Genomic DNA, 144,179 nt, shown 5'->3' on the forward strand with positions numbered 1-144,179 from the left:
TTGAAGTCTATTTTGTTAGACATTAGAATAGCTACACTCGCTTGTTTCTTAGGTCCATTTGATAGGTATATTTTTTCCTAACATTTTACTCTTGAGACGATGTCTATCTTTGAGTCTGAGATGCATTTCTTGTATGTAGAAGAAGGATGGATTCTGTTTCGGTATCCAATCTGTTAGCCGGTGCCTTTTTATACGTGAGTTGAGTCCATTTACATTAAGGGATATTATGACCAGTGGTTACTATCTACTGTTAATTTAGTTTCCATCATTGGTGATGACAATTTGTGAGTTTTTTTTTTCTTCAAGATTTGCTGTAATGAGATCATCAATTGTCTGTATTTTTGTTGGTATAGCCATCTTCCTTGGGTTGGAGTTTTCCTTTTAGTATTTTGTGTGGGACTGGGTTTGTGACTAGGTATTGGTGAAATCTAGATTTGTCATTGAATATCTTGTTTTGTCCTTCTATGATGATTGACAGTTTTACTGGGTATAGTAGTCTGGGTTGGCATCCGTGGTCTCTTAATGTCTGCATAATGCTTGACCATGACCTTCTGGCTTTTCATTGTCTTCAATGAGAAGTCAGGTGTAAATCTGATAGGTCTACCTTTATATGTTACTTGGCCTTTTTCCTTTTCCGCTCTTAATATTCTTTCTTTACTCTGTATGTTTAGTGTTTTGCTTATTATGTGGTGAGAGAACTTTTTTTTTTTTTAAATCCGGTCTATTTGGTGTTCTGTAAGTTTCTTGTATCTTCATAGGCATATCTTTCTTTAGGTAGGGAAAGTTTTCTTTTATGATTTTGTTAAATAAATTTTCTGTGCCTTTGAGTCAAACTTCTTCTCCTTCTTCTATACCTATTATTCTAAGATTTGGCCTTTTTATGGTGTCCCATATATTATGGATATTTTGGGTTAAACTTTTGTTAGATTGAATGTTTTCTTTAACTGATGAGTCTATTTCCTCTATTGTATCTTCAGCGCTCAAGATTCTCTCTTCCATTTTGCGGCGAACCTCTCGACCGGTGAGAAAGAACAACCACCACACCAGGATTCTACTCAGATCACGCTTTACTGGAGTGCCCTTGATTGATGGGGAGCAGGAAGCGAGAGGGGCAGGAAACGAGGGGCAGGAAGTGAGGGGCCTAGGACACTGAGGCAGCTGCTTAAATAGGGAATTGGCACACGGGTCACCCTGTGACTGGCTGCCACCAACAGCTGACACCAGACCGCATCGGGATGGGCTCAAGGACCCTTATCCACCGTGCATGTGGGAAGCGGGGGACACGCCACTCTCAAAGGCATAGCCAAATATGGAGTTGTTTATTTCCAACAAGACAGGATGTCGGCGCCATCTTGTAATGGCGATCCTGTCCAGCTCCCTGCAGTTCCCCCTTATTGTTTGTGAGCAATGAGCGCAGGACTAACGTCATCCAATCTGACCCCCACCTCATGATGTGTTGGTAGATCGAGGATGGAAGATATTTTCCATGGACACACCTTCCCCTGTGCAATGGGTACTCGAGGAACCCTGGGGGTGCAAAGGCTGTGTCGCAGGAACCTACATCCGCACACCTACCCAAGTGCAATGGATCAACAGATCCCATGGGGTGCATAGGCTGTGCATGATGGAAGCCCTAAGCGTCTCTTAGTGCTGACAACCATATCTGGGTGAAGGAGCCACACTCCAGAGTAGCTAATGCCTGAAAGATTATAACCTTATCCCAATATAGCCTTCTCCCTATTGGTCTGGGCTTGAAGGGAGCAAACCAACCACAGGCACAACACACAGTCACACAGGCAGCTTGCCAAAAAACATGCCCACGCAACTGAAAGCACAGGGACCCTTTCTCTGTAATGTTATGTGTTTCTCCTAAAAGGGCTACTTCAGACTTATACATTAAAAATGGTAAATCAAGGTTTCTATTGGTGGTAAAAATCTGGGGAAAACTGTGGCATCATGCCGAACAGGCATCGCCTTTGGGAAGGCTGACAAGATTCCCCTTCTGTGCTCCGCCTTCCCCTGGATCCATGTCATCATGGATGTCAGCAGGAACTTCCTCCCGAGACTCAGCCTCATCCTTAGGAACTTCCTTGATCATGCATGTCAGCCAGCTCGGAACCCAAAGCGGAGCCTCTTTGCCCTGTGGGAAAACACATACAGCTCCCCTGGATCTTGCCACCACAAGATCCAGTCCATACCATTTGTTATCCAATACATCTTTCCACATCACATATTCCTTTTGTTCCATAGGGCCTGCTGCATGCTTCTCAGCTGCTGCAGTACCCGACTCATTCAGGTTTAAAAAATTAAGTGTGAAGAGAGCAAGGGAGATTCTTTCCCTGGGGGAAGTGGATTCAGCTATTCCCCCTTTTTGTTTTTGTAGAATTTCTTTAATATTTCTGTTGGCTCTCTCCACAATACCTTTTCCTTATGGATTGTATGGAAGACCCGTAATGTCGGTCACTTGGAGCTGTGCACAAAAGGCATGAAATCCATGGGAGGTATATGCCGGGCCATTGTCTGTCTTAAGGTGTAGGGGTTTTCCCCAGGCAGCCCAGGCCTCAAGGCAATGTGTTTTTACATGAGTTACCTTTTCTCCCGCTAGGGGCATGGCATGAATAATGCCAGAAAAGGTATCCACTGATACATGTAAATATTTTAATTTGCCAAATTCAGGCACATGGGTAACATCCATTTGCCACAACGCGTTAGGTTGCAGTCCTCTAGGATTGACCCTAACATTAGGGGGATGCAAAAAGGTCACACATGATGAACAGGTTTTAACTATTTCTCTGGCTATCTGTCTGGAAATATGAAATTTTCTTCTAAGGGTATTGGCAGGCACATGCCAAAGCTTATGAAAATCTCATGCTAATTCTACAGGGTTTGAGACGACCAAAGCCATGGACCGGGTAAGGCAGTCAGCCAAATCATTGGCCTCAGACATGGGTCCTGGAAGCAAAGTATGAGCCCGAATATGTCCAATGAAAAAGGGATTATCCCTTTGTAAAATGCATGCTCGAATTTGACACAAAATATTGGAAACTGTACTTGAATTGCTAACAAAGGCAGCCACCTCCAATGAGGCAACAGCATTCACCACATATTTAGAATCTGAAAATAAATTGAAGGGTTCTGAAAATCTTTTAAAAACTTCCAGCACAGTCATACATTCCGTGACTTGTGGGGAATCAGGTTGAAAATCAAGCAAAATGGGATCCTTACCTTGAATTACTATGGCACCTCTGCCAGTTTTGGAGCCATCAGTAAAAACAGTCAAGGCCATATTAATGGGCTTTTTAAAGGTAACCTTAGGAAAATACACTAAGTTCCTTTCCATAAAATTTAATAGGGGATGTCTTGGATAATGATTATCAATAAGGTTAGGAAAAGCGCAAACCAAAACAGCCCATTCATTCACTGTAGCCGCCAATGTCTCCACCTGTCCCTTTGTATAGGGAATAATCAATTTATCTGGCATGGTTGTAAAAGATGTTAAGCAATGTTTTATTCCCAATACCGCTTGAGAAGCAACCAACTCGGGATAATATTGAATAGCTTTGGTACCTGAAGAATTACCATGGATCCACCATAAAGGGCCATTTTGCCATAGCACCCCAGTAGGGTAATGTGCAGTTTCTAAGATGCATAAGAATATGGGCAAAGCAGGGTCGACTCGGCATAATTGCGCCTCAGTCATTGCTTTCTCCACCTGTTTTAAAGCCTTTTCAGCCAAGGGGGTCAAAGTTCTGTTAGAATTAACATTTGGATCACCTTCCAAAATAGAAAACAAGAGCAACAACTTTGCCGGGGGGATGTTTAAATACCCCCTAATTTAATTAATATCCCCCAATAATTGTTGAAAATCATTAAGTGTTCTCAAATGACGGGTGCAAATGGAAATCTTTTGAGGGGTCACCGTCAAAGGGGATATAATTGCCCCCGGAAATTTTATAGCAGTAGTCTGTTGGATCTTATCGGGTGCCAAGACCAGGCCCCAACGGCGTAGGGCCGAGGCCGTTTCCTGGAATGCGGCCAGGAGCATTTCCTGCGAAGAGGCAGTCAACAGGACGTCATCCATGTAATGAATTATTCTCATTTTTGGGAATTGTTGTCTAACGGGTAGGAGGGCCTGAGCTACATACAGCTGGCATATTGTCGCGCTATTGGCCATCCCCTGTGGGAGCATTTGGGTTGCTCATGGTTAACCAATGGCAAAGTGAATGTGAATCGCTCCCTATCATCCAGATGCAAAGGAATGGAAAAAAAGCAATCCTTGATGTCCAAGGCCATGACCCGTCAGCTACGTGGCGAGGCAGAGAGTAAGGGTAGTCCCCTCTGGACTGCACCCATAACCTGCATCTGAGCATTAACTGCACGCAAGTCATGTAATAATCTCCATTTTCCTGAGCTCTTCTTAATAACAAAGATAGGAGTGTTCCATGGTGAAACAGAAGGCTCCACATGCCTGAGCCGTAATTGTTCTAAAACCAGGTTATTTGCAGCTTCCAATTTTTCTTGAGAAAGGGGCCACTGAGGAACCCATACCGGCTTATTGGACTCCCATGGTATGGGCACAAGACTGTTATTGGAAGCCAATTCTTCGGTGGCCCCTACGAAAAACCCAGGCCCCTTCTATCCTGTTTTTTTATAGACTCTATAGGCCTGTGACAACCTTGAAGATTTTTCCCCAGGCCCTTAGACCGAACAAAACCTTGTCTTTTCATCATACTTTTACTAGCCTCTGAATAATCATTAGTTAGCTTAAGTTTCAATTGATGTTGAATGTCACGGCCCCACAAATTAATGGGGACTTCAACCACGAAGGGTTGAACTCGTGCCCTGTTGGTCCTCCATTTTCCAGACCAGCTCTTTGGCACTCATGTATGGCGTGTGAGCATAGCCCAGCCCTTGCTAGGATTGAGATGACTGTTGCAATGGCCAGCGCTTAGGCCAGGCTTGCAGCTGGATGATACTCCAATCTGCCCCAGTATCCACCAATCCGCAGAATATCTTTCCCTCTATCATTAAATCCAACATGGGACTCTGATCTAGTTCCATAGATAGACAGGCAAGGTCCACTCCAGTGGAGCCCAACCCCCTGTCATTCCTTTCCTTAAGATGTGCAGGAAAGGTCTCATGCTTAGATGGTAGTATAAGCAGTTGGGCAATCCTGTCCCCTGGCACAATAGAAATCACGCCACAGGAAGAATGACACAGGTTCTTAATCACTCCAGTATAATCGGAATCAATGACTCCTGGAAAGACAATCAAGCCTTTTATAGTGGATGAGGATCGCCCTAAGACAATCCCCACTGTTCCTTTTTCTAATGGGCCATACATGTCAGAATCAACCACCTGAATTCCCGTCTCCTGGGTTAATACCAGTCCGGTGGAGGCACGGAGGTCCAACCCTGCTGAGCCTGAGGTTGCTCGGCGGATACAGTAGGGTTGGGAATGGTGGTCTGCTGCAGTGCCCCATAAATTTTTGGGCCCTGGGGATGGGGGCCCTTTAACCCGTTTTTTGACTCCTGGCCACTGAGCTGTACAACGGGCTGCCCATTGATGTCCTTAAGAGACTGGCATTCATTGACCCAAAGCTTCCCTCTCTTACATCTTGGGCAAAGGCCGGGTTGTCTTACATTAGGAGTCTGAGCCCGAGAAGACAGCCCTTTCAGTAATGGGCATTGTCTCCTAATATGCCCTTGTTGTCCACATTTGAAACATCCTCCTCCTTTTCTGGTCTTTGTGGCCTGAGTAGCAGATAAAACAGCAGCCGCTAGGCCTGCATTGGCAAGGGGCCCTCCAATCTCTCAGCAGGCTTTCAGCCAGGCCTCAATTCCCTTCTCTTTAACAGGAGTAATGGCCCCCTGACATTTCTTCGTACTCTGTTCAAAAACAATCTGTACCAATGGCATCACCTGATCCATATCCCCAACAATTTTTCCAGCCATATCAAGCATTCTAGCCACAAAATCAGAGAAGGGTTCATTTGGCCCCTGAATAATCTTTGTTAGGTGGCCTTTGACTTCTCCTTTATTATTTAAAGACTTTCATGCCCTATAGCAGATATCATTAATCTGTTGGTACACCTCCTGAGGATATCCTAGCTGGTTGGCAGCCCATTGCCCTTGCCCCAAAAGCATATCCGCTGTCCATTGGGGACGATTATTCTGGGCATTCATTCTAGCTTGGACATGAGCTTTATCCGTAACAGTGGATTTAAAATCCAAAAATTGTCCCATACTTAGGCAAGCCTTAGCAATCTCAAACCAATCTGTAGGAGTCATGGCCGTGGTGGTGATTCTATGCAGCAAGGCTATGGTATAACTAGCTGTAACTCCATAGGTTCGAACTGCTTCCACTAAATCCTTTAACTGTTTATAAGATACAGGCTCATAATATCTCTCATTAGTCTGTAGGTCTTCAAAAACTGGAAATGTAGACGCTAGACGCACCCATGTATCTCTTAATAAAATGGCATCCCCCTCCCACTTGTGAATAGGATGGAGGCACAGGGGGCGGGCGTGGTTCCCGAGACGCCAATGGGCCCATACCCACCCCTGCTGATGCATTATGTGCGGGGGGGGGGGGGGGCGCCTTCATCCATATCTTTCCTCCTCATAGCCAGCGGCGGCTTCCTCCAGTTCTTCCTCCTCCTGAGGGTCTAACTCCTCCTCAGACCGATCCAGGCCCGCAAATTCCTCGAGCACTGGATAGAGGGGACCTCCCTTCTTCTCATTTGCTTCCCCTTTAGGGAGGACTGTATCAGGATCCTTTTCTTTTACCTTTTCCTTTTTTCTTTTAGGCCTATCCAAGTTTTCTCCCTTTGAATCTGATTTTAAAAGACTGTCCTGGTGTTTACTGAGGGCTCTCCACCCTTCTCTCGGAATGTCCACCTTGTTCTCCTCCCTGAGGCTGTGGCCGAACTGACGGCAGTGCAACCAGAAACAGCAGGCTAGGACAAACACCACAAACGCCAAGAACACAAGACCAAACACCCAAGAATCAACTCCCGCAAACAGCATACTTGGGGAGACTGAAATCAGCATACTGGGAGAAACTTACCGACGTCGCCACTCGGCATGTTGAGTTCTGAATCCTCTTAGGCCCCTCGCCTGGCAACCAAAGACCCCGGGGTTTCGGCACCAGCTGCGGCGAACCTCTCGACCGGCAAGAAAGAACAACCACCACACCAGGATTCTACTCAGATCATGCTTTACAGGAGTGCCCTTGATTGATGGGGAGCAGGAAGCGAGAGGGGCAGGAAACGAGGGGCAGGAAGGGAAGGGCAGGAAGCGAGAGGCCGAGGGCACTGAGGCAGCTGCTTAAATAGGGAATTGGCACACGGGTCACCCTGTGACTGGCTGCCACCAACAGCTGACACCAGACCGCCTCGGGATGGGCTCAAGGACCCTTATCCACCGTGCATGCGGGAAGCGGGGGACACGCTGCTCTCAAAGGCATAGCCAAATATGGAGTTGTTCATTTCCAACAAGACAGGATGTCGGCGCCATCTTGTAATGGCGATCCTGTCCAGCTCCCTACGCCATTTCTTGTATTTTGCTGTTCATGTTTGCATTTGTGTTTCCTGATCTTTTTCTCATGATTTCTGTTTCTATAATTTCTTCGGCTTGTGTTTCTTTATTGTTTCTGCCTCTGTTTTCAAGTCCTGAATAGTTTCTTTTATATGTTTGGTTTCTTTTTCTTTGTTTTAATTAAGATTTAATTTAAGATTTGCTAATATCTTCCAAATTTTTGTTTGTTTTTTTCCTCCATTTCTTTAAGGGAATTTCTCATTTCATCTTTAAGAATTTCAAACAGTCTCTTGAGGTTACTTTTTAGATCATTTTCCTCTGGTTCATCCATATTTGGTTGTTCAGGTCTTGCTTTTGAAGGGTGTTTAGGTTTTACTGGTGTTGTGTTGCTCATTGTGGTGTAGCATGTGATCTTACTTTTTCTACTTATCTTTTTCTCCTATAGGTATGGTTGGGGCTGTCTGAGATTCTGTTGAATAATGTTCTAGATGCCACTGAATCCAAAGTTCAGATGGTTGTTCCTCGTTGTACAGTCAGTGTCACAGTTCTAGTTACTTTATTGGTTATTCCTATTCCTGGAGATAGCTCAGTGTTCCTGTGCTTTGGTCTGCTCCCCTGGAGTTTGCTGTCTCAGGTCTACTTTGGCATAGGCTGTTGGCTTTGATCTGTTTCTGTAAATCTTGGTCTGGATATCCTCCTGCAGAAGTCCCTGGTTTGGAGTTGGACCTGTTTTGGTGGAGACCACTGACTCTGGATCTGGTTGCTGGCTCAGTCCTGATCTGACAGTGTTCTGGGGCTGGATTGGCTCCCATGACTGGATTTACCCCTGGCTTCTGCTCCTGGTGGAGCTTGTTTCCTTGGGTCTTCTCTATCCTAGGTGTCTCTAGCTCTTTCATCTTAATTTAATTTACATCTTTAATTTAGTCTGTGTATTACCACATGGCTGTAGCTTACTGCCAAGGTTCCAGCTTGTCTGTTCCCGGTGGCAGCTATTCGGTATCTCTCTGACTCTGCTTTTTTTTCTTCCAGCATTCAGTTTAGTTTTCCCTGCTTACCTCTATTCTGCCCATCACAGGCCCAAGACAGGTTCTTTATTAACCAATGGTATTCACAGCATACAGAGGGGACTCCTACTACACAGTATTGATGGCAATATTAAATCTAAATGTGTTAGTGGGGACATAGTCACAAGTCATGAGAAACAGACAAAACCTTTGGGCATTGGTCCTTAGTACAGGAAGTGTTATTTGCACACTGATCTGTTCCAGTCAGAACACTACTTCATTCTTAGTGTAGCATTTTGGAAAAATGAGAAAAAAACTGAAGTTAATAAGCAGTAACAGTGAAACTGTCTGGAAACTGTGTCTAAAGGAGTGTACATGGAAAGATGGAAAGGACCTCTCAATAGAAACATGAAAAGTCAAAAAGAAAACACATGGTCAAACACTGAGAGACATTCGTAACTCTAAGATTTAAAAGCATTGGTAAGAAAAAGAGGAAACTCTTTGCACAAAATAGTTTAAATATTCCTGGAAGATCCCTCTGATGTCAGCAAAAAAGAAGCTAATGTAGTCACAAACCAAGAAATTCCTTTAAAACAAGAAATCAACCAGTTCTTGGGAGAGATAGATGGCAGTGGCTTAAATGAGAAATAAAATTTAAATACAGGTGGTAGATCTGCTTATGGAGGGTTAGGATGGGCATCCTCGCAGGAGTTAGTATTTCACTGAAGGCCAGTTTTAAGAGCTTAAAACCTTACTCTATTTCTCTCTTTACTTTGTGCTTATGGTTGAGATGTGAGCTCTCAGGTTTTTGTTCCTGTCACCATGGCTGCTGATTCCTGACATTCCTCTCCACCATGACCAGGAAACCAAAATTAAAATTTCCTTCTATAAACTGTATTTGTTATTTTGTTTTATCTCAGCAACAGAAAAGTAATATACAATGTATGCACACTTATAGAAACCAGAAATACTCTTGTAAACATGTCAGAATAAAAATGATCCTGAGGGATAAAGGTAAAAAGGTATATTTGTGACAGTCAGCATGCAAGGAAACTTGACCTCATCACCTGCCCTGAGGATGAACACCTGCTAGAAAAAGTCAACCTAAATCAAGAAGGCAGTACTGAAGAACACTGGCCCATGTATCATTCATAGTGACACCAAAACCAATGAAATGTGCTCACTCACCATTTACTGATCAAAGGTCATACACTAAAATAGCTACTTCTGAGGTAGCTGTGTACCCAATTTCTTTAAAAGGTGCCTATTTCTCTGCATCCATTCATTACCCATGGGGAAAAAGAATCTTTCTACTTCTGTTAGCCTCAGTGATTACCAGACAGGAGGAAGTGCCTAAAAAGGCTCGGTATGGCCTGAACTCAGGCACTAGAATTGTTAGAGTGAATTATCTCAGTTCTGAAGAATGATTAACCTACACAAGAGTCGTACATAGAACCACTTACTTCATTTTGATGCATATTCCCATCTCCAAAGGGGAAAATGTGTATAACATAAATACAAAACCCCAGTAGACAAATGGAAGTGATTTTATTTTCTACTTTGAATACATTGGTGTTCTTTAATTTTATAGGCAGATAACATTAATCTTTTATACTTTTGTGCAATATCCTTTAAGGTAACGTAAGAATTATTTTTACAGTGATGTGTATGTAAACTGGTACCCATGGGTATTTTTTTTCTGGTCTCCTGATCTGATTGTCTCTTATAGTCTTTTCTCACTTCCTGAGGAGTTTCGAAGACACTTTCTACTGACAGGAGCTGGCTAGGTTTTATCTGCCTCCTTAAAACTGAGGTTTTCTTGGTGGCCCACCCAGGAAGAACTGCAAACAATCTATCTCCTTTTGACCTCAATTTTCTCCTTCACTGTCCACCTAGTATTTCTCTACTGTATACACTGAGAGTATCTTTTCAATATTTCAGACATAACTCATCAACTTATTTAAAGTTCCTCCTAATCACTGATATTCTCTGGGTTTTGTTTCATCTTTCCTTAACGAATGGCCTCAGATTTCAAAATTAGTGCCTTATTTATGACTCCAATCAGAGGAATCATCTTCCTTCTTACTGCTCAGAATGTCCATCAATTGACTCTGCTCTGCTTCTCTGCTCAGCGTTTACACTTTTAACCTATCTCATTTTCGCCCCCATTGAATGTGCTTGTGTGCACACCACTGATAGCCTTATGTGATGCTTTGATGCTCTGCCCAGGCAGACTTCTCATTCTTGATGACAGTGGTGGCTAAGTCTGCCATGGACACTCTGTTCATTGTTTCCTCTGTGAAGTGATAGTTAAAACTCCATCTAGACAAACATGAAATCTTCCTCATTCCTATTGTGCTCGACCTTTTCTGCTGGTTTGCCCAGCCAAAAATGTTGTCCTTCCTTTATGGACCTAATCACAAGGTCATGCTCTTTGATCTGACTCCCTGAATAATTCGAATGGTACTAGGATATACTGCCTATGGTTTTAATGAGAGAGACTAAGTTCCAGGACTTGTAAATGAAACTACTTTAGGGCAAAACATAAGTCCCTAAAGCAGAGTTTCATTAGAGCTCTCCACAAGTCAATTCTTTTTGGGGTGGATACAACTTTTCCTGGGAACCATTAACTATGCTAGGAATGTCCTATTCAAGGTAAACTTGGCTTCTACTATTCATAGACATACTGATATATCTATAAGGAATCTCTATTTGTGATAGAGGAACTGCTAGTCCCATGTTTAACAAGGACCTGAAATTTGACTCTGCTCTATGCTTCTTGAAGAAGTTCACATTCAGAACACTCAAACTATGTCTGCTTTGTTTCTCCAAAGTAATCCTCACTTCTCCACATTCTCTAATGCTGCCTGACTAGCCTGTGATCTAATTTATGGGTCCATCAAGAGGTTTCAGAGGTGATTCTAACCATACTATTTCTCTGCATAAAACTTGCATTGAAAATCATTTGTATTCTGACTTCAAGGGCACAGGACTCATCTTTTGTCTTTCTAAATACTATCTAGGCTTGACACTCAAACTTACTCAGATCTTCTCGATATTTCATTGCTTCTATGACTTTACTAATGTTATACCCTCTATCACTTGGCCCTGGGTAAAGTAATACTTCTTTGATGCTTTCTCAGGCTCTTAACCCATCCCAAAGAATAGAGACACCTCACCGGGCGATGGTGGCGCATGCCTTTAATCCCAGCACTCGGGAGGCAGAGGCAGGCAGATCTCTGTGAGTTTGAGACCAGCCTGGTCCACAGAGCTAGTTCCAGGACAGGCTCCAAAGCCACAGAGAAACCCTGTCTCAAAAAAAAAAAATAGAGACACCTCATTCCATCTTCAAGAAGGGGAAGTCACTATAGTGCTTGAAGCTTATCTTCCATACTATAAACATAGAACAAGGTATACTTGATACTTTACACTTGGGTGTCAGATTAGTATGTAAATGCTGTATACAATAGACCACAAACTTATTCAACATTTACCAGGTTAGCATAAAAACAATAGTCAAAACCCAAAACCTAAGTGGTTTTTTTTTCTGTCACTGTTTATCATTGTTCTAGCCAAAGTTAGAAAAATCCTAGGGTGGGATTTGCCAGGTATGTGAATTTAAAAGAATATATCACCAACTTCAATTCAGTCAGCATTATCTAAAAATGACACTCATGGAATTATTGTTACATTGCAAAGGGAATCTATTTATGTGAATGTATAACTGATGAAGCATTTCCACATACATTATTTTTCACTGTGACTTGCCACACAATGACACTTTATGAATGCTAAGTGAGAAAATAGCCATGTCAGATATCTTGAACAAGGTCACATGACTAGTACGTGAGAGACCTTTGATAGGAAACCATCTTCTAAATTCAGGATCTAGTGTTCTATCTGCCATGTAGCTTCTTTATCATTAAAAAAGCACAAACAAACAAACAAAACCAATATCAGGTTTTAGTGGATGCAGGAATAAGATCAGTGTGCATGAGGGTCTAAACCATCTGATACTTCACCTATTCTTTGCTAGCCTAGAAAGTCTTAATACCTGCTACAGAAATCTCCAGGAACAGATAGTCAATATTTCTGCCAGCAGCAAGCTACTCTATGATCCAGGCAAACTTAAATCTGCATGCCTGAACATTGCTGCGGCAGCAAGGAGAGCATATTTACATTCGTTTTATTCAAATGATTGGATTTACAGTTTTGGAGATTGTTTGAAATATTTTATCAAAAGAAAACACATTTTAAGCAAGTAGTTAAAAAGGCTTTTATGACCCAAAAGTTGTTTAATAACAGAAATCCTACTTCGGTAGTTTAGCAAATATTTCTCAAAATCCACATCTAACAAACAGACATATTAGTACCAGGTACACAGATTTGGTTTCAAAGCTGAAATCCCTCCAGAATAATAGAACTTCTCATGAAATTTGATTATTTTGTAGTAAGACACAAAAAACAAAACAAAAAAATTGGAATATTTGTACCGCAACTTAAATAATAACTCAGTTGGATACTTGGTGATATAAATAAGATAAAAAGAAGTATCCATGGAGGAGGGTGAAAAGGCTAACACATGAGCAAATGTTGGACTACAAACAATGTTTAAACACATCCCAGAATCAAAAACAGGAAATAAAAAGTCGTAAACTACCCAATATAGATCCTATTGGCCCAAACCATCCCAAAGAATATACCCTTCCATATGAGTGTTACTAACCCACCTGCTACATATGTTGTTATGTCACTAATTTAACAATGACCACAAACAATGGGTCATACCAGTTTTTGTTATCACACATGATATATTCGTAGCAGAAATTTTGCAAAAGTCACTGTCCGAAGTTATCAGACAAATGTCCACTCACTGGTCTAAGAAACCATACCTAAGAAGCACTAGGCATCCACTTTTCACTAAACTCTGCATATATAGTAGGCTCTCCACTCTAGAGAAGAGGCCGGATAGAGAAACAATTCCAGCCCAGTGCAGCACCATAGCATCCTATTCCTGTGCTTCTTTACGGGTCAACTTGTAGATCTCAGTTGGTCCATCCACATGGGTGATTGTGGTGGTGAGCTGCAGTTCTTCTCCACTGTGGATACCCAGGTCACCTGAAAGAAAGTATTTGGTTTTATACTTATTCAAGGATGAAAGAGAGGCACTTCACATTCTACCCTGATAGGCTCTCTCCACATTTTTGTTTAGAATTTATTAATTTTTCTTAATGTCACATTTTGTCCTCAGAAAGGTCATTAATGATATATGAGTTAAACCACTGCTATCATTTATCATCAGCATTTAATGAAAGCTTACCTTGTACTTAATGCTGTTTTAAATACTTATTATTCAATCTTATTTAATATTCATAAGAGCAAGCTAAGGTGCAGTCAGTTATGATCATGCCAGCTAAATAGGTGGGGAGCCTGGGAAGAAAAGCAAGGGAACCAACCCCACCCCCATGGAGGGACAGATACATAAAAGCACAGCAGTGAGTCCTGGCAAGGTGCCCCTGACTCTGAGATCTATGCAGTGGGCTAAGTCAGTAAAATGTACCTTACAGAGATGTGCAAGGTTGAGTAGGCACAAATCAGCTATTGATGATAGCATATGCAATGACTATGTCTCCTACTGATGTGGGATGCCCTCCTGTATGCTGTGAATATATTTTATTACCATTAGTTAGTAAAGAAGCTGATTTGACTAATAGCCAGCCAGAATAGAGCCAGGTGGAAAATCCAAACAAAGATTTGGATTTGGAAAAGGAAGGCAGAATCTGAGAGATGCCAGCAGATGCCAGAAAAACAAGATTTGAAGTAACAAGCCGTAAGCCTTGTAGTAAACTATGAAATAATAAAATAGGATAATTTAAGTTGTAAGAGTTAATTAATAATAAGCATGAGATAACAGGCCAAACAGTTTGTAATTAATAGTAAGCCTCAGAATGGTTATGCATGAACTGGTGAATGGGAGAGAAACCTACAGTTACATCTTATAAACAAGACATGCCTATCCTAGTCAGGTACTAGGCTAAGCTAATATGTATCAACAGCAATCATGGACTTTCTTCTTCAGAAACAAAGAACCAAATATGTGTGCCAAATTTTTTCATGCCCTCAGGACTGTGAGATATCAAGACAGAAATAAAATAGCATGGCCTTCCTTAATCGGGAAAACTAGTGAGAAAAGAGTAGAAAAGACCCAGAATCAATGGTCAGTTTCACTCTGAGAGATACATACATTTGTAGATAAGAGAATAGGGAAATAGAACATGAAATGTTGGCATGTATGCAGGAGCATGTACATGATTTTCATATTATGCAACTAAAGTATTTTTCTGAAACTTAGTATTTTCTTAGTTTCAGCATATAATTAAACTCGGGTTAGGGGCAGAGAGTGACCTGACACTGTCCAGAACATTAAGAGACCTATGAATGACCTTTGAATACTATCTTAGGGAGAGATCAACCAAGAGTTCCAGTGATTGAAAGTCTTAGAATCACACAGGTCATCCACTTTAGGAACTAGATTATTTAGATGATATGTTTGTTCAAGGATACCATGTGGTATTTGTTTTTAATTATAGCTTCATTTTCAGTATGGTATACCATAATCTATTGCATCATTAAATACCAGCTCTCAAGACTTAGGCAAAGAACATTCTAAATAAAGAAGCCTCTAGCACTTTCATTAAATTCTACTTCTGGGCAGGAAAAAAAAATGCATAACAAACCTTGAGAGAAGTTGCCAAATCTATGTCAAGCAAAGAACAACCACTACTTCTATAAAAAGCACATTCTTTCTAGTCATAAACTTTACCTCCCTCAACTCAAATAGCCTTCTTTTGCTTTCATGTCATGTGTATGTCATCATTCTCACATTATTCTTATGTACACACACACACACATACACACACACATACACACACACACACACACACACACACACACAAGCATGCATTCTAGCCCATGACTCAGTTGTTCAGGAAAAGCAGAAAACTCACACTTCTATTTAAAGAGCAACTTATGGATTTGTATGTTTAAGCTGAGCCGTCATATCAAAGCCAGAACATATATGATAACATATATGTTCCATTCACCAGAATTTCAAAGACAATCCTGACCATTACAAGAATACTGTTAACCTAATGGATTCCTTTCTCCTAGAAAATGTGTATGATGTTGCATATTTTATAAAGAAAGAGCCAAAATACTTTCACTTAAAAATAAAAAGATAAAACAAACAAGCAAAAAATCAAAAATAGGCATCTATGTTATAGTATGTATCCATGCCTGACAACTTTCCCTGCCCCTTCTTTTTCTCTTCTTTCCTTTCTTTCTTTCTTTTTTGGAGACAGGATTTAACTATTTAGCCAAGGCTGGGCTCAAACTCAAGATCCTACTGCCCATGCCTCTGGATTGCAGTGATTACAGGTATGCACTATTACTCCTGGCTCTGACACAAGTTTAGGTGTCATACAAACACTAATGCAGAAATCCACAAAGCATTCTGCTGTCACATCATTCCCATTCTGCTGATGAATAGCCAACGGTTAGTAACCTGCCCAAACTGACTCATAGTAATATTAGATGCAGATACAAACTACAGCAATACGAACCAGGCTCTATGCTATTGACCTTCAGGTTCTATCATCTCTTCTTCAATTTTACAGTTTCCAAATGCCAACAAGACCATCAGTGAAGTACGAAGTTTAAGTGAAATGTGTTATGAATATATACTAATAATGGTCATACTTACAGATAATAAATATAAAATCTAACAACAAGGAGGGACTTTTGGAATAATAATTTTGTTTTAATATTCAATATGTTTTTAGCATATAAATCTGAGAAGCAACAAGGAAGCTGTGGTCTATATGTATTTGCAATGTGCACTGTTGGATGCTTAGCATGCCCTGTATTTCCTTGTAAGATGGGAGGATAATGAAGCACTAATTGTCAACCTAATGTGCTAGAGGAAGACTCGCAGTGAAAAATCTGTATAGCAAAATATATTATTCTTGCACCTTGCAGAGCAATTTTCCCCCTTAGGGTATGGCATTGGGAATATGCCAGTAGCAGAGGGGGAGTAAGGATTCCTTTATTTGGCTCCAAACTCCATTAACCCCTATTTCTGCCAAAGTCTTTCTCCATCTGTTAGTCTATCTCTATCTTGGCTTCTGGGTTCTCAAAGTCTTTTACCACACAATACAAGAAAAAAAAAAAAACCTCAAAAAACAGTATTAGAGGCAGATGGAGAATTAAGAAAACCTCCACATACTGTGGCCATTCTGAGTGTTTTACAGATTCTTTGTGAGAACAAAGTTCTTCTAACATTAAAAGGGATCACATGATTATATCCTTATAATCATCAAGGTCAACTAACATATTGTTGCTCAAGAGTACTACTAGAGAGTTCCAATATTGTGAGCTCATATTTGTTTCTCAAGGTCAAATATTGTCTGTGCTCGAGTCAAGATCCTGAGCCATCTGTGACTGTCTTCAAACCTTGTGTTCTCTCCACATAGTCATAACTGACTCCATCATTTCCTGTAAAATTCTCCTTGGTCCATTATAACTCTTTTTACTGTTCACCTTCAAAGATTGATTTAAGTGATTATTCTTTAGAAGAAAATTTCCAGTTCAGAGCAGAACCGAAAAAAACAAGAATGTCACATTTGTGGCTCTAAATTGATTCAATAGAAAACATTACTGTTAACATCATGTTTTTCTTACATTTTTTGGTGCTAATAGGATGATGGTGGTGAAGATAATACTTAAAAATACAATAATGAATATTCGGTTATTTTATTTTTCTTTTGTAAATAAATCAAATACCCATAACATCTTGTAGGTAGTACATGCTCATTAATTACTCATCAATATTTGCCTACCCAAACTCCTTTTTCCCTCAGCCCAGCTAGCATGAGCTTAGAATCCCACACTGTCACTTTTTCCTGGAGTTTAGGGACAAATCCTCCACTGGAGAACAGGTGTACCTCAAGATAAGAATCACTCCTGGGTGAAGGTAGCTTTGGTGGGACAGGGTTCAAAGAGCCTAGGTCTATTTGTTATGACATCTTAACACTGAAAACACCTCAGAAAAGAGAAAAAGGACTGTGGAAATTAAATGTCAGTCAGACACTGAGGGAATTTTAAAATACAAAATATCTTCCTGACTTCATTTGTATTTTTCTGGAATATTACAAATTAGGCCTTTCCAAAAAGTTTTGGGAGTATTGCCTAAAGTTCCCGAATTCATAGGACCTTCCATGTTGTCTGGTCGAAGATAAAGTGTTGAAAGGGAAAGATAAAAGAAGATCAGGAAGTCCAATGTAGAGAGACCATTCTAATACTGAGTGAGGTCATGTTGCTACACAAAAGAGTACAGAGTACAAGTCGCTAGGGGTTGAGAGGTACTGTGAAATTAAAATATGAAGAGATTTGTGCAAGTGTAATGGCTTCTGTGTTTATGATTAACATATAGTCCCCCCAAAGTTTGTAAAAAGTGCTTAAGACTGCTTTTAATATGTTGTTTGGGGATTATGATACTTTGCTACAAGGAAACATTAAGATAGTTAGCATCTTTAAAATCTGGTCACAAAATGTTAGTGGACTATCACAGTCATAGTAATAATGCAAGGGTATATATGTTCCAAACATACGTTTAGAAAATAATAAGGATATGTTCCAATATTGTGAACTAGGATTTGAGCCTTCTTCAATCTGTCTTCCACAAAAAGTTTTTGGTGAGGACAACATTGTAACATTTCTCAAAACTAGCCATTGCTTTGGACTTCACATACTCAGTAGTGTTGTGGATGGACACATTCTTATCTGTAACAGACATTATCCCTAAGTGCCATAATGACAGGAGGTACCCTTCTGTTCTTCTTGCTAGCAGAAGAAACACAGAATCTGATAATGTGGAACTTGAAGAGCTTGTTTGCAATAGATAAAAGCAGTGCAGAGGGATAACAGATTGTCCAACAAAAACCAGAAGGGTTCATGCAGTCGATGTTTATTAAGAGAAGTTGTTAGCATATTTATAACAACACTTAGAGAACAAGTTTTATGTGCTATTTCCTTGGAAGACAAAAACTCTCAAATTTAAGTTAAGGAAAGGCCATGTTGATTCTATTAAAGTAACAGGAGGATCATAAAATAAAATTAATATTCTTGCCTATAATCCAGAGTCCCACTGTACTGTGAGTTTGGAGATTGGTTGTTTAAGAAGCTGCCTGTCCCACTTTTCTACACACTGTAACACATGAACTATCAGTGGAAGCGTGGCTGACAGATGCCTAGGTCCCCAGCCCTCTAGAAAGGCAAGAAGAAGGCAAACCATGGCCAGAGATAGACTAAAAACTGTGAATGACAAGATCTCTTGGTTCCCAAAAAAGTCAAGAAATAAGAAGAAAGATTAAAATAAATAAGAAGCCCCAGAAAACTGGGAGCAGCCTCCTCATACCCACAATCATCTCCACCATATCTGTGACCAGCAGAGCCTTTGACCCTGATTGCTCCTGAATAGGTGAGTATCTGGATTCCTGGCTGGAAGACCCAGTTCTTCAGGGCCTAGGGTCTGGAGGCACATCTCTTTCTTCACCCCCAACGACCAAACCTCAGAGACCCCAGAGCAGCCTCCCCACACCTGCAACCATCCTCCACTGCACCTAAGACCACCTGAACCTTGGCCCAGACTGCACATGTAGAGGAGCCCCCCAGAGCTGAATCAGCAATAACCAAAAGTATGGTAATGCCAGCACCAGGAGGAAGAGTGATCACCTAAATCACAGGCATAACCTGCAGCAATTGGAGGAAGACAGATCCCCTGAAGCACAGGCCCTACCTGTACCCCTTGGAGGAAGAGATGGGTAGGTACCAGTGCAGGAGCACATTCAATAACCTAAAGAGCAATATGGCAACACATGAACCTAGTGATCCTAAAAAATGAATATCTGAATATCCTAACCCAGAAGAAGCAGAATAAAATGTCCTTAAATATAACTTAATGAAGATTATAGAGACCCTTAAACAGAAAAATGAAAAGTTCCCTTAAAGAAATGGGTGAAAAGATAAACAAAAAAAAATGGAAGAAAGCAATTGATCGCTTAAGGGAAGTCAAGGAAAAAAAAATTAAACAGGCAATGCAAACAGTTCAAACTTAAAAATTGAAATTGAGGGAGGGAAATGGGAGGCTGGGAGGAGGTGGAAACTTGTTTTTTTTTTTTATCCTTTTCTCAATAAAAAAAAGAAAAAAATAAAAAAAATCCCTTAATACCAAAAAAAAAATTGAAATTGAGACAATAAAGGAGACACAAACCAAGGTAATTTTTGAAATGAAAAATCTGGGTAAATGAACAGGAACTACAGATACAAGCATAATTAACAGATTATAAGAGATGGGAGAGAATCTCAGGATTCAGGAGTTGAAGGTACTCTAGAGGAAATAGATTCACGAGTCAAAGAAAATGTTACATCCAACAAATTTTTACACAAAACATACAGGAAATCTGGGACCCCATGAAAATATCAAACATAAGAATAATAGGGATAGAAGAAAGAAAAGTACTCCAGCTCAAAGGCACATAAACTATTTTCCACAAAATCATAGAAGAAAATTTTCCTAACCTAAAGAAGGCTATGCCTATGAAGGTACAAGAAGCTTACAGAATACCAATTAGACTTGACTTAAAAAAAAAAAGGCCCCTCACTATATAAAAATCAAAATACTAAACATACAAACTAAAGAAAGAATAAGAGTTGCAAATAAAAAAGGCCAAGTAACATACAAAGGCAGACCTATAAGAATTATACCTGTCTTCTTTCAGAATTACCTCTGAAAGCCAGATTGCTACAGACACTAAGAGATCATAGATGCAAGGTCAAACTATTATACCCAGCAAAGCTTTCAATAATAAGACAGAGAAAACCAAATTTAAACAATATCTATCAACAAATTTATCTTTACAGACAGTACTAGAAGGAAAACTCCTACCCAAGAAAGTTAGATGCACCCATGAAAACAAAACTAATAGAAAACCTCACACTCACACCAGCAAAACCCAAAGAAGAGCAAAACACAAATACTACCACGAAAATATAAAAGGAATTCACAATCACTGGTCATTAATCTCTTACTACCAACGGACTCAATTCACATATAAAAATGGCAATCTTACCAAAAGCAAGCTACCAATTCAATGCAATCCCATCAAAATCCCAACACAATTATTCACAGACTTCAAAATAACAATAAAACCAAAAAACACGGCATAGCCAAAAAAAAAAAAATCCGGTACAGGAAAGGGACTTCTAGAGACATCACCATCCCTGACTTTAAGCTCTGCTTTAGAGCTATAGTAATGAAAACAATTTGGTATTGGCATAAAAACAGACATGTAGACCAATGGAATCAAAGGCCCTGATATTAATCCATACATTTTTAAAAAACTGATTTTTGACAAAGAAACAAAAATTATACAATGGAAAATAGCATTTCCAACAAATGGTGCTGGCATAAATTCAGCAACCCTGAACCTCATAGAAGAGAAAATGGGAAGTATCCTTGAACACATGGGCAAAGGAGACAACTTCCTAAATATAACACCAGTAGCATAGACACTGAGAGCATCAATTTATAAATGGGACCTCCTGAAATTGAGAAGCTTTTGTAAAACAAAGGACACAGTCAATAAGACAAAACAACAGCCTATAGAATGGGAAAATATCTTCACCAACTCCATATTGGACAGAGGACTAATCTCCAAAATATATAGAGAATTCATGAAACTAGACATACCTAACCTAAAATACCAAATAATCCAATTTAAAAAAATGGGGTACAGATCTAAACAGAGGATTTTCAACAGAAGAATCTCAAATGGCATAGAGACACTTAAGGAATTGCTGAATATACTTAGCCACCAGGGAATCACAAATTAAACTGACTTTGAGATACTATCTTACAACAGTCAGAATGGCTAAATTCAAAAACACTGATGATGGCTTATTCTGGAGAGGATATAGAGTAAGGGGAACACTCTTCGATTGCTGGTGGGAGTGCAATCTCGTAGAGCCATTTCGGAAATCAGTATATCAGTTTCTCAGAAAATTGGGAATCAATCTGCCACAAGAGCCAGCAATACCACTCTTGGATATATACCCAAAGGATGCACATGCATACCCCAAGGACATCAACTGTGTTCATAGCAGTATTATTCGTTATAGCCTGAACCTGGAAACAATCTAGATGCCCTTCAACCAAGAATGGATAAAGAAAATGTTGTACATTTACACAATGGAGCACTACTCAGCAGTAAAAACGAATGAAATTTGCATGCAAATGGGTGGAACTAGAAAAAAAAAAACCCAGTGAGGTAACACAGACCCAGAAAAGACAAATACAGTATGTACTTACAAGTGCACATTAGACATAAAACAAAGGACAACCATCCTACAGTCTATGACACAAGAGAAGCTAGGTAACAAGAAGAACCCGAAGAAAGACATATATGGATCCCCCTAGGAAGGGCAAAAGAAAAGGTCTCTTGAGAAAATTGGGAGCATGGGGGGAAAGGGAGAGCAGAAGGGGAGGGGGAGGGGAGAAAAGGAGGGAGGAGGAGAACATGAGGGAAGGTAATGATAGAGATAGGGAAAGGACAGAGAGGGAGATATTGCTTGATAGAGGGAGCCATTATGGGGCTAGTGTGAAGCCTGGCATCAGGGAAATCCTCAGGCATCCACAACGATGACCCCAGCTAAAACTATAAGCAATAGTGGAGAGGATGCCTGACTAGCCTTCCACTGTAATCAGATGGATGTCTACCTTAATTGTCATCATAGAACCTTCATAATAGAAGCAGATGCAGAGATCCACAACTAAGGACTGTACCGAGCTGTTGAAGAGAGATCAGTTGAAGAGAGGGAGGAGCAATTATATGAGCAAAGGGGTCAAGACCATGATGGGGAAACCCACAGAAACAGCTGACCTGAGCTAATGTGAGCTTACTGACTCTGGACTGATAGTGGTGGAACCTGCATAGGACCAAACTAGGACCACTAAATGTGGGTGACAGTTGTGTAACTTGGGCAGTCTATGGGACCACTGGCAATGGGACCAGTATTTATCCCTAGTGTTTGAAATGGCTTTTTGGAGCCCACTCTCTTTGGAGGGATACCTTGCTCAGCCTAAATAAATGGGGGGAGGGCCTTGGTCCTGCCAGACTTTGTTGACTCCTCATGGGAAGTCTTACCCTTTCTGAGGAATGGACGGGGGAGTGAGGGGAGCAGGAGCAGGGGAGTGAGTGGGAACTGGGATAGGTATGTAAAATGAGAAAAGATCGTTTAAAAAATAAAGTAAAAAAAAAGAAGAAGAAGAAAGATAAACTTTCTGCAAAGGGTGTTTTCCCACAAAAGCAACAACGTAGTATCAAAACAGATGGTAGTGAGACTGAAGAGTCCTTGCTCCAGACACTGCAGAGTCACCTCTCCTGGCACCTCCCCATTTCCATTTCTTTATCTTTAGCTGATCATGACAACCACATGCCTCTTTTACCAGAACTGAAACAGGTGAACTTCATGTTCTAGCATAGCTTTGTTCCAAAAGAGAAAAACAATAAAAACAAGATACAAAACCACAATTAATCCTGCCTTTAAGGAATCAAGATTCCATTGGGAGAACGAAAGGAATGGGCTAGATGTATGCCATACAAAGAGCAATTATGTTATCTCAGGTCTGCTTCTTAGAAATCTAGCTCTAGCTACACATCTAAAAAAATGGATTTAAAACCTGGAAAACGTTTGTTTACTCTCACTTTTTCTAAGACATAGTACAAACAATTTATAGTATGTATGTGTTTATATTTGTTTGTACATGTGCATAAGGTTCATGGGCAAATGTCTGTGTGCATTTAGAAATCATATGGTTGTCAGGTATCTTCTTCAACTGCTTTCCACCTTATTTTTTGAGACAGGATTTTTCAATGTACTTGCAAATCACTGTTTTTGTCGGCATGAGTGGTCAGCAAGTCCCAGGTGTATACTTGTCTTTATCTACTCTGTGACTTTCCTTACCCCATTGTCTAGGTTATAAACAATGTACCACCATGACTAGTTTTACATGCATGTTGATGACCCACAATCAGGTACTTATGCTCATATGTCAAGTCCTTCAGCATTTGAGTCATCTCCCTGGTCACAATAAAAGTAAAGTTATAAAAGGTATGAAAATAACTTGCAATGAAAACTTCATTGATGCTTATCAATCTGGTTCAACTTACCTGACTACTAAAAACATGCCACCAGCCCACAGAAATATTGGGCCATTTAGCATAATTTTGTGTTCTAATGTGGGTGATCAGATATAGTTTTCAAAGAGGAGACAATACATAGACTGCACACCAAAGAGAGATAGGGCTTCAGCAGGCTCTGATGAAGGTAGAACCCACTCTCTCACAACACACACATACTGAGTACTGAAAAGTGAGGCCAACTCTTAATGCAAAGAGATGGCCAAGAGTTCATCTTTGTACCATGACATTTAGAGCACACTAGTACTAATTTCAGAAAAAAAAAATGTCATGTTTTATGTTACCCTAATAAAGAGGATGAAGTTAAGGTAAAGCAGGTGTGAAAAAGAGAAAAAAGAGTAAGACTGGAGGTATAATGAAAGAGCTATTAAACAAGCTAATTATTATCTATCTGTTACATGTGGAAAGCATTGGGAAGGAACAATTATTTCCTTTTATGATGGCTAGTACAGAGACTCAACAAATTCTCCATTTTCTTTTCTCTGACATTACCAGATAGGATAAATACAATTAGATTTGGATTCCATGGGCTTCTGTGATTGCAAGGTAGGAAAAAGTAGCATTCTCCGCACTAGAAAACAGGAATTATTTGAAAACAGAAAAGAAATTGGTTTGAGAAAAAAGATTCTTGAAAACATGGCAATATAAATCAATGGGAGAATACTTGCTAAGCATATATGAGATCCTGGATTGATCCTAACACACACATGCACAGAGAGAGAGAGAGAAAGAGAGAGAGAGAGAGAGAGAGAGAGAGAGAGAGAGGGAGGGAGGGAGAGAGAGAGAGAGAGAGAGAGAGAGAGAGAGAGAGAAAGTACATGAAGAGAATCAGGGAAAAGAAATCATTTCCCAAGTACCTTTACCTAGTACCTCAGTATTTGACCTCCATGATTGGAGAAATACATGTGACATACTTTCCAAGAGTCCATCTTACTCAAGAAAAAGTGAGAAAAACAAATTTGATTCTGTATTACTGTAACTGGAATACATTTTATAAATAGCCTTAATATATTTTGTGTGAAACATTCTTAACATATTTTGGAGAATAAAAAATGGCTATTTCAAGAGCTATATATCTTGTGTTAAATTGCTGTTTTATATTTCTTGAATCTCAAGTGCTCACTTATTCTATGACTATATTAGAAAGACATCTGGAAGAAAGTTTAACTGATGAACATAGTGTTTTAGCCATCTAAATCTTGAAGATACAAAGGTCTATTCTATCCTGAATAAATTTGAAATGAAAAGACAGAGACTCACCATTAGACTGGTCTTCCCCATAGTTTTTATGGGATGGCGCATACAAGAACATCAAAGCAAAGACATACAGGTTCCACATTCCATAGATACCAGTGAAGAAAGCACTGTTCACTTGAACTGTGACACCACCCCATTTCCAATGTCCTTCTGTCACCTATAGATAAAAAGGAAGGCATTCAAGTGAAACAGAGAAGCATAATACCAAAATAGAAATCAATCACCATGAAAGCCAGAGCTCTTCTTCAAATGGAAATGTTAAAGGTTTCACATTTTATAAGAGTCCACATTTTAATATGAACTAAATCTGTGTAAATTAAGGTCTCCTGACTAGTGTCAAGTGAAAATTCAGTGGTTCTTATTTTGAATATGCATTAGTATAACTTTGATAATGTCTCTTCTTAGAAATGGAAGTACACTTATTCTTCATTTAAGGGATTGTGTTTGACACCATTCACAACTACAATTTCTTCTTTGCCATCTCCCTATGTAAACAAAAGCTCCCTGAGGCAGAAACCATTTCTAACTTACTTGCTACAGTTGCAACATCTTTGGTGCTTAATGTACCATGTGTGTACAGTAAACAAAAGTGCACATTTATTCAGTAAGGAAAGAGTAAAGTTTTTGGAATTCATTTTCCTTAAAACTTGAAGATTATAGATGATAACTGAATACATATGTAATTTCTAGTAATTAAATGGCAGACACTAATGACATTTTGTATTTATTTATGAAATGTCATTTTAGGTAAACTATTCTTAAAGGTAATTAGGAAGCTTCCATATGCTTTGTGTTTTGTAAGATATGTTCAGAAACTGCTTCAATTTGAGATGACTTGGTAATTGTTTTCAGAGTGCTTTGAAGATATGTGGTTTGCACTAACTACTACAGAGCTATTGAGCTGAATGACTCATAATTTGTACAAGCACTGAGCTCACTGAAATAATTTCAAACACTCTGGCTTGCTATAGGATATTTTATATGTGGATAAGAGAAAGTAATGTTAATGACTTCAACAAAAAGGTTGAGCTTGGTTCCTGTTTATGATATAGTGGGTCTGTGTTCATTCATGCCTTCCTTTGACTTCCCATAACCTATTGGGACCCTAATCCTTGTAAGATGTTAACTATATTTTTTGTTGTTGTTTTGAAAAACTTGGAGTGTCTGGAAACCAGGAAATCCAGTTATAGACTTACCATTGTTATTCTATCTTTTGTGACTCATACATACAACACAACTACCATAAACTCTGACTCATTTTGTAAAATAACTCATTTTATGAAATGTCCAGGTGATGGTTTTGACAAAGAGTTTAAAACCATTTCTTATTTTAGACCATGTGTCACAATTCAAGCTATTTATGACTTCTTAGCAATGTTTCCAAATGCTACGATAACATTAAAATACAAATTGTGCCCACTTTATAAAAATTATACCATGTGGAACACAGACTTATGCTCAATAAATATGATGGTAGGAAAGAGCTTTAAGAGAGTTCCAGAAATTTGTGCTTCTGGTCTAGTCCAGGTAACAGAAAACGCTGGGCTCATTAAAATATAAGCAAGACAGGACAAAGTAGCTTTGGGGTAATGGGCCTTCAACTAAGGAAAGGGCATGTAAGAGGTTACATTTTGGGACATGAACTAACAAAATTCATAATTGACATTTTAAATTTTAGCTTAATATACCTGGTATTTTTTCAATTCTTCTGAAGAGTTACATTGGAATTTTTAAAGACTTAATTATTGTGATTATAATGTACTACTTAAATTATTTCACCCTTCTCTTTTCCTTCGTCTATACTATACCATGTACAGTCCCATACCCAATGTCTTTCAAATTCACAGCCTCTTTTTCATTTAAACGTTGGTGTGTGAGTGTGTGTGTGTGTAATTAAATATGCAAACACATCTATTTGGTCTTAATTCATATTACTTGTATGTATATGTTTTCTGGGCTGACCATTTGGTATTAGGTAGCCAATTTATTTGTTATTCTGTGGATAATACTTTTTCCTCTGCTTTTTTGCATTTCCTGGTTGCCTGTAGTTCTTTATCTAAGATTGAGGCTTCTTGAGCTTTCCTCCTTCTATAGAACTGATATTTTGATTAATTCTTGCCAGAATTTGCATGATTGACTTGTCTAAGGAAATACCTGCAGGCCTGGTACTCACACAGTACTCGATTGATAGTCATTGATACAGAAATGCTATAAGAATGTCTCTGGGAACATAGAGAAACAAAGTAGAGCTAGAACTGAACACAGGAATTCAGCAGAGTGGACTATGAATCACTATTGATTGAGGATGAGTTTTAATGGATGTTGGTCCTGCTCATAATGGAGGAGATTAATGAATTAGGCATGCCATAGACTCCAAATAATTATCTGGGATAGACTTTGAATCTTAACAACTTGTGTAGAAGAATAAAAACAGGCTCTGAGTGGTGAGACTATTGGATTCCAAGATAATACTAGGGCTCTGAAGGACGGGTTTGTTAGCTTGTGTGGGGGAGAGAAAATTCTTAACTGATATTCAGAACTGGGGGAATAAGGCCTTTTAGTGTGTATACAGGGAATACTATCAGCTGATAATTATAACCTGGGCTTTAAAGGAAAGAGATTCTCGAAGCGAAACAATTTTTTCTATAGAAGAGGCTGATGATGTCCAGATGAGGGAAGCCCCAGAGAGATCAATACCATTAGCTGGTGAGGTTAAAGGTTGCGGGAATTATCACTATGCAAGGAGTTGGGGAAGATACTAGGCCAGAAGTTGTAGGGGACCTTATCATGAACTGTACTATTTGATGATTAAGAGCGAGGAAAGAGCAGTGAGGGAGGGAAATAAGAAAGAAGAGGGAGAACAGGGAGAGGTAGAAGAGCAATGAATGAAGGAAGGGATATCTATCTGAAAAGTAGAGAAAATATTACAGTCCATAATAAATCACAATAATTTTATGTAAAAGTGAGAAGAAAAATCAATACATGGTAAGAATTCATTACATCTTGTACTTTATGGAAGGTTGGGGTTTCAAAAGCCCAGACCATGCCCAGTTACCCCAATCTCTGCCTGAGGCTTGTGGATCAGGATGTAAGCTATCAGCTGCTGCTCCAGTGCCAAGCCTTCCTGCTTGCTGTCATGCTCCCTTCCAGGATGGCCATGGACTCACCCTCTGAAATTGTCAAGCCTAATAAGTCGTTTTATTTAAAAGTTGCCTTGATAACAGCAACAAAAATTAACGAAGACCAAAGACAGTATTTCCATATCTTGCCTGAGATTGCTCATCTCAGAAAGTCATAGTCATTAGTCCAAATACAGAAAGTCTTCTTAGTGACTATATAACACAAGGGTAGGACATTATCTTAAACAGGGTTGGTCTTTAAAAGCAGTAGATCAAACAACTACTTGGAAGCTCACTTCATTGACCATTGTTAAAACAGCATATATACACAAGTCTATACATTCAAATCTGGGGTTAGGGGTTATGAAGAAACTGTAAATGCCATGTATATCCTAAACACGGTAACGTATAATTTAGAGTAGACAGAATATGTAATGTTTTTTAGAAAAATCTTTTGAATGAGATGCTCCATTAATAACGAATACATAGGAGCTGAGTCTTTCTAAGAAAATAATGGATTAGTGCCCTCTTTTATTTGGTCTGGGGCATACATGTTGCTAGGAATATACTTACTTAAGTACCCAAAGATTGAACTCTATCTGCAAATGCTTATTTCTTGGTAGGCAACGAGGTAAACTACAAAAATTAGTCATGTAGATATTGTAACTCCAGGATTTAGAAACTAGATTTTTATTTTCTCCCTATGTTTTCTCAACTACTCATGCTTTAGACAGACCAAACTCTAAGCACATTCTCACTATCATGATCCACAATGAGCAGCCTCAACAGATCAGGAATTGTAGATCCAAATTCTTACAATGCAAGTAAGACGAGTAGTCATTTCCTATTTTAACTTTCGTAGAGAAAAAGAAAACTCAAGTACTTGCAACACCAAATAACAATTTGTTATCACCAAATATCAAAAACCATGTTACCCTCTACAGACTCTTCCCTTTTCCTGATTTTACATGACAACAGATTACTTCTGTATAGAGACACATTTATACCCCTGCAGTCAAGTGAGGACAAATCTCGTTATACCCAGTAGTTTGACAACCAACATTCCACTAACAACAAGATTTCCAAACTCCAAACACAGGCTCTCTTACAAGAAACATTTCCTTACAGCTGTCTAAGCCACAAACTGAAGTGATCACACACCAGAAAAAGAACTGGGGAGCTGGGTCTCTGGGAGTTTATTACACATATCTTTACCTGAATATCAGGTCTCTGGGTGTTCCTTCAGTGAAAATCGGTGACCTTCTGTGCACTGTACTTCTTTTCTGTTCCTTGCTAACACCACCTCTAAACTAACTAAACACTTCTCTCTTCTAGAAGGAACAGGACTGAAAGACCAAACTGTGGTACAGCATTTCTTCATTGCTGTGACTCAGATCATTAAAATAGCAGGCATTAAAGACTGAACCTCAGTCCCAGTTACAAAGCCTCAAGGTCACCACATTCTAAGAGCTTCCTATGTGCCTTTCATTCCTGGTCTCAGAGCTTCAAAATCCTAGCAAGATTCCTCACATATATTTCATAGGGCTTAAATGGAAGCTCTCCCAACAAATATAATGGAAGTTTTAAAAACATCCCTTTTACCAAATGCTGAGGTCCATTTCAAAAGTTATCCAATGGATTTTCTTTCAGGTAAGCTCATTGTTGTGACATTCAAAAATGATATTAGAAAATAAATCCTCTGATGACTCTATTAACAATACCAAGAAAACAGAGAGTTATGAAGGAAAATGTCTTAAGTATCTGTAAATAAACTTTTAAAAAAAGAAAAAGAACGAAAAAGAAAAAGAAGCAGGAGGAATGTATGTTGCTAATGGAATTCAAAGACATCATATCTCTTTAGAGTTGAAATCCACCCATCTAACTATTGCAGCTAATATAAAAAGCTGGCCAGATCCCAATAATGTGATAATGAAAAACTAATCATTATTTGCAAAGAAAATCTTTAAATTCTCTCATAAGACATCTTCTACCACTTTAAAGCAACAGCCATACATGTATAAAATTAAATTCAGGCAAAGAACAGCCAGTCATGTTGAGGATTAATTCCTCTAGAATTCAGGTGGAAGGAGTTCTGCAGTTAAGTCACTGAGGAGGGTTGTGGCCCCAAAGTGGGCATGAGAGGACTGCAGCTTTGAAAAATGGCAGAAGTAGGCCTCAGGAATGGAAGTACCGTTCCCTTTCATGTTCCTGAGAACACGGTACATCTTACTGGAGACTCCACCTCTACGTGAGGGTCCCCTTATTTTCTCAGTCAAGAAACTCAGTAGGCCGTATAAAAACACCATATTGCTAAGGGTCTGGAGAAACCAGGAAGTATAATGATCACACAAGGAAATTAGCCAAAAGTGGAGTCAAGCTTAACCCAAACCCTTTCCTTGAATTTGAGTCTTTGAGCCTTAACTGAATTAAAGATGTATTCAAGAGCCAGAGATATGGCTCAGCTGATAAAGGTATTTGTCGCTGAGACTGATGATCTGATTTTATCCCTGTGATTCACATGGTAGAAGGAGAAAACTGACTCCTATTGCAAATGTGATACACACATATAAATGTAATAAAACATACAAATAAATGTAATAAAAATTTTGGAAGAACTCATTCTGAATTAGCAATTGCTTTACTATATTTGGAATAAAGTTTCCAAGGTTTTATAAACGGTTTGATACAAACACACTCCTATTACAAGTAAAAGAAGATGGAGTGAACAATGTGCAAACACATGTAGGTATATTGTTTAAGTTATTTCTACATACGATCAACCTTCATCCAGTAACTGATGGAAGCAGATGGAGAGATCCACAGCTAAGCACCGGGCCAAGCTCCTGGATCCTGGAGTCCAGTCGAAGAGAGGGAGGAGGGATTATATGAGCAAAGTGGTCAAGATCATGATGAGGAAACCAACAGAAACAGCTGACCGGAGCTAATGGGAGTTCACAATTCCAGACTGACAGTTGTGAAACCTGCATAGGAATGAACTAGGCCCTCTGAATGTGGGTGGCTTGGGCAGTTTGTGAGACCACTGGCAGTGGGATCAAGATTTATCACTAGTGTATGAACAGGTATTTTAGAGCTCATTCTCTATGGAGGGATACCTTGTTTGATCTAGATAGAGGAAGAAGTGCCTTGGTTCTGCCTCAAAGAGAGGTGACAAACTTTGTTGACTTTCCCTTACCCTCTCTGAGGAGCAGATGGGGCCAGCGGGGGAAATGGAGAGCAGGAAGAGGGAATGGAGGAAGAACTGAGATTGGCATATAAAATGAAAAAGATTATTCTAAAAAAATAAAAAATGAATTAGTTGCTAAGGACATATTTATAGTAAGTATGAGTTATCTATGATGTATATAATTAAATACATATATATAAATGTATATGATTCTTTTTGAAATCTGAAATATTTTATTTTACTTATTTAGAAGCATTCTGAGAACAGAACCATAGCTTCACTAGATTGTCAAAGGAATTCACACAGAGTTCATAAACTAAAGAAAAATTTGCTAGTAGATGAAAGAATAAATCACCCTTTTCCTAAGGCTATACCAGAATGCTGCTCTATGCTATCCAAATAGATCCAATAAAAGATCCAAAATGACTGAGTTCTAGTCTCCAATTTGTATGCATTTTGGTAAGTTACTAACAAAACTGTTCATGCTTATGACATACCAGGGACTATACTAAATACTTGGCTATTACTTCTATATATGGTACTATTGCATAGTGAAAAAAAGATTAATGTTAATATGTTAAGAAATGTTAAATAACCCACTAAATTACTACATTTCTGGAAAACAGAATGTATGAAAATACCTCAAAAGCCATGATAATGATAATTTCAGAAACATGACTAATAGTCTCTATCCAACTTACCTCAGAAGAACTTTGTGAAACCCATCTGACTAATATGTGCACTCTATATCGGATTTTAGATAGACTTTTTCACTTCTCAAAGTAAGTAATCAATATTTTAAAATATTACAAACATCATTATTGAGATTTTAAAGTACATCAAACTGAGTTTAAGAAATAGTATAAGGAAAATTTTCTATCAATGGGACTTTTGAGTCATGTTCATGTTTAGGTGGCAATGTAATTATCACACAGAATGACTAAAGGCCTGTCAAAGAATCTTCGTTAATGCTAAGTAATGACCCAATCAAATTAGCACATGCTTACTAATGTTACATCACAGGTCTTGAAACATTTACTCTCTGAAATGAAATGTCCCTTCAATATGGCTATAGGTTTTAGCATAAATACTTAGCAACTTTCTTCAAGGTAGGACTGGAAGTCTATGTCATCAGCTTGCGGAAAGTCCCATGCTGGAGTGATCTAAAAAGTGTTTTGCTTAGCTAAAGAAAATAAGCCTCTCTGCTTTTGTTCTCAGCAACTCTGAAAAATCTCCTCTGTTAGAGATGGGGACCACTTCAGGGACAGTCTCTTGAGAAGGCTTAGGATTCACTCACCTGACTAACAATGAAGAAGATAACAGTCATGGCAGCACAGGCTAAGGTGATAAGCATGAGGAACTTGAACCTGAAAATCAGACCCTATTAAAAAAGACAGGAAGAATTGTTCAATATATTCTCTCTTTCCCCCTGCCCCCTCCTCTCTTCATATCTATCTGTCTGTCTGTCTGTCTGTCTATCTACTTACCAACTTACCTATGTGCAAAACCAAATCCCTAAGAATGACAGTAAAATCGTTCGACATGTTAACATCCTTCCTGTAAAGGTGAATGTAGCTGAGGGAATTCTTAAACAAAATATTTTCTATGTTCTTATCTCTCATGAAGCAATGATGCTGGAGTCTATGATTTTACATTCACAACACATCATTGAGCTACAAAGTTCCCTGATAAACAGGTTATATAATTCTACACAAAAGTTAAAGTTACCAAACAAAAGCTTTCTACAGTTATAATAAAATTCTTCTCCAATTTAGGGAGGGGTGTTGTATTAGTCAAAGTGAAATCAATTTGGTTTAATATTCTCATTTGTCACTCCAGCTCTGGAAACAGATAAGCCTGAGAAAGTACTTTTGGTTTCCAAAATTATCAGGGTTTAAAGAATGGTGCCTACTGATTAGGTGTCTTCTGTGCGGACTAACTGTGCAGTACACCATGATTCTGCAGTTTCTCCTTTTTTCACATAAAAAGTAATGAATCTAGTCAATGTGCCACCTGCATTAGAGATTGGAGGAGGCTAGGTGTTTCTCTTGAATAGCTAATATAAACTAGAAGCAGATTATTGAACTATACTTGAGCACCCGCTGGATATTTTAGAGAATGTGTACTACCAAGAGTCTGGTAAGCATGGATAAGAAAGATTGCTCAGAGAATAATAGCATTGGTTAAACATATTTAGCAACCTGAACTCAATTTCTTGAATCCATGTAAAAGCCAAAGTAGAGAGGTGAGTGTTTACACATCCTGCTAGAGATCATTAGCATAAATTCTAGAATGAACTAAGATAGCTGCTTACCTCATAGTGGAGCCGTCGGACTTTGCTCATGGCTGGGAGACTAGACTGCTTCCCACTGATGTTTCGAAATACCTGAAATACCATGAAACACAGAAACAGAAAATAGAGGCAGAGGCAGATCCCTGCCACAATGATGAAAGCCATCTGCAAGTGTACAGTGAAGGAAAGGACAAATTTGCCAAGAACATGTGCTAAAAGGGCACAGAACTCCTCAACAGCTGTGTTGGAGGCACTCAACATTATCTCCAAGTGCTCAAGAGGTTTTAAGGAAGGTACTACTATTAAAACCTGGTTTTCTGATGCCACTGATTAGGGTTTTCTGACACAACAATTTCAGAAGGGAATATTCAAATAATGTTATAAGCCAAGAAAAAGAGAAAAAACTGTAGTCTAATTTTACAAAATAGAGTTGGGTCCCTCTTAGAGCTAGTAAATCAGCATCTGTTTTTCAAGCATATTTTAAGGAAATTCAAATGTGTCATGAATTTAAACACACTAGTATAGTGGATATTTGTTACTAAATGGGAAACTGTTTAAAAATCACTGAGAGAGTTCAAATAAAGATGCCTGAGTCCCACCGTACATATATCTATCTAATCATAACTTTCTAGAAAATGAGGGTAAACATGTCTGGAACCACTCTGCTGTGCTTGGACTTTTCTAAGAACAAGACTGAGATACCCTGGGGAAGGCATAAATGGAGTAAGTTCAGTAGCAAACGAAAGGGGAGGGAGTTGGCAAGGATCCAAAGGATGGAGAGAAAAAGCAGGGACTGTGGATCCAGAGAGTATACCCATTGGAGAAATTCTGAGACCTACCACCAGGGCACAGAGTTTGAGAACCAGCAAGATAGAGAGCAGTGTGAATTGTCAGAACAGCAGAAAACAGACTGCAGCTCCTCTTTCTTCTACCAGCTGGATTCCAAATTGCCTATATTTTTCCAATATTTTGACAGGTAATAAACTATACATCTACCTTTCTTTAAGTAGTATATTTAATGCAATTATTCCTTCTTTCCTATGACCAACATTGCCTTGGAATAAAGAGAAGATGGTTAATTGTTGCAGGACTTGAAATTTTATTTGCTTCCCTTGCCTTTCATCCTACGCGTAAAATGAAAGGGTTGAATCAGGCATTGCAATTGTTCGTCTTGTACAGTTACCACTGTGGGGGATGGGAAGTAGAGGAAGTTCAATTCTTCTAAATTAAAGGTACCAACACTATGTATCTGGTTCTCTCACAAAATTCTGTGGCATTAAGAAATTGATATAAATACCACCACTAAACAAAGTATATTCAAGGGACATGTCAAGGCATTACGTGTTAAGAAAGAGCAGAACTCCAGGCTGCCCTCTCACTACAGAGAAGAGGCTTTTTCTCTTAGAATATTAAACAGGGTGCTAAGAATATCAGATTTTAAAATAAGTACCATTAAGGAATAGGTTAAGACTCATTTTTCTTCACTGAAGTGATGCAGATGGTGATAATTTGGACCAATCAGGAGCCTCAGCATTGCTCAAGAACTAATTACCTTAGTGTCAGTCCCACTGAGTCTCAGGAACTAAAGGTGGTTTTATGAAGATTTGACAATAGTTTCACTGGATAAAGGACTGGCTTTCCTATAGAAGCGCTGCATACAAGTCACCTCAGACCCCAGCTTTCCTACATAATGGTGACTTTGGTCCCAAGCTTTCTAGAGCAGAAGTTTCCCTCTCATATAGGTGACCTCTGTTCTAGGAACCAGAAAGTATCTCTGTGGCTCAAGAAGAAGCTGCAAATACCTTATAAAATAGATGATTTAGGATATACTTCAGTCCAGAAACTTTGAACTGTATCTAAAACCTATGGCACAGGGAGATCATGAAAACTCCCACTTTGGCTGCTATCACAGTCTGAAAGCACATACTAATTCTTCTCAATATTTATCTCTAATTGTTGCTATTGGTCTGAGGACCAAAGCCCTGGCTGAGCTCATCTAGAGAGTATCTGCTGAAATACAGAAAATGATCATGAAGCCCAGACAGATAGGGAGACAAAAATGAAACCTCAAATATATCAAAGAAGGATACAGCCAGTTCTGTCCCAACATCTGTAGTCCAGATACTGTAGAAAGGATTTGTGAGTTGCACTCCTCTATAAAAACAAAAACAAACAAGATGGAAAATGAAATACAGGTGCAGAGCAGAGCTTTTCCTTAATATTGAAGCAATGAAGAGAGGCAAGGGGACCATGGTAGGGATGTTAGTGTACCATATTTAGAAAATAAACTTCAGAGAGTATAAGGGCATATAGAGCTTGAGAATATGATCCAAAGCACTTTGAATGTATAAAGGGATAAGCCTTTGGTTTTGTCACAGACTTCTGAGCATATGACTTCTCCAATATTTAATCCCATGGACAACCAACCACCATTCTTCATTTAAAAACTCCTTCTAGAAAGATGGAAGTAGACAAAGAATGTCACATTTCATCTTGGAGTGACTTCAATATCTGCTTACCTCTCACACATGTCAAATATGAAGAGGCAGAAAGAGCCAACAGCAATTGGTCCAACTTGCTTCCAATACCCTGCAATGTGATTCCGCTCATGTTGATCCTAATATAAAACAAATTTAAGAAGGAGAAGAGCAAATCTATTCCATAGGCGATCTAGCTAATCACCTACTATGTACTTGATAGATGATAGCATTAGAAACAAAAGAAATAAAACTCTCAGTGTCATGTCAGCTGAAGGACATAGCACAAAGCCCAGTCACTGGGGTTGTCAATAAGAATGCACACAGCACTGTGGGATGACAAAGAATGACGTTAGGGAAATTTTTGTCCCACAAAATAAATTGTTGTTTAGTAATAATTTTTGTTTATAAAGGTAAAATGATCACCAAGAAATAAAAACAATAAGGTACTTCATTTAGCTAAGTTTATCTTATCTTCATCATCACAAGGAACAATTTTCCACCCCTATCTAATTTCCAGAGTGTCTTGAAATATATCCCAGGTTAGCCTGAAACTCAAAGTCCTTCTGTTTAAGACGCCTGCATTTGCCAGAAGTACAACATGAAGTATTCCTTTGGATGGGCAACGAAAGAAAAAGAATATATATATATATATATATATATATATATATATATATATATATATATATGCCTGTAGGCAGGGTTGGTGGTCTATACAATCTTATTGTGAATAATCACCCTGGTTGGGGCCCTACTGTCCTTATCTCATTGCCAGGGCATCTCTGCTGGAGGACCCGTCATATAGTAAAACCTCTTAGGTGGAATTTGGTTGTAGGTAAATTCCCCTCTTCTTACACTGTTCTCCTGCAGAGGGAACTGGCTTCACAAATTTGATTTTAATGATCAAATCATAATGAAACTTAAAAATAGCCTCTGCACTGGCATGATGGCTCAGTGGGTCAAAGCAGCTATGGCTAAATCTGAAAACACAAAATCAATCATCAGGATACACACAGTGAAAGGAGAGAACTCCAGAAAACTGACCCCTGACTTATACACACACACACGAATATACACACATAGACACAGACACATGGACATACATATATACACACACACACAAATAAATGTAATTTAAATAAACAATTTAAAAGCATTCTTTTCTGAAGCCTAACTTGAATATAAAAGTTCTTATTGACATAACTGCATCTTAGCCACAATGTAAGAATGAGATCCATCTTATTTTTATTATGGTAACTCAGCCTTTCTTAAAATAGAATTTGATGCCATGCAAAGAGGTCAGTATTCTCGGGTAATGGGTGTCACTGGATCACTTGGCTAAGCTGCTAGCTGAAAAAAAGGAATGAACACATTGCCTGGTAGTTGTCCTGCTTTTAAGTCTAGGGAAAGCAGAAGGCAAGCCAAAGGGCAAAAAATAAAAATAATGATCAGACTTTATATATTTCTCTTTCACAGCATTATTCCTTTTTCTGTAAGGAAACAAAAACTCACATACATTAAGACTTTTTACTACATTTCACAAACAAGGGCCTGAGATTAGGGCATTTGCCTCAAAACAGTCAGTAAGTTACTAGTGAAGAAAGACTATGAACCTGCAGGGATAGAGTTAGACCTATGGTCCCTCATTTCTTTTACCTTCCAATAGCTTAAGAGAGGCATAAGCAAGTAGACTTCAGCTCAGCAACTTTCTCAAAGACGCTTATGGACAGACAGATATCCCTTCCCCAGAAGTTCTTACCATCATGTGTTCACCACAGAAGATAATCCAGAAGGAAAGAAGCATTGCATAGAAGATGCCCTGCCGGATGTCACCAAATAACAGCATCCAGGTCCAGTCAAACCCAATGGAAAACCATTCCACAGGGATATTGATGAATGTCATGGAAATCCCAAGAGCAAAGATGACTCTGAGAAAGTACCCATAAGAACCATGTTACTCTGGAGGGCAAACTTTAAAAGTCTGAAGCAAATTTTGAGAACTGAGATGCTATTTATTCAGATTTTAGCTAATTGATCACTTTCTTAGCATTCATGTAGTTTCCACTCTGGGATACAAAATGTCCTAATTTACATCTCTGGAAAATGAAAGGGTGTAACACTAACCTTTGTATCACAAAATAGAGTCACCTGAGAAATACACACTTTAACCCTGTTCCCTTCTTAAACAGATAAGTTTTACTATAACTAGACCCTCTTACATCTTCATAATATCACTGATCCAATCATTAAGAATACACACCATTACTGTGATAACCTTGGCAATTGCTAATTGTGTAAGTATATTTGTTTCAATAAAGAATTATATAACTACACATAAATACAATTGGCAACTTGTTTTGTTTTCTTTCACCACACTATTTACTTGCCCCTTCTTTATTAAAATGTCATTCTGATTTAAACATTTCTATATCCATCATTTGCATATGCTTATAAGCCATAAATAATGTACCAAGAATGCTGTTAAGGCTACAGATACATATATGAGAAAGTCTAATGTTTTAACTCAGGGAACTGCATTTAATGGGAAAGCCAGACAAAAAGGCATTAAAGTAAATTGGTAAGCAACATCATCACAGTTTAGAGGCCTTTTACAGAGACAGAAACTAAGTACATAAAGAGTTGAGGAAATGAAGGTGAAAAGGGCAGAGAGAAGAGTCTAAATGGATGCAGAGAGGCTTGGAAGAGCAGGGATATTTACATATCTATGTATAGCATATTTTAGGAAATAATAGGACATGAGAAGAATAGCTCATGAAGAAACTTACGTAAAGTTTACCTTAAAAGAGACTAGCAAGCCAATAAAAAGTTTAACTAATAGAACTACAACATTCATTCATTAACAGATATTAATTTAAAGTTATAGATATTAATTTAAAGTTAAAGAAATATAAAGATAGAAAGAGGACTGATAATGATTTAAATAGGATGAATGGGGTGGGAGACAACAAAACACTGCAATCAAAAACAGCACAACAGGGCTTAAAGGGAAGGAGTAAATGAGGTACTAAGATACCTGGGAAGTACTATTTCAGATAACAAGAACAAGTCATCTTAGGGTTGGGAAGAGACTTGGACCTAGAGGGGCTTCCAGGTGCCCAAGGCGAGGTCCCCAGTTAGTTCCTGGGGCAGCTGAAGATAGGGAACCTGAAATGATCCTATCCTATAGCCATACTGATGAATATTTTGCATATCACCACAGAACCTTCATCTGGCGATGGATGGAGATAGAGACAGAGACCCACACTGGAGCACTGGACTGAGCTCCCAAAGTCCCAATGAGGAACAGAAGGAGGGAGATGAGCAAGGAAGTCAGGACCAAGAGGGGTGCACCCACCCACGGAGACAGTGGGGCTGATCTGTTGGGAGCTCACCAAGGCCAGCTGGACTGTGACTGAAAAAGCAGGGGATAAAACCGGACTCTCTGAATATGGCGGACGATGAGGGCTGCTGAGAAGCCAAGGACAATGGCACTGGGTTTTGATCCTACTACATGTTCTGGCTTTGTGGGAGCCTAGCCAGTTTGGATGTTCGCCTTCCTAGACCAGGACAGAGGGGGGAGGACTTTGGACTTTCCACAGGGCAGGGAACCCTGATTGCTCTTCAGACTTGAGAGGGAGGGGGAGAGGAGTGGGGGGACGGGGAGAGGAGTGGGGGGAGGGGGGAGGAGTGGGAGGCTAGGAGGAGGCGGAAATTTTTTATTTCTCGATAAAAAAAAAGGAAAAAAAAAAGAACAAGTTTAAAAGCTTTGAGGTGAAAGCCTAGAATCCAAGGCATTTGAGCACTATCACAGGTACTGCAGAGAACAGGAGATTAAGATTCAATGGACTTTATAGGACAAGGCAAAGCTAGCAGAGGTTTCAGCAATGGAGTGGAGTGATTTTATTGACCCGTAAAGGGAACACAGAGGCTTTTGGTATATATAATGTAGTAAGTATAATTGTGCAAGGAAGTGCTTCTTATAACCCAGTTGAGCAATGATTTGGGTGCAAAAGAAAATGCTAAATAAATAATTCCTATGTTTGTATCTAGAGTTGGGAGAGGTTAAGGCTAAGTATATAAAACAAGAATCATCATACAATGCATAATTTTGATTTACAGAGATCACTATGGAAAAAGTAGAGCTAATAAAGAAAGCAAGTCCAAAGTCTCTGCCCTTTTTCAACAGTGTAAGAAGCTAGAAAGATGGGGAAACAGTAATGAAGACTAAGTGATGGCCAACAAAGGAGAACAATACACAAAAAACAATAAGGTTGAATGAATAAAGGAAACAGGGTGATTAGCTGTGTAAAATGCTGCTCATGGGACAAAGAAGGTATTTGGGCTGTGGAGGTGATTCAAAAACCTGTAAAATGGCACAGTGGAGATAAATCAATATTGAAATGGAACCAAGAGAGAACTGGAGCAGACATGTGAGCAAGGTTTTTGAGGATTCTTGTAAAAGGAGAAAATGATATGGTTATTTCAGAAAGAAGTACTTTCTCATGGTACAGCATATTTATGTATAATACTAATGGAACTAAGAGAAAAAAAAGTTGTTTGATGTGAGAAAGAAATGAACTATATCTACAGGAACATCATCCTATGTATGAGAAGGTTTAAATTGAGTTGAAAGTGAAACAATCCATTGATAGAGAAACATCTAAAATCTGACCCTGGAGAAGAACAGCAAAGACAGCAGTGTGAGGTTTATCATTCTTAAGATTAACGGATAATTTGTTTATGAAATCTGAAGGAGACAAAGAGTTCACAATGACTTTCAAATCAATTCACCAGCTGGAGTAGCACACTGGTTGCTTGAACTAGACACACAAAATAAGAGCACGGCAAATTACAGAAAATTAGCATTTTCTAAGTGTGATCTGAATCAGTTCTTACTTTTCCAGAAGTACCGGGGGTCGGGACATCATGGTGATCCTCCTCCAATACCACACCATAATGATGAAGATGCTGGGTGTGAGGAAGGTCTTCATAGCAAACCAGACCTTAGTGAAGCCTCCATTTTGGTGGATTCCCTAGACCAAAACCAAATATAATTTTGGAGATGAATATACATTACTGTTATTTTTTACATACAAATACAGATGAGCAAACAGTTTACCTACACAACAGTGTCCATAGTCACAGAAGGTACTGCCCTCATATACCCTCTGTCGCTTCCTCAGATATCATAGAAATATAATGAAAATCATAAAAATGGGCCATGCTATGTCAAGGGATTGATTAAGAACATAATCAAAGATTTTTCTGTAGGGTCTTCATTCAACATTGGAGATACCACATAGGTCCAGTAAGCAGTATTGGAAAGCAGAATTACATTATGTTCATAACATGCCATTAAAAGAAAAAATAAAAGCAAAAAGCACAAGTCATTACAGAAATATGTTATACATCTCTATCTTTACCTGTGCTTTTAATTTAATTTCTAATTTTCTTGCGTTTGTGTGAATGAGGTTTGATTTAAAATGTGGCCTCCTTATGCTATGTTCTATACCTTTCATTAAACAACATGGAAAGAACCTAAATCATCACTGTTCTCACTAACATTTGTGACTTTTATGGTAAAAATGTTAATTTTCTTATCCTGTTTATATGCAATCATGATCACACTATGACCTTAGAAATAACTACAATAATTTTATGTGATCTTAAGACCAATTAAGGTATCATAGAACCCACCACATCAATGGAGAGAGGCTAAGGCGCCGAATTCCAGCTTTAGGTTGTGTCAGGAGCATTTGTCACAAGCTACTGCAGACCATAACACGATGACAGCTTATAGTAATTGATAATCCAGACGTCAACCCATCAAAGAAATTAATCTCAGATGGAGAAAACCTTCCTGGCAAGGTCAGCAGGACCACTGACTCTGAAAACTGCTACTTTCATCTGTAATTTCACTTGTGCAATAATAGCTATTATATCTCCCCATTACCATGCATTTTCATGTAATGTGGACTTATAACCTCATGATTGCATTTCAGTCTTATAGACACACATATTTGTGGCTGGTCAGGAAGATGACTTCTCTCTACACTATGTTCTCCACATTACAGTGAGAAATATATTAGCCTTAGTGACAGAGCAATTTGACCAGACATGTGTTCTTCTGGACAGATCACAAACAGAACTTTCACAGATTTTACTTATGAAATTGCAGGTGTCTGGCCTTGTAGGATCTCAGCCCCTCAGAAAATTCATGGTAAACTAGGGTGGTATTACAGGCGTCTGTCTTGTTATATCATAGTCCTTCAAGAGATCAATAGCATTTACGTTGTCCTACGCTTCCTTCACCGGCACCTCCTTGCATTGATTCATAATAGCAGTTAATATTTGTGCAAGTTTTTAGATTCATTATACTAACTTTTTGTTTAGGTTCTGAGATTTAGGTGTTTAGAAAAAGGCTGTTAATTGGCTAACTATGTCCAGATATAGTAAAATAATGCACCTATTCTTTGCCTTTTCCTTAGTTCTCTCAATGGTTTCATTTTCTCCCTTTGTAACCTGTAGTGGCCCCTTTAAGAGAGGGCCAGAACCTCCTTACAGCAGTAGTTGTGGTTGGCTTCAAACTAGCTGATAAGTTTTGCTATGTATCTTCAAACAATGCCTGTGTCCCTGAGAATTTTCCTTGTAGTTTTTTTTATTACTAATAATGAATATATAAATGCTTGGTAATGTACGATGGCAAAAGAAATAAGACAGAAAGAACAATGTAGAAATGCAGAAGAATAAGGATGTAGAATGTACAAATAAGAAAAAGAAATAAGGATATTAGAATTGGGACAGAAAATTAGAGCAAAGAAATTTTAGACAATTAGGACAAGAGAATTAGGATTAAAGAAGAAATAAAGAAAATGACTAAGATACTGTGTAAAAGTTATTATAGAAATATTTCAATCCACACTCCTGAGAAACATTTCTCTTTTGGAACTCTGGGTAGGGGCTGGGAGCTAGTGTCTTGGCCTTTACAACGTTTCCTGTGCCAGGACCCTGGCATGTTGGCATGGTCATCTGTACAACAATGTGGGCATGATCAAGAGGAAGCTGCAGGACCATGCTCACTCTTATACTCTGAACTGTAAACAAAGTAAAACATCTGCTTCTTCTTTTTCTTTTTCCCTTATATTTTTACTTATTCCTTGAGGATTTCATACAATATGTTTTGATAATATTCTTTTTCCTCTGTCAACTCCTCCCAGATCCTCCCCCCTCCTTACTCACCCTACTTTGTATTCTTTTTCTCTTACTTACCAACTAAAACAAAAATCCCACAAAACAAGCAAACAAAAAGGGCAAAATCAAAAACAAGACATGGAGTCTAATCTTTTGTAGCCAACAATTCTTGTGCATGGAACCTGCCCTGGAGTGTGGTTGATAAAGACAGTGTCTGTCATTTCATTGGTGAAAACTGATTTTTCCCTATCCTACAAAATATAAATAATGAACAACTTCTTGGCTAGGAGTAGGACTTTGTGCTCACACTCCCTTTTTAGCACTAGGATTTTTTCTGGCTTTATATTGTACACTTAGGTGTGCATCTATTCTGTTGTGTATGTAAAATGTACACTCTAGTGCCGACAATCTCTCCATTCCCTCCTTCTACAAAGATTCCTAATCGCTGAGAGAAGGAATGTGATAAAGACAACCCATTTGGAGCTGAGCATTCCAAAATCGCATTCTCTGAATGCTGTTCAGTTGTGGGGTTCTGTGTTAATTGCCATTTACTGCAAGAAGATACTTCCCTAATATATGCACTCATATATTGATATTGATATAACAGTATCTCTTAGGAGATTTTATTGTTATGTTCATTTATCAGAATAACAGCAGTAGGTTTTCCCTAGGGCACATGATGTATTTATTCTCAGGTTTTTGGCATCATTAACACTGTCAGGTATAAGTTCCATTCCATGCAGCATGCCTTAAATCATCAAAAACTGATTAGTTATTCATATAATATTTGTGCCAGTATTTTACCAGTGGACATATCTTGCAAGAAAATTATTATCATAGCTTGCTGGTTGAGACTAACAGTTATTTTTTTAGCTTCCGGTAGTATATATAGCAACTTCTAGCTAGCACTATGAATCCTAGCCAGTATGGGTGAAGCTTAAAATAGAAAGTCAGCTAAAATTTTCTATGTTCTCTGTAAGTCAATGTTGAATTATCAATCTAAAAACTTTGACTTTTGGTGATCTTTAAAAAAAAGACTACTTAAGATATTAAGTGCAGAGATCCACAATTGCTCAAGGTAAAAAGAATAAGAGGCTGAATGCTTAGCCCTAAAGGAAAATGTACCATACCATTCCTCTCAAGTTTCAGAGATCATTTCAGAATAGGGGTCTGAAAGAACCAGAAGAGATAGATGACCACAAGGAAATATCATCAGTGAACAGCAAGGTTCATATAAACTCATAGCAGTTACCAGAGAATGCATAAAATTTGTACAAGCCCGATAAGGCCAAATCACACATGGAGAAGAGAATTGGACACATAACCCCACTACTAGCCACAGAGCAATTGGCAACTCAGCTTCTGGGGAAGGAAGGAGAGTGTTTTATGTAAGAGTACAGCCCTTTGTAAGTCAACCAAGCAAGCTCCAGTGGAAGAATAAACATCTAATGATATTTTGGGCAGCACAAACAGATCTTGAAAGATTTTTATTTTGTTTTAGTTTGGTTTGATTTTTTTCATGGCACAAAGTTGGGAGGATAGGAAAGAAAACATAGATCTGGAAAGAGTTGGGGGACCAAATATGATCCAAACATATATGAAACTGAAAACTCTCAAAGACCTCATTAAAATTAAAGCATTAATATTAAAAATCATGCATACAATAAAATAACTTTATGCAAATCATTTTAATTTAGAATTTTAATCAACATGGTTGTGTTGTTATTCTTAGAGAAGCAAACAGATAGGCATATAAATGGCAGAACTAATAGAAGAGTTTCCTTCCCAGGAGCTTTTAAGGTTCTATGTGAGGAAAGACATGAAAGAACTAAGATAAAACTCTTTGTGACACTTTTATGAATACTGTATTGACTGCTGCTTCAAGGTCACAGACTGTTGGTTCAGTTACGTCCACTTACCACCAACCGAATATCCTTTATTTCCCCAATCCCGACATTGATTTTCTTCTTTTCATTCACTGGTAGTCGGATATTTAGAAGGTAATATTTATGAGCCACTGACCCAATTTCCATGAAAGGAAGGACATCACATTCATAATAACGACCTTCATGCTCTAAAGTCTGGAAAGAGATTAGATGGTTTAAGGCAGATTACTATTTACAAAACACTATATGCATTCATTTGCATTGAGTTCATGTGATCAATTTTAAAATGTTAATGTGTGAAGATGCACATTAAAGGCACAGATTTACAAGGAATACTGAAATCCCTGTTTTCACTGAACTACTTCACCAAGATAGAAAAAGGGAAGAAAGGAAAGGAGGGAAGGAGAGAGAGAGGAGGGTAGGATGGGGAAGAAATCAGCCCCATTTTAGTTAAAAAATAAAATTTAGATAAAAAGCAGAGATTTCTTCTGTCCTTTGAAGCCTTTCTCAGACTTAGAAACCACATTAGAGCTTTGAATCAGACCGTTCAACTATTTTAGGTAATTCCTAAGAGACCTCCAAAGATTCCTGTGTGTGTGTGTGTGTGTGTGTGTGTGTGTGTGTGTATTCGGGAAGAAAGTCATTGATGAAGTCTATCACAATCTTGATAATGGTTAATTATTTTCACAGTGAAATATAGAAAGCTAAAATTATCTTCCTCTTCTTGATTTGACAAAAACAGCAGTACATTGGGGTTGGAGAAGTGTCTCAACAGTTACGAGAACTTGATGCTCTTGCAGAGGACTCAAATTCTATTCTCAGCATCCACACAGCAGATTAAAACTGATTATAACTTGAGTTCCAAGGCACCTGGCTTCCATGGTCTGTGTAGTTAGTTGTCTGAAAGAAACAGTCACCATAGTTATTGACACTATTAGGAGGTGTGGCTTTGTGGCCTTGATTGGGGAAGTGTGTCACTATGGGCCAAGCTTTGAGGTCTCCTTTGTATGTGGATCAAAATGTAGAACTCTCAGCTCCTTCTTTCAGTACCATGTCTGCCTGAATGCTGGCATGTCCTACCATGATAATAATGGACTAACCTCTGAAACTGTAATCCAGCCTCAATTAAATGTTTTCCATTATAAGAGATGCCATGATCACAGTTTCTCTCCACAGAAATAGAAAACCAAATTCCTGCAAGAATTCGTGCAGGTGGTGTACTTGCATACATAGAGAAAAAAATACACATCAAATAAAAATGGCTTTAAAGACAAGAAGAAGAAAGAGAAGTTGCACACAGTGCCTTGAACAATGGAATTAGTTTGCTAGAGACGCTCATTCAAAATTTTCTACACCCAACCTGAACCTCCTAACTATCCAAGAGGCAAATTGGCAAGAGACAGATGAAAATTTAACTAAACAGAAATTTAACCCAGTACCTAAAAAAGCCTCTTGAACTTCCTAACAACTTAAGAAAGATGATGAGTTAGTGGGGAAATAAATTCTATACATTTCTCAAGGCATCCTGTATATGTGCCTTTTAAAGGTGGATACAGGAGGTAAACACAGTGTGCAGAAGCATGAGCTATAGCAAGCAGGGATTTTTTTCCCTGATAAGTACTTGGAAATCTGTCATTAATATTAGATCTACATGCAGATAACTTGATGTGTCCTGAATAATTGAATAAAGGTGAATTATTTCTCATTCCTAGTTCTGAATTGTTTCATTGGCATTCATAATTTGTCATATTAGAGGAAAATAACTAGTACAGAATTCAGTGAGAAGATGAATAGGAGGCTGTAGTTTAGGATTAAAAGGGTTAAGCACCTTTTGTAATGATGGCAGGGCCTCTTTACTGGACAGTCAGTACATTCTAACCCTGAGTACAATGAACAAGTCTCCATACAAAGACAGGAGACACTTGTAGATTAGAAGGAATAAAACTAGCAAACAAACAATCTGTGCACCTCTACTTTCTTCTTCCCTTCCTTTCCTGGTCAGACATCACTAGTCAGTCGCGTTCTAGTATAGACATGTATCAGTATTGAATCATGAAAATTTATCTTCTAATGTATGAGGACTTTTGTCTGACATTACCAGTTGATTATTGGCAGCAAATAAGATTTTAAAAAGTAAAATATTAAAAAATAAAATATTCTGTTTCTTTCTCAAATTATGGATGCATATTGGATGATTTTTCCCATATAAACGGTCTTTTTGCCCCAGAATTGCTTTTTCCTCCTTTACCTAAATAAGTATAGAAATAAAAATATGTAAGAATTGATGAAAGTAAACTACAAGCTGCCTAGCAGGATTAGTGTCAAACTCACTACATGCAGTTAAGGGCTAGAGGGTTTGTTTGCTTCCTTGGTTCCTTTCTTTTTTCTTTTCTCCTTCCTTCCTTCCTTCCTTCCTTCCTTTTTTCCTTTCTTATTTATTTATTTGTATGTTATTTGTATTAACTATTTTGCCTTTGTATATGCATGTGTAACATGCTTTGGGTTTGCTTTCTAAAGTTCTACTTCTACCAGTATTAATGGCACTTCAGAAAAAACAATATTCTCATTTTCTCCCTTTTTTTTTACTGCCTCCTATCTGCCTTCTCTCCCTCATACTCTCCCTAGCCACTCCTAATTCTGGCATAAGACTACCTAATTAGGGAAAATTACATCAGGTAGCAACTTGACTTGTTTTTTCTTGACTTCACAATCAACTGGAGACTACACAGCTTTAAAGCAACTTCTCATTTAACATTCAGAATCAAAATTAAATTTTACCATAATCAAAATACATAGATTTGATGATTCACTTTCTTCACACCTTTCAAAGTCTGATCTCTTTTGAGGAGATCAACACATCCTAAAGATAATTAAGACCCTGTCACTGAGAAACGGTTACAGGCAGCACCCACACACATTTCTTAATGTGTAAGGAAAAGTGAAAAATGACTTCTTTTTATGAGGATAAAATTTTCTACATCCAAAAGTCCTGTAACTTTCATTTACCATTTAACCAGGCTCTCCTCTGAAAAATACAACTAAGATACATCACATATAGAATTATATATTCTTCAATTTCATAAAAAGAATTTTGAAATGGCAGCTATCTCTTTATTTTCCCAGTTTATAGGTTCCTTTCCTTTTTACCCATTAAATTACCTTCAAGAGCCTACCTAAAACAATTATTCTAGGCTGTTTAGGAGAGAACTTTATATTTAGACAATAAGAAAAGAAAGGGCCTGGGGTAGAACTTTTCAAGTTTTGTTCATTCCAAGAGTATAAGTTGAAAGTGCCCTGAAATAAAGTCTTCAGTACTGTCTCCTGATTTGAGTCAGGAATTATTATGGCTTGAATGTGCCTGTCAATTCTAATATTGAAATTTAGTTGTTATCATGATTTGGTCATAACTGTTCTGCTCTCATGAATTAATGCTGTCACTGTGGAGAAGGGTTAATAATCAAGAAAGAAGTTTTGCTATGTGAAGCCCACTTTTGTCCTATCTCCTCTCCCATATGGGTACAATAGTTCTCTTACCATGTTTTAGTATAGTACAAAAGACCTGAACAGATTTCAGGTATGATGGTTGTAAAGTCTTAGCCTCTACAAGTATGAACCAATAAATTTCTATTATTTATAATTTACTGACATATCAGCAGCAGAAATAGCAGGTTTTAAGTGTGGCCTGAGAATCTGTATTTTCTATAAGCTTGCAAATCACACAGATGTGCTTGGTATTCAGACCACATTTGCATAATGAAAACCAAGAAAACAAACTGCAACAGGTGATTGGATGCTGGGTAGAGTTTGTCTATGAGAGTTACAGCCCATCTTGTTAACATTGCATTTGATTCACAAACATGTCTTAGGCATAATGTTAAATTATAAAGCCACTGTACATGTTCCTTATATCTTCTGGTTCTTAAGAAAACAAGACTACTATACATTATCTATGTCGCAGAAGAAAAATAGACAAATTATAAAGCTAGATTGTGAACTCTGACTTAGTGACAGAACCTGGAATGGGGGGCACATCTTTTTTTATTTCAAACCCATTATTTAATTGATACTGAAAGTATATGTCTATGTATGCTGGGCATAGTATTCGGAGGCTTCCACCTGCCATTCTCACTACTAACTTTGTTCATACACTGGCAAAAACAAAGTTTTAAAAGACCAATGCTAGAGAAAGGATCAAATTTTTCTGATTTTGTACAAGTCCTTTAGGATCAACTAAGATGAGACAACAGATGAGAAAAGACAGGATCAGGAATTCTTTTCAGTGAACAGTATAGCCTCTCCTTCACTTCAAAAAAAAAAAATGAAAACATTCTGTCCCTGATGAGATATCAAAAGTCACTTAATTGTTGTTACTCCATGCCAGGAAAGAAACACTGTCAACTTAGCAATTAAAGTACCCTACCTTGGGGGATGTAAAAGTACATTTTAGTTTGCGTGGTACTCTTTCATGGGCCATTTCAGTCCATTCAGAAAACATATCATCACGGTAACCCAGGGAAACATCCATGGAAACTTCTGCATTTTCTCCTGCAAGAGAAAAATGGATAATTTATAAGTAATTTTGTGAAAAATACTTTTTAAACATTCCAAAATTTTCACAGGCTCTTCCATGGAATCAAAACAAACAAGCAAACAAACAACAACAAGAACCAAAAAAATACCCAAAACAACAACAACAAAAACCCAAAAGAGATATTATTATCAAACCTAAACCTAAAGATTGAGGTCACAGTACTAAAATCTAGTATGGATTCTGGATCTTCTCCCATAGTCATTCTGTGAGTCAAGAACTTCCATTTAAGCTCTACCAGTAATAAAAACTTCATTCTCTCTGAGGCAGCAGAGTTGCTCAGAATCTGAATCATAATTAGAACTTATTTTCTTGTAACTTGCACTGCTGGTGTAAAATATGCCTGTAAGAGCCACATGGGAGTTGTTGTACCAAATAGTTCCACAAAAAGAGCCTTAGATACTTGATAATTATCATAGTTACTTTGCTTGTTTTTATTTTTGTTTCTTTTGTTTTGTTTTTTCTCCATACTCTTCTTTTCATTGGAAAACTATTTTCTTTGGAAAAAATAGGGCAGGTCTTACACATGGACAAAGTAAACTCAGCCTACTAAAGAGTCCCACTTTCCTCCTCAATTCTTCAAAGGCTTTGAAGATTCCTACGTGACAAGAAATATGCACTCCCAGGACCTACACACCCAATGTCCTACTTCTGTCTTGCGTTACTCTGGAAATACTCTTCTTGGACAACTCTGATCTTATTCTCAGTGTTTATGTGTTTTTCTCCAAAAACAGGCATCCAAGAGGAATGAAACAACCATTTGTGTGGTCAATAATGATCAAAAGGCTGTTGTTCACAGAAAGACATACACAGCACTAGATCTCAGAGTCTGGGGTGCCTTCGCACAAGCAACAAAGGCTGTTTCTCTCTATATGAGATGAGTAGGAGATGAAAAGGGTTGAAAGGGTTTCCTAATCAATCATATTCTTACACATAATTTTAAGCAGTCCAAGAATCATACATTCAAAACTGGTATTCCAGTTCATTATGAAAGTAAATCTGTTGTAATCAGAAAGTAGAATATATCTGGCTGAACAGTTTATTGGTCAAATGTATCACTGTGAAATATATCATGAAATGGTAGGTATGCCTTCAGGGAAACTCCTACCCTGGGCCCTACACACACACAAAAAAAGAATAGCAATAGGCCTAGGTAGAGAACGTATTTCAGGCAGAGTAAAGATCAGATAGAATTAACCACTGGCCTGGCCCCAGCTATAACAATTCTTCTAATCTACTGAGAATGTTCAAAGGAAAAGCAATAAAAAATTACACACTATATTATTATACAACTACCCTATTTTAAGTAACAATAACTTCTGCGGTTTATTTAAATTAACTAATTTAATTTTCTATCAACTCTCATAACTAAACATTGATATGTCCTTTATTAATAAGTAAACTGAGGCTTTCAGATATTAAATAATGGCATAAAGACATATTGTTGATATTAACATGAGAAAGATAATGATCCTAAAGTAGCCTTAAAAGGAAAAATATTGACTGAGAATAAAATTCAGTGGCAGGTTCTAGGTTCCAACCTTAAAACTTCCAGAGAGGGGGGAACAGGGAAGGAAGGAAGGAAGGAAGGAAGGAAGGAAGGAAGGGAAAAAATAAAAACTCTCCATCATATCATTTATCCATTTCTTTTGTGGTTTTGCTGCAAGAGTAATGATAATAATTTGCTTCACTATAAGTATTCCTGTTGCTATATATATATCTTTTTTTAAAGATTTATTTATTTATTATATATACAGCATTCCTTCCATGTATGTTTGCATGCCAGAAGAGGGCACCAGATCTCATTATAGATGGTTGTGAGCCACCATGTGGTTGACCTCTGGAAGAGTAGTCAGTGCTCTTAACCTCTGAGCCATCTCTCCTGCCACTGCTATATATATCTTAAGACATTATGTTGTTTATATTAAATGTGCCCAGAAATTTCTAAAGATTATCACTTTGTCTAACTTGTCATCCTCAAATCAGTCACAGAACACAACTTTTATATGAATCGTCCTTAGACAGGCTATTCCTACTACTTTTATTAGGTAAAGTAGTAGAATTCAAGAAAATATCCACCAGCAAAATTAATCATGCTTCATGGAGGAGATATTCAACTCTGATCAAAGCTTTCTACTGTGTTCCCAGCACGGGCAAGGTTCAAAATCATCACTGAAACCCTCTAGCCCAAGCATGGGGTCAAAATATGTTGAACCAAAACAATACCTTTTCTATGAAGAACTTGAGAATTGCAGTGTAAGTCAAAGAGCACCAAGTTGGAAGCCTGGGAATACCAGTGACCATGGTTCTGTCTTTTATTGCATGCATATATAGTAAAGAGAGACTAAGGTGGGTGGAGATGAGGTTGTCTAAGGAGAAAACACTATGTGTTCCTTCAGTAGCCCATGTGAACTGGTACTGAACCATTTTACCAGACTGTCTTGTATTGTCAGGGTTTCTGTCCTGCCTGGTTCCTGCAATTGCTAAGTCCTAAAGAAATCACACAGAGGCCTACATTATTGTAAACTGATTGGCCCATCAGGCTTCTTATTAACTCTTATAACTTATATTAGCCCATTATTCTTGTCTATGCTAACCACATGGCTCGGTACCTTTTTTAGTGAGGCACTCACATCTTGCTTCCTCTGTGGCTGGGTAAAGGACTACGTCCTCTTCCCAGAATTCTCCTTTCCTCCTTGACCCATCTCTACTTCCTGTCTGGTTGTCCCGCCTATACTTCCTGCCTGGCTACTGGTCAATCAGCGTTTATTCAAAATATAATTGACAGGATACAGACCAATGTCCCACAGCAGTCTTGGTTTTTAAAATGAAAAAAAAAAAAACAGAAATTAAGTTTTTGGGGTTTTTTTTGGTTTGTTTTTCTTTTAAAATAAGAGTCTGGTTAGAGTTGAGCAGCTTTTCCATAAAGAATGCTGCCTGGGTGTCTTTTGAACTCTGTTTTCTTAGGCAAAGCTGGACTTGGAGTGATATGGAAATTTAATGAGGAAATTAAAGACTCACCTCTGACATTCACTATTGTGCTCCTCAACAACTTATGAAATCTCTTCCCAAAATATGAAACATAGACACATATGAACATGTGTTAAAGAAGCTGCTGTTCTTATGAAAAATTGAGAGAAACAGCCTCAATTTTTTTTTTAATTTAGCAATCTTGTTACTAAAAACATTCTTCCTCTTGATAATCCAAGTGCTGTTCTATTAACAGAGCATCAGGAAACCTCAGACACCTCATTCTTCATGCTGACCATATCATCTTTTTTTCTTTCCATCATGCACACAAGTCAAGTTCAAAATTATCTCACTGTTTACTATATCTGTAGCCTGCTATGCCTTAATTTTACCCATTATCTACTTACACTCTACATAGTTGTGGACAAGGGTGCTATTTTTCTGTGTAGGAAGAACTCAGAAAGACAAAGTTCCCAAAACATTGCAATGACTGTATGTCCTGGCTTATAGACTCAGCATTTTACAATTTTTTATTTGTATATTTGAAATCCAGAGATACAGGATAAATGGCTGTAACAATAACCCTTTTGCTCCCTACCTGGACTCAATGTTATTGTTCCCAGGATAGATGCTTCTCATGTTATAATAAAACTCATCCCTTAGGATTGTATGACCTCTAAATAGTCACTTCATGGAAATTGCTTAGAACAGTGCATAAAGCATCAAGGGCAGCAATTTCTGTCATCATTTTATTGAAGGAAGTGAAATCCTCATATCTACCTTTCATCAGTATAATAGCAAGTGAGAAAAATATGGAGCTTCCCTCCAAACCCATTACAAACATGCAACACAAAGCTTTGAAACAGGAGAACACTGTGCAAAAGAAGTCAGTAAAGCTGTGTTGCTTGCTATTGAACTATTTTCTCTTCTGCCTTTCAATGGAGTAGGAAATCTTGTTCAGCTTTAATGACTACATTGCATATAATAAAACATTGGTCACATGGCTTCTGGGCTACTGCTTGGGCAATACTACCTGACATCTTGTAGACATAATTAAGACTGCATAACCTATTTGAATTCCCTGGGAGACAAGCAAGAAGGCCAAGGCTACATATACACTGGGAAAAGTTACCTATAAAATAAAGACTGGTTATATCAGTTTAATGGAATAAGGGCATAAGGTATTAGCATAAATTATGTCTAGATCTTAAATCCATGGTTTCCCATTCCTCTTCCGGATTAGCCCTTTAGTGTGGAATCCCATCATTCCATTCTGCTGTGTAAATTTCATGTTTTTCAAACACATTAGTGTTGGTAAAAATTCATTTCAGAATATAGGGAAAGGAACTAACTATGAAATGTCACTATGATTCATTCAAATTACTACTTCCATCAGGTTAAGGGATGGCACTCTCACATGAAGAAATTTACAAAACTCTGTAAGAAAAATATGATCTATGGGAATCATCACAGACAGAAAGATCTCAGAAAGATCAGTAACCTTCCACACTAGGAAACATGGACTATAATGTCCTCAGTGGGGTTTTATACTAGTCACACTGCCCTGCTCTGCTAAGAAGTGAGATGGCAATGGGTAGAAGTATGGTGTGGGACAATGGTCTGTATTCTGTCAATTATATTCTAAATAAACACTGATTGGCCAGTAGCCAGGCAGGAAGTATAGGTGGGACCACCATACAGGAAGTAGAGGTGGGTCAATGAGAACAGGAGAATTCTGGAAAGAAGACGCAGTTCTTTACCCAGCTGCAGAGGAAGCAAGATGTGATGGCCTCACTGAAAAAGGTACCTAGCCATGTGGCTAGCACAGACAAGAATAATGGGCTAATATAAGTTATAAGAGTTAATAAGAAGCCTGAGCTAATGGACCAGTTTACAACTAATGTAGATCTCTGTGTGATTTCTTTGGGACTTAACAATTGAGGGAACTTGGCAGGACAGAAACTCAGACAACAAAGGTGGATGGCAAAGAGCTATACAGAAGCTAAATACATTCCAATAACCAAAAACAGATAACTGACAAAGGCTTGGTTTCTGTGTATGAATGATGTGAGCAATAGTGATGGAAGACATCATCTGTTTGCTTCTCACTTATGCTTCACTGTTCAAAACTAGTACTAGACAAGCAGATGGTACAAAGACACAAGCTGGATGTGCAATGGTGCTAGTGTCCATCATATCTTCAATCTTCTGGTTGGAAAACCTTGATTAAATCTAACTTACCATCTCTTTCATCCAACATAGCAGCCATCACTTTACTCCCTATACATCTCTCTGCACCTAGGAAATATAGAAGCATAGGGCATTGCCCTCACAAGTCTGGCATACATGGCATATGTATAGCATACACAAGTTTCCTTTCCATCCAGCAACAGAAGAGTTAGGCCATACTACTGACCAATTAAGTGAAAAGAAAGGGGGAAATTAAGAAATAATTATTATATGGTGTCAAAAACTTTTTTAGTTTTCAAAAAAAAAGCCTTGATTTACTTGGGCCTTTGCCCTGGAAAGAAAGGTACAAAAAGTTTTCACAACCCTCATGTGCATTCTCACATTTCCAGTTACACGTGGTTGTTTGGTAACCTCAGATGGAAGTAACTCAGACCAGCTAGCTTTCAGTCTCTAACAGACATATAATCTGGGGTTATTTGTGCCAGCACTCATTCTCTAATCAAAAGCTCCCCGACCTGACTGGTATTTTCCTGATGCTTTTAATTAAGAAAATAACAAAACCAACCCTGTCTTATATCTATGGAATGTCTGGCAAAACTGGACTTGGCTAATTATAAATTTGGCCCTGCCTGTGTTATTAAGATATCCTCCAGGGTTGGGTGTGAACCGTTATACAAATGAATGAGCATGACTATTTAACAAACCAGGCAACAGTCAATTCCCTATATCTCTCTATCATCTTTCTCCATCCTGTCAAACATTAGTATTGTGGAGAAGTATTTCCATTTCTATATTCTGATGCATTATCTCTTGTCTGTAATTAAAAAGTCTACAAATGCAATATGACAAGGACAAAGGGATAAAACATTTCTTATGTCTAGTACTTTATAGAGATACTCCTTTGCAGGAAAAAAAAACATCTATCTTTTCTTATTGCAGTCAAGGCAGCAACTCAGTGAAGACTGAACAATTGGAAACACTATTAGCTGTTTGTAGAGTGATGAATCTGAAGTGCCACAGATCATGGAGAAACCAAACAATTCACATCGTCAATTCTTTCTCATTCTTTCAGACTTACTCCATTTCTCAACTTCTCACACAACTACTACCTATGGCCTAATTGAGATTTTTCACACAGCAGTCAGAGAGGTGGCTTCTAAAGTACTGTCAGTGGCCCATATCTTTAAATCCAGCACTTGAGAAGCTGAGGTAGGCAGATATCTGAAGTTTGAGGCTAGTCTAGTCTACATAACAAGTTCTAGCTAGCAGGGACTATATGAGAGACTTTAAAACAAAACTAAACATACTTTCAATCCTTTATACCATCTTCAGTCTAAAATGAAAACTCTACAAATGGCATACTAAGATATTATCTGGTTCCTCTAGTGTCTCTTCTCTTAGTTTACCCAGGCTGTCCCTTCTTCTACAACATTGGCAGATAAAAAGATGTCAGCTCTGAAGACAATCTGGGATCTCAGCACACCTTGCCACCTGAGAACAGTGCAAGACTGGGAACATGTCTAAACTTCTCCAGTTATGAAATGGGAGTTATAGTAAAACATCTCATAAGGCCATAAGAAATAAAGAAGGCAATGTATGCCAATTACCTGACAGAGCCTCAGAATATGCACGCCAATATGTCAATGCTGCCATTGGGGCACACTACACTCACCTCACTAGCACAGCAAATTTCTAAAAGGAAACTTCTTATCCACAGTGAACTACAAATGACTGGAGATAGGGTTTATTTAGCACCTTTGCTCGTATCAAACTGATGCCTTCTTAACTCCAAGAATTGCATCTTAGTCATTTCTGTTTTCTTAGTTCTTCATACTTTACCTGGTATAAAAGTTCCTTCTGTTTGTGTGTTGCTTTCATTGGTTAATGAATAAAGAAACTACCTTGGGGGAGCTGGAAAGATGGCTCAAAGGTTAAGAGTACTGACTACTTTTCCAGAGGTCCTGAGTTCAATTCCCAGCAACCACATAGTGGTTCACAGCCATCTATAATGAGATCTGGTGCCCTCTTCTGGCATGCAAGCATATATGTAAGGAATATTGTATATATAATAAATAAATAAATCTTTAAAAAAATTCTTTCTAAAAAAACTGGCTTGGCCTAGTTGATAGGTCAGAACTTAGGTAGGCGGAGAAAACAGAACTGAATGTTGGGAGGAAGAAGGGAAGAGTCAGAGAAGCCATAGATCCTCTGCCAGAGATGGATGCCTGTTAGAGTCTCTGGTAAGCTACTGCCACATGGCAATACACAGATTAACAGAGATGGGTTAAACTAATATGTAAGAGTTAGCCAATAAGAAGTTAGAGCTAATGGCTAAGTAGTGTTTTAATTAATACAGTTTCTGTGTGGTTATTTCGGGTGTAAGCTAGTCGGGTGGACTGGACAAACAAGGGGCCCTCTCCTTACTACAAACCAATGAGAGAAACACATTTTTAAAGCATACAGAAGAATATCCTACGTAACCTACCAATACTTTCTTATCCCCAATCCTACCTCCATATACATTCATGCATATATTCATATGCAACACACATTTGCATACTTCACAAAAGTATGTTTGTCTAATTTGACCCGTAATTAATTCCTGTGATGTTTTGAATTAAAATGACTCCGCAGGCTTAAATGTTTGAATAATTGGTCACAGTTAGTGGAGTTGTTTTAGTAGATTTAGAAGGAATAGATTTGCTAGAGGAAGTATGTCACATAGGCTTTGAGGTTCAAAGCCACATGTTATTCACAGTTTTCTCACTCAAGGCTATGCTTATGGTTCAGGATGAGAGCTCTCAGCTCCTGTTCTTGCTGCCATCACTTTTGGTTGCTGCTATGGGTCTCTGACATGACCAACTTGGATCCTCATGGAACCATAAGCCAAAAACCTCTTCCTTCTATAAGTTGCCTTTGTCAATTATTTTAACCACAGCTAACACAGCTAAAAAATAAGTAATGAATACAGTTCCCAGTTACACACTAAAAAAAAAAAAAAAAAGTACGTGTTCTCTAGATCAGGAAAAAGAGTGGCTTGTTAGGAAAGTGATTGATTCTCTTTTCTGGATAATAATATGGGGATAATGTATTAATGTACTGCTAGAAAGTGCCAGTGGGGTTAAAGGGAAAAAAAGAAAATGTAGTTCCAGAAGCTATAAACCAACAACTAATTTGATCTAGTGCCTAGCTAAGGTTTTGTGCTTAAATGAAACAATAAAACGGGTCTGCAGGACACAGAAATTGTGTAATAGATAAAACTTCTTCTAAGAGATTCCAGAGAAGAAAAATTGTGCAGCATTCTTCCGGGTACAGCAAGACGTGACAATCTATTCAACCTGGCTTGTTAAAACTAGAGGGAAATCAGATGATAAGACAAAAACATAGCAATTTGCACTGCCACTAAGGGGGCAATCATATGCCTCTAAAAGTTAAATGAATTTCTTTTTCCTCTACCAAATATTTCCAAGCATCAACTGGTTCTATAAATACTACTAAGGATAAAAATGGATAAGACAAAATCGTTGCCCTCAAATTATTCATAGTAAATTGGGAAAATCGAACAATGAAACAAACCTATGTATACAAGTATCTCAAAGTGTTTAAAGGCACTTGGGTTAAGCAATGAAGCACAGAAAGTGTGACTTTCAGAATCAACTCATCCACAGTGATATCTACCTACTAATCACAGGACAATAGTTCAAGAAGCAATGGAGTAGAAACAACCATGGATAAAGGAAGATGTACATCCAAAAATCCATATAAGCATAAAAAAGCATTAAATGGTCAGAGAAACTAATTCAATGTGGTGGGGATAGAAGAGTTGCTAGAAGGAATAAAGGACTGAGCAGCTGGAAGATTCTGATAACTAAGAGTCCAAGTTAAACTGAATACCATGGTATTCTCCCTAGAAAGATATTGAAGCAGGCCAGACTGTGATGGAGCACGCCTTTAATCCCAGCACATGGGAGGCCAAGGCAGGCCATCGAATTTCTGTGAGCTTGGTCTATAGAGCAAGTTCAAGGAAAACCAAGGCTACACAGAGAAACCCTATCTCAAAAAGCCAAAACAAAAAAATAATTTTAAAAAATTGAAGCATTCCTAGCAGCAACATAAAAGACAGACCTGGATTTAGGCACAAAGGATGTTGGTTAGAGAGCTATACAAGAAAAAAAAATCACAGTCCATTGTATTTCATAGCTCTGTTATTTAATTAAAAAATATAGTAAAAGAATAATTTGCAAGGAATTTGAACTCAATGATCATCTTTTTTTTCCCATATAACAAAGCTAGAGAAAACAGAACTATTCAAGCCAGCAAGTATTAAAACAAGGAAAACAAATATGGTCAGACTTATTCCTATATGACCATAATCATTATTCAAGCCAAGAGAAAACAAACCTGGTAACTAAGGGATGGAAAGACACAGTGGCTACCTGTTTTCTCCCCAGGACAACACATACAGTGTACAGAGCACTCAAAATAGCTGATTTGGTGGTTGTAAAACTCTCTCTCTTCTCTCTCTGCAATTAGAGAAGAGAGCTTTATTCACACTGAATCTAAAAATAGACAATGGCAGTGTTCACAGACTGACAGCTGCATTCTCATACTGTAACCAAGGAAGGAAAGAGATGGCTAATTTAACTCAACAACTTCCAAAACAAACAGTGCAAAAGGAGCCCAGGACAAAGAAAAAAACATGAAGGTCAGATGTTTAAAGGCTGCAAAAACAGCAGGGTAGCTGCATAGCAATTCATTAGGCTGTCCCAAATTCTGATGTGACCAGTGAAGTATTTTATCAGATCTGTTCACAGAACTTCAGGGCAAAGCTCTAGCAGATGCAGTTGCTATAGGGATCAAGGGAAGACCAGTCATGAGGATTGAGGATTTTCCATCTGACTTTTTCTTATATCACCTGAACAGTCAAAACTAAAGATCTACTTGAGGTTTTCTCCATAGGTGCAGGTCACCCCCACCCCACTATATCTAAATTACACATTATATTTTAACTACCCCGAGGCATTTAAAAACAAGAAACCAAATCAATAAAACAAAAACAAACAAACAAAAAAACAGGTCATTGTAAGGGAGAGAAACCAGGTGTCTAGAAAGATGGAAACAGTTCATTCCCTCCCATCAGTCATAAAAATGTGTTCAGTTTTCTTCCTCAGGCACCCTGCCCAGGGAGGGGATTATGGCTCAGCTTCAAAAGAAACAAGGGGATGACTGTGGGCGGGGAGCAGACTCTCCACAGCTCTCCCACAGATCTGTTCTGGCTCTCAGAGCCCCTGCTAGCCAGCTAAATGTCAGTTCACTGCACCCCAGCATTCTCTCACCACACTGCCTCCATCGCCCCGGTGACTAAGCTGTTTCAACAGCTGTGTTATTACTGGAGCCAAGCCAGTGTTAACTCACACAGAGTATTTGCTTTGTCCTGTGAATGTGGAAAATTATTGCACTAAAGATTCAGAGTTCTCTTTGCAGATAAGGCCATCCTTTCCTGATCATTCAGCCACATATTCCCTAAACTGAGCTCTGGAAGCAATAGGACAATATTCTGCTGCTACCTGGGTTTCCTGGAGATGGACAGATTCATAACATTGCAAAGAAAGTGGAAGAGACATGTACCCATTTGAATTAGAGAAAAGAAAAAAATATGAATATGATCATTGGTGGAGCACCAAAGATGTCAGTTACTGTTCCCTAAATAAAAACCACCAAGGATGATAAGTAGACCTGCCTTTCTGTTCTGCTCTCCAGGGATGCTTTTTGGTTGACTTTCTTGCCTTGCTGGTGATGTCAACACTTCTTTATCTATGTGTGTGATTGAACAGATTCTTCCTGAGCCCTCCTTCTATAGCCCTATGCTTCTCTCCCTTCCCATTGTTCACAATCATTTGTGTTCATATCACTTCTGAAGCAAGTGGAGTCTGGTGGGTGCCTTGTTCATCTTAATCACTTCACATACCCAGCTTCTTGCGCACTCCTGAGCAGGGAAAGTAAATGCTATTTGTTTAATACTCTTTGTTTATAAATCAACTTCAACTCCCTTATGCAAAGGATGATAGGAAAAAGAGAAGGCATTTCCTATAAATGAAAACAATGTCTATTTCTAAAATATGCCGATTATTCATTCATCACCACTCCTTTCTAAGTTCTTATAAATCACAGTAAGGCACAATTTCTGATATTAAACTGATGTCAGAAATATGTTTTCTTATAAAAGTAGTATAGTATTTGAAAAAGAAAGAGTAATTTTTAAAGTAAAGTATTTTAGTTTTTATTACATGTAAAATATGTAAACATTTTTCGTCCATACAGAAACCAGAAAGAATAACCCATTCATAATCTCAAAGTGAAGAAAATAAATCCTGTTATGGTGAAAAGGATACACACTATATACCCAATTTTGCCAGACTCCAAAGAGCAAGCTGTTTCTCACTATGTCACTGAGTTGCACATCAGGGAAATTAGGAAATTTGTTCCTTACACTAGGAAGGCCTATTTTCACCGTTCAACTTTTTAGTCATTTTACATATGGTATTCTCTCAATAAATTATGATGTTGGCTCATATTATTACTAAAGTACTTTATTGTTCTAATAGTTCATGAAGGAAGAAATCTAAAACACTATCAACTCTTTAACTTCCTTCTTTATTTAAGAAACTGGGGTAAAAACAAATAACTATATAGCCATTCCTATCTTCAGGGCATTTACAATTGCAATTGAGCGATAAGTGATAAAAACCGGAATCTGATTAATATTGAGTGGCAAGTAGCAAATAAAAAAACACCAGAGCCTCAGATTCATGGCCATACATGAAAACAAAACACCACTGTCATAATCATAAAAGGAAAGAATAGATTTCATACACATTCCTCATGTTGTATCTTGCAGCTGACCACAAAGCACAGAGGAAACAAAGTTCATGCAAAAAAGCTACTGACTGAAGTGATCTCCTCTACTCCACAGGAAATCTTTGTTTATTATCTGCTCCACAGACAAGACTTGGAAAAGAAACTCACCTTTTCTTCATCCCCTTGAATTGGGGATTCAGATGAGAGCAGGCAGCCAGGAGGAAAATGATATGGCTGGAGGTTCCTGACCCTCAGACTCCTACCAACAGAGGTGCCTGAGAGGCAGCATTTAATTGCGTAAAAACCAGCTTATCTCTCCTCTTATCTTTATCCTCTGTGATGAAAAACCACAATTACTGGCATCCTCTGGAATCCAAGTCACTCGGCCAGTAGTAACAGTGATGGCCGTGCCTGTAGTTTAAAGCAAAGGGAGTGGGGTTTCACTAGCCTCTGAAGCCAGCGCAGTGTGAAGCTAGCCTAGCTCAGCTTGGTAACTTCTCCTATTAGAAAGTTCACAAGTAGCCTCCTGTCAAAAGTACCACCAAGTGAGAGATCTAGACAAAAAAGAAATGCAGTCTCTAGCTACTGTCTAATTAAAGGACAAGCAGGTCTCTAATTTTGAATCTACATTTCAGTTCCACATTACATATATAATTTTCAATTTTTTCCAGTAGGATTAAACTCACAATTTCTTAGTCAAAAAGATCATATTAGTAACACACTGAAAAGCCCTGACATCTTTCAGTAGTTTATCTTTTATCTCCAATACAGACATATTTCTAAAGCCTTATAGATGGGTCACTGTTGTTTGGAGTGAGCTATTTTTTTTTTTTTTTTTTTTTTTTTTTTTTGCTGTGGGTGTCAGGTCTCCTGAAACCTGAGTCACAGACAACTGTGAGCTGCCATGTGGGTTCTGAGAATTGAACCCAGGTCCTCTAGAAGAGCAGCCAGTACTCTTAACCACTGAGTCATTTCTCCTGTCCCTAAAGAACTTTTTTGGTTTTGCTTGCTCCTTTGTTTGTTTTTTAGGGGGTGGTTTTTTTGAGACAAGGTTTCTCTGTTCATTAGTCCTGGCTGTCCTGGAACTGGCTCTATAGACAAAGCTGGTTTTGAAATCACAAAGATATGCCTGTCTATTCCAGAGCATTTCCCTCTTTCTATCTAATCAAAAAGGAAAGTTTTTACTTTGACATAGTAAAATTACATATAACAAAACAGTTATCAGGAAAGAATTATAGTTACAATATCTAGTCTATTTGTACTTGGAAAAATTAAAGAAAATATCATTTATTGTTACGGGAGGTCCTCCCACTCCTCCAGCCTATCGCCGCTGAGATACCAGCCCATTGGGGCGTGGTCTCTCTCCCTTTAAAAAAGCGGCCACTTCACTCTCCTCTCTCTCTTCACTTCCTGCTCCTCCGGCGACTAGACTCCCTTCCTGGTTGCGCAGAGGGCTGACGGTGATCTGTAAGTTTTTTCCCCTTTAAATAAATACCACCCTATTAATCATAAAACAAAAAAAAGAGGGATGATGGGATAATAGATTTGTAATTGTGAGTTACTGTTTTTAGACAAATACATTGCTATAGATTCTTGTATATTGATACAAAGTTAAATTATATTGACTATTGTATGCATGCATGTTTCTACCTCTGTTTAAAACATTTTTATGTATTGACATATATTGTATTGATATATATATTGTATATATTTACCATATTGCAGCGTACATTTCTACCTCTGATTAAGATACTTATATAATGTTTGTGTATTGATATATATTTACCTACTGCAATGTATATTTGTACATTGTTTATATTTGGAGGTCATTGTCCTCATTTGTTTTAGTCGTTTATTGTCTTAATCTTTAAGTTAGATAGATATTGAGAATTATATAGATTAATAGTCATTTAAGTTTGTCATTTATAATTAGACTCATCAGGTTCTTTAGATATATAGAGATTATACTCAGTATAGATAGATAATCTTCAACTTCTTCAAAGAGCTGTAGAAAATGGCCTTTAATCTAACTCAGTTTTGTGGTAGTGAGACACAATTGCTCCTGGCAACACCACTCTATTCCCGAGAGAATGTTGAGCACCAAAGACACTCCACTTGGAGCCTTTCTTTTTGGCAGAACTGGCCTTGGGGCAAAGAAATGCCCATACCTCAACCACTGACAAAGATACAGAGTGTGCATCAATGGATAAAACAGGACTGTCATATCCTGCCAAGACAGGGTAAGATAGTTTTGAAAAGTTGCTTGCCTTTGAAAATGGTATGTCAGTTATGTTAGGCCTTAGCCAAAGTTGGTTGCTTCAACGCTGCTAATGTGACTTTGGGTGATTGCCTAGGTAGCTAGTTGTCTCTGTGATTTGTTGCATGTTTTGGAAGTTGTTTTACTGAACTTCCTAATTACCCAGGTAACATTATTTCCCTTCTCAGATCTTCGATGGGGTTGAAGACTATATAAATGTAGTTACTTTCTCTCATGACTTGGCCAAGTTATTTATTATATAAGACCTAAGCTAGTTAGAATAGGATATTTGTACTTATTGTATATAATTTCATAGTAGGTTTAGAACTCTCTTATTTAAACAAAAGGGGGAGGTGTTACGGGAGGTCATCCCACTCCTCCAGCCTATCGCCGCTGAGATATCAGCCCATTGGGGCGTGGTCTCTCTCCCTTTAAAAAAGCGGCCACTTCCCTCTCCTCTCTCTCTTCACTTCCTGCTCCTCCGGCGACTAGACTCCCTTCCTGGTTGCGCAGAGGGCTGACGGTGATCTGTAAATAAATACCACCCTATTAATCATAATTCCAAACTGGTGTGGCATTGTTTATGACTTATGCCTTCAATTTATTCTACCTTTGCAAGCCTAAAGTTTCGTATCTAATTTATCTTTTATCATAACTAAAGAAAACTATAATTACAACAATCTAGTCTTCAACTCCATCAAAGATCCCAGAAAGATATTACCTGAATAAACAAGAAGCACATTGTAAGCAACTTCCAAAACTCTAGAAATGACACAGATATCTGACTGCCTAGACAGTCACCCAAAGTTCTTCTGTAATACTGGGACATTCATCTTCAGCTAACAGGCCTAGAGTATTTAAAGAACTGTCCTACTTATATTGGCCAAGTTAATCAGTCACTTTTCTCTGTGTCCTGCAGAATTTCTGCCAGTTTCTTCTGTGAATCATGAAATTGAAGGACCATCCTACCTTGTTTTGGCAAAGTTTAGAGATCATTTTTCTGTGGGTCCTACATGTCAAGCAGTCTAGGCAAGAGCAGTTTTTGCCCAAATGGCTAGTTTTGCCACATTGAAAACAAACTCCAAAATAAGTTTCTTCAATGACCATCATCTTCTTTAAAGTAATTGGTGCTGCCAGGAGCAGACATGTCTCACTGTCAAGAAAAGTCTAAGTTCTTAAAACATTTTAAATGCCATATTCCATAGGTCTTTGAGGTGTTTGAAGATAACCTATGTAATTGAAATATATCTTTGTATACCTAAAAAACTAATATGGCTACAAGTTTGACTATTATAGAAGACCATTAATTTGGATTTTTAAATTATATATTATATTTTTAAGTGAGCTGCATAAATATAACATAAACAAGAGTAGAAATATACATACAGTATAACAAAATTGATCTTAAATTTGCATCAACAAACTAAAATTCATACAAGAGTAAAATATTTTGAGATTAACAGCTGTTTTTTAAATAAAAGTTGATTCATTTTCCTCTTATAATTTCTACATAATATCTCCCTTTCTTCTTTTAGAAAGAGAATGACTATGATCAATAACAATTTATAATCAACCCCCTTTAAATAAAAACAAGCATTTAAAAACAATATTTTGGGAATTTCAGTGTAGTTCTCTAGACTACTTCCTGTTGATTGGTGGATGCTGTTAATCATATGGGGACCCTGAGGAAATTTGAGTTAATGGCCAAGTCCTTGAAAGACCAATTACAACATTTGTTGATAGATATCACCTGTCAAGGTTCAGGAGGTCTCCCTTTATCAAACCTGATCCATCTTAACCTGGAAATGAATTCATAGCCTCTGGTTTTCTGTGGAAACAAAAGCAAAACTACTTCTCCAAAGCAATGAATCTTTTAAGTTCCATTTTACAAATTTATTTTTTTGATTTCTGTTTTAAAGTTAAGGTGTTTTAAAAATATTTATATTGATATATTTTATCAGTCTTTCAAACACATGTCTCCCAGCAGCTGTCTCTTGCCCATCAGTCACCAAAAAATTCAAAATTAACACAAAAATATACAAAATCCAAATTCCTGTGTATTTTCCATCTTTACACAGCTTATTATGTAATCTTTATTATTTTATTTCTCTCTTTAAAGACTTTATTAGATTATTTTTTAACTATATATTCCTTTGTATAACTGTTGATACCCTTTCTTTCTTAAGCCTATGCACATTAGAAAACACACTGGAAAGTGTTTAGAGTGTTTTCAATCTGGACCTCTTTTACCTGTATCTTTTAGCCTTTGTTGACTGTGTGAACAAATCCTTAAACTGCTAAGCAGTGTGGACCTCTGCCTGAGGCTTTGGTGACTCGTTCTACCAACTTCTTGGGCTGTAAAATCTATCCTAAAGCTCATAAATAAGAACTGCATTAAACCTTTCCTAGAGCTCTAGAATGCTGATACTTGTACTGTGGCAGGCATTTTTACTTAGTTTAACAACCTAGCTCTTCAAGGGCTCAGTGTCCTGCAGAAACTCTTAAAGGAGCTGGCTCCTTTTTTAAAGTTTTCCCAGGTCCTTTGGAAATTCAAGATCCTCACTTTGAGGGCTGGAGAGATGGCTCAGTGGTTAAGAGCACTGACTGCTCTTTCAGAGGTCCTGAGTTCAATTCCCAGCAACCACATGGTGCCTCACAGCCATCTATAATGAGACCTGGCTCCCCTTTCTGGCTTGCGGGCACACATGGAAGAAATGCTGTACACATAATTAATAAATAAATATTAAAAAAAAAGATCCTCACTTTGCTATGCTATTTGTAATTGGAGGTTTCTCTCCAGCCTGTCAACTCTCAAATAATCACTCAGAGACTTAATATTACTTATAAATGTTTGGCCAGATGACTCAGGCTTATTATTACCTAAGTATTACAATTAAATTAACCCATATTTTTAAATCTATGCTTTGCCATGTGGTTCGTGGCTGTTACCTCATTTTGTACATGTCTTGGTGACTTGGTGCCTGGCTGGCAACTGCTAGACTCCCTTCTTCTTTTCCTGTATCTCTGCTTAAATTTCCCACCTAACTCTATCCTGCCTTTCCATAGGCCAACACAGCTTTATTTATCAACCAATGAGAACAATACTTATTCACAGCGTACAGAAAGATCACCCCACAACAGGGCCTAAGCTGTTCTTTAATTCTTTTACAAGTTGGAAGCTTAACTTGTGAGGTCCCAAGTTACCACTCCCTTTCTTCCATTTCTTAATTTGTTTATCTCCTTGAACACAGGATTTATCTCCATTCTACTTCTTGGTGCCTCTTTTTTCCTCAAAATGTATAGTTTGCATTTCTGCTTTCTTAGCTTGCTCTTTTTCATTATAGATCTTCATTGGAGGGATCACTAATAACTATACAACAGAGTCTATACTAGGTCGTTTTGAGATTTCTTCTGCCCACAGAATTGACCTAAATCTCTTCACTTTAACCTCCTTAGACAAAGACAGACTCATTAGACAAAGAGTAAAAAATAACCACATTCCTCACCAAAATATCACAACATGTTAATATTCTTCTCCTTTGAAAACTCTTGAGCCAGGCCCCCATAGCTCAAATCATCCTCAGCACACTGTCTTCCATGTTCCTACTAGTATGGCCCATTAAACCCCATTTAAGGCCAACTCCCAAAGTCCACATTTCTCTAAACAAAAGCATGTTCAGTCCTATCATAGCGATACCCCAGTCCATGATAACAACTTTTATCTTAGTTAGGATTTTATTGCTGTGAAGAGACACCATGAACAAAGCAACTCTTATAAAGAAAAACATGCCATTTGGGCTGCTTTAGTTTCAGAAGTTTAGTCCATTATTGTCATGGCAAGAAGAATGGCAGCATACATTCAGTGCTGGAGGGAAAGCTGAGAGTTCTACATCTTGATTCATAGGCAGTAGACTGAAATACACTTCCTTCAACAAGGCCACGTCTACTCCAACAAGAACACATCTCCTAGTAATATCATTTCCTACAGACCAAACATTCAAATACATGAGTCTATGGGGGCCACACCTATTCAAACCACAACACCCTTCATCACAGAAATTTTTCATTGCAACAGATTAAGAATATTACAGAAAACTACAACTGATCAAAATGTAGATTGCAAAAGATCATATGGTTCCCAGTCCTGACTGATACATCTACAACCTAATTGCAGAAGAAGGGATAGAAAGAATGAAAGACTCAGAGGAATAGGATTTTTCTGTGAAATTGTATCTCCTAGTAATCAAAGAGGCTATACCCATGAAGTATCACCAACATGACTGCCTAAATGAAATCTGAACAATGAAGGCACCAATGAACACAGTAAAATAGAAAAGGAGAACGTCATGGGGTCTCAATGCTAGATAAAGAACTGTAGGTAACTGGGGAATGCTGAGACTGGGAGAAATGATCTTCCCCAGGGATAATCCCTTCAACTGGTTCTCCAATACAAAGTGATGAGCCCTGAGATCTTACACATGAAGGTAATGCTATACAGGCTGAGGCAATTGTATTCATGTGTTTACTTGACAACCTTTTATAAATTGAATGGAATAAAATTTAGGAATGGATTGTAAACTTCCAAACTTTCACATAAACTTACCAGAAGCTGTAATTTATTTTATTAAATAACTTTAATGCTGAAAATGAAATCAATTGTTGGCCAGGCATTTTACACAACACAAAAGTCAGAGTATCAAATGATCTAGTTTTTCTCTCATCCTAATAAACAATATAAGCTTTAAAAGCCTAAGCATTGCACCAAACAATAATTGCTATGCAACAAGTTGTTATTCCTAGCAAAGCATCACCTTTCAGTCAGTTGTAAACATCTCAGCCATTAATTTAACCATGCAAGCAATATTTAAGTAGTTGTTACCAGAATTAGTGCCATGGGTTATTAAAATGTTTCTTTGAATAACAAAAGTACTGTCTTTGAGTAGAAAAGTGCCAAGCACCTCCATCGGTTGCTTGGTATCCTTTATTTGTAGGAAAATGATCTGATCCAAGAGACATTTTCATTCATAGCTTCCTACACACATAGTTACAGCCAAAAAAATATAAACATGATCACAAACAGGGAGTTGATCTACCAAGGAAATATATAAAAAAATAATCCAGTTGTGCTACGTTGTCAAAGTAGACATTGCTTAGCCAACAATGGAGTTCATTTATGAAAGAAATGAGAAAACATCTGGGAAGGCACTAAGGCCATGTAACAACTGGAATTTCTTGAAGAATGACTAGGTTTTCAATAAGAAGACTTGGCTTTATGTGAAAAAACGAGAATGGTAAAACAAGAGGAGATGGGACTTAAGTTATGGTTCATTTAAGACCATGTGTCCAGTATGCATGAGGCCCAGGGTTCTATTGCTAACACTTAAAAATAAAAAAATAAAAGAACATCAGCATGAGCAAGAATGTTAATGAAAGCTGTATCTGGATGTGTTCAGAGTATGAAATTGTTTGAGAATGTGGAAATATATACATGTCAGCTCTAAGAAATAAGGCTGTACTGGGTGGTGGTGCATGCCTTTAATCCCAGCACTCAGAAGGCATAGGCAGGTAGACCTCTGTGAGTTCTAGGCCAGCCAGGTTTACAGAAATAATTTCAGAACATCCAAGGTTACACAAAGAAATGCTGTCTCAAAACAAAAAACAAAAAACAAAAAAACAGGGAAGGGAGCTGCTAAAAAACCTTTCGAACACAATGGAGAGAATTCTGAGAATTCTGAATTGTAAAGCCTAATTTGTTGGTCATTAAGGATGTTTCACATAGGGACATGACTAAGATTAAAATAAAATTATTTTATAAGAACTTAATTTCACTAGCCAAGATGTAGGGGAAAAAAGAAAGAAAATAAGCTGAATTTCAAGAATAAGACTTTAATTTTTATATTTTGAAATAAAATTGCTTATTCTTCAAAATTATTTGGTTAATTAGATATTTTTATTCAAATTTTGCACATAAAAAGTGGTTCAGAGATGTTTTATAAGTTATTTAACATTGTAGAACTTCTAATAAATGGTGCCGGAGGGCAGTTCAATGACTCACCAGGCAGAAGTAATTGCTGCATGTGATAGTTTGAATGAGAATTGCCAACATAGGCTCGCATGTTTGAACACTTGGTCCTCAGTTAGTGGAACTGTTTGAAATGAATTATGAGGTGTGGCTTTGTTGCACTAGATGTAACTTTGTTGAAGGAGGTATGTCCCTAGAGATGGGATTCATACCAAGGTACTGTCTCTCTATCTGCCTGCCAATGACAGATCAGGATGGATATGAGCTCTCAGCTATTGCTCTGGCCCCATTTCTGTCTGCTTCCCATCATGATGATCATGGACTAACTTTCTAAAACCTAAATTAAACATGTTTTTTTTGAAACAGGGTTTCTCTGTATAGCCATGGCTGTCCAGGAATTCATTCTGTCAACCAGGCTGGCCTTTGCTTCCCAGATGCTGGAATTAAAGCCTTATGCTACTATGCCCAATTTAAATGCCTTCTGTTTTTGTTATAAGAGTTGCCTTAGTCATGGTATCTCTTCACAGCAATAGAATTGTAAACTAAGATACTGCATAAGCCTGATAACCTGAGTTCTATCCCCAGAATCCCACAGAGGACGGGAAGGACTATCACTTAATAACTGTTCTCTAACCTCCACACAAGCAACTTTGCATGTGTATACATATAAGTTTTTAAATCAGGAATTTAAATCTATCTCAGGAGAACTCTGAGGCCAATTCTCATAAGCATTCTATTATACTAACTTATCTGGGCATAAACATGAACACAGGAGACAATGAAAAGGATCAACAGGTCTGACTGTGGGCAATCTCACCAGAACCCAAGTGATCTACATGTAAAATGAAGTAATCCAGATATTTGTATCAAGGGATTTGGAAGATTTAATGAATTGATTCAGATGAAGGGCTCAGAAAGTGCACAGAAAGCAGCAAACAGCTAATAACTGAGTTGTCATCATCATTCACACTCCTAGGAAGAAAATTCCCACAGGTGACGAAAGCAGTTAAGGTACTTACTGATTTGGTTGTTCAACTTGAAAGCAATGTCTAGCTGCATGATAAACAGCATAAACTGGAACCATGGGCTCATCTCCATAGAAGGGAGGGGAATGTGTACAGAAAACACAATGTCATTGGCTTCAATTTCCCTTGGAATTGCTTCCTCAATGTCGCGGATCTTTTCACACTTGTTGGGTCCCCAAGGCACTAGCCATCTTGTCTTATGGTGATTCTTACGGACATCCACACATTTTATTGACATGTAGGGCACTGCTGTTGTCGGTGCTGGAGCTGAAAAGAGAACATTTCCCTGTTTTAGAAAGGAATTCATGGGCAGTGGTGGCGCACCCCTTTAATCCCAGCACTTGGGAGGCAGAGGCAGGCGGATCTCTGTGAGTTCGAGGTCAGCCTGGTCTACAAGAGCTAGTTCCAGGACAGGAACTAGCTACGGAGAAACCCTGTCTCGAAAAATCAAAGAAAAAAAAATTAGAAAGGAATTCATTTTATTAACCACTTCTAGCTAATGCTCTTTTCTGTTGTACCTTCTAGTTAATTGTACATTGCCATCTACAGCTGGGAAACAATGGCTCTCTGACATCCTCCAAATCCAAGTGAAGACCCTCCTGTCATCTGCAGAAGGTCACAAAAGTATTTCCACAAGCCTTCCCACCCGTTGTATTTCCAGTTAATTATAGTACACACTTGTATGCAATCTAATTAAATAGCAGCCTCCATTCAAATCTTTGTCACAAAATTCCAATGTGCCCCAAGAGCTGGGGTACCAAGTAAGGACAATTGCAGAGATAAGTCTCTGAATTTAGATGCCAGGTCTTAGACTGGTTGACAAGTTAGTTATATCTGTGCTAGCCTCAGGATCCTCATCTAAGAGACAAGTTGGCTATCTTCTAAGGTTTCTCTTAGTTCTATCATTCCAAACCACTGTCTTTGATGTATAAAAGGAACAATGCTGACCTCAAAACTCCACTTAGCTTGGTACCTGTCTGAAGATGGATATTCAAAGACTGATATTTCTAAAACAAACTAAAATAATACCCATGTTTATCAAGAGAGAAAATAATATTTGAAATATACATTAAGGAAGCACTGTTTTGTTTCAAAATGATTAATATGACTATAATAGTAAAATTGCAAAAATATAATTTGAATTTTAAAACATATGCCTAAAATTGTCCTGGAGAATAGTACCTACTGTTTAAAAAAGCATCAAAGCATTATTCTTTATTTAATATTTAATATATTAATATCTGTATTAATGGTCAATGTATTAATATCTTAATGTCTATATTAGTGACAAATGGGTTTTCAGAAAGACTAACCAATAATAAGTAAAAATGCTAGGAACTTTTGCACTTAAGAAGTATTACTGAGCCGGGCGGTGGTGGCGCACGCCTTTAATCCCAGCACTTGGGAGGCAGAGGCAGGTGGATCTCTGTGAGTTTCGAGACCAGCCTGGTCTACAAGAGCTAGTTCCAGGACAGGCTCCAAAACCACAGAGAAACCCTGTCTCGGAAAAAAAAAAAAAAGAAGTATTACTGAAAGTCCTTGGGTGTTGGGTGTTTACTCCATCAACATGGTATTTCTATGGGTTAATGCTATCGGAGATTTTTTTTTCCTCAAAACTCAAAACCATACAGCCATAAATACTTGTATACCTAATTTATCTAAAGCCATCTTGTCTACCATATTATTAGAAATAAGTCAAACATTGATTATTTTGGTCAGTTAAACAGCTCCCTGATGTTAGAAAGACTAAGTGAAACATTTAATTTGATCCTTTTTAATGTGGTTGGAAACTAAATAGTAAGGCAAAAGTCATAAATTCCACTTTAAATAACATAGTTCAACTGACTATTTCTTGCAGAAAATACTTACATTTTAAAACCTCTCTTCTTCCAAAAGAACCCAACCTTTTGCATTTATTTTATTCTTTTTGGAAGTAGCCGAGTTCCTCAGTTGAGCTCCAAAACCACATTCCACACGGAACAAGAGAGCACTGAACACTAGACAGTACAGAGACTGTGTTTTCAGTAGCTTATGTAGGAGAGTGTGGAGCAACCAATCTGGTTTTCATTTTCCTTTTTTTAATTAACATAGTATATCACCCTTAAAATAAAATTCTCAGGAATATTCATATTTTTAAGAGATCTTGGTAATGGATTTGAAGAAGCTTCAAATGTGTATCTTTAGCTAGACTATGAGAATGAGCAATATTTTTATTACCTGGAATAAGATAGACTAAAACAATTTAAAACTTTAAAACTGCACATAATTAAACATTTCAATATTTTCTAATAGTACCTAAAAGGAAAACAATGTTTATTTATACTACTTGAGAAAGCAAATGCCACACTGGTATTCAAGCATAGATACATGAAGTTCCCTTGGTATCCAGGAGAGCCAGATCTACATAATGAGGCCCAATCTCAAAACAAACAAACAAACAGAAAAATAAATTTGAACTTTAAGTTCTTTTTGAAAGTGATTTTATAAATGACAAAAGAACTAAATAGAGAAAATTAAAATTATCTGCAACTTTTGAACAAGACATAGTCTGCTGTATTTACAATGAAAGTCTTAGCCCCTAATGTGATTCTAAGGATCAACAGTATTAAAAAGATACACAGGCAGATCACTGTGAATGTAAAGCCAACCTGGTTTACAAAGCACAAGATAGCAAAACAGTGTTTAGAAGGGGTTGCTTAGATTCCGGACAACAAACCAAGTCAAAAGTAAAAACAAACACTCTTCTATATTTGAAGACTACTAAAGAAGGATCATCCTACTTTCTTACACATTATAAAACTCCTCTGTACACATCCATAAAATATGACTTAATTGGAAATATAAGGGCTATAAGCTGATTCTACATTAGTACAATTTAGCAAGAAGGACATTGTAACAACAACAAAAACAAAACAAAACAAAAAATGAGTTTGTCCTATCACTGTGGACGGTTAACATCTCATACAGACTGCTAAGAACATTGAAGGGATGCATGAAAGTAAGCTATAGAAAAACATTCATATCTCGACAAAAAAAGAAATAAGGCAGTCATAAAAATGTTGGCTTAGGCTTTTTTGCTCTGTTCTCATTACCACATCAAACAGAGGTCAGATGTTTTTCTTTATCTGTATTTCAACAGTATGTTTGACTCCTCTTATCCATTACAATATTCATATTTTGAAATATGAACTGTACTATAGTTAATTTCAAAGTGATATAAAATTAGTAAGATCTGTGATAAAATTAAGCTTGGGAAGTCACTTTCTAGAAAACGATACTTCAGACACTTTACTTCATACTGAACAGTTGTGAGCACCCACACTGTCAGCTGCTGGAGTAGACCTAATAATAAACACCAATAATGTGAAATACATGAATGATGAAGAATATAGAAAATAGGTAATTTAATTTAAATTATACTTGTGATGAATGCTACATTTAACCCAAGAAAGGGGAATAGTTGAGTATATGAGATTTAGAAGAAATGAGAAAAGTAAAGTGATAGAAAAATTTCAGCCATCATCACCAACTTAACTCTGAATAAAAATGTAATCCAGTAGCAACTAAGGCTGTATTAATTTTGGAAGAAAACTCATTGGTTCCAGTCAGTTTCCTACTACTTTATCTCAAATAATACCTTGGTTAGCAAGTTACTTTTTAGTCAACCACTAACATTTTTCATGCTCAAAGTTGAGTCAAAGTTAAATCAATTGGCCCTATTCCTTCTAGAACCTGCAACTGAAAGATGTCCAGGGAGAGATACAAGAGTTGGTTGCCTTCTACAAAAGTTAAAACAAAACAAAACAACATGTTCAAATGACAAATAATTTCCATTTAAGTCATCAGAGATTTTTATTTCTTTAGTTTTAAAACAAGTAACAAAGAATCCCTTTGCAAATATGCAGGAATATGAAACTAAAGATGTAGACAATGTTATGGGAGGCTGAACATTTGAAAGACAGTCACAGCCTGATAGAAAGTTGTTGCAACAAGGATCTTAATAAAGAAATGTGGCTCCCATAAAACTCGTTAAGAAAGCCAAAAAAAAAAAAAAAAAAAAAAAAGAAATGTGGCTGTAAAAGAGATCTGGGATGGCTTATGGGGCCCACTCTTGAAACAGAGCAAGTGTAAGCCCAGAGAACAAAAGGTCCACAAGGTTAGGAGAGCATAAGCAGGTACCATGCCTACAGATGTCCATGCTTAAGTTTGGAAAATTAAAAGAAAACTTTTCATTAACTGACTGATTCAGACAGCTCTTGCGACATAGCTCTGGCTGGCCTCAAACACAGAGATCCACCTTCTTCTGCCTCTCAATGCTTTGACTAAAGTCATGTGCCATCACCATACTCAACATTAGGAGGAACATTACACCGGATCAGTCCTACCTTCGTCTGATTTAACTTTTTGATTCTCTAATCAAGGGCAAATTTCCATAATTATCTTGATTTCTACTCTCAGTGTCCCTACTCAGCTCTACAAAGCACTATAGAAAAAGCACAGTAAACACACACACACACACACACCCCAAAGAATTTTATTTAAAGACTTATAAAGATTCTCTCTCTCCCTCTCTCTCTCTTTCTCTCTCTCTCTCTCTCTCTCTCTCTCCTTCTCTCTATCTCCTTCCCTCCCTTCCCTCCCTCCCACTTCCTCCCCCCATCTGTACCTACTTAAAGGCAGATATTCTGGGAGCATAAGGGCATTCCAGAGGGTGGTCTGAATGAGATTTGGATGAGCCACACACCTCCCACAGAGCCTTTGAACTCTCTCAGTGATCAGGTCATAATAACCTTCCCCTAAATTAGATCAGGAATGCCTGATTTGCAACAAAAAATGATATTTGAAGATTAATCTGCTTGGGCTGTGTGGAAAAAATATGGAGAACAAATTAGTTTGTATTTGTGTTTACAGATATTAATTAATAGAACTTTAAAACTTAAAAAGCATAATGATTCTGGGTGAAATAGTCAACAACTTCAGAAATATTTTATTTTTCCAAGAGAATTTAGCAATAAAAATAACAAAGAAACAAGGATACGCGAGTACTTTCTTCTATGTCTCTAAAGGGAGGTTAACTTTTGAATACTCTCAGTTAAAAAAAAACTTATACTCACTGTCTCTATGGCTTTAAAAATATAAATAACTGCTGTCCAGTAGTGGTGCACACCTTTAATCCCAGCTCTCAGGAAGCAGAGGCAGGCCTGTGGGTTTGAGGTCAGCCTGGTCTAAAAAACAAGTTCCAGGACAGCCACAAAGAAATCTTGTCTTGGGGGTTAAACATCACCCCCTCCCCAACAAGTTTATCTATGATGTCATCATTTCACTTTATTTTTCTCTATCTTGTTCTACAAAATAATTTTAGGCTACTAGAAATAACAGTTCATATTAAAGGTGTAACAAACAGACTGATTTAAAATAGAAAACAGAAGCAATAGGATAATGCCAGTTCCTAAAGCTTTCATGTGAATTATGAAAGTAAGAGGCTCAATATCTCTTTCACCTTAGGATGTAGAGAAACACCTTCATTGCATGGAAGATAGACCAATTATAGTAGAACATGAATATAGTTCCAGAAATCAGGAGGCTGATGACAACCTGTTCAACATAGAAAGACATATCCTCCTGCCCTCCCCCCAAATTTACTAATGCACTATGTGCCCAATGAAAAATCATACAGTATACACTATGTACCTAGGTTCTTAGTACTAGAGAGCCTAAAGCAGGATGGAGGAAAATATAAGGAAAAGAAATTTAGTATCTGAAATGAAAACCAAACCAAATCAAAAACCTAAATATGTTTGTGTTATTGACACAACTTTAACTTTTATCCAAATGACCCTAAAGACCTTGGTTGGCATAACAGAACCCCCTATCTAAGGTTAGGAGTTGACTTTTAACTGTCTTAGCCCAGACTGGCCTTGAACTCATGAAAATCCTCCTGCCTCAAACTTAGAAGTTAATTTTCAATGTAACTCACTGAGACATTCCTCTTGACTTTTTCTTTTTAAAAAAAAATATTTATTGATTTATTATGTATACAATATTCTGTCTGTGTGTATGCGTGAAGGCCAGAAGAGGGCACCAGACCTCATCACAGATGGTTATGAGCCACCATGTGGTTGCTTGGAATTTGAACTCAGGACCTTTGGAATAGCAGGCAATGCTCTTAACCTCTGAGCCATCTCTCCAGCCCACTCTTGACTTTTTCTAAACAAAAGCCTTAACTCTGCTTAGAAAGAAACACACGAGCCAGGCGGTGGTGGCACATGCCTTTAATCCCAGCATTCAGGGGGCAGAGGCAGGCAGATTTCTGTGAGTTCAAGGCCAGCCTGGTCTACAGAGCTAGTGCCACGACAGGTTCCAAAGCTACACAGAGAAACTGGACTTAAAACAACAAAAAAAAAAAAAGAAGAAGAAGAAGAAAGGAAGAAAGAAAAAAGAAAAAGGATAGAAAGAAAAGAAGAAAGAAAGAGTGAAAAGAAAAGAAACACATATGGTTGGACTGTAAGATCCAAAACAGTTAATAACTCCACAAATGAATCCTGCACATCATCCAGCCATCCAAGATTATTTACTAAAAACACTGTTGTTGTCTTCAATCATCAGCAAATATTTAAGTATTAAGAGCGCAAAAACTTGTGTTAGACTGATTTAGCATTTAGGAATTAACTAACTCAGTCTGATAACTCCTTGACTGAAATTGTTCCAATGATGTTCAGACACGTGTTTTAACATTGCCATTTACTTTAAGGATAAAATTATCATGCATTTAAACCATGCTAATTAAACCTTACCAGATTACTTAACAAATTATTATTTTACAATTAAATAACAATCACTTCAAAGTAAAAATATGTTTGCAGAGACTAGACCTAGAGACAGGACTTTAGGAATTACCTTAGCTATGCCCTTGTGAGTAAAATGAGGTACACTTAGTGAGATACAATTCATTATTGACAGCAATTCTTTTGAAAGGGGTTCAACACAGGGTTTCGTTCTGTAGTCCTGGCCATCTTGTAACTCACTCTATAGACCATGTTGACCTCAAACTCAGAACTCAGAGATCTGCCTGCTTCTGTATCCCAAGTGCTGAGATTAAAGGTGTACTCCACCACCCACCATTAACAGTAATTCTTAACATCTACTTTCAAAGTATAATCACACTAACATCTGTTCTAGGGAACCTATTAAGTGAATAAAGCAAGAAATTCTCTATCCTAAATGACTACCACCAAGATAAACAAACAAATTTTCTACTCCTTTTGCCAAAATGTAGATATTCTCACATGCTTCCAAGCAGTAGCACATCAACACACACCCATGCACAAAACACAAAATACAGATGCAAATACAAGCAAACAGGAATGTACATGCATTCACATGACAGCATAGACACACATACAGTCATATAACAACACATTGATGTCTACACACTACACAAACTCTACACACACACACACACACACACAACATGCATAGCAATTCACAGAAACAGATACCATACAACTGGGCATAGTGTCACACTTCTTTAATCCCAATACTTAAAAATGTTTACTATGGCATAAAGTTATGAATGAATGGTATAGACAGTTTAAAAGGATAGTTTTAGAAATTGCAGCAGTTATATATTTCATTCTGGTTCTACAAAATTTAAAAATATTTAAATTTAAATGTTTACATCTTAAGCAGATGAGTATTTAAATGGTTGGCCTGTATTCTCAACTGTATCAAAGACAGACGAATAGAATTACTTTATAGAATCCACATGGCAAATAAGCAGTTACACTTGGTTTGCATTACTTGTTCAGCTTAGATCCTCTGAATTGAGAGCAAAAAAAGCAATCAAAGTGCTTTGGGACACTGAGTCAAACTCTTACATAGTATGTGAAATACTATTGTAAACATGAAATTACTTTGGTTAAAGATTGGTGCCAGATTTTTTTCGTTTTTGAAAAAAGTAATAAAAAATGCATAAAAGGCCCTGCAAGACGTTAAGCACATAAAGTCTGTCAGTCATTAGCATGCTAATTAGAAAAGCAACACAATGACCTAAATTTGGATTTAAAAACAATTGATACACACCTTTAGTTTCTACGAGCAAAGAAAGACTGAATCACAAAGTCTGACATAAGTACATAAAATCACTAACTCTAAGCTATATTTCTGAAAAAAGTCCATTATTACATAACTCTATGATACTTAAAACAGCAAAAATTAAACTCACATGGAATGAGCACAAAAGGCCTCCACAGAAGACCAAATAACTCATCTATTAATGCTCATTGCTTTCCAAACCAGAAATTTGAGGTACATTTCCATGCTTCTGCAGCACCTCAAAATGTATAACTTGTTAGCCAAAAGGTTATGTGGAACATAGTCAAAATCATCTCTAGGGAAAAAGTCAGAGTCACAGTGCACTACCTTTTGTCATGATCACAAAACCTAGCATGAGCATGGGAATTTCTCACAGGTGCCTTGGAAGTCCTCAAAACTGTTTTGGCAGGCTGTGGGTATGAGGGGCAATAAAAGGTAAATAACTGATTCTACTTTTCAACAAGCAAGCCACAGTACACATTATATGGGAATTTTGGAGTTAGGAAACCCCAAAATTAACTAATCTCATAAGAGAAGCTACTTAAAGTACAATTTTCTGATGTTGGCTATTTGTAACTTATTATCTAGCATCTATTATCTATATATCATAGATGTTCTGATTTTTATCTGTATCATTAGCACTAATAAAGATAAATGATAACTAAGATATGAATTGCAAATCACTTTCATGTTTATTTAAAGAGTTCCATGAAGAGAAAACAAAATATGCAGCTCCTGAAAATACATTAGACTCATTTAAACCTAATTCTCCCAAATTTATTGGATTCTTTTGGGATGACAAGCTAGAACAGACATGACTCTGGGTAAACAACACAGTGTTTCTAAAAGAAGAATATATCTGAAGACTTTTTAGAGAAGAATATTAAAAGTTAGAGACAGGTTGGCTTCAAAGCACCCTAATAAATAATTTACTGATAACTCATATAAGCATATGATAGCACAGTTTGGCTCAGGAGAGGGTGAGCTCTCCATTCACAATAAATTTAGAAAAAAAAAAAACAACTGGATAATTAAGAGAGCCAAAACCAAAACAAAGGTTTCATTTGGTCATACCAGGATGATAAATTCTCCTATGTGTATATGCTAGAGGAATGCAGAATTTATTGTGCAGTAAAATCCTGCAGTATATTGATCTCTCTCCACTTTCTGACAAGTTTCAATAAACATGTGTAATTAAATAAAGTATAGCTAAGGATAATCACAAAGCAAGACCTGTTAATTACCTATCTACATTTCACAAATTTCCACAATAATCATTTCCCTAGTTGTTCAATGAAAAGGTAAGTCTTTATAATGTGTGAATTCTTATAATTAAAGAAAGAGGTAAAATTTAAGGGTAATGTATACAGTTTAAGGAATTATTGTGTTTCAGTCACTATGCAAATGTTAAATATTTTAACACATAACTTCTAGGTTCTAACTCAAGTGCTATTTCCTTTGCCTAATTGGTTAAATGCTCTGAGCCAACATCTAAGGATTCCTCCGATTTCCTTTTAGTAATAGTAAGTAATCATTGCTTCTTCTGGTGTCAGTGTTATCTAGTCTATTTTCATTACAACATTCTATTGAATATGTAAACATCTAAACACTAGGAAATTATAAACTTCTAAACACGTGGTTGCATCTTCCTTCTCCTTAGTATCCATGAAGGCTTAAATATTTAAGTCCTTCAAACTTGAACTGAAGTGCAGTTCTTTGTGGACTCCTTATGGTATAACTTCTGGCCTCCAAACATGCATGCACACAGAAGTACACCCACAAACAGATACATACAACACATACACATAAACACAAATAAAGAACACAAATGGAAAATATCACCCATTTTCTTGACATCCTATAAACAACCCTACCTGATGGAGTCTTTAGGTTCTTATGAGATACAACCAAAGAAAGAGACAGGTAGAAAAAATTGACAAAGGCTATGAAAAGAGTTTATTCAAAGAGTCATATGATAGGAAGATTATGGAAGAGAGGTTCAGACCAACAAGTCTTGTAACAGAAAGGAAAATTTGTATAAGCATTGCTACAAATTTTAATGTCCTCCCCATTGTGTATTGATATTGAAAATCAAGGAAGAACTTACTGGATTCTATAAGAATCACATTTGGTTGTGGATTGTTTTGTTTTGTTTAGGTAAAAAAGATACATGGAAACTAGAATAGTTGAGTCCAGGGCAATTAAAGAAAATAAAAGGTATGAAAAGTGGTATGCAAACTCTAGGCATAATTTACTTAACTAGCACATAAAAGCACTGAAGGAGTCAACATCTTTGGGGTTAGACACCTCTGATGGTGGAATTATCACTACAATAACTTCATTTTAACATTCTGTTCAAAGTCTGACCTTCTCACCCAGTTCTGTTCTGGCTCTGACTCCCTTCGCTTCCCTGATTAAGGATTTCCACCTTAATCCTGTTTGAGTCTTGCTTTGCCCAATTATCCAGTCCTAAAAAGAAAATTTAGTATGTATAGCTCAATAAAAAAAATTAAAAAGGGGAAAATTGAGGGCTGGGGAGGTGCCTCAGTGTTGTTACCACCTGTTGCTCTTACCGAGGTCCTGGCTTCAGATCACAGCACCAGCATGGTGGCTTATAATGCCAGTTCCAGGGAATCCAATGCCTTCCTCTGACTTCCACAGGCACCAGGTACGCTTGTGGTAAAATTACATGCAAGCAAAACACTCACAGCACAAAATAAATAAACCTTAAAAAGTAATAATTAATTAAAAAAGAAAAATGTATACTTCATAGTCTTTGCACAACAACATTTATCATAGAGTAACTATGATTCCAAGTCCCCTGAAATCCACACCCATTATAGTTTTTTGATACATCAGTCTGGCAGCATCAGGTTGTCATTTACGAATTATGAAAAACAACAATAGCTACCAATTTATACATAATTTCTTAATTGACACAGATTCTAGGAATTTAACAGGAACTGTTTTCATTCTTACGTAGACGTAAGTAGTAAATAAAACTCTCTATTCAGAGATGGGTAAAATGAGGATCTCAAAACTACTATCCTATGTCAGAGTCAGTATCAGTAAGTAAGTAGCTGTACTGTGGATGAACTCAAATCCATCTGAGCCCACTAACTCTCTTAATGAGAAAAGGGAACAAAAAGATGTATGAGAAATGCATGTGCCATAAGTAACTTAGTTAAAATAATGAGGTCAGTGTCCCGCTTGTATGAAGTTATATTCTCAGTATGGAGCTGACCACCATCCACAGCTTTGTAAAAAGGACAGTCACATAGTGGTTTTTTAATTATGGATTTTATACTGAAAACAGGAAAAATGTGGGTTTCTCTAAGTAAAAACAACAAGCAGTAATTGGTTACCATGGTAGTGAAAGTACATTTAACCTTGACTGGAAAAGCCATAGTGAATATGGTTAGGGGTCTAACTAACCTAGACAAGGTGTAGCTCACGCAGAGAACAAAAGTCAAAGGAAGGCAATAATAGTCATCTTCAATTATGTGAAATACTAGTATAAAATAAACAGGAAACACATGTTCTATATTATTCCAAATAGAAATTAAATTTGGCCACAGGAAGTACTTTCCATTGAAGGGTAAGAAAGAATGTTCATCCATAGAAGTGTGTAGATGGAAGTTTCTGTCCTGCCTGATCCCTCAGCCATTCAATCCCAAATAAACACACAGAGGCTTATATTAATTTTAAATTGTTTGGCCTATTAGCTTAGGCTTATTATTAACTAGCTCTTACAACTTAAATTAACCCATAACTCTTATCTAAGTTTAGGCACATAACTTGGGATCTTTTTTCAGTGAGGCATTCTCATCTTGCTTCCTATGTACCTGACTGATGACTGACTTTGCCTTTCCTCTTTCCAGAATTCTTCTGGTCTGGTTGCCCCACGTATACTTACTGCCTGGAAACTGGCCAATCAGTGTCTTATTAAACTAAGACGAGTTACAAATCTTTACACTTTACAAGAGCATTATCTCACAGCAGTGGTATTTAAACGGGATGGAACAATTAAGTAGACTAAAGAGCAAAAGGTCACTGGAATGGAAGGTCACTGTAGGAAGACCTTAGTATGGATGTGACAAGACTAGATAAATCCCCAGACTCTCCCCCAAAATAAAAATCTCTGTTGCTCCAAATAATAGGAAATGTGGATTTCTTGTTGAAAAGAGGTAAATTGAAAGTAAGGCTAGAGTTTTACACTGAGAAGAAAATACCAGCAATTTTTAATGTAAAAGGAAAGGAAGACTTCAGCCTAGGAGGAAAGTACGTTAGATGATAAAAGACCAAACATGTGGAAAAATTTGTGGGAAATCATTTTCCATCTGTTCTGAATGTATAATCAAGGGAAAGGACAGTCAGGGATTTTAAATAAAAATAAAGCCAAAAGACTAAGCTCTTCTCACTGCTTTCCAAATATAAGACACTCAGAAGCTTAGGACTTATGGTCACTTTGTTATTAGGCTTGAAAATTATCTTTAATTTTTTTAAGATAGATAAGTGGGGAATAGCTAAATAACAATAAATTGTCAGACCCTTTTTATTACACTACTGTTGCCCTTTTTCATCATTACTTATTTCTTCAATACCAACAACTCATTATAAAACATCTTATAACTAGACTGATGGATTGGATGGTTATAGCAGAGATAAATTAAAAGTTCTTTTTTACAAAACCATCAACACTGTAAATTTCCATGTTTTCCTCATAAGTACTAGAAAATTGACTTGTAGATTCACACAGTGGTGGTGCACACCTTTAATTTCAGCACTCATGAGGCAGAAGGAGGCAGATCTCTGTGAGTTTGAAACCAGCCTGATCAACAGACCCAGTTCCAGGACTGCCAGTGTAGCACAAATTCTAACTGGTATTAATAATAAAAACAAAGAGACAGAAATTGGGGTTAATGCTGAAAATCAGAGAAGTAGAGTGTCTAGCCACTAGAGAGTTCTTTTGCCTCTACCAATGCCCAGACCGAAGGAGCGATTCTGTACTCAAACTTCATCTCCCAGACATCTTCTGTCTCCACCAAACCTCAGACTGCAGACCTTAGTGAGTTCCTGTCTTTTCCCCTTTATACTTCTCTCTCCACACAACCATATTGCCCTATCTCCACCCCCCTAGGGCTGGAGTTAAAGGTGTGTGGCTCCTGAAAACTGGGATTAAAGGTATGAGCCACCACCACCTTGATCTGTTTCTGGATTGATTTTGTGAAGTCCAGTATATCCTTGGACTCAGGCAGATCCATCTACCTCAGTCTCCTGAGTCCTGGGATTAAAGGTATATGCCTCCACTCCCTGGCCTCTCGAGTGCCTTGGCTTTGCACTCTGATTTTCAGGCGAGCTTTAACCATCTCAAAAGAAAGAAAGAAAGAAAGAAAGAAAGAAAGAAAGAAAGAAAGAGAAGGGGAGAAGGAGAAAATTAACTTGTAGGAGAGCATATAGTCTCCCTTGTAAAAAGATATATATTGAAAGAATAACAAGTTTCCCTTAAAAACAACAATAAAACTATACAGATTCACCTTTCCCTACTGAATATGTATAATACTAAGAGAATGTCTCCTATTTCTTCATCTATAGGGCACACAGAGTATTTACAGTCTTAATATCTTTCACAATACCAGTTGAGTGAGCATTAAAGATCACTATCTTTGAATTACAAGAAAGGAACTACCAAAAGATAAAGCAAGTTTTCCAAATTTATCCAGGAAATGAGATGATTTGAATCTCTATTTAATACTTATTTTATAGACTTAGTACAAAGTGACTCAAATCTGGTAAATTCATCAAAATTCCCAAATTTATCATTTTCCCTATCAATCAAATTTTACCATCTAAGTATTAGCTAGCCACCATGAAAACCTTGGACAGAGCCAACCATTTGCTATTAGTTACCTACTTTATCAGTAGAACTTGATTCTGCCTGGCTACCTCTGGGAAATTTTTAACTACTTGATTAGCTATTATATAGTTGGCTTAACTCGGACGAAATTGAACCAAACAGCAGTAGTTTTTTAAAGTGCCTCTCCATTCTGATTACAAAGGAAACATGATTAACAAAGCTCCCTTTGTCCATTCTGAGACAGAGAAAGAGCTCACTGCTCCCTGGCTCCTCTTCTGATTACTGAGTCCTTTCCTACTTGTCTCATCACCCACACAATCTGCTCACAGCCCACACAAACAATCAAGCCAGTCTGTGGAGAGTTCCTAAATACATTTAGGTGGTAAAAACAGGCAAAATTAGCAGAACCTCATCTTAACAAAGGATGATCACAAAGGGAAATACAGACAGAAGCCCTAAGCTGAATGGATTTGCCCACAATAGCTAACACAATGCCAGTCCTTATGGGGACTTGTCAACTTTTTGGTCAATTTGCTGCTACCTCCAGCTTTTGCCCTCCAAACACTGTTTATTTTAGAAGTAGCAGTAGTTGTTGTTGTTTTGGTGTTTTGAAACAGGGTTTTTCTATGTGGATGCACTGGAACTGGCTCTGTAAACCAGGCCATCCTGGAACTCAGAGATCTGCCTCATTGTGCCTTTCCCACACCATCACCCCAGTGCTGGGATTAAAAATATGTGCCACCACTCTTGGATGGAAGAATTTTTAAGACAAATGCAATGAACAAGTTAAGGAAGTCCAAATCAGTACCTTAAGGATACTTCAGTTTTTCTAAACTTAAAATGTAAAACTAAGTCAGTCAAAAAATCTAGTTCCAAATAATAATAAACAGCTCAATATAAAACATTTAGCACACTTCCTAGAGTATAAATGGTGCTAAAATAATATTGTCTGATTATAATAATATTTTTCTATGTAGTGCTAACAGTATTTTTATAATTATCTCAACTTTTCTATTTACCTAAAATCGTTTACCATATCTGTGCTTTGGTTCATTGTTAAAATCAGATGCTTCAAATGTTGTCTTCTCTTGCAATAGGTTACAAGGTAAAGTCTCACAGTTGACGTTTAGTTGATTCATTGCATACGATCAGTTTACTACTTCTATCCCAGGTCATTCTTTCCTTAGCATCACAGATAAGCGCAAGATCCTGTTCTATGACTCTGTTTTCCAGAATTTTGTGAAGTGGAAATAAACCTTAATTATCATCTAAAACAGACCTCTGATCAGAATTTAAGAGCACTTAAATTAAGAATTGGTCTTTCCAAAGACTATGGTTCTAGTCACAGAACTCACATAGCAGCTCACAACTGACCATAATGCCACTTTTAGGGAATCCATGCCCCTCTTCTGGCCTCCATAGATATCAGACATGCACATGATACACAGACATATAAGCAATCCAAACAACCATACACATAAAATAAAACTAAGTAAATCAAAATAAATGTCTGATCTACAGGTAAGCAAAAGACTCAAAATTTACCCTATTGTCTTTAATTAAAATTGAATGGGAAATGGGTGGGTGGAAAGACCAACATATTTGGCTTTGAGGAAAAGCATGCCCTTGATTTAATGGCAAAAAAAAAAAAAATGTTTCCAAGCAAAGACGGAAAGAAGCATGAAAGACTGGATGTCTAGAGTGGCAAATAATACTCAAACCAGACTTCTTCATACTAGACAAAAAGCTTTTCCTATTTAACTCATTATTAATTTAGAACATGAACTATATAAATCTTGTCTTCAATTACGCATATCAAATTGTATTTCAAATAATCACCCAATTTTTGACAATCTATGTTAGACTCCAGCTATTCAGTGATGATATCTTTTCATTTGTATTTGTCTAAAATATGCTTAGAGGTTTTTTGTTTTGTTTTGTTTTTTGGTCTGTTGTTGTAATAGGAGTGGCGGGGCTGCGTCCCCAGCACCCCGGCCGCCTGGCTAGCTTATGCCCTGAAATAACAACACACAAATTGTATTCATTTAAACACTGTTTGGCCCATTAGCTCTAGCCCTTACTGGCTAATTCTGATATCCCGATCAACCCATCTCTAATAAACTTGTGTAGCACGGGTCTTACCGGGAAAGATTCTAGCCTACGTCCATCCTGGGTGCCTCAGAGAGCAGAGCTCTCACGTCCGCCCGGGAGAGGGGAGCATGGCGTCTTTGAGCTCACTTCCTCTTCCTCCCAGCATTCTGTTCTGTTTACTCCTCCCACCTATGTTTTAACCGATCAGGGCCAAGCAGTTTCTTTATTGCTTAACCAATGAAATCAACAGATTGATATATGACACTCCCACATCAACTAAGCCCTTAACAACAACTTGTTTTATGTGTCTTGTCTTTCTAATCAAATTGAAGTTGCTAAAAGACAAGGTCTAGGTATTCATACTCTTCTGTAGCCAGATCTAACTGAGTTAGAGAACTGTAGTCATGTGCTAATTTGCTGTTTATTCTGCCTCATAGTCTCTAGCACATCTTAAACTCTTCCAGAATCATTAATGAAATTTCACAGCCATATCCAGAGATACTGTTCTATATTGTACAATCATTAAAAATTATATTCTGCCTCCAAAAGGCTCATTTCAAGTGGATACAATATGGCCATCTATCTTTCACATGCATGCAAATCAGAACATGTACTAGCATGAGCTTTGTTTCAAAATCTGAAGCTCAGCAAAATTCTATGAATTATCACTAATGACCTACACAACCAATTTGTTATTAAACAAATACCTAAATACAAGCACAGACACAGAGATACACACACGCATGCACATAGACAATTTCAAATAGCGTTCTAATTAAAATTTTTGTAAGTACCTCAACTACAAGGACAGAAATTATCTCAGACTAAAGGATTGGGAAAAGATTTTTCCATCAAATGGGTATAGAATCATATTGGTGTAGCTATCCTAATATCTAAAAACAAATAGACTTCAAACTAAAATTAATCAAAAGATATAGAGAAGGACATTCATATTCGTCAAAGGAAAAATCCATTAAGATGAAGTCTCAATTCTGAACATTTATGTCCCAAATACAAAAGCACCCACATTTGTAAGAGAAATATTACTAAAGCTTAAAGCACACATCAAACCCCACACACTAATAGTGGAAGACTTCAACACTCTTTAGTGGCTTGGTTGCTTTGTTTTTCTGATCTTCAGCTTGAATCCCACTATCTGTCTCTGGATTTTTTATTAGTTGTGCTACAGTATTAACTCATAAGTTGATATTAGACTTAAAGAAAAAGATAACCAAGCTACAATCCACCATCCCTGAGAATCTAGGTAACAAGGAGGACCCTAAGAGAGACATGCATGGATGCCACTTCTGGGAAAGGGAAATAGACAAGATCTCCTGAGTAAATTGGGAGGGGGAAGGGGAAGGAGGAGTGAAGTGGAGGAGAAGGAGAACGTGAGGGAATGGAATGATTAAGTTGGAAGAGGGACAGAGAAGGAGAGCAAGGAAAGAGATAGCTTGATAGAAGGAGTCATTATGGGGATAGTGTGAAAGCTGGCACCCAGGAAATTCCCAGGGCTCCACAAGGATGACCCCAGCTAAGACTCCTAGCAATAGTGGAGAAGGTGGGGCTGGAGAGATGGCTCAGTGGTTAAGAGCACAGGCTGCTCTTCCAGAGGTCCTGAGTTCAATTCCCAGCAACTATTTGGTGGCTCACAACCATCTGTAATGAGATCTGGCGCCCTCTTCCCGCGTGTGGGCATACACGGAGGCAGAATGTTGTATATATAATAAATAAATAAATCTTTTAAAAAAAGTGGAGAAGGTGCCTGAACTGACCTTCCCCTATAATCAAATTGACGACCTTCTAATTGTCATCATAGAACCTTCATCCAGTAACTGACAGAAACAGATGCAGAGATTCATAGCTAAGCACTGGGCCGAGTTCATTCTAAAAAGGAAGGAGGAGGGATTATATGAGCAAAGGTGTCAAGATCATTATGAGGAAACCCACAAACACCGCTGACCCAAGGTAGTGAGAGCTCACTGACTAGGCATATACGTATAGAACCGAACTAGGCCCTCTGAATGTGGGTGACAGTTCTGTGGCTTAGGCAGTCCGTGGGGCCACTGGCAGTGGGACCAGAATTTAGCTACAGTGTATCAAACTAGCTGTTTGGAGCCCATTGCTCATGGAGAGATACCTTGCTCAGCCTAGAAACGGGGTAGGGCGTTGGTCCTGCCTTGAGGTGATATGACAGACTTTGGAGACTCCCCATGGGAAGTCTTACCCTTTGTGAGAAGCATGTGGGGAGGTTTTGTGGGGGAAAGGTGAGGAGAGAGGGGCGAGGAAGAACTGTTATTGGTATCTAAAATTTTTAAAAATTAAATATTTTTTTTAAAAAAGTATTGTACCTAACACATTATTACAGAAGCTCCATTCCAACCAAATGAAATGTTTGCAATGTAGCAATGATTTCCACTGATCTTAATTTTAAAACTTATTAATAAGTACAATAATCTTTCAACTCTGAGAGATAAACTATTCAAAGATGGCTGGGCAAAAAAAAAAAACATTATAAATCCGCTGAGCATACTGGTGCAGGGCTATGCCCCCAGCAAATAAAAAGATTCCAATCTGAGGCAGTCTGCATTACATAGTAAGACTCCGTCAAAGGAAAGGAAGAAAGAAGGCAGAAAAGGGAGGAAAAAGGGAGAAAGAAAAAAACCTATCTCTCATTTAGTATGGTTCACACTGAGTGATCTTTAAATGGTTGTTTTGAGAAATTAAAAGATGTCAAGAGGTTTCATTTCTTTCCATAATTAAATTCTACCCTGTATTTAATTAGACTCCAACAAAGAAAAAAGAGAAAAAAAAAAGATGTCTTTTCTTGGTGGTTTCCACCAAGGTCTTAGAATTCACTTGATTAGGTAAATTTCAGCCATCCATTCATGGTAGCTAGACTTGGCTTGGCTACATATTTATCACTAAAACCAAAAGTAAATAATAGCTGAAGCCATATGGAATGAGTGGGGGAAAAAAGTGCCAAAAAAGAATTCAGAGTCCTGCTATGAAAACAGGTTGAGCACAGGGATGGCACCACCTCCAGTGTTCTAGTTTTTAACTTCTGTTTCTATGGCAAAACACTCTGATCAAAGGCAACTGAGGAAAGAAGGGGTTAAATTCAGTTCATAGGTTACAGTGTGTCATTGAAGGAAATCAGTCAAGCAGAAATCATGGAATAATGCTGCTTACTGGCTCACTTATAGACCTATGCTTAGTTAGCTTTCTTATATAGCCTATAACCATCTGCTCAGGGAATGGTGCTGCCTATAGTGGATTTGGCCTTCTTTATCAATTAACAATCAAATGAATTCTCGCACAGACAGGTCCACAGGCTAATCTGATCCTAGTAATTTCTCAACTGAGAGTCTCTGCTACCCATTAAAAACAAAATAAGTAAAAAAAAAAAAGACATAAAAATAAACAAAACCTTCATATTTAACCATAAAATTTAACTAGAGAATTATTTTTTTTTAAAAAAAGAGGAAGATATACTCAGCACATTAACAAAAAGTTTAAAAAGAAATGCCCAATTCTAGACAACAAGCATGGAGTTGTACATGCCTAGATTTAGCTAGTTGGTTATATGGTGATTGTTACTGATCATCTATCTTTAAAGGTAAATCCACAGATTTGAAATTGCTAATAAATTATAATAAACATGTAGATAAGAGTTTAACTATAAGAGTTTTAGAAATATTTTATAATAGTTTCTAGTCTAAAAATATTGAAAACTCAAATCAAAGAACATTGAATACTTCAATTGTGATATTCTGTGACACATCATAGTAACACGCAAATAACCATCTACTGGTATAGTATAGTTAAGAAAAATGCATGTCACAGAAGAGTTAATACTGTAGGTGACCAAACTTCAGAAAAACCTAGTCAATTGGCTTGGCCCTTTTCTTGAGAGCATTTTCTGGCTCCTCCTTTAAAATTTACCAAAATATCTAAAAAACTAAATTCTGCTTGGGGAAACAGAAAAAAAAAAAAAACACCAATGACCTGAACAGATTACAGCTTATCAAAACAATACTTAAAGAGACATCCAACAATTCTTTCACTGAAGTAACTATGAGTTGGATGGAAAAAGACAAAAAAAAAAAAAAACCAAACAAACAAACAAACAAACAAAAGACTATAGAGAGCATTTACTTCTCCTAGAAGATAGCTCAGAAGTCATATATGGCAATTTTTACAACAAATAATTCTATGTTAAAAAATACAACTATGCCTTTTTACTCTTCTTTCACCTGTTACCATGTAGCAAATAAGATTCCAAATTTCCAAGTTTTAATCACCACAAATCGAGTGCTTTCCCAAACAAAACACACCATAAACATAATTTTCTCAGTTTCCATGACTTTAATTGTGAAGATCCTTGGTGAAATGGCCTATCTTGGAATTTTGTCAAGATCAAATGAGATGATTTCTACAAAAGCACTTTGAAAAAGGATAAAAGCTGTCTACCAATGTAAGGAATCAGGAATATCAAATGCATGTCCTAGACTTAACATACACTCTACAAAGCATGATAAAGGTCACGACAAACCTTTGGTTTCTGGATTACCTCCATTTTTTTTTTCTCTTGTTATTTCTGAAAACAAAATGTTTGCTTATAACATTTCCCTATAATCTAGGGGGAAGTTCTCTGAAGAGTAATTATAAAACACAATTCTATAATTAAAACAGGTAATTAAATAATGAAATTAATACCAAAGAAAAATTTAAAGGACAGATATGCCAAGAAAAGACACCTAAATAGGGCAAAAATCCTACACTAGAAACAAATACAGGGATAATGGTTTCCATATTATCACATTAAAGTCAGGACAATTATAAATCTTAGAAGACATTCTGCATGTGAGCATTTGTTAGAGTAATATTAACAATATTTTACATGACTCCAATACCTTTGCATTTGAGAAACTCCTGCTTTTAAAAATGGTTATTTCTTGGTAGAACTGTGCCTCTAAATCACAGATTTATAGTATTTTTTCTACAGTGAACTTACTTTCAAGAAAGTAAAACTTTTAAGAAAACATGGATAGTACACAATAAGTATACTAGAATTTTTAAGTATGCTTTTGTCTTAAATTCCTCCCAAGTCTATCCTCCGCCCCTTGCGGATATTTACAATCTTCCATGACACATGCTCTATACCTTCTTGGTTCAAGGAAAACACACCTACAGCATTTCAAATTAACTACTGACCCTTACTCTCACACTATAAACAAACCCTTTTCAGAATCTCAATTGCATTGTGTCCACATTGGTTAAAGCTGGAAGCCTGGTGACCTCATGTGGTGTTAGCTTCTCCCATGCACCAACAGCATCCGCCTTTCTACTCAATTACCCTTTTTGGTGCCAGAGGATTGCTACCCAATGAACATACACAATAGGCTTCTGCTTCATTACACTAACCAACAGCAGGATAGAAATAAGCAGAAGAGGAATAAACAAGCTAATTTATCATGAGGCCAGAGCAAGCATTCACCCGTCTTGCCATGGAAAACTTGAGTGGTTAACAGGCATCTCTGCAGTCTGAGGTGATGTTTATGATCTTACAGATTATAGACCAGCTGCACAGAACCTTAATGATTCAAGAATTTTTCAGATTATCAGGTGTGAACACGAGCACACAAGAATCCCTACCTTGAAAACACTAAATTCCTATATAAAATCTACTCAATAATTATTTGGGGATTCTCAGCCCAGGATTTCAGATAATGGGGACTGACATTCTGATAATTTGCCCCAAGTGCTCAACCTGACTGTGGGGCCTCTGTTATTCATCATGAACGAGGTGGTCAGGAGGGACCCGGCCTCTTTGTAAGGAGGATCTGGTGCCCCTTCATTAGGCAAGGGCACAGCGGTTGATTAAATTAACAACTTCGGAGGGCTTCAGTCCCAGTTCCCAGACATTAGCACCATCATCCAGAACAAATTAAAGTCTCACAGCAATTAAGCAGATTTTGAAAATGAATTTCCCATGGTTCAATAGCTCAATAGCAATCTTGAGTTAAGTAGTAGAACAGAGTTTGAAGGAAAGAGGAGGAATTGCTAAATTTCTAAAGTAAATGTGCAGCTGGCAGAAAGACAACAGAAAGCCTCTGTTGAGTGTCTCTACTTAGTAAGACTTTGCATTTTAGGAACCAGAGGTGAAAAAAAGTAAAATTTAAACAAAATTGTTGCATTAAAAAGATGAATTTCAGAAAGATTTCCTTTTTCTATTTTTATTATTTTTAATTCCTTTAAGATTGTTATGTTCCTAAGGAGACAGAAAACTTATTTCCTATCACAAGATTTTAACTCAAACCAACAGTTTGAATATGATCCACATCTTAAGGATCTTTAGAACAGCTTCCCCAGGACCCTAAAAACAAAATAATCATTGCTTAAGTTTAAGGATTCAGTATTTGACAGACCCTATACTAAAGTCTTTAGCATCTTATTTAATTTTATGAGATAAGCCTGGAGAGTCCTACTTAACTGTCTTTGAAGAATACTCTCAGACTTGGATTAAGTAATTATTCAAGGTTGCATAACAAGCACATGGTAGAGCCAGGATTTGAATCCACACCTTCTTGGTTATGATTTACTGGTGAAATCCTTGCTTAGCATTCCTAGAGAATAGGTTCTATCTCTAACATGATAAATAAATAAGTTTAAAATTTAAGCTCCTATTTAAATCTAACCTTTCAGTCTCAAAGAACAACTATATGTATGCAAAATGTTTAGAAAAGTAGAAAAATGAATTCCCATTTTTAAAAGTTTGTAGTCAAACTGTGGGGCTCTAAAATGAGTCCTTTCAGAACAGTCATCATGAAGAAGAAGAAACTCATCTAAAATAAGTCTCTCCAAACGGTCCTAGTGAAGCAGAAGAAATATATTTGCTTTGTAAACACAATAAATCACAAGTTTTCCACTATCACTCAGCATCTCTATTTGATTATTAAAACTTTGGAAATATATGCAATAGAGCATATTACTTTTATATTTAATTGTGAAGTATGGGCAAGCAATCACAGCCAATTATCTATGTTTATGACCAATAAAAGCTAAAAACACATAAACAAGAGGGAATGACCATGAACAGTGACTGGGAAGCTTAGATCAAACTATATGCTGTCCCTTGGTCTCCTCTGGGCCTTGATTTCCACAATATTAGAGAGGTCCCCTTTCAACTTCAAAAATGGTACAAGTTTATTCATATCCAACCAAGCATACATACCATGAGGGTATGCATAAACTATTGTTAACATGTTCAAGAGAAAAATAATAGTCTTATTTTCATTTAAACATGAAAGTACAGCCTGGCATACAACACTTCAAAATTTATGGTGGACCTTAATGAACATTTTTGATATCCTTGCAGTAAGTCCAAAGTACAAGGCATTTACACATGCAATTCTTCAACCATATTCCTGGTACCCATATTGTACTTTTCTATGATAAAACTGCACATCAACATAGAATTTATAGTTTTATAGTTTCTTATATATTATAATTATACTATTCTTATTTTAGAATTGAGATGGTGACAGAGATGTATACTGGTAGAGTGCTTACATAGCATGCACATGTCTCTACTGCCACAAAAAATGCTGACAATACAGCTCTATAGTTGTAGTTAATACTCCGATAGCTGATATGAATTAGTAAAAGATCATCATTTTCCCTCAAATCTGATATTCAAAAATCTCTATCATATATTATGCATTTGGAAGAGGAAAATGTCATATGGATAATGACTTCAATTTTATATTGTAAAACAAAAGAGCAGCTAAGGTGTGTATTGTAACAAGAGATAGAACATGTATGTAAAATTTCTTTAAAATTTGTTACCTAGTCTTACCTATGCTATGAACAGCCATGCTTTTAGATTTTGAGGGCAGTGTCAAGGATTTAACTCAGAGCCTTGTCTAAGCTATCTCCCCAACCCCAAACCAGAATATTAAAAGGAAAATATTTAAGATTCAAATTAAATCTTGAGAAAACTATTAATAAAAACTAACCCCAAAGATAAATGAACTACTGTGATTATCAAATATGTGGATGATATACTTCTCGAACTATTGGTTAGCACAGACTATGCCAAGAAGAAAGTCACAAAGCAGTATTGTTGAGTTTCCAGTAGTACCTAACCCACTGAGAAGCAAAAACACAGGATGAACACAAACGTATACATGTGTTGCTAAGCATATACTTAGCGGTAACTTCTAATACAGAAATGTGAGGTTCAGAAAGTGAGTCCTGTAATGCCTATGAGAAGGCACACATGGAACAAATGTGTAAGTTATACTCATTTAAATTCCATGCTCTGCCTATAAATTCTTTAGATAAAGAAACTGAGACTTACAACATATTAAAGTTTTACCTACATTTCAGAGGAAGTGTGATAACAGATAAATCAGATCACTACCACTGGTTGCTACAATAAAATCCTAGAACTTGAAAAACTTTGAACAGGAGTATTACTGCATTTTTTTATTTTCTTATACATAATAGACAACTGTTCTAACTATAACTTAGCTATAATTCCTGCCCTCTTTTAACTTTTTTGTTTGTTTTGTTTTTTGAGACAGGATGTCTCAGCTATCTTGGAACTCACTCTGGAGAACAAGCTGGCCTCGAACTCACAGAGATCCACCTGCCTCTGCCTCCCTAAATGCTGGGATTAAAGGCGTGTACCACCACACCTGGCTCTCTTTTCACTTGAGACAGCATCTCATAAATTGCTAAAGCTAGCCTTGAAGTCACTGCCCAAGTAACAGTGATCCTTCTGCATTAGCTTCTTGAGTGCTGAGATAAAGGCTTTTACTACCCAGTGTAGCTTTCATTTGGGCCACCAACCAGCTCCCAAACCAGGACACGGAAACTTATTATTTATTATGAATGTTCAGCCTTAGCTTATCCTTATGTCACTAGCTCTTATAATTTATATTCACCTTTTTCTCTTCATGTATGATTTAACCTTTCATTCTGTATGTCCTACTCTGTGTCTGACTGACTGGCAAGCTCCGGGGCATCTCCCACTCTTTCTCCCTTTTTCTCTCCTTTCTTCTTTCTTCTGTTCTTTCCTCTTACTTATTCTCTCTGCCCAGAAGCCCCACCTATCCCTTTACTGTTTAGCTGTTGGCCATTCAGCTTTTTATTAGACCAATCAGGTGCTTTAGACAGGCAAAGTGAAACAAGAACACATCTTTACATAATTAAAAACCACACAAAAATGTAACACATCTTTGCCTAGTTTAAGAAATTCAACATAAACAAATTTAACTCACCTTCATATAGTTAAAATAATATTTCACAACCTAAACAAATGCAACACATCTTTGCATAAAGTAGTATTCCACAGCAATCAGGTTTTCAATAAACAAAAAATATCACATGAAAAACCTTTAGCTACCATGCTGCTGTTTTATAGAATAGCTATTTCTCAAGAATCATTCAATACACCCAAGTAATCAACCAAATTTTAAAAGCTCTTACTAATGAGGAATTAATGGCTTCCTTAGAAAGAGTGGGTATAAGTAGTGACTGTCTCATAGATACGCTAACCATGGTTTTTATCAGAATCTTGAACATATTCATCATTCTCATAAAATTCATTTTCTTGAGTGAGTGGAGTAAGAGAAGAAAGTAATGAAGGGATTTTTGGGTGTCTGTGAAAAAAAAAGAAAGGAGAAATGAGAAAAGAACAAGGGGAACAAATGCTAATTTAAAGACAATCATGCTCACTCATCTTAAAAAAAATCAACAAATTATCTCTTTTTGCTTTCTTTATTTTCATCAGCTATTACAAAGAAATACCATGTCTTTTAGAGAGAAACTCTGCTCTGCCTGAGCATGTACAAAGAGTGGTGCCAGCGTCTCAACGTTGAGACTTGTTCTCTTAGGAACCTGAAGGTTCTATGCAGCCAGAGGTTGAAACAAATAAAGATATCTCAGGTCTAACAGTTTTCTGTAGCTGCCTTCCCTGTCCTCCAACAATATGAAGAATCTGATTTTTTCCAAGTAGAGACATGTTCTGTAAGTTTTAGGAGTTTGTTCATAGATCGCTCAAGAATTTTATCTCTAACTGCTTAGGCCAGGATTGCAAAGCTAAAGCAGGAACCTGGTTCACCTAGGACAGAATCAGCTTAAGAGAACAGAGCAAAGAAAGGAATGTGGGGGTGTGTCTTTCCCATTAGAGGCATTCTACTCAGGACAAGTTAGAGCCTAAAGGACAACATAAAACATGTTGAGAAGCAGATTAAAAGAAACTGGACCTCAAAAATGCATGCTTGCCTTGAGAGAAGGCTAGATTTAACAAAGTTGGAGCCACTTCTTAGTTGTGATAACCTGAAGGCAAACCTGCTAAGTAAAGAGAGACTGAAAGTTGATATCATGTTAACTAAATTACATGTTGCTTCATGACTGCTTCATTCAAGAAAATAAAAGACAAAGGAAGAATTTACATACAATTCATTAGACTGACTTTTTTAATGTAGAACTTGAAAAACACTGAGCCAACCAATTTCAGATCAATTGCCTTTTTTCTAAAGGAAAATTTTAATGCTTCGCCAAAACTAATATAGTAGGCTTGATCTTCCCTTTTAAATCTCTCTGCTTTATTAGACATATGCATTTGTGGATAAAGCCCCTCAGCTATGCAAGAGAATTAGCTGGACATTTAAGAAAGTCCTATAATTTGCATGAACCAGTTTAAAAATTAAAAAAAGAAAAAGATCATTCTTTTTTCTGAGAATATTAAAAGCATACAACAGGAAGGAGAAAAAGCAGCAGAAACTTGAAAGGATTTAAAAGGGCATGGAGATGGAAGGGCTTAGCTCAGTGTGGGGAAATGAGTGGTACCAGAAAAAAGTAGGCGTGAGAAATACAGCCTAGCTGAAGGGATGTTTGCAGAGGCCTTAAATTTCCTTTTTCTGGGACACATGCTGCTATCATCTCCTGCAATATCCACATTCAATATCTGTTGTACCGGCTAACGACAAAGGGTACTCTTCAGTACTCATTTCCCAAGTTTTCTGTAATGCTTATATCCCTTAGCTTCATGAGGCCATGTCACCAAGAAAGCATGTGAGTTTGTCAGGCTTACCCCTACCCAGCATGGCTTATAAGCATAGTCACAATCACAGTACTGGTATGAGGATTGTTAAGTGTCAGGTACTAGAGTCATTTGTTTAGACTAAGTCATTTTGGTACTCAGTTAGCAATCAAAATGCTTAACTTGAGGAAGGGACATGAGCCAAAAAAGGAGATTGAGCTTCCATGTCATATTTCTTTTGTGTGGAACCTCACCCTTGCCCCTCTGTTTTTTAGAAATGGAAGGAAAATGGAAAAACAAAAATGACAAAAAAAGAGAAAGAAATGGAAGGAACAGTGGGAGAAAAGCAGCATCCCCCATTAAGAACATGGCTTATGATTCAATAAAGGATAGCTTCAAAAGAGTTCCTTAGACTGGTCCTGTGGAACTATAGCCACAGGATCTCCATTACTCAGGGCAACAGCAGGATATCTGAAGGGAGTTTCAGTGAGGGTCCAGTGATGATGGTATGCCAGAGGCCTTGAACCACACTTTGACTCATTACAATGAACATTATGGGGGTGGGGCTGGTTGGACTAAAGGGTATATACTGTGTGACATACAGCAACTCCAGATACCACTAGAATGAAAGGTGCTGGAAAAAATGGGGGAGCAATGTGTTTGGTTTGGTTTTTGTTTTTAATTAACTTGAAGAGAGTTCTTTTGGGGGGTATACAGCAGGTGTGAGGGGTGTTTATGGGGGGGGTGGGAGGAGAGCAAGATTGGGGAACATGATGTGAAATTCTCATAGAATCAATAAATACTTATGTTTAAAGAAAAATACAAATTCTAATGTGCACAGACAGCAATGTACTTCGTGGTATATACTATTGATTGAACACTTTCATGGTGGAAAATTATATTAGAAAACAGCCTAAACCCAGGTAATGTTGGTACAACTTTAGTTCCAGCACTAGGAAGGCAGAGGCAGGTAGATCTCTGTGAGTTCAAGGTCAGTTTGGTCTACAAAGTGACTTCCAGAATAGCCAGAGTTGTTACACAGAAAAACCCTGTCAAAAAAAAAAAAAAAAGGTGAAAAATAAGTCATTCCAGATAGCAATTATACTGGTGGAAAATTAAAAGACATTTGTAAAAAATCTTTAATTTTCTTAGTCCTCTGGTTTTCTGAAATTGTTAGCTTCTAAACAAAGCAAAAGGTCAATTTTAAAAGGCATAAACACTAACAATGAAGTTTAAGAAAAAAAATCTTAAATAGTTCTGAGACTGAACTGAATATTCAAGACAGTAGCAATACTGTCATTGTGGGTTATAATGATCATTGAATCAATCTAAATTATTTTACATGGTCACCCAAAAGGCAACAATTACAGAAAAGCAAGTACCTGCTCCTGGTCAGACATTCACATGTTTCTTACTTTTGTTCTTTTATAAAACTGTATTAGGAAAAGAATGTGGAGGATTGTTGAAGAAGTTGGGAAAACCATAGAAAAGAAGCAAAAGAGTCTCAGCATATTTTTAATTCTGAAATATGAAGTGTCTTCTTTTTCATGATTTAATAATCTTTTCAGTTTGTTTGATCTTAAAGTCCTGTTCTCCCATTGCCATCAGATACTTTGGAACTACCTGTATCCGGCTTACTTGTCCCTTTAGGCCACCATCAACAAGTCTCAGAGGGGAGATCTAACCAAGTGAATATAATATGACTGTGTAAATCTGTTGGAGTTTCTATGAAAACTAAGAGCTTCAATTTTTTCCATGTATTAAAAAATATATATATTAGCATTTTCTCCAAGAATAAAATGTACCTTTCATGGTGTCTACATGGCTACTCCTAAGAACTACTGCTTTTGTATGTTGACATTTTGGAAGGATTTTTTTTCCCTGATAATTTTTTATTACTTTATAAATAATACCAATCAAAATTTCCACTTCCTCCCCTCCTCCCAATTCCCTCCGGCTCTCCCACTCACCCTCCACCCCCTTCTAAGAGAGGGCAGGGTACCCTGCCCTGTGGGAAGTCCAAGGCCCTCCCCCCTCTCAGGAAAATTTTTTTAAGTTTCAATTGTTCCCATTACTGCCATCCACGCCTTCCCAAAGCATCGCCAGTCTCCAGTGATTCTTTCTCTTATCTTCCTTTGAGAAGTCCAAACTTCTTATAGAACCACATAAATACATCAAACTCAGAGCTGGGTAGAATAAAAACAACTAATATTTCTTCCTTATTAATGAACCAGGCTGCTCAGACAATTGGATGATTCGTACAATTATGGGGGCTGGATGGAACTTGTAAGAAAGTAAAAATAGTGTTTGATTTTTTTTTCAAAGGATACCCTCCCTTTTTCTTGTTAAGATACTGCTTTGGCACTACAATTAGACTGCCTTTATCATTCTAGAGATTATTCTTCTCTTCCATGTTATTCAATAACTAACAATGAGAAATCAGTTATAGTTTCCTGCTCCTTATTATACCTCTCTGTATCAAAATCATTTCTACTGAGACCCAGAAGTCATGATTTAGATAGGATCATTTAACTCTGGTTTGTGATATCAGAGTTACTGGAATCTACTTCCATGCTTGACTGAGACAGTTAATCTTGAAAAATTTTGTTAGAACTGTTTGCATCTTGATTTACTTATATAATAATGATAAAGTGAGTACAAAAATATCAATGATGACCCACTGAAAAAAGTTCAGGAGGTAAAGGTGTTTGCTACTAATTCTGACAACAAGAGTTTAATCCCTGGGGCCTACACGGTAGGATAGAACCAACTCTTCTGAGTTGGTTATCCTATGAGATATGCACACAAATACAAATATACACACAAATTTTTTTTAATTGTGATATCATTAACATGATTTTTGTGGATTAAATTATACAAAATCTGGCACAAGGTGTACATTCAATGCATGTTCAACAGAATATTTTATTCTGTCACTTATTTCAGGAAGAAATATTAGCTAATAATTTGCTGAACAGCATAGCTTCCAATTTTGTATGTTCTCAAATTATCAATAAATAAATGGTTCTGAAAAACCTCATCATAAGAAATTTTCTGTGGGTCTCCCTGTGACTTCCCTAATTTACGGAGGCTCTAAGTATTCTCTAAACAATCCCCACACAGCACACAGCCCTGTCCTGAGCACACTGTGGGCCCCAATAAATCACTTTGGACATTAGGTCAGTGGTACACCCAAGTTTTGAGCTAAAGACATTCTATAAAACCACTCTATGAGGGAGATAGGTATGAATCTTTCCTCAGTCAGTACATATTTAACAATAAAGGTGGCCAAAAATGAAAGCATATGCCTTTAGGTTTAACACTTAGGAAGCAAGAGCTAGGCAGATCTATCTATGTGTCCTGGTCTGCATACAGAGCTACATGCCAGACAGGTATACATAGTGAGATCCTGTCTTAAAAACAAGCAAAAATAGCCTGGGGGTGGTGGCGCATGCCTTTAATCCCAGCACTCGGGAGGCAGAGGCAGGTGGATCTGTGAGTAAGTTCGAGGCCAGCCTGGTCTACAAGAGCTAGTGCCTGGACAGGCTCCAAAGCTACAAAGAAACCCTGTCTCGAAAAACCAAAAAAAAAAAAAAGCAAAAATAAAGAAACAGTGTGAAAAATAATAATGTAAAAAATGTAAAAATAAAAGTAAAATTATTGTAAAATGTCTACTAGATAAGGAAGAGTTATAGGCGGAGGATTTGTAAACACCACAAAACTATTTGTAATTACTCAAGGAAATATTTCTCACTTTACTAGGGAAAGAAAAATTGCACACGAAGGCTGGATGGTACTAAGCAAACCAGAAAACAATTAGAGCATTATCATAAGCATTGTCTTATTGTAATAATCAAGAGGTTTAGCTTGCTAAATCAAATAATGCTATTTTAATAATAAAAAAATGATTATTCTAAGTGAATTTATGAGATTACATAAGATTTACATAAATCAAAGTATTTTGATTTCTCTAGGAGGTAACAAAAAGAATGAAAAAGTATAGTTTGATCAGGTATGTAATTTTGCAAAATAAAAACCATGATCAAATATAGAAAAATATGACCAGTATCAGTCAAAAACCAATTAGTACTTTTCCAAGATTCTCACAAGATATAGCTTGGTGTGGGGAGCCATAACTGCAATCCCAGAATTGGGGATGTGGAGGAAGGAGGATCAGAAGTTAGGGATCATCCTCAGCCAGTGAATTCAAAACCAGCCTGGGGTGCAAAACACTTTGAAAAAAAAAAAGCAAAACAAACAAAAGATTCTCACCAGGTACCTAAATTCTTCAGGATTACATTATGAGTACATTAAAACACAATAAAGTACAATACAGCAAAATTAAAATCTAATATACTGACAATTGTGTAACCCTGTATCAACCATGATTTCATTCAATTTCTCAAATTCCTACAACTTTCAAATGAATAACAACCAAGAACAACAACAGTTTCCACTTAATGACGGCATGATAGACAGTTCTGCATCCTTGACAGGCCTGTTTGAAAAACTGTGTTACATGTATATGTCTATTTGTATTGTATGTCTTCAGCATTAAATGGGGGGTACTCACAAAAACAGTGCTTCTTCCCAAAGAAATTATAACAAGTGATTTGGTTATTTTTACTTGCAATTTAATTTTGAAATATTCTTATTTGTGGATTTGTTTAAAACAATTTAGCCATTCTATTCAGTTGGTATCTCTGCTCTCTTCCTGATTTTAGAATAGGTGAAACAGTGACCTGATTCTTCAAATGTTATTATCTCCAGAAAAGATTAATCAGAAGCTGAACAAACTACACATGATGGGCCAAATGCTCAAGTTCACGATTTTTAGTGGGCTGTGCTCTTGTTTCGTGACACATGGTCTTCACAACCCTTCCATCACCCCTACAGCTGTTTCTCCATGAACTAAATTCATCAAATGTAAAACCAAAGGAAAAATATTTCAGTATTTTTTTTTAGGCTTGATTTTCAGAAGGGTAAAATTAAGCTATACCTTTCAAATACATTATTTGAAATATTAAAATATTGAAAAGAAAAAATATTTTATTTTCTTTTTAGGATTCTTGGATTAAAATTAAAAACAGCTAGTTACTTAGTAATTTTTCTAAATGTATAAAATAACAGATGCTTAATTTTATAGTATCTCAAAGCTTTAACAAGAACATAAACCACTGAATTTATAAATCTACCATTTTCTACCATGTAAGATATTCCTTACAGAGCCAGTTTGTAAAAAATTCCATCAAAAGTTCAACAATATATAGACACTGTCACAAGGAAAACACACAAAGCCAGCCAGAAAGCAAGTAAATAAGCTAAGTAAAAAGGCCTTTACGATATAGGAGATTTAAACTAAATCAAAGCCCAATTCCTTCTTTTGTTTTTATAGCTACTTTTAAAAAAAATCCCTTTGATTTTATGAGGCTACAATTGAATATTAGCCCAAATGTCACATAAAACTCTGAATACTAAAAGAATTATACAATTAGAGATGAAAAGGATCTCAAACTCATTTATCTACTAGTAAGGAGAAAAGTCTATTAGTTGAGTGACTTGCATGGTCACTTTGAAATTCATGATTTGCTATGGCTGCTTAGGGGATTCATACTTTTGTTTTGTGTGTGTTGTGTATGTCCAATGAGGAGCTTTCCTACAAGATTCTCCTTCCCTGAGATGCCATGTTTTCTTCATGGGGGAAAACAAGAATCCCAAAGTAACTCAATGGCTATAGTTCAAAAGGAACAGCTAACTTAGGAAGACTGCTTTATACTGCCTTTTATAGTGCCTGGTCCCATAAGTAGGAATGGCATTGAGTGCAGAGATTTTTGATCTTTTCCTTGTCTTCCTAACCTGTAAACTGTTCTTTCACGTATTGATTCTACTGGTCCACTCTGAACAGTTTCATCTACTTTCAATTAGATAGAGAAGTTGAGTGGAAAACATAGCATGCATCTCTTGTTAATATTCATTTCCTGTATTTTGGTCATCTAGAGAGCTTGGGTTACCTAAATTTATTTAAGAATAAAATTGTTACTCTCCAGGTGGAAGAGGTAAAAACTAAAACAATAGTCAATGTGGGGTAAATCTAATCTCTTCAGTTTTAGGACTATAACTGAGGACAGTCACTGCAGTTGGGAGAAAAGGAAAGTAAAACAGTAAGGTTATATAAAAAACTTCATCCAAGAAATGTTAGAGATAGATGTTTCTTTTCCAAGTAAAGTAGTTTGATAATTTAGGAAAATCTATTTGGGGGGGGGGGGGGGAGCTTAAGCTTCGCTAACCAAGGGAGGGCTTACTTCAGAGAAACCCTGATCTGAACAAACAACTTCTTTAACTCTGGTCATTCTAATGTCCAGCAGACACGTACAGGAACCTTGAATCTCCTCTGTGCAACAGAGGTTCCAGAAAAGATGCTAATTCCAGAAGAGCTCTGGGAAACCTGCAGCAGGAACCAAGAGCTCTGTGGGCCCACATCAGCTTTGTGGAGGGTGGAGGGGGTGAAGTGGGGAAGTGGGGGTGGGCCTGCAGCGACAGGAAACTGTAATGGCTTACTATGTGCAAAAACCTCAAAGGGGAAGGTCAGACAAGGATAATAGGCCAATTTAATTCTGAACGCACAAGGTGCAAGAAATTTTATTATGGTCTGCCACTGAAATCACACAAGATCCAATAGCATCTAACTGCAACTGCTCATCAAGGGAAACAAGAGGTGTAATTGTAACCGCGGTATAATCACTGTGAGCGCGCCTAGACTGCTGCTGCCTACAGCTCCCAGCAGAGAAATATTAAGAGCCTGGAAAATCCAATACAGAGAAAAAGAGATCCTACATGGCGTAGCAAAACAAAAGCCAAAGCGTGTGTGTGTGTGTGTGTGTGTGTGTGTGTATGTGTGCGCGCGCGCACCCGCGTATGTGCAAATGATAAAGCTGTTTGCTGTTTAGCACTGTGTGTGTGTGTGTACGTATGTGTGTGCAGTGATAAGACTGTTAGCAGTGTGTGTGTGTGTGTGTGTGTGTGTGTACAGTGATAAAGCTGTTTAGCCGTGTGTGTGTGTGTGTGTGTGTGTGTGTGTGTGTGTGTATGCAATGATAAAGCTGTTTAGCCCACCGGAAGGACAGAGGCTTAGAAAACTCTGGTTTTAACATATACTGGATCTCCTCTAAGAACTCCCTTCTTGAAGCTTCTCCCACTCTCCTTTGTTTAAAACACTTAGCCTCAATGTTACAAAGATTGGCAGTACCAGACTCTCTGGAATGCGAACCCAACACACCCGAGTCTAGAGGCAAAACACCGCGCCCATGACTCTAGGCGGGTCTGGAAAGCTCCTGCGTGGCCCAAGGGCTCCCGGGAAGAGCACAGACAACCCCCCCCTTCGACCCCCCTTCCCGCGTGCCAGCGCTCTTCTACCCAGCTAAGAGCAACAGTCAGCCCCAAGGAAGCCAAGCCTCCCAGCCGCGCCCGCTCCGAAGTTGGCACTGAAGTTTGTGCAAGGTTGTCCAGAATCTTGAGGAGGAAGGGACGTGAGGTGGGACGGACAGTGGAAGGAAGTTGAGTTTTCCGAGGCACAAGGTCGGCTACGTTGGAACCCTTTTTTGCTCAAGAGGTCGGGCTAGTGCGCACCGGGAAAGTCTCTCTGGCGCCGTAGCTGGGGCTTGGGAGCTGTCACCTGAGGGCAGCCCAGGAGGGAGCAGGAAACGTCCTCCTTGGCGCCAGGGGAGGACCCCAGGTTTCCGACTCAGTGGATCTTGGGGCTCAAAGCAGTGGGGGGAGGGGAGATGGACGAGGGGACAACAGGCAAAAGCAACACCTTTCAAACCGGCTTTCTGCTACGCCCTCTCCAAGTTCGTGCTGGGAGGATCAGTTCTTTCCCAAACCACTCTACTCCATCCCAGATCGAGTCCTCAGCTCACACCAGTCTCCCGCCAGAGGTGGGTGGGGTGAGGCGTGGAAACCAAGGGCTGAGGGTTGAAACCCTAAATCCTGCCCTAGTCCCTCGCCGAGACAACCGAATGCATTTACACAAGCCAGAGCCAGTAACAGCTCGCGGCTGACACACGGCGCAGCTACCGACTCTTCTGTTATTCCTAATAAAGTCGATTGCGTTGCCCTCCCAGAGCTGATTGGGAGGGAACCTGGAGGGAAGAGGGGCGGCGGCGAGGGGAAAGAGCAGGGGGAGCAATCAACTTTGCGACCCAGCACTTCCTCGCGATCCGTCGCCATGCTTAAGATCCACCCCCACCCCCTCCTGCCTTTCAAGTGGATACTGAAACTAGGCCAAAACTTTTCCCCTCCTTTTCTCTTTGCCACTAGACTGGATTGTGCCCCATGGAGCCCCATGGAGCTCTGCTTTCTTAAGCACAATAGCCGGACTAATTAGATCATAGAGGCAAGGCAGCGATACTGTAACAAGTAGCCCAAGAGGCAAAAGAGGGAAGGGCCGAAGAGAGGGAAAGGGGAAAGTTTGCAGCTCTCTCACTTACCGATCAAGCCTCCCACCAGAAAGGCAACGATTTGAAAAACCAGCAGAATCCCTCCAACAATGCAGAGCTTCTTGGTGCTCATGTTTTCTATAATTGCCCCAGCCATTTTTGCGCCCCCCCCCTTCTTTTCTCCTTTAAATAAATGTTTTAGGTTATGCTTTCGCTTCCCCTCTCCTTCTTCCTTGTCCTCTTTTCCTGGTGCTGCAAAACTTCAAGGGTGCGATATCACACCGGAGACGGAACCCAGACCGCAGACGCCCGCGCGGATCCCTGGGCGAAGCCGCTCGGGCTCCCCAGATGCCCAGAGCTGAGACTGCGGCCGCTCGGCAGCCAGTGGACGCTTAAAGGAGCAGGGAAGCGGATCACATGACACGCCTCCCTCTCTTTCTTCCTCCCTCCCTCTCGCGTTTCCTCCCTCCCTCCCTCTCTTCCTCAACCGTGGCCCGCCAGTTCAGGGATCTGAGCTCCCGCCAGCTCTGGCTACCCGCTTTCAGGTTTGGCCTGCAGCTTGCCCGGGCAACAGCTGGTATCTTGAAGGGGGTGGCTGGTGTCGTTAAATGGGCTCGGCATAAACAGCCTCTCACATGTTTCCTTTTCTGGTTCCCAAAGTATGGGATTTAAGTCACTAATGGGCCGCTTTGCAAACCCTTAACTTACACATTGAACCCACTCCACCACCAAGCACTAGAAGTTTAGGAAAGAGGTGAATTTTTAAAAGTAATCTAATAAAGTGTAAGTAAAGAATAATAAAGAAAGGAAATAAGATCTCGGTTCAGGTTCCTTCTGCCTGGCCCTAGCCTGGGTTATTACCTGACTAAATCTACCACTAAACTGCTTTTCAAGGAACTTGACTGTCCAGCCAAACAGACCTCTCTTCCTCACTACACCCCGGACATCCAATCTTGGTCTTAACTATTACCATAATGATTTAAAGTTAATTCAAAGCCCAATTTGTTTTTAAAAACTCTTTGCTTGTTTTTTACACCACTTTTATATTTTTTCTAAGAGTTGATTCCCTTCAATTCATCTGTTACACTTTCACCTATTATAAGGTCTTATGTATGAACATTTGTTTCCATTACTAAGTCCTGGAAGACTGAGACCAAATTCAATTCTCTTTGTATACCCCCAACATAGTGCCTAACAAAATTCTCACACTAGGAGTTCCTGAATAAACTTTTGTGAAATAAATACATAAGGAATGTTTAAGCAAGCCCACAGTTTGCATCTCAAAAGCCTTAAGGATCTTAGTTGGGTTAGATAGCACACAAGGTAAGCACTACCAGTCAGATTTTCAGGTGGGTGGTCACAGCTAAAGAGGCTGAGTCAGGAGAATTAGGAGTTTAAGACCAACCTGGATAACTTTGGGAGACCCTGCCTCAAAATAAGAAATAAGAAGTGATCTGGCGATGTAGTTCTGTGGGAGAGTTCTTGTTTAGCATATGGTATGATGCACTAGATTCAAACCCCGTTACAGAGAAGGAGAAAAGAGAATGCTAACTCTTTGAGATATATGTTTATATGTATAAACTACTTCCAATGAAAAGTGGTGGACAGTGATTTTAAAAGATTTCTTGGTCAGTTTGTCCTAGACTCCAGGGCTTTGTTTTTCTAAGTTTCATAAACTGCCTATTTAGCCAATACAACTCACATCACACCTTAGTTTTATAAAGGTGCCTCCTTGTATTCCCAACACAAGTTTTACAAAGCCACCAGTACACCTGATTGATTTCTTGCTTCTTGTCCTCTTCCTGTGGAGGAACCATTTTAAGTACTGCCCTCCTCTGCACCTGCATAGATAACACCATGTAAGATATACTATATACACAGGGTTATTCTTAGTCTCCAATTAGACAAAATACTCTTAAAGACAGGTACCAGGTTGCATCTATGTAAGACTTCATCTCCTCGGCCTCCAGCAGACCCTAAAAGTTGCAAGACTATAGGTGTTTTTTATTTATTGTTTCTTCCTTCAATTCTTTGTCCAACAGTCACTTACTGCCTTAACGTGTTTCCCTCTTTCCTTCCTGAGCACTAGAGCAAGAGTATTCTGAAGGAACTACAGGATACTAGTTATTCACTATATAATGATAACCTGCATTGTAGTTGACACCTGGAACTCTCAGAAGGGAATACACAGCAGAACTGCTATGGATAGCAGTGCTCAGAAGTGTTTGGGTAAACCTTAAACAGAGACTGGCCAGTCACTGTAGATCATTTTCTTTTCTTTACATTTTCAGAAGACTATACATATATGTGTGATAGAGAAAAAGGAAGGAAGAAAAAGGAGGAAAGGGAGAATTAAATTGAGAATTGCAACCTAAGTAAATGCATACCTGTAATCTTATATTATGTTCCCACTTAATGCCTCTGACCCAGAGAGCAATGTATATATATTTTTGCTGAAAGTAGCAAAAATAGAGATTGAAAACAATATTATAAAATGAACATCCATCATAAATGTTGCATACAACATTTGGATATTGATTGTCCAAAAAAAATGATGATGTTTGTGTGTGTGTGTGTGTGTGTGTGTGTGTGAGAGAGAGAGAGAGAGAGAGAGAGAGAGAGAGAGAGAGAGATCCTCTTTCCGTAGGGGTCCCGCTGGATGCTGGACAATGAAAGTGTTAAAACTGGTCTCCATTCCTATTGGCTCATGGCCTTTTTAAAATCACTTTTCTCTATAGCTGTCCCTGCTTCATCAAACCTCAGCATAAAATCAGATAGAGTCTTAGTTACTTTTCTATTCCTGTAATAAAGTCATTATCAAGACAATTTATTGAACAAAGAGTTGAAATAGGCTTACAGGTTCATTGAGTTAGAGTCCATAATTGTACAGCACAGGCATGACACCAGGAACAGTTAATCCCCAAGTAGGAGGCAGCGGGAACGCAAACTGGGAATACCTAAGCCTTTTTGAAACTTCAGATCCTACACCTAGTGACAAACCTTCTCCAGCAAGGCCACATCTACTCTTTTCAAAAATTAAAAACAGTAGGGGGGAGGGAGACACTCCAATTGAGGACCAAGTATTTGGACATATAACCCTATAGGGACATTCTCATTCAAACCATCTCAGAGTGGGGCATTCTCATTCAACCACCATAGGTACCTTCCCTTGTGCTTTGTTGACCATGACTAGGAAGGCTCCTTTGCATGTAATAGAAAGCTTTGAGTATACTTTTCTCATAAAGTGGGTTTTGTGATAGGAATATCTATACAAGATGCTTTAAAATTTTCAATTTCTGTTGTCTTTGCAAATATTAATAGTGACTATCAGATCATCATTTCCCAGTGTGATAACATGAATATGTAGAAAAAAAGTTCCCTGCCTCTAGATCCCTGACTAATACATTATAGTTAGTAATCAGCTCCAAGGCTCAATGTTCTAACCTATAAAAGAAAAATAATAGCCAGGCAGTGGTGATGCACTCCTTTAATCCCAGCCCTCGGGAGTCAGAGGCAGAGGCAGACGGATCTCTGCGAGTTCGAGGCCAGCCTGATCTACAAGAGTTAGTTCCGGGACAGGCTCCAAAGCAACACAGAGAAACCCTGTCTCAAAAAAAGAAAAGAAAAAACCCAAAGAGATAGAGAAAATAATACCAACATTTTGGTATATTCTTACACAGTATAGATACTTACTATTTTTAATTATATTAAGAAAACATTAATTGAATTGATAATCTTTGTCAGAAAAATAAAACTAGGAAATAGGGGTGTAGCTCAATTGCTAAAGTGTTTGCTGAGCAGGTATAGAATCCTGATGGGTTTTGGTTTGTTTGTTTTGGTTCTTGGTTTTTTGAGACAGGGTTTTTCTGTATAACAGCCCTAGCTGTCCTGGAACTCACACTATAGACCAGGCTGGCCTCAAACTCACAGAGATCCATCTGCCTCTGCTCCCAAGTGCTGGGATTAAAAGCGAGTACCACCATACCTGGCAGCAACCTAGTTTTAATCCCAGCAATGGGTAAACTGGGTATAGTGGCAAACATCTGTTAATTCCAGCATTTGAGAGGTAGATAATCAGAAGGCTCAGAAGTCTAAGGTAATCTTTACTAACAAGGCCATATATCGAATTAGAGGGCAGCTTAAGATATATGAACTCTTGTTTTAAAAAAGGAAAGAAACTAGTAAGGCTGGTCAGTGATTAGTTGTTTTTCAGATGTAACATTTGATCATGTTATGAATACTTTTTTTTAACAAGTCAGTCTCTTAGTATGCTGTATACTCTTGACCTTTCTTGTTTCTGGACTCCTTGATGCTACTATTACAAGTTAAGTGTCACCACAACTAGCCTTCAAATATTTTTGAAGCATAATTTTAAGGATGAATAAGGATTATTTTCATTTGACAATGGTACCAATAAAGAAAAATGTTTAATAAAAATATGAAAACCATGTAGTGAAAGTTAACATTGAAACACTCTATTCTAAAAATTGTTCCCTGAGACAGAGAGATGGCTCAGTGGGTGGGAGAAAACACAGAGGACCTGAATTTGAACCCTAGCATTTATAAACTCGGACAAGACTGTACATGCCTGTAACTTTTGCACTGCAGAAGACAGAGATGAGAGGATTGTTGGAGTTTGCTAGCTACCAGCCTAGCTCCAAGTCCAGTGAGAGACCCTATCTCAAGAGAATGAAGTGAAGACTGATAGGGCAAGACATGTATGTCTTCCTCTGGCCTCTGCAAATAGGTATGTGGTCTATACCCCCTACATCCCCACATCCCCACACATGTACACACTCAATTGCCTCCAACCACCACAGAAATATTTATTTTGGGTTATCAGAGAGATAATTTCAGAGACAAGAAAAAGGACTGGAGAGGTGGCTAAGCAGTTAAAAACATTTGCTGTTTTCTCTCTCTCTGTGTGTGTGTGTTTCCATTTCACATACTAACCTTACAAAGGAATTCTTCAAATCAAAACACTTCAACCTCATCCTCATACGAAATAGTTTAATATGCACCCCAAGCTTCTGCCATGTTAGAACTCATTCCCACCATACGATTTCCATTTCACTTTTCCATTCATATTCCATATACATTTCAGACATTAGCCTTATTTAATCCTAGCTTATATCTTACTGTTATATAAACAAGGAATGTGACTTACCTTTTAAATTTTAACTTTTTTCAATTCTTTAAAAAATATTAGTAATGACAAATATGTCACGATGAACATTAAAGAAAATAATGTAATTGTGCCAAACACAGAGTAGGCATTCAACAAATGTTGCAATTATAAGGGAGGCAGTTTCTGTTCCCAGAGAGCAGAACAAAACAAAACAAACCATAAATCCCCTAATTATAGTCTCTCTTATTAAATTACCTCTTTGAACCCAGGCAACCTGGAAGGGCAGGTAAAAAACTTTATAGGTTTCCAGAAGCCTCTTGGTGTGATGCAGCCAGCAGCATGGAGTAGCCAGCCTTTTGTTTCCCAGGCTTGAAAGAGGCTGTAGGAGAGAACTGAGGTGCCTTCAAAGTTTCAGATTGCCTATGTTGGGTTGCTGGAGTACCCAACAGGTAGAGCAATGACCTTACTGTCTTTTATCATGTAGATATGGGATCCAAACTAACTGCTCCCCAACATCCTTATGACTATTTGGCCTCCCCAGAATCTCTGTATTATGTTATCTCACAGATTCTCTCTCTGTTCCTCCCTATGATGGCAGCATTACACAGAGACATGTGTCCTCCTGACCAACAACACTCTGCACCGTGGCACATAGTACAATCCTTAGCTGCTCAGAAACCCAGAAAGTTCTCCCTCCCTGACACACAGACAGCCAATGGCATGAAGTATACCTTAGACAGCCACAATTCATGTCCTAGTGAGGGAAAATCTGGCTCTGACACAGTTCAAATGTCATTGTAGAGTATCTCAGAATTTCTGTAAAGCACATCAAAAAAAAATTTTTTAAATTAACATTCTAAAAAGGACATTTGGTCCACACACTGATATAAAACTAGATACCTGAAATTCTCAAGTAGATGCAAGATAACATTCGTTTTTTCACCAAGTGCATCATTTGAGAGCATTGAGAGGAGGGAACTCAGCAGACACTCTCAAGGGCCTCATGTGAAAGGCCCTGTGACTTCATCTTAGATTTGTTCTCCTTCATGTCGGCTATATCTTGAACCCACCAAAAGAGAAAATTTAAAGAAAACACCATGCAAGGCCATGAAAGTTAGTAGAACTCAAGTCCTGCCATCCCTAGATACTCATTCCTTCTCCCTTTGAGGTCCATAAAAACTTATTGTTTCTATGATAAGCATTTTGGAGTTTGTAGGTCTCTCTTTTGTCCATATGTCTTACTCTTGTCTCTTTCTCGTTACTTGACTCCCATTCAGAGCAAATTTCCTCCAATGAACCTTAAGTACTGACGATTCTTGCTTTGCTGGTAGTATTTTCTGCTAAGAGATTTTCCAAGGTGAAAAATCTATTTTCAAGTTAAATGACTCATACAAGTAATTGTTAAGCACAATTACATAGTGTGTTGAATTCACCTTTGAAAAATACATATTACACAGAAGACATACTTCATAAAATTAATTTTAACTCATATAATCTATAAATTTTTACTTATATTTTTAATTATTTTGTTGTCATGGTATGAATTCATCTTTGCCTAAGAGTTCTAGGTACTTCACAAATATTTATTTAATTTATTTATTGTGTGTGTGTGTAGGGGAGTGTCCATGCATGCCACAACATGGGTGTGGAGGTTGGAGGACAACATATGGAAATCAGTTCTTTCTTTCTACCATTTAGTTTGGGGAATAGAACTGAGGTCATTGGCTTTAACAGCAAGTGCCTTTATTTGCTGAGCCATCTCTCCAGATCTGATAAATATCCACTTTAAATAATATTAATGAGGTAGAAGTTTCACTATTTCTGATTTATAACCTCACAATTGAAATCAAAATGCTTTGATGATACTTTTTTCTCATTTTGTTCATCTTATATTGTATGTTTATAAGATGTCACATATCTAGCATAGAAAACAGAGGTTTGCTATCATCAATATTACCTTCTATCACCTTCTAGAATTTTCTTTTTCACTGATTTTTGTTTCATACCTTTCCTTAATCTTTCAAGTTTTCCCAAAGTGAAAATTATTTTTTCCCTTGAGTCCTTCATTTTCCTATCCATTGCCTCCACTGAGGTTCCCGTAGAATACAACTTCTGGGAAGTTCTCTTTGCTGGCTTTGGAACCTCACTTCTGCTATCATTCCCAATCATTTTAACATTATGAATCCAAGACCTAGTGTTCCCGTAACTCTCTGACAGATGCCACCAGTGAACTCTGTGTTGATGTTCCTACTTGACATCTTATAATATTGCTCCCTTTCTCAGCTTCAGCAACTTTGCTCTATCTTATTTTCTCTTACTGATCTAGTATCTCTTTTCTTAAACTGGCTCCAGCTCTTCTACTCACTAGCAATTCTGAGCAGTTTCTCCTTCACTTCTTTGCTTTTCAAAGTGTGTGAGCAATCAATATCTTTGAACTTGACCTCTTACCTAAACTTTAAGCCTGCACAGCCAAGTGTTTCCTTGATGTTTCTGCCTAGAGAAACCACATGTGACACCAAAGGAATTCTTCCTAGCACTCCAATGACTCATACTACATAACTCAAAGTCATCCTTTGACTATGAGCCATACATCCTATCAGTTATCTCAACCAGATTCTACCACCTTATTCATGAAGAGCTAGCCTTACTTCTCTTCAAGGCTGACTCTCATCACTTCTCTAACTTGGATTGTAGAAGACATTCTCTATGGGGTCTCCAGTGTCTGGTTTCCTAAAATATACTGTCCAGTGCATACATCATCATAAAACTCTGAATCCGTCTTCCTTGCTTTCTGAATATAACTTGGTAGTATCTTCCCATTGCTTATGAATCAAGGGTGCCTTATAAAAGCCATGCCAGGAAAATTTCAGAGTAGTGATATCTATTATATAATAACCTTTGCACCCAGATTCTCCAAATACTTATTTATATTTATTATGCACAATTCACGTTCTATCTTATTCCTTCTTCTTGTAATTTAGCTTTTGGAGCAAATCAATTATTCCTCTACTTACTTATATTTATTAAGCACAATTCACATTCTACCTTATTCCTACTTCTTGTAACTTAGCTTTTGGAGCAAATCAATTATTCCTATGAAGGTATCACCAAGCTACTATCTTGTAATGTTCAGCCTATTATATTACTTAATTTAAAGTCTGGTTATCTAGATACCCAACATGAAAAACTCACAAACATCTGAACTTTCTTATAGGTGTCATAAACGAATACCTAGCATGTCAGAAACCATAAATAATTATCGTAATAACAACAAACACTTGTACATACTATGTGACAGCACTTGTGTAAAGTGAGGTACAGTGTCCAAGCATACATCCCTTAGAACTAAAATACCATAATACTGTGAATCTCAGATAGTTGTGATGAGGACTAAATGTTTCAAGTGTAACCATAACCCTAGAGATAAATACAATTTTTTTTAATTTAATGCCATTCTCTAACCACAAGAAAAGCCTTGTCAGAAGTGTCAATAATTTATTCAGGATCATAAAGCTAAAAAATTCAAGCTAAATTTTCAACTCAATTCATAAAGTAACAAAGTCCAGGCATGTAACAGTTACTATATTCTGATTTTTACTCCAATTACAGTAACTTAAGGTCTTCTGTGTTTCAAGCACTGATATATTATGTGTGAACATATATTTGCATATATGTATCTATGTATTAAATGCCTATTTAATTTTTATAGTAACTTCTATAAAATAGGCAAGGATTTTCTCCTTGGTTATCTTTGTATTTAAGATTTGCAGAAAGAAAACCAAATCAAAATTCAAACTAATAGTCCAGAAAAACATGAAAATAAATACTTATTTCCAAATATTATTCATTATTAGACTTAGCATAAAACATTGGGAGGCTGAGGATGGATAATAAAGTTCTAAAGCAACGTTTGTATTTTAGTGAGACCCTCTCAACATAAAAATTGAAGCTGGGCAAGCAGCTCAGTGATAGAGCACTTATATTTGGCTCTTATGTGTGAGGTCCTGGGTTCCATGCCTAGCACCACACACATAAAAAGATAGTCTTTTAAGAAACATTTGAGAATTCCTTGGAATTTTAGCTTTCTCAGATCATTTAACACAAAAATTTCAGTTTCCTTCAGGTGTGAAAGTTAAGGCATTTATATTCATTCAACTATCTTATTTCAGCAAACATCAGTGTTGTAGCATTTTTCTGTTGTTATTATAACAAATTTATGAATTTAGATAAATAATAGTTTACAGAATAGAAGCTTACTTGGTGGAGCACGGTACCTTCTCTGCTTGGCATCAAGTTTTCTCGCTAACAAGGTTGAGGACATCCCATAGTGGGGCAGATAAGACATATCTTCTGACTGACCCTTCCTAATTCTAACTACTCCCCCAAATCCCTATGCCTAAATAGTATTAATGAGAAATTGAAGATCAAGTATCTACATATAAACTAGGGCTACATTAAATCACAATAACCAGTTTGTGCATTGTACTGATTCCACCATACACTTGGAATTTACTCCCTATGACCTTAGAGAATTCATTTACACCATTTACATCTCATCTCTCTTCATCGTAGCAGATTTGTATAATTGCTGCTGGGATTTCAAGTTTTAATATACATTAAGGGCTTAGATCAGAGCCTTGGCAGGGTGACATTACCTAATGGACTGCTGTAGTAGCAGTAATAGATGTTATTGTGTTATCACATAGGGTTTGGAGAATTTGGGGTCAGGAATAAGTGGAGAATAACTTATTTTGCATTAGAGGAAGAGAAAAAGTGCCACTAAATCTTCAGAGAAGAAAAGGTAATTCTAGGTGTTATGAAATATGATAGTTACTTTTCAAATAGAGAAAATTATAGAAATGGATAAAGTTAAAATCAGAGAATAGAAACCATTACAAATTGTGGCCTAGCTGAAGAGTTGGTACATGTGTAATGCTAGCAAATTGAGCTGAAGTCCTATAGCCATATGAGACAGGAACACAAAGGTGGAGGAAAAAATGTCATTAAGATTATACATCTCTGAAAGCTATCATTTTGAATCATGTTTATTACTAGACTGGTGATAATAACACCTTCCCTTTATTTTTGTAGAACAATTTTCATACAATTTTAAGATACTATCTCAGTAATATTCACAACGTTGGAGGTCTTTCCAATTATCATTATCACTATTGTCCATAAGAGAAAACAGTCACACAAGGAAGGAAAAACAAACATCAGAGTTGCTGAAAGGTTACTGGTTGATCCAGAAGTGAGAGTCTGGTGTGCAACTTACTTCCGTGTTGAAAATAACAAGATCACACAATTTCTAATAATCCTTGACACCCCATTCTTCTGTTTCTCTTTTAAAACATCTGAAAAAATTCTGAAAGCAGAGTGTTATTGTTGAAGAGGCTTGTGTAGAAAAGACAATCAGAAATAGTGTTGATCATGCAGAAAACTTTGTAAGAGTAGAATGGATGTGTTGGCAAAAAGCTGGGCTGCTTGCCAAGAGGAAACAAGAATTTGCTTTAATTTTAAAGTTACTGTTTAACCGAAGTATATACACCATAGCTAATACATTGATGAAATTTTGCACTTGATATTGTATTAATTTGTGAAAATGTCATAGTAAATTCAATAGACTGTGTGAGTTAAACAACAGAGGTTTTACTTTCTCTCAACTCTGAAGTTGGAAGCTCAAGATCAAAGGACTAGTAATATTGGCACCTTGGGCTCCTCATGCTCTGGTTGCACCTGTCATATGACATCCTCATGTTGGATAAGTCCCAAGTACAAAAAGGCCTTTATTAATCATCCTCTTAATAATCTTATGTTCAAGCAAGCTTACAGTCTGAGATATTAAGAGTTGATAGTTTTACATATGAATGTAGGCTCACAATTCAAACATTAACAAAAAACAGAGATGAGAGTTAGCCATCTCTTAAGCTTCTTCCACGCTATTTCTCTGTTAACTACTATTCTATAAGCTTAAAATTATACAAAAATTCACTTTTCATACTTATCACCATAATACATTTTCTTACTTTATTTGTTTATTATATATTTACTTTGTATGTGTGCTTGTTCATGGGGGGCACCCATCTAACACAGAATGTGTGTACGTCAGAGCACAGCCTTCAAGTATGAGTCCTCAATTTCCACCTTAATATTACGTAATCACTATTTAATCAAGATTGGCTGGTCTTCAAACTTCTGCCTCCCATCTTTCTAGAGATGATAGAGTCACAGACACTTGCACTACTGTGTATATTTGGGTTTAAAAGAAGTCTGGAGGACAAAATTCAGTGTACATAACAAATGAGCCATTCTTTCAGTCCCATTAGTTATTTGAATTTTATAACATATCTATTTTTTTTTTTTTTGGTTTTTCGAGACAGGTTTTCTCTGTGGCTTTGGAGCCTGTCCTGGAACTAGCTCTGTAGACCAGGCTGGTCTCGAACTCACAGAGATCCGCCTACCTCTGCCTCCTGAGTGCTGGGATTAAAGGCGTGCGCCACCATCGCCCGGCTCATATCTATATTCTTTATTAACTAGTCTTCCTGTCCAATAAAATATTATGTAATCCTCCATGCTATTGCATATAACTTATAATATATAACTATGTTACAATTCATGTAATATTTGAGTTGCTTCATTTGGGCTATTATTATTAAAACTATTATAAGCCTTCTTGTATTCATCTTTTGGTAGACACATAATCATCCCATTAAACACATAAAATAAAAATGTAGGTGTTTTGATATTATTGTATACTGTCCAACAATACCTCAAAGTGGGTATGCCAACATATACTCACATGAGCAGTGTGAGCTCCAGTTATTCTCCATATTCACCATTATGCAAATTGCTAGTCTCAAATTTGAGCAATTCTTGTTGGGACATAGGAGCATAGCCTTAGCAATTTTAATTTGCTTAACTCTGATGACTTTTGGTCACTTATGCATGATTTAAAAAAATACATACTTTTTGAATATTTAAAATGGTTGCCTCTTCTTATGTATTTGTAGAATTTCTTTATATACTTTGAAAGCAACTCTATTTTGAGGATTATAGCTTATCTTATCTCTTAGTAGTTTTTTTTTCATAAGCTGAAACATGTGTAAGTGAGTGTGTGTGTGTGTGTGTGTGTGTGTGTGTTACAAAAGATAGAACCTAGTCTTGTATATACTAGGCTAATGTTATCACTGAGCAGCATTCTTAGTGTTTAATGTTTTTTGTTGTTGTTGTTGTTTTTTTTTTTTGTTTTTTGAGACAGGGTTTCTCTGTGGCTTTGGAGCCTGTCCTGGAACTAGCTCTGTAGACCAGGCTGGTCTCGAACTCACAGAGATCCACCTACCTCTGCCTCCCGAGTGCTGGGATTAAAGGTGTGCGCCACCATCGCCCGGCTAGTGTTTACTGTTTTTACTTTGAGGTACAGTCTTGCTTAAGATCCAAAGCGGCCTTAAACTCACTACGTAGTTCAGACTGATCTCAAGCTTTCAATATTCTTGTGCCAACCTCACAAGTATTTCGAATTATAGGTGTGTGCTATCATATCTATTAAACTTGATTTATCAATCGTACTTTTTATTCTTTATATGACTACTTCATTTTAAAGATTTTATTTATTTATTATGTATACAACATTCTGCCTCCATGTATGCCTGCAGGCCAGAAGAGGGCGCCAGATCTCATTACAGATGGCTGTGAGCCACCATGTGGTTGCTGGGAATTGAACTCAGAACCTCTGGAAGAGCAGCCAATGCTCTTAACCACTGAGCCATCTCTCCAGCCCGACTACTTCACTTTAAAATTACCTCAATTTCATGAAGATATTCTCCTATGCTTTTAATTTAAAACTTTATTTTTCTACATTCACACATCTTAAATAGAAATTTCAACATCCAGAAATGTTGTAACAATACTCTCTAGATGGACTTTTGTCTAATAATATAATTAATCTTTAGATCAATTTATTACAAACTGACATTTTAATTTGGCCTAATAAATTATTTTATTTCTTATATTGATGAGACTTTTAAAAAATTATTTTGCTGGTTGTGTGTGTGTGTGTGTGTTGTGGTGCATATGCTTGTGTGTGTGCATGGAGACCAGATGATGGATCCGATCACTTCTTCTACAACTCTCTATTTCCTTAAGGAAAGTTCATGTGAACCTGGATGATATTCACTTATAAAGTTTCTAATATACAGAATAATGGGGAGCATAAGGGTGGAAACTTGTGATTTCTACAAGAAGCTCAGGCATTAATTATGAATTCCCAGAGTTTCAGTTGCAAACTGAAGGGACTAACAAATATCATTCACAGGGAGTTGAAAGAATTGGCCCAGATTTGATGATCTTCCAGAGATACAAGTTTGGCTGCCAGCACCCACATCCAGAAGCCCACAACTGCCTGTAACTCCAGCTGCCCAGCTGCAGGGCATCTGGTGCCCTCTTCTGACTTCCATGGCACTGTACGCATGTATATCAACCCACACTCAGCTGTACACACATATACATATTTAAATTTTTTTTTTTGATTTTTCGAGACATGGTTTCTCTGTAGCTTTTGGTTCCTGTCCTGGAACTAGCTCTTGTAGACCAGGCTGGCCTCGAACTCACAGAGATCCGCCTGCCTCTGCCTCCCGAGTGAATAGAAATTTTCTTTTTAAAAGAGTAGCATTCACAATTTAAAAGAAAAAAGAGGTGATTAAATTGGATGAGCTTGGTTAAATAAATAATAATCCAATTCAACAGAATCCTTGGAAATCAAGACCCTAGGATACCACAAAAAATCAGGTTAGTCAGTAGATAAGTCAGAAGATCACATGGGGAGAAGGCAAACAAGTCAGTAAGAGATAGCCTTAGAACAGTGGTTTTCAACTTGTGGGTTGTAACCCCCAAAGCGATTGTATATCAGATGTCTTGAATATCAGATATTTACATTATAATTCAAAACAGTAGTAAAATTACAGTTATGAAGTGTTGTGGAATATTATTTTAAGATGTGTTGCATTTGTTTATGCTGTAAGATATATGTTTAACGATGCAAAGATATGCTGCATTCTTTCATGTTGCGTTTGTTTAACTTTGTGAAACTGTGTTACTCTGCCTATCTAAAACTTCTGATTGGTCTAATAAAGAGCTGAATAGCCTATAGCTAGGCAGAGAAAGGATAGGCAGGTCTGGGAGTCAAGATATTTTAAAAATATATAATTGGTTTAAGCCATCAGTTTTTGTAATTCAATGTGTCTTAGTAGCTGTCATTCCTTCATTAACAATCAGAAAAAGTAGACAACACAATAACATAAAAAATCCAGACTCTGTGTATTTTCCTTCTTTTTGCTGCTCATTTGTTTACTTTACTCTTTTTCTAAGTATTTTATTATTTTTAAACTATTTTTTAATCTATGACTGTACTTACTTTTCCTCTTCTCTCTCCCAAGCCTCTCTCTATATATACTGTAATTCAGTTAGAGGTCTTTTTTTCTGTGTGAATCTGTTCTTACCGAGCATCTGTATTGTTCTTTGATCACGTGAGACAAATCTTAAACTGCTATGTTAGTCATTGTCACAGTTCAGATTAGTGCATGTGTTGGCACAAGGTAGAGGTGGGTTACTCTTCTACCTTGATTTCCTGAGAGGCAAACTTCTTAGTAAACCAGCAGGAGCCACGTTTACTACCCCAGCTCTGGGAAGTTGTTGGGTCCAGGCTGCCACCGAGTAGCATGCCCGCTGCTCATAACCCCAATTAAGTATTCAGTAACAGGGGCTTTTTAAAAAATTGTGGCCTTGTTTGAAACTGGCACTGAACCAGGAAGCTGCCTCTTAAAGGAGCCGTTCTACTAACTGTTATTAAACAGAGCCTACCAGAGAAAAGGCAGTTATCAAGAAGCCACGTTTGACTCCATTTCTGTGTGTTTAGAACTTTTGAAAAGCTTTCTCAAGTCTTTTTTTTTATTTATTTACTTAACTTTATTATGTTTGTTGGTGTGAAGGTGTCAGATCTCGTGGAACTGCATTTTCAGACAGTTGTGAGCTGCCATGTGGGTGCTGGGAATCAAAACCGGGTCCTCTGGAAGAGCAGTCAGTGCTCTTAACCGCTGAGCCATCTCTCCAGCCCCGCTTTCTCAAGTCTTATGTGGATGTAGATGCCCCACAATGGAAAGCCTTTTGTAGGCCAAGTTTTTCTGTGTTCTAGCAACAGAGATAGAGTTCAAAGTTTCAAAATTAATGTTTTTATTTTCTTAATATCATGCATAATTGTCTCCAATAAAAGTTCTGCAGCTGAATTTTGTTTAGACTTTCTCAAATGATGGGTAAATGCCAGTCACTTACTGTTTCTGTAGTTTCAGAGTCATCCCCTTTTACCTGTCTTATCTTCATCAACTTCTAAATTTTGGAGTCTAAAAGGTACTCACTAAGGACATGTAGACCCAAATGCCTGGTGTTGAGAAATGACAACGAGGGCTGTGTTCACAACCAAAATGTCAAGACAATTGACTGTGGGGATTCCATCAAACTTGTGATCTAATTTCTTTTTGCTAAAACTGTTTTCACAGGTTTTAGAGCAGTGTCTGGTTCTAATGTAATTATAAGCTATTGATTTATTTTCTTTTTTGGCATAGACTACTAACTGTATCCTAAGTTCTTATTTTCTAGGGTGACAGTAGTTTTTCCTCAAATGTGCTTGCTGTTCTACTAGACTGAGCATATTCAGTCCTCTTGAAAGTCAATTAGGCCATTGTACCAAATCTTTGGCATCTAATGTGGGCAGCTACATATATTGTTTCTATATTATTTCCTTAAAGAAGATTCTTACCTGTACTAATTTACTTTTCTGAAAAACAAAATGTAGATATTTCAGTCACCCCAACTTTGACCCTGAAGATGTCAGCGATCCTGGTATTCATAGTGTGGCCTACAGAATAGCAATGCCCGTATTTTTGGGCCCATCCCAGGCCTACCCAACCCCATTGTTATTCAGAAGGAATGTTAACATTTAAGACATACTGTCTTGGTAGAGTCTGATGGAGTAATAGGGTGGAAGGAACCAAACTCTGATGTTTTGTTAAGTAGAGCTATTGGTCCAATATGCTTACTACGAATGCTAAAAGAAAGCATCTTATAATACCATCTTACTTAGACCATGAGATTTGGGGGCCTGATTTTGACCCTAAGGATTTTTAAGTCTCTGGAATGTCAAATTCCCTTTTTAATGTTTTCGTAAAGTCTTCTGGAGAAAGAAATAGAAAAGATATTATTTCCTGTATGTCTATTGTGGAGTATTTTTCTACCACCCTTTGTAAAACTGTCTAATTTAACTAATCTGGTTTAAATGGAGTTGGGAAAATAGGGTGCCATTTTCCTTAATCCTACACTTCTGTGTATAAAGCTGCATATTCCAATGATCATTTGATCTCTTAGAGGAGGCTGAGTTAACATATATATATATAAATGTGTGTGTATATAGACACACACATATATAATATATTTATAAATAAACTGGATATAATATATTCAATGAACTGAATAAGCAATGTCTCTAGAAATAATTTTACTCTAAAATTAATTTTATAAATTTTGAGATAATATTTATACCTTAAGAAAAGTTTTAAAGAGTTAAAATAAAACCAAAGGATTATGAGATTAGTGGTGATATAATAGTCCCTTAATTTTGTTTTTTCTTTTGTCCCATACCAATTGGCTCTTCTGACATAGATTTTGGATCTTCTCTAAACAAGCATTTTTTTTTTTTTTTAACAGAACTTGCCTCAAGTTTATTTGTAAAAACAGCATAAGGTCCTGAACATCTGCAAATACTGTGTAGGTGTTCATATCAGTCCATCTGTCTTCACATTGGCAGACTGCGACCTTTTTTATGGTGCCTTCACAGGGGCCTGGGCACCTTTGGAAGCCTGAGCTGCAGCTGAGGCCTCTGCCTTGGCTTGAACCTTGGGCTTTGTTTTTTGGAGCCTACGACCCCTGGCCATGTAGCTTCTAATCTGCTTCCTAAACTTGGAGTGAGCAATTAAAGCCAGACGGGTGAGTTTGCGGGTGGGGCCCTTTGGCACCTTGGGCTTCACCACCTGGGGCTTCACCAGGGCCTTGATGGCCTCTGCATGTGCACTCATGGCCTTTGCATTATTTGCCTGCATCTTCTAAAGGCCTTTCTTGTTGTGCTTCCTGGCAAAGCGCATGTTCCTCAGGAACTTGGGGTCAACCCCTTTGAGAGATTCGTATCTTTGTGACCGGTGTTTCTTGATGCCGTTTCTGTGCCATTTCCGGGACGGGTTGTGTGTGGTGTGGTTCTTGGACTTGGCCGTGGCTGGACGGTAATCGGCGGCTCTAAACAAGCATTCTTGGGTTTAGAGAAGGACAGAGCAATACTTCAACTACCTTTAGTTGAACTGGGACTAGAAAAGACCATTTGCTTTTATGTCTGTAGGGAACAGCAAAATCAGCCATTTGGGAAAATTTAAGAAAGTTTATCCTATTGGAAATGTGCCATGTCATTAGGTCACTTTACTCTTTCTCCTGGTACATTTTCTCTGAATGATTTGTTCTTTTTCTTCAGATGTCTCATTTGTCCAGTCATCTTCAGATTCCTAAGTTGGAGGCCTTCACTCTATGGAAAGACAAAAACAAAACCCTGATAAAACCCTAATCATGGGGGGCTGGAGAGATGGCTCAGTGGTTAAGAGCATTGCCTGCTCTTTCAAAGGTTCTGAGTTCAATTTCCAGCAACCACATGGTGGCTCACAACCATTTGTAATGAGGCCTGGTGCCCTCTTCTGGCCTGCAGACATACAGACAGAATATTGTATACATAATAAATAAATATTTAAAAAAAATAAACCTAATCATGGGGTGTTTCATTTTTGGCAGATAATATCTGATCAGCCTTTTCTGAACTCAGTGTATTGCCCATTGAAATCCTGAGTACGTATCTATGGTATTGTATACATATTTTAATTTTTCAAACTCTGAAAAATGAAACACATCTATTTGCCAGCTATTATTTCTTTAAGTACCCTTTGGTTTACTTCCTGCAGGTTGTGGAGTTTGGTTATACAAAAAACCAAGTATGACACTTCCTTATAATTTCCTTGGCTTGTTACCAAGTCATAAAAAAAATCTTTCTTCAAATCCTTGCTATTAACAGAGTGTTTCTTATGTAATTATGAGGCTTCTAGCACATTTCCTGATGATAGCAGATTAATTTCATCACTACCCTGTGATAGAAGACTTGATAAACCCATAGGAGATCTGATATGTGTTATATACAAAGATGGTTTCTATTTCTGACTATTTCTTGTAACTGATTAAATAATAAAGATAATTCTGAATTATCTAGAATAAGTTCAGAAATTTCAATATATAAAATGTCTTGTTCTGAATATGCAGAGTCGGTAACTAAGAGGCCTGGAAAAACCTAATAATACTCAGAGAATAGCATATAATTCTGACTTTTGAACAGAATTTTAAGGACTTTGAAGCACTTTACTTAAACTTTCTGACTTATAATCTGCCTTTCTTGATTTATTTGCATCAGGATAGAATGTAGGGGCTCCAGAAATTGATGTTCCCCAGTGCTAGGAAGGATCCAATTAGTTTTCTTTATAAACTGAAGCCATGTGCTTTTGGGATATTTGTTGCTAATCTCGCCCCAAAAAATTACTGCAAGGTCTTTGCCGATGTTCATTTTCTGTCATAAATGAGGGAATTTTAGCATTAGTAAAAGATATTACAATCTCTGTTGAATCCATTCAGTTCTTTGAAAAGTCTCAGTTTTAAATTTCAGAATCAATTCAGAAATCTTTCTACATAAAAATTCTTGTAGGAGAATGAGTAGAAGGTAGAATGACCAGGATACAATCAATCTCTGAATTGAAATGATCCACATGTACATTCTGTTACTTCATTTCTATCTGAATAAATTCTCTCTCAACTTCAGCGATAATTTTCTTGGACTATTTAAGTCCTTATCACTTCATAAAATTTGAAGTAAATTACTTAGTTCATTAGTTGTTAATCCAATTTGGATTATAATCCAATAGCCAGTTAATATCTCCCAGCAAATTTTGAAAATCATTAAGAGCTTTTTATAACTGTCTACTGATTTGTACTTTTTGTAAACATCCTATATATGCAACAAACAGAATCTCCTCTTTGTGTTTTCAGAAGCAAATTGGGTTTTTTTTGTTTGTTTGTTTGTTTTGTTTTTTGAGACAGGGTTTTTTTGTAGCTTTGAAGCCTGTCCTGAAACTAGCTCTTGTAGACCATGCTGACCTTGAACTCACAGAGGTCCGCCTGCCTCTGCCTCCAGAGTGCTGGGATTAAAGGTGTGCGCCATCACTGCCCAGCTTCAGAAGCAATTTATACCCCCCAGCCCCCAGCAAGGCAATATTTTCTTCACTTCTTCAACATTTTTCTAAGATATCTGTATTTGAATCAGTTACTAAGATAGTGTCCATATAATGATAAATATTAGATAGAGGAAACTACATACAAATTATCTCCAATGGCTGATATACAAAATATTGATACAAAGTAGGGTTGTTTAACATCCCTTTTGGAAGAATTTTCAATTGATATATTTTAACTGGCCTGGAATTATTATGAATAGGTACTGTGATGTAAATTTTCTCTATCCTCTTCTTGTAAAAGTACTTTTTAAATCAAACTTTATATAAACCATTCTTTAGATACTAGAGAAATCAGGGGAATTCCAGGCTGTAAAGAGCCTATCATCTGAATTACTTTATTTATGACTTACAAATCTGTTAACATTCTCTATTTTCTTGATTTATTTTTAATGACAAATACTTATGAATTGCAAGGACTAGTTGATTCTTCAGTATGTTAAGCATTTAGCTGCTCCTGTAATTTTTCTGATGTTAAAGCAATTGTTTCACCACACAGGTTTGTCAGTTAACCGTTTTAAAGGTAGGGCTCCTGGTACCTTCAAAAGATTACCAGCTGTTGTGTCCTGTTTATATACAACCTGAGCAGTCAGTGACTATTCTTTATAATACCTTTTAATATTTTTCTCAGAAACATACATTAGTTAATAGTTTGTTTCTGAGATTGGGGAGATGTTAAACTGAGTATTGCATTTCTTTAACAAATCAGGTCCCCATAAACTCATTGCTTTGTTAGCCACATGTGGTTTTAACTTTCCTCTCTGTTTTCATACATTTGACCCAGTGTGTGCTTTGTTTTACCTTAAAGTTCCAACCCCTAGAAGCTGAACATTTACCTCCTTAAGAGGTTAATTCAGATACCAAGATTCTATTACAATTATTGCTACAACTTCCCTGTATCTAGAAAACTTTCAATTTCAATGCCATTTATTCATATTTTTAACTTTGGTCTTGATCATTTACAAAATTATGCCAAAATTTTTGATTTATGGTTTCTCTTGAAAATGTTGTTCTTCTAATGCTGTTCTGTCCTCCAGAGAAGCATGTTTTTATTTTTTTTTTCAACAGACATTAAGTCTTTTAATTGCACTTTTGAGTAGTTTGCCTGTTGATAGGGTTGAACCAAATTTGACATGGGGACCTGTGAGAGGGCCTCTAAAGCATTTTCTGATGGCAAAGAGTTACCTTACCTGTTCCATGTTGATCTGAATTCATTAGTCAAAATGTTGGTTTTTGCCACACCTTCTGCACATTCAAGAAGCCTGGGGTCTTCTGTTTGAATTCTTGCAGTGACTTTTCATTTGTGGAGAGAAACTCCCATTTACAAATGGTGCCTGAACATTTGGCAAGAATTTCCACATAAAACCTGAGAAAGTTTAAGAAAAAAAAAAAAGGATTTTAGACAGAAAAAAGAATAGAGTCAAGCATGGCTTTTTGGTAGCAGCATTGTATCAGATAGGCTCTGTTTTTTGGCATCAAACAGAGGCACAGCTGCTTTAAGTGAGATCTCCTGACTAAGAATTAGCAGCAAAAATCATGCAGCTCTTTTAAGAGGCCCTGCCAACAAACACTTAAATGGTGTTATGATCAGCCAGTGACATACTTCGTGGCAGTGGCATGGACTTACAAAATTCAGAGTTGTAAAAAATATGGCTCCTGCCAGTAACTCCACCATGAAGCTAATGTCTCAGGAGGCCAAGGCATAGGGTAAATCCAGTTGCTGTCAGTGCAGAGTCTGTGAGCTCCCAAAAGCTCAGGCCAGCTGTCTTTGTGGGATTCCCCATTATGATCTTGATCCCCATTGGTCATATAATCCCCTTCCTCTATTCAGCTGCTTTACCCAGTGCTTAGATGTGGATCTCTGCATCTATTTCCATTAGTGACTAGATAAAGGCTCCATGATGACAATTAGGGTAGTTACCAAATTGATTACAGGGAAGGCCAGCTCAGGCACCCTCTCCAGTACTACTAGGAGTCTTAGTTGGGGGTCATCCCTGTGGATTCCTAGGAGTTTCCCTGGCACCAGGTTTCTCTCTACCCCATAATAGTACCCTCTATCAAAATATCTCTTTCATAATTTTTCCCTTCCATCTCACCACCAACTAGACTATCCTGATTTCACCTGTTCCCATCCCCAATCCCTCCCATTTACACGCCCCATGCCCAAAATTTAATCAAAACATCTCATCTATTTCCTCTTCCTTGGGAGATCCAGGCAATCCTCTTAGGGTGCTCCTTGTTACATAGTTTCTCTGGGAATGGGGACTACAGTGTGGTTATCCTTTGCTTTACATCTAATAGCCACTTGTGAGTGAATACAAACTGTATTTGTCTTTCTAGTTCTGTGTTACCTCATTGAGAATGATGTTTTTCTCATTTCATCCATTTGCCTTCAAATTTCATTATGTTATTTTTTTTCTCTCTGCTGAGTAATACTTCATTGTGTAGATATATGACATTTTCTTTACCCATATTTTGGTGAGGGACATCTAGGTTGTTTGCAGGTTCCACCTATTATGAATAATAATGCTATGAAAACAGTTAAGTAAGTATCCTTGTGGTAAGATTGTGCATCCTTTGGGTATATGCCCAAGAGTGGTATAGCTTGGTCTCAAGGTAGATTGATTTCGAGTTTTCTGAGAAACTACCATACTGACTTTGAAAGTAGCTGTACAAATTTGCAATCCCAGCAGCAGTGGAGGAGTGTTCCCCTTACACCACATCCTTTCCAGCATAGGCTGTCATTAGCAGTTTTGGTCATGCAAGATAGTATCTCAGTCCTTTTGAGTGGTATTTCCCTGCTAGCCAAGGATGTTGAACAATTCTTTAAGTGTATCTCAGCCACTTCAGATTTTTTTTTTGGTTGAGAATTCTGTTTAAATCTGTACCCCATTTTTAAATTGAGTTCCTTATATATCTTGAAGATCAGTCCTCTGCCAGAAGTGGGGTTGGTGAAGATATTTTTCCATTCTGTAGGCTGTTGTTTTTGTCTTATTGACCATGTCCTTTGCCTTACAAAAGCTTTTCAGTTTCAGGAGGTCCCTTTTATTAATTGTTGATTTTAGTGTCTATGCTACTAGTTTTATCTTCATGAAGTAATTTCCTGCACCAAAGCATTCAAGGCTACATCCCACATTCTCTTCTATCAGCTTCAGTGTACCTGGATTTATGTTGAGGTCTTTAATACATTTGGATTTGAGTTTTTTGCATGACAATAAATATTGATCTATTTGCATTCTCCTACATGTGGCCATTCAGTTATATCAGCACCATTTGTTGAAGATGTTTTCTTTTTGCCATTGTATATTTTTGGCTTTTTTTTTGTACAAAATCAGGTATTCATAGGTATGTGGATTTATTTCAGGGTCTTCACCTTGATCCCATTGATCTAGGTGTCTGTATCTATGTCATTAACTAACTATTTTAATACTATTTCTCTATAGTAGACCTTAATGTCTGGGATAAATATACCTCCAGAATTTCCTTTTTTTCTACAGGATTATTTTAGTTATCTTGGACTTTTTTTCTTTGATTTTATTTTTTCATATGAAGTTGAATATTGTTCTCTCATAGTCTGTGAAGAATTGTCTTAGGATTTCCATTGGAATTGCATTGAATCTGTAGATTCATTTTGGTAAGATTGCAATTTTTACTTTGTTAATCCTACCAATCATTAAGCATGGACGATCTTTCCATTTTCTGATCTCTTCCCCAATTTCTTTCTTCAAAAACTGAAGATTTGACTCTGCCCCCAAACTCTCCTATCATCCACTATCTCAGAACTCTGAAACACAGGCTACAGCAAAAACAGTGAGGACAAAGAAATGAGTGATCACCCACTCAAAGGAGCACTCTCAAAGCCCTCTGTACTGAGGCAAAACCCTGAGTCTCACCCCCACTTGCCTCAGCTTCTCTAGTGAGCCAACAGGCAAGCTTCCTGCGGGTAGGTTGCTCCAAGACCCACATGCCATTTATCAGATCCTGTAAGCTACATGCCCCACTCTGCCCCCAAATTCTTGTATCCCCCACAACCTCAGAAAAACTCTGAAGCATAGGGTATGAGTGCAGAGAGTGGACTAATAGAGCAAACCAAGAGAGAAGATCAAAAGAGTGGACCAAGATAGGGGGACAATAGAGACTTCAGTGGCTTCCTGAGACACAGACAGTGACAGTAGAGAGCAGACCAAGAACAGTTCCCAAATACACAGACAGCAACTGCAAGGATTGTCCCAAGAGGCAAAAACACTGGCAAAAATAATTGGAGGAAGATATGGGTAGGTGCCAATGCAAGAATTCATTCAACAACCTACAAAGCAACATGGTAACACCAGAAACCAGTGGTCACACAACAGGAAGACTTGATCATTCTAACCCAGAAGAAACAGAAGAAAACTATTTTAAATGTAACTTAAGGAAGATGATGGAGAACTTTAAAGAGGAAAGGAAAATATCCCTTAGAGAAATGGAAGAAAAGAACTGGAAAAAATTGTAAGAAATCAATAAATCTCTTTTAAAATAAAAAAAACAAAAAATCATGTAAAGGAAAGAGTTCAGACAGTTCAAGACTTGAAGACTAAAATAGAGGCAATAAAGAAAACATAAACAAAGAGAATCAGGAAATGGAAAATTTGAGTAAATGAATGGGAACTACAGAGACAAACATAACAATCAGAATACAAGAGATAGAAGAGAGAATTTCAGGTGTTGAAGATACTATAGAGGAAATAGATTCATCAGTCAAAGAAAACATTAAATCTAACAAATTCTTAATACAAAACATCCAGGAAATCTGGGACATTATCAAAAGACCAAACCTAAGAACAATAGGTATAGAAGATGGAGAACTCCAGCTTAAAGGCACAGAAATGCATTGAGCAAGATCATAGAAGAAAACTTTCCCAACCTAAAGAACAATTTTCCTATGGAGCTACAAGAAGGTTACAGAACACCAAATAGACTGGATCAAAAATAAAGTCCCCTTACCATATGATAATCAAAACACAAAACATACAGAATAAAGAAAGAATATTAAGAGCTGCAAAGGAAAAGGGTCAAGTAACATATAAAGTTAGACCTCTCAGTATCACACCAACTGCTCAATGGAAACCATAAAATTCATAAGGTCCTGGATAGATGTGCTGCAGACACTAAGCATTCATGAATGCAAGCCCAGAGTACTATACCCAGCAAAGCTTTCAATCACCAGTGATGGAGAAAACATGATATTCCATTAAGAAAAAAAAATTTAAATAATAGCTATCTACAAATCCAGAACTACACAAAGTACTATAAGGAAAACTCCAACCCAAGAACATTAATTGCACCCACGAAAACACAGGCTATAGATAACATCATACCAGCAAACCCCAAAGTAACTGGGCATTAATATCTCTTAATATAAATGGACTCAATTCACCTATAAAAAGACGCAGGCCAAGAGACTGGATATGAAAGCAGTATCCATCCTTCTGCTATATAAAAGAAACACACCTCAACCTCAGAGACAGAGAGTACCTCAAAATAAAGAGTTGGGAAAAGATTTTCCAATCAAATGGACCTAAGAAACAAGCGGGTGTTGCTACCCTAATAACTAACAAAATAGATTTCATACTAAAATCAAACAGAAGAGATGGAGAAGGACACTTTTATACTCATCACAGAAACAACCCATCAAGATGAAATCTCAATCCTGAACATCTATGTTCCAAATACAAGAGCATCCATATATGTAAAAGAAACATTACTAAAGCTTAAATAACACATCAAACCCCACACACTAATAGAAAAATTCAGCACCCTCTTTCTCCAATGGACAAGCCAACCCAACAGAAACTTAAAATAAGAGAACTAACAGATGTCATGACTCAAATGGACTTATCAGACATCTACAGAACATTCCACCAAAACACAAAAGAAAATACCTTCTTCTCAGCAATTCATGGAACCTTCTCTAAAACTGACCACATATTTTCTTTAAAAAAAAAAAAAAAAAAAAAAACCTCAACAGATACAAAAAAAAAAAAATGGTATAACACCCTGTATCTTATCAGACTACAATGGTTTAAAGTTAGAAATTAGCAACAACAGTAATTGCAGAAAGCCTACAAACTCATGGAAATTGAACAGTACTAAATTGTTTTTTTTTAATTTTTTTTCCTTTAAAATTATTTTATTTTATGTATAAGAATGCCTTGTGTGTATATTCACATGTGCAGCTTGTGCATGCCTGGTGCCCATGGAAGACAGAAGAGGGTTGGGTCCCCTGGAACTCACTCAGGATAGTGTTTTCTATTTCCATCCATTTGTATGCAAAATTCAAGAAGTCCTTGTTTTTTACTGCTGAGTAATACTCTAATATGTATATATTCCATACTTTCTAAATTGAACCACCTCTGTGTTAAGGAAGAATCAAAGGAAGAAATTAAAAACTTCCTAGAATTCAACAAAGATGAAGGCACAATGTACCCAAACCTATGGGACACTATGAAAGTCTTGCTAAGAGGAAAGTTAATAGCACCAAATGCCTACATAAAGAAAGTGACAAAAGCTCACACTAATGACTTAACTGCACACTTGAAAGCCCGAGAACAAAAAAGCAGACTCACCCAAAAGGAGTAGAAGACAGGAAAAAATAAACTGAGGGCTGAATTCAATAAAATAGGAACAATGAAAACAATATAAAGAATCAATGAAGCAAAGAGCTGGTACTTTGAGAAAATCAACAAGATAGGCAAACTATTATATGAACTAATCAAATGGTAAGGATATAAAATCTGAATTAAAAATTAGAAATGAAAAGGTGAACATGAAAAGAGACACAAAGGAAATCCAGAGAATCATCAGGTCATACTACAAAAACCTGTACTCCACAAAACTGGGAAACATAAAAGAAATGCACAATTTTATGGATAGATACCATATACCAAAATTAAATCAACACCAGGAGAACAATTTAAATAGACCTGTAACTTGCAAAGAAATAGAAGCAGTCATGAAAAGCCTCCCAACCCCCCCCCCCCCCAAAAAAAACTCCCAGGCCAAATGGTTTCATAAAGCTACATTTACCCTGATACTGAAACTACACAGACTAAATCAAGACAGAGAATTACACACCACTCTCACTCAAGAACATTGATGCAAAAATACTCAATAAAATACTGGCAAACCGAATCCAAGAACGCATTAAAGAAATCCACCATGATCAAGTCTGCTTCATCCCAGAGATGCAGGGATAGTTCAACACATGAAAATCTTTCAATGTAATCCACCATATAAATAAACTGAAAGAAAAAAGCCATATAATCATCTCTTTGGATGCTGAAAAAGCATTTTGACATAATCCAATAGCCCTTCATGATAAAGATCTTAAAGAGAACAGGAATACAAGGAATGTATCTAAACATAATAAAAGCAATATACAACAAGCCGACAGCCAACATCAAATTAAATAGAGAAAATCTCAAAGAAATTCCAATAAAATCAGGAACAAGACAAGGCTTTCCACTCTCTCCATATCTCTTCAACATAGTTCTTGAAGTTCTGGCTACAGCAATAAGACAACAGAAGGAGATCAAGGAGATACAAATTGGAAAGAAAGAAGCCAAACTTTCATTATTTGCAGATGACATGATAGTATACACAAGTGACCCCAAAAGTTCTAATAGGGAACTCCAACAGTTGATAAATACCTTCAGTAATGTGACAGAATACAAGATCAACTAAAAAAATTAGTAGCCCTCCTATATACAAATGATAAAGAAGCTGAGAAAAAAATCAGAGAAACATCACCCTTCACAATAGCCACAAATAATATAAAATATCTTGAGGTAACACTAACCAAAGAAGGGAAAAACCTGTTCGACAAAAACTTTAAGTCTTTGAAGAAAGATTCAAGAAGATACCAAAAAAATGGAAAGATCTCCCATGCACTTGGATAGGTAGGATCAACATAATAAAAATAGAAATCCTTCTGAAAGCAATTTATAGATTCAATGCAATCCCCATCAAAATCCCAACACAACTCTTCACAGACCCTGAAAGAAAAATATTCAACTTCATATGGAAAAACAAAAACTCAGGATAGCCAAAATAATTCTGTACAATAATGGAATTTCTGGAGGCATCACCATCCCTGATATCAAGCTTTATTCTATAAATACCATAATGAAAACAGCTTGGTATTAGAATAAGAACAGACAGACTTTCCGAAGAAGTACTTTGCTTTCAACCATTATCACCTTTCAGTGTAGGACTCCATTGATAAGTTTAATGGAGGCCTGCTTCTCAGTAGTTTACCCTGAAGCAGGAAGAACCATAAACTGAGATTACCTGAACACCACCCAAGAACAGACCACCCAAAGGAAATGCCTAACGTTCCAATCACTGTAGATAGGATCACCTGCCAGCACATTCACCAGGACACCCCTAGACAAATGTCAGCCAATCAGGGGTCCTGAACCTTAGAAACCCCTCACCCACCTTTACTACTATAAAAACCCAACTCTAACTGAGATGGGGGCTCTCTAATTATTCAAATAAGTTGGACATGCGGAGAGACTGAGTTTGCAAACTTGTATAAAATAAAGGCTCTTTGTGGGATTTGGTCTCCTTGTTGGTTTTGGAGGGACTTTGCAGATCTGGGCATAGCATACAGATGGTCCTCAATTTGTGATGGTTTGAATTACTACTATATGATACTAAAGTAATATGCATTAAGTAGAAACCATGCTTTGATGTTTTATTTATTTATTTATTTATTTATTTACCTTTTCCATTGATTTGATTCAATTGCAAGTCTGGGTGGTAGCAGAGCAGTGCAGAGCCATTCCTACTCTGGTGAGCTCAGCCGTAGGTCCTGAAAATAGCCTCAACCCTCCAGCACACTATGTGCTCCTAAGATAATGCAAAGAAGGCAGGTGCATTACATGAACGGCAAAATTTCAATTTACAGTGTGTTATGACATAGAACTATAACAAAATTGAGAATCTGGGACTTAAAATGTTACCTTATGTAGTCCTAACAATAACGATTTTGACTTACTGGCTAGACACAAAATATTTTAAATTTCCTGTCATGAGTTGTGGTGGAGCACAGATGTAATCTGAGCACTATGGAGGCTGTTCAGTGCAGGCATGGTTTATATAACAAGATCCAAGACAGCCAGTCTGGGTTGCATGATTCTATGAAAATATAAAGAAAGAGATGGAAGAAGAGGAGGGAAGGAAGGTAGAAGGGGAGAAAAGAAGAGAGGAAGGAGGGAAGGTTTCTTATGCACACAAAGTAAATTTATCTAATTTAAAATAAAAATTAAAAATATTTAATTTGATTAACAAACAGATACTCTGACTAGACATTTTTCTAAGTTTTCCCAACTTGAAAAATAATTATTTTATTTTTATTCATATGTATGGGTGTTTTGCCCATATGTGAGTTTGTGCAGCATAAATATGCAGCGCCTGAAGAAGCCTGAAGAAGGCATTGGGTCCTCTGAAACTGGAGTTACAGATGGTTGTTAGCAAGCACCAAACACTCTAAACTTTTGAAGCATCTCTCTAGGCCCACTTTTCAATTTTTTCATAAGATATTGAGGAATCTATCATAGTGATAGATTCTATTTGGAATTAGAAATAGCTGATTTTGAACCCTGATTGCCATTTCCAGGTCCAATGAAAGGTAGGTTTGGTTCTACCATAAATGGAGCCAGGGTACCAAATGGATACCTCAGAGAAGGTATCTCATGAGTGACTGACCCAGAGAGCAAATGAAATAAACACACACCAACCAAGCAAGGTAATGGCTCATCCCACTTTTTCTCAGACTAGAAACAATAGGTGAGCAATTATTTCAGTCTGCTTCTTTCATTTCCACAAGTTCAAGAAGCTTGAATGCTTTCCAAATGAGTTTTGGGAATTCTTTATGTATTTCAATAACCTATCTTGTTCCTGGACCTCATTAGCACACATAATTGAAAACTGACTTTCCTTAATAAGTGTAACAGTAATCTCCAGCTGAGGGCAATCACTTTGATATTACTCATTTTCCCTTCTGCACAGAGATCACCACAGTCACTGCTCAAGCACACAACCTCGGAAGCTGAGGGAAATAATTGAAATTCTTTCTCTATTATATTGCTTGTACAGCAGTATGGGAGAGTCTGTCTCATAGCACATTTTGTAATATCAATATAAAAGTTCTTATAGATATCTTTGACAGTGGTTTCCTATTTATGGGGGATGGTCTTGCTGCCAAAGAAGTGAAACTTGGTTCTTGGGCATGGGTGCTGAAATGTGTCTTAGTTTATTCAATCCAATAACTTGTGGTCCTTTTAGTCCATAAACTCTTCTGTAGTATATGAGTATTTTTAGAATGTCTTAGAGAGATGGTCAAAAAAGAAAAAAGTGTACAGCTAGGCTGTATAAGATGTTATAAGCATGTTATAAGCCTATAATACTAGAAACTTGCAAATCTGAGGCAGGACAGTCACAAGTTCAAGTTCTTCACTGAATGCACATAGGAACAAGCTGGGTAAAAAGAAATCTAGCAGCCTGGTGGGAAAGCCAGTGACAGAGCTTGCAAATCTCAGAGCTCCATTCTCCAAAATATCAATTTGGATGATTCTGGTTCATCGTGATAATGGTTACTTCAGTGGATACTAAAAGCAAGGCTACCTGGTTTGAAGCATAGCCCAGTTACCAAGAATATATGACCTCATTCCTCATGTTTTTCCATCAGTAACGTGAGTACTATAATACAGCACTTAGAGTTGTGGTGAGGGACATAGGACTTGGCCCAAATTTTTCAAGATTGTAGAAGCTATGTTGCTTTTGTGAAAAGTTTTAGTGCCATTTAATCCACAAGTTTAAGGTCTGAAATTTATACCATACCTTTCAATAGACAATTAAAAGAAGGGAAAACAAATACAATTTAAAGTGTGTCCAGATGACTCAGTAGTAAAAGTACTAGCTGTAGAAGTCTAATGACCTGAGTACAGATCTTGGTACCTACAGTGGAATGAGAGAATTGACTACTGAAATGTGTCTTCTCTCTTCCACACCTGTGCAGTGGCATATAGCATGTACACACACACACACACACACACACACACACACACAGATAATTAAAAATAAATAGAATATAGATGATACATAACATTTCCAAAACATGAGCTGTTAGTATTATTTACTTATCTATTATTTCTATTATTTACTTATCCATTATTTACCTGTTAGTATTATTTACTTATTTATTTATTTTTTTATTTTAATTTATTTATTAAAGATTTCTGTCTCTTCCCCACCACAGCTTCCCATTTCCCTCCCCCTCCCCCGATCAAGTCCCCCTCCCTCGTCAGCCCAAAGAGCAATCAGGGTTCCCTGACCTGTGGGAAGTCCAAGGACCACCCACCGTCATCCAGGTCTAGTAAGGTGAGCATCCAAACTGCCTAGGCTCCCACAAAGCCAGTACGTGCAGTAGGATCAAAAACCCATTGCCATTGATCTTGAGTTCTCAGTAGTCCTCATTGTCCGCTATGTTCAGCGAGTCCGGTTTTATCCCAGGCTTTTTCAGACCCAGGCCAGCTGGCCTTGGTGAGTTCCCAATAGAACATCTCCATTGTCTCAGTGTGTGGGTGCACCCCTCGTGGTCCTGAGTTCCTTGCTCGTGCTCTCTCTCCTTCTGCTCCTGATTTGGACCTTGAGATTTCTGTCCGGTGCTCCAATATGGGTCTCTGTCTCTGTCTCCTTTCATCGCCTGATGGAACTCAGGGCAGAGGGCAGCGGGTCCTGTTACTTATTTATTTTTAAGCTTAAAAATGTTTAATTACACAAATCACATACATACACACACCATTTGTCCTCCCTATATCTCAGATCTACTTTTACGAAGCAGGCTCTTTTAATGCTCTTAAAATTTTCTTGGCCTCCTTAGATACAAGGATTGGCTCAAAAGAGTGGGGTGATAAATGATAGATTTCACTAGATTCCACTAGCCTCAGGGCGGTCTGGCTATCTGCCTATCCAGTGCAGTCAAGAGATACTTTATACAGATAACATGGTTTACAAGTTAATTGCAATGCTGGTAACAGCATATTTCCTCCTAGAGGCTAGCCATAAGTTTGAAAGACATGTCACTATGTGCAGTTTCTACAGAAACCTAAAAGAAAAAAAATCTCTCTCTCTCTCTCTCTCTCTCTCTCTCTCCCTCCCTCCCTCCCTGCCTCTCTCTCTTCCTTTTCCTCTCCTCCAACCTTTCTGTACCTATCTCTGTCTCTGTTTCTTTCTTCTTTAAGAAGCAAAAGTAAACATTTAAAATATTTAGGCAATGATCACTAAGTAGTATTTGTTGACATTAATGCTGCATTGGTGTTGCCATGATCTTCCACTGGAACCCACTCCCAAAACTTAGATGGAGCATCAGTGCTTATTCATAAAACATCTACGGATTCGTTGCATTTTCTAGTTACTCTGCTAGTACTTCAGTTTACAATTTCCATCATTACCAAGAGGAAATACTGTGGTTAGGTAGAATTTGAAACTATTATATACAATCTTAATAGACAGATGTGGCATTTATGGGAAAAATTAATTACTTTTAAGAAAGATAAATGATCTCCTCCCCCAGGCCTTTCAACATCTGAGCCAGGTAGGAAAGCTGGTCCTGAGATCAGAAGGGAGGGGGAGCTGCTGCTGCCCACTCAGGGGGCAGGCCCTACACCTCACCTGGGAAGCACAAAAGAGCCAGTTCTGTTGGTGGAGGTGAGCCAGCCCTGAAGTTGTGAGCATAGAACTATCCCCATTACTCATGTGTCATGTGGCAGCATGGGCAGGGAAGAAATGCCTGCCCCCATCAATACGTGAGGCAGGTTGGTGAGCTGACCCTGAGTTCCTAAAATGGGGAGAGCTAGTCCTGCTCCACATCAGCTCCAACACTCCAGAGAGTGGCCCTTTCTGCTACATCTGGGCAACACAGTAGAGCTGGCCCTGAAGGTATAGGTGTGGGAGATTCTTCCCTGGGGACAAGAAAGCAGGAGTACTGACCCTGACTAGGGTAAACTTGTCAAGGCAAGGCAGAAGAGTTCATACTGGTGGTGAGGACAAGGGAGAGCTGGTGGGCTGACCAATCATGCAACTACCCAGGCCCAGAACCAGCTTTACGGGTTTTCTCACCCCACTATCCACCCCATCTGTGATTTGCTGGAGCATGTGAAGAGACAAACTGGTCCTGCAAACTCAAAGCTGCAGGATTTCCACAACACAGGGAAATAGCAGGATAACCAAGAGGAGCTCAGGCGAGGACTCAGCATATGCTAGCGCAGCAGAAACCAGAGGCCTTGAACCAGAACAATGACTCTGTGCAATGAACACTTGCAAATTAAAGATACATGAACAAAAAAGAAAGAGACAGAGAGACAGAGAGAGGGAGAGAAAGAGAGAGAGAGAGAGAGAGAGAGAGAGAGAGAGAGAGAGAGAAGGGAGGGAGAAAGGAAGGAAAAAAGGAAGAAAGGGAGGGAGGGAGAAAGAAAGGAAGGAAGGGAGGGAGGAAGATATATGAGTCTTTAGAAGCAGAAGATTAAGAAAAAGATTCTAGAAGTGTTTACGACAATTTGGCATGCTGCAGGTGTTTTCAACTAAAGGATTGTAAAGGTCCCTGAGGTATTACTGACCTTTTCTTGCAAACTTCCATTCCTTTACTCCCCTGAATTGAGTTTTGGGAATGAATTCTTTCTCACAGCAAATAATAGAACCTAAAATCTTTTTACCAAAAGTAAGCCATTAAACCTAGAAAGATTATTCTTTCCCATCCCCCTTGAAGATTCATTCCAGAGGCTTCTGTCCCAAACCAAGAATGAATGAATGTAGCACAGAGGCCAACAAGCATCTTTGTACACAGCTCATGCTGTGTGACTCCTTTCTGCCATTGCAGCTAGATTAGGCCTTGTTTCTAATCACATTTCTCCATAGCTGTCCATTATGCCTCAAAAATGAGCATTAAAATAGGTAGCTTTACGTGGATCCTTTTCTTTCTTTCTTTCTTTCTCTTTCTTCTTTCCTTTTTCACAGTGTTTTAGGGAGCTCAAACTGGCATCAAATTTGCTTCAGAGCTGAGGGCGACCCTGAACTCCCAATTCTCTGAGACTCTTCCTCTCTATTGCTGGGATTATAGGTTTGTGGCCATTGTGCTGTGTCTCTGTGTCTTTCTTTAGGAAGCCTCCCTGATGATCGTGTTAAACGTGATTAAATGAGCCTGTAATACTTTTTTCCTGTTAACTTTTGTTCATATTTATGTTTGCCTTGACCCTTCAAATGGAAGTAAAAAGGAACCAATGGATGACGGATGTTTGCATGGGTGTGGAATTGATTTCTTTCTGTCATCAAGTCAAGTTTCTTAGGACAATTCAATTTTGTTTTGACATTGTTTTGCTACAGATAAGGAAGTTCAAAGCCAGGCATGGTGGCTCATACCTATTATCCTAGTATTCAAAGAGGCTAAAACAGAAGGATTGCTATGATTGTGAGCTCAAAACCTTCTCTCAAGAAACAAAAGCTAAATCAAAAAATAAAGTCTGAAGTGGGGGAAATATATTCTCAAAGGCCCGTAACACAGAAAGTATACTGCAATGGAGTATTTTAAATCCCTCCCATGCAATAGAAATTTTAAAAAACAAAACATTAAATATTGCTCCTTCTTTCTAGATAGAAAAATACAGGCAAATTTTGAACTCACATGCTCTGTTTGTAGTGGAGGCTGACTTTGAATTCTCCCTGCCTCCATCTCCATGGTGCCAGGAATGTAGGCATGGACCACCATACTCAGCATATTGCCCCTTCTCTTGGCCACGACCACCACCTTGCTTGTTCTTCCCTGAGCCTTAGGCCTAAAGGAGTTTGGATAATAATCAGTATAAAAATGGAAAATAATGATCAACTCGTTTTTTGTGTTTTAAAAAGCTAAAGGTTTAAATATTTTCTAAAGGTATTAAATAGCATTAAGTATTAAATGTCTCTGACATTGCAAATGGTCATGTGCCTAGTTTACAGGCATGGAAAATGCCTTTTTGTCTTCCTAAATTCCTGACTTTAATATAAAATTTCATGATGCATGGGCCATTTGAAAGTCTTAGAGTATGAAGTATGGTCTATAATATGGATCACTTTCAAACACACACGGGTACCTGGGTATTAGAATAAGTCTCTGGGATCTCATCTTAGGAAATGAGGTCTTGGTCTGAAAAATTTTAGTATTCAAAGTGAAATGACATATTTTCTGAGAAAAACAGGTTGATATTTCTGTCTTGAAAAATTAGGCCAGAAGCACATCAAAGGGGACTCCTGGTGTGCAAGGCAGTAAAGAAGAGTTCTGTATAGAACTATAAGACACTGGGATTTTGACATGTTTTAAAGCTGGCACCCAGTGAGTCCTAAGGGTATTAAAACTATACACTTTGCATTTTTGCTCAGTGTATTAAATTTTAATTTGAAAAAATAATTATTGCACCATGACATTCTTTCTTAGATTTAGTAAACTGCAAACAACCCAGTATAGTAAAAGTTTGAAAAATCTTTGCTTCAAAAGTAATTATAAATGTGATTATTAATTACATTTTCATGATTTATGAAAAGGCATTTTCCATCTATTTTATATGAAAACAATAACATCAATTCACTGATAACTTGCAAATATTTACATTTAGAGAAATGGACTGATTCTTAAAAATGTGTTTTACATATCTCTTAACTAGTAATATGAAATTGCAATTGAATCTTTGTATGACCTCCCTCTCTTCTCCTAGGAGACTGAACTCTGTGTTGCCTTACATTCGGGGCTGCCAGTCCACTTTGGTAAGTTCTCCTAGTATATTCCCTTAGAGCACATTCATTTATGTCCTGCCATACTTCTACACAACTGTACACAAAAATAATTTTCCTTGTCTTTGAATTTCCATTGCCAAAGTATGCCAGCTTTTTCATTATTTGTTTTGACACAAGGGTACCAGAGCAAATATTAACAGTTGGCTAGAGGGGTGTGGGCAGCACCTTATTTCCTACATAGACCCTTTCTAACAACCTGGGCAAAGCTTGGTCTCTCCAATGTCATCCATACCAGTGCAGAATGGCACTAAACACACAGCCTTTCAGGAAAATATCTCTAGGGACAACTGAAAGAGAGGGAGGGGAACCCTCTCCTTGAAAATCCTTTGATATTGTATGTGCATATTACTTATTTAAACAAAATGAAATAAACCATATAAAGGAGTTTTCATTTTGAAATACAAGATAAACCTCGCACCTAAATCTTCAAGTGTGTTATAAAGAATCACAGGATTGATTTGATTGTTCAGACCACAGTGACCACTGCTTGAGGACGAAGGAAGGATTTCTAAGGAAGTAGCATTGTGAACAAGCCTTGAATAGGATTCAGAGAATAGAAACCAGGGCCCAAAGGAAGCATTTCCAGGGGAGAGGGAATGTTGAGTGCAAAGGTCAGAGGTCAGCAAGGAAAACTCTGAGAACTCAGTAGGCCTATTTTCCTGTAACGTGAATTTGCTCAGAGGTGAGGTTAAAAGCAGCAAGGGTCTGAAAACTTCAGTTTTTAAGTAGATAACAAATTAAAATTTTATAGTTGGAGATGATTTTTTTCTATACATAGTAGATTTGCGATTGGAGAGCATGTTTAGAAAAATAAAAGTTTTTATTAGCTTAGAAAACCCTAGCAGCATTATATCAATTATTTGAGATTGTGTTCTTTAAAACTTTTGTTTTTTCAATTTTTCTTCGTTAAGTAGAAACCTAACAATAATTAATAAAATTTTATTATTGCTTTTTATATTATTATTATTTGGTGCTACTGGAGACTCAAACTAAGCTTCTTATGCAGGCAAGGTAAGGATTCTGCTGGTGTGCTATATCCCTAATGTTGACTTTTCAATATAGTAGGAACCAAAACATTTTAATTCACACTTTACTAATTAAGAAAAGTTGCAATGTAACAAAATAAGATTTTAAAAAGGTGTGAAAAAAAATCCCTCAAAAGCCCAAAAGAAGACAAAATTTTGAAACTTGAAAATATGACTAGGATTAAAGATCAGAATTTGGATAAGAATTATTTAAATAAAGAGATTTTCAATTTAGAGATTATAAATGTCTGCATTGCAGAAGTTTTTCTTTCTTTGTAAAACTTTATATTAATCTAGAATTTTATGTGTATATATGGTTTTCGCTGGTTATTGTTAGAAGATGAACTTTTATGTGTGTGTGTGTGTGTTGTGTGTACACAGACTTGAGAGGAATTGAAATGTATTTACATTGAAATGAGAAACTTAAATTGGATAGAATGAATGAAATTCTTGATAGGAGGTATCCATAGAAACCACTTAAAATAAAAAGAAATGTTAATTCTCTTTGTTAAATTGAGCTTCCAGAATCAAAATGAGCTTGGGACATTCAGTGCAGATATGAACACTTTTTGACTTTATCTACATGAAATATGTTAATTTACAGTTATAATTTTGTGGTCATGATTTCAGCTGGTAGTCATAACCAGTTTATGATTACATAGTTACTGATGTTTGCTGGTAAAGTTTCCAAGATACACTGCTTACATTGCTGGTTTAACTAGGTATATAATATAGTTAAAAATCATGACTTGTGTCTCAAAGTTTTCATCAGTTTCTTGACAGCATAAAGAATTAAGTTTTAGGAGCCAGCTCATTGTAGTTATAAAACAAATAAAACACACTCTTAAAATAATTTTGGAAGATAAAATAATTTCTTATAAAATTTCTCTGTGAAATAAAATTTTCCATGTTTTTTTTTTTTTCCAATCAAGGGCCAGGCAAGCATGTTTCAGAATATTGCAGGCTCAGCTGGTGAAGTTCAGCTCTCTCCTGTTCATACACAAAGGTAAACTCTGTTATTACATTTCTCTTTATTTTC

General features: G+C 37.5%; 1 protein-coding gene and 1 pseudogene across 1 annotated transcript; both read right to left on the reverse strand.

Moving 5' to 3' along the window:
* Positions 1-10,073: 10,073 nt before the first annotated feature.
* Wls (Wnt ligand secretion mediator) lies at positions 10,074-107,101 on the reverse strand. The gene is made up of 12 exons (XM_041650593.1): positions 106,761-107,101; positions 71,171-71,443; positions 49,687-49,811; positions 45,300-45,461; positions 41,086-41,222; positions 37,949-38,117; positions 36,232-36,329; positions 35,803-35,866; positions 33,734-33,877; positions 32,717-32,800; positions 25,120-25,273; positions 10,074-13,660 (listed from the first exon to the last, which is right to left on the reverse strand). The coding sequence occupies exons 1-12, from the start codon at positions 106,864-106,866 to the stop codon at positions 13,551-13,553; spliced, it is 1,626 nt and encodes a 541-aa protein (XP_041506527.1). The 5' UTR covers positions 106,867-107,101; the 3' UTR covers positions 10,074-13,550.
* Positions 107,102-123,701: 16,600 nt separating this feature from the next.
* On the reverse strand, positions 123,702-127,463 carry LOC121465051 (annotated as a pseudogene).
* Positions 127,464-144,179: the final 16,716 nt, after the last annotated feature.

This window comes from Microtus oregoni, unplaced genomic scaffold (genome assembly GCF_018167655.1).
Source record: "Microtus oregoni isolate MIOR12 unplaced genomic scaffold, Mior012 000000F_ref0000247, whole genome shotgun sequence".
Taxonomy (NCBI): domain Eukaryota; kingdom Metazoa; phylum Chordata; class Mammalia; order Rodentia; family Cricetidae; genus Microtus; species Microtus oregoni.

What these genes read in the sequence shown, in the direction of transcription:
- Wls (XM_041650593.1), bottom strand. Translation starts at nt 106,866, where the DNA reads ATGGCTGGGGCAATTATAGAAAACATGAGCACCAAGAAGCTCTGCATT. An exon ending in TCTGGTGGGAGGCTTGATCG is followed by an intron (nt 71,444 to 106,760) that starts GTAAGTGAGAGA and finishes TTCTCTTTTCAG; the next exon opens with CTCCAGCACCGACAACAGCA. An exon ending in TCCGACGGCTCCACTATGAG is followed by an intron (nt 32,801 to 33,733) that starts GTAAGCAGCTAT and finishes CTTTTTTAATAG; the next exon opens with GGTCTGATTTTCAGGTTCAA.